The sequence below is a fragment of the Ixodes scapularis genome, unplaced genomic scaffold (assembly GCF_016920785.2).
Source record: "Ixodes scapularis isolate PalLabHiFi unplaced genomic scaffold, ASM1692078v2 PGA_scaffold13__105_contigs__length_92229423, whole genome shotgun sequence".
Taxonomy (NCBI): Eukaryota; Metazoa; Arthropoda; class Arachnida; order Ixodida; family Ixodidae; genus Ixodes; species Ixodes scapularis.
In genome coordinates, this window is record NW_024609839.1 from 55,804,793 (window position 1) to 55,948,971 (window position 144,179).

General features: G+C 45.4%; 1 protein-coding gene across 1 annotated transcript; it reads right to left on the reverse strand.

Annotated features, from left to right (window-relative positions):
* Window positions 1–19,058: 19,058 nt before the first annotated feature.
* LOC8043126 (peptidase M20 domain-containing protein 2) lies at window positions 19,059–65,042 on the reverse strand. Its single transcript, XM_029966557.4, has 7 exons — window positions 64,939–65,042; window positions 48,777–48,981; window positions 42,731–42,882; window positions 39,029–39,178; window positions 32,497–32,638; window positions 28,431–28,676; window positions 19,059–19,422 (listed from the first exon to the last, which is right to left on the reverse strand). The coding sequence occupies exons 2-7, from the start codon at window positions 48,979–48,981 to the stop codon at window positions 19,115–19,117; spliced, it is 1,203 nt and encodes a 400-aa protein (XP_029822417.3). The 5' UTR covers window positions 64,939–65,042; the 3' UTR covers window positions 19,059–19,114.
* Between the last annotated feature and the right edge of the window lie 79,137 nt (window positions 65,043–144,179).

A 144,179-nucleotide genomic window follows, 5' to 3' on the forward strand; every position in this document is an offset into this window, starting at 1 on the left:
AAGAGAACGCCGATTTGCTCCTACAGATACATGCTAAAGTTGATAATCTGTTAACCTTGAAAACGACGTTTCAGGAGCTTAAAATTTTGTTATTGGGTTGAAATAATTCGTTGAATTTAACTCAGCACAGTATGACGAAATATTGACTGATTCCATAACATGTAAAAATGAAACCAAGCAACTGAATACGGAAGTGATCCAACTTAGAAACACATTATCTGAGGATACTGCTCGCATTACCCAGATGCAGGTTGCCTTAAATGAGGCTGCGCAACATAACCGTTTATATATTTATTTATTTTACCCTCAGGGCAAAAGGCGTTACAGAGGGGAGTGGGTTTAAACAAACAAATAGAAAAAATACACAACAGCAAAACGGCAGAAGGACCATAGTTCTGTGAAACAATACATGTTAGTTAAAGGGGCCCTCCGGAGCTTTCTGCGATCGTCTGTTTATGTTTTTATATTGCGTAGTAGGTGCAAGTTAACATGTATAAAAAGTTTTAGATTACAAAACCGTTTATTAAGCAGATGGCAGTAGAAATATATCGGGGCTATTTTTTCTTGGAAGACAATCCCCCATTCCCTGCCCATCGCTAAAACTTGACCAATGGAAATGCTGCATCTCGCGGTGAATCCGAACGTTATTATTGCAACACTTTTTAAGCTTGTTGTAATTGGAGTTTGAGAAAAACGTAAACTGATTGTGGTGCGGGAAACAGTCCGCAATTATCGCTCCAATACCAGAGAACCATGTTTTCTCCCCGCAAGCTTGTTGCTAGGGGGTCATGCGTCGGCGCGCCGGCTCGTCTGCTTCCCGGGGCGTGTGCAGGCGTGCGTTTGCGGGACACGTGTTCCTTCTTCACGTGGATCCCGGCACCGAAGCCAGCTTTGCGATCCTTCCACGTCAACGAGGCAAACTTTTCCTTGTCATCTGTGGAATGCGACTGCGTATTGCAGTAGCAGCGCGACGGTGCGGTCACTGCGCTGCGACGAACGACGACTGCCGAGTACAAAGTCCGGGCCCCTCGACGAAGGTCCGCACGTGTTCGAGAGATTCCCCCGCGGGTCGGCGGTCGGCCGCGTTGGTGACGCGCAGTGACGCCGGAATCCTTCGCTTGCTATTGGCTGACGCGTAAAGAGATGCCCCTCCCGTTTTCCGGGGTCATCTCAGAAAGGGGGGCGTGCCGGGGACTTTGATTGCAATTTTAATAGGGAAATCCGCCGCGCATGACCGTAATTTTATGATTTTTAGGATCCTTAGGGCCTGTAGATTGAGTTACCGCTATAAATAGACCATTGCAGAACGCTCCGGAGTTCACCTTTAAGGCATTTCTAAAACTCTTACTGTCCACGATTTCGGCAACATTCATGGGAAGGTGATTCCAATACAAGGAGGTGTTGGGAATAAAGGAATGATGATATGCGTTAGTCCTGTAGGATGGAATGCCAACTTTGAATCTATGATCGTTCCGTGCTGAAAGATAATGGGGATGTGTTAGAAGCCTTTGCTTGAGAGATGAATTATGACGATATATTTTGTGGAACAAACACAAGCGAGACACTTTTCTGCGGATAGGAAGATTAGGCAAGGATAAGCTGGTTTTCATTACGGTTACGCTGGCCGTACGATCCATGGTAATTAGAAAGAATAAAGCGGGAAGCACGATTTTGGACGGATTCTAATTCAGAAATGAGCGATTCAAGACCGGGGTCCAAAATAGACGCAGCATATTCCAGCTTACTTCGAACAAGGGTTTTGTAAAGAATAAATTTCAATGACATAGGCGCGAGAAAAAAGTTTCTTTTAAGGTATCCAAGCATGCGGTTAGCATTGTTACTCTTGCCAGTTGTCACGAATGACAAATGATGAGGCAAAGAATAACTAAAGAAACTAAACGTTTAATGAGACGAACTTGTGCCCAAATAACAGAACAGAAAAAAAATAGCGTCGCAGGCGTCAATGGCGGCGAAACAGCAGGATCGAACGCTAAGGCGAGATTGACACCGGCTTGGCAAGCAGAGCAGGTTTTGTACACGCGTGGTCTTCTGGAGCATTCGGCGTAGAAGGTTCGGCAAGTAGAACATTCTAACCTCGAATCAACGAAGACGGTTCTCGAATTTACCAGAACATCACATTCTAGTGTCAACAAAAATGTGTAGCCGCGGCCAGGAATCGAACCCTGGCCTTCTGCGTGACAGGCAAGCGCGATAACCGTTAGGCCACGGGCGCGCTGTCTTTTCGGTCAGCCGCGCTCGCAACATTATCCCCCCCCCCCCCCCCCCCCCGCCCCCTTAAAAAAAAAAAGAAAGTGCATCGTCCCGATGCAGCACAAAACAATATTAACAACAAAAGAAATCCACAACAAAAGGACAGCAGCATCGCGAGCCACAGTCCACAGTTCACTCGTCGACGAGAGTGGAAAGTTCTATCGTTCGTAATACGGCTTCAGCCGGACGTCGTGCACCAGCTCGGGTCGCGGCTGACGTCTTGCAGATGGACGCGTTCCGTCGGGAAGGACTTCGTAGTTCAGATCGCCGAGGCGTCGGATGATCTTATAGGGTCCGAAATAGCGTTTCAGAAGCTTCTCGCTGAGACCGCGGCGCCGTATTGGTGTCCAAACCCATACCCGGTCTCCGGGTTGAAAGTGGACGTCCCGGCGACGAAGGTTATACCGGCGTGCGTCGACTCGATGTTGGCCTTGAATCTTGACTCTTGCCAGTTGACGAGCTTCCTCCGCACGCTGGGAGATCAGTTGAGCGTCGTCGTTGCCATCACCGGTTGGCACGTGAGGCAGCATGACGTCGAGCATCGTGGTAACCGTGTACCAGTTGGAACGGTGTCATTCCCGTGGTTTCTTGAACCGCTTTGTTGAACGCAAACGTGACGTACGGCAACACCTGAATCCAAACGTTCACCAACTCGCCCAACAACGAGCTTATTATAGCGCAATTTAAATGTACCGTTGTGCGATTTGCCAAATTCCACAAGCTTCTTCCTAGCATGTCTCGTAGCGGGTGAAAAATCTTCGCTGACAGTTATGCCGCTAGGCTTCAGTTTAACCTTGTAAGCCCTAACCTTGAAATTCACCGGTTGGCGACGACACCAAACGAAGATCTGAATGGAATCGTAGAAGATCTTGCTGATAAGCTTGCTATTGGCCCTCTTCAACTTTCTGACATCCTTTCCGTTCACAGCCCAGACGGCAAGCCGGACAAAGTTCCACCTCGCTTAATTAGGTTTATATCCGCATCAGGGGCCCTAATCTGGACACTTGGCGAGAAACTTGGCGAGAAATCTGGCGGGCGTGATTGGCCAACACCGCACTTGACCTTACCGCCGGCCAATCAGAGCCGCGAGATTTCTCGCCGACCTTTTCGCCAAGTGTCCAGATTAGGGCCCCAGTACGTGAAAGATGGATGAGCACCCTTGGCAGGCTTCGCGCAATCGCAGAAAGAAACGTACTGTCTAAGCTGTACTTCAACGACAAACTAACGCAACACAACCGTAATCTCTTTTGGTAAGCTCGATTTCTCGGAAGAGACAAAAATTTCAAATTTGTTTGGGTAAGAAACGGAAAGATCTTCGTTAAGCGGCCAGAAGAGGCGACCCCCCTTAATATAAATTGTGAATCTGACCTTCAAAAGATGAGTTAACTGGGATGGCTCTACAGTTTATCGAGAGTCCCGACTTTGGTTTCCTCAAACCTGAGTTATATTTAACCCCGGGTAGTGTCTTCACAGCTGTTCATGTAAACAAAAGAAGACTCGGGAAATACTCGGAACAATCTTTGATTACTCGTGAAGATCTAGGCCAGAGGTGCGCAACATATGGCCCGCTGGCCGCATGCGGCTCGCGCGCGCTTTTCTTGCGGCCCGCGGCCTGGCTCAGCACAGAGAGTTGCTTACTGTGCCGTTCAATGCACCAAACGCCCGGTCTGCTTGGCAACCAGCAGTGAAACCCCCTGACCTACTTTTCTCAGTCTTCGGCGAAAGAACTATGATTTCTCAGTTCAAATTTTCCTCTCCAATAATCCCGCTGACAACAATAAACCAGTGTGTGCAGGTTTATTGTTGTCGAGACTGAACCACATCATTCCATGATGTGGTTCAGTCTCGAAAACTTCTTGCTCTCTCTCACCAGACCCCCTTCTCCCTTTAACCACGGACGCTATTCACCCTCTCCCTTCGTGTTTGGATAGTTAGGGGTTGCATCGTCGCATCGGAGGACTTCCATGGAGACTGGAGCTCATCGACCTCCACTCTCCACCAACGCTGAAGTCTATGCTTCTGAACTGAGCGCCTAAAAAACAAGGACGAAAGGAAGAAGAGACAACACGTTGGCGTTGTCTCTTACGCCAACATTTTGTCTCTTCCTCCCTCTTGTCCTTGTTTCTTAGAGCGGAGCTCTTAGGCGCCCGTTTCCGGCTTGAGCGGCGTCGGCGTTGCCGTCGTCGTCGGCGTAACTGCGCGGTGCATTACGGGAAATATCCCATAATGCAACACGCTGGACTCGTGGCGTCACGAGTGACGTCATGAGGGTCACGTGACTTCCCTAGTTTCACGTGACCTACGTCACTACGGTCACGTGACCTCACGCCACGCGTTGCATTATGGGAAATGTCTCATGATGCAACGCGCGAGGAGGAGGAGGAGGGGGAGAGGAAAGGAGGGGAAAGGGAGGAGGAGGAAGGAGGAGGGGGATAGAGTTTGAGGAGAATGAGGAGGGAGGAGGAGGAGGGAAGGAGGGGAAGCAGGAGGGAGGAGGGGGAGGAGGAGAAGGGAAGAGGGTAGGAGAAGGGACGAGGAGGAGAGGAGGGAGGAGGAGGAGAGGGTACGGATGAGGAGGAGTGGCAAACCCTCCCCTCAATACCCTCCCCTCTTCCTCCTCCTCCTCAAGTGCTGCGCTCTAATTCGGCATTGCAGGAAGTTGTAAACCTCTTTCATTTTTTAGGCATTCAGTTCAGATGGAAAACCAACTAGCCCAACTTATTATTTTGAGGAAGACTATGCATCGCGAATCTCAGCTGCATGAATTCTACAAAAATCTGGACAAGAACAAGTACCAAAACCTGGTGGACCACGCCTTGGAACTGTCTTCACTTTTTGGGAGCACGTATGCTTGTGAGCAGGCCTTCTCACAGATGACTCTAAGCAAGAGCCGCCTTCCATCTGCCATGACGGACATGACACTGCGAGATGTGCTAAAGACGGCAACGAGTGCGATGACACTTTATATCGGAAGCCTGATTAAAGTCAAAATATGCGACACGTCGCACTAAGTGCGGCCCGCACAGCTTTTTAAGAAACGTTATTTTGACCCGCGTAGTTTTTTAGTTGTGCAACCCTGATCTAGGCGACCGTGTGGATGCCTTTGTTTTAACAGAAGCGAATATACCTGAGGTAGCTTTGGGTCCTTATAAAATCAGTGGTTACAGTTAGTTTTTTTTTTTCACTCGCCCTTCGGGCAATGGAGGTGGAATTGGGATTTTTATAAGGGAGAATTAGATGATCACAGAGGTACTGATTTCCTTCAGTCATGCTGAGCTTTGGCTTTTGAGCTTGGCAGGGCTTTGTTTGTGGCATCCTTGCTGGCAATATATATGCCGCCCTCCAAAAATGTACTGCATTTTGGGGTGAATTAAGAAATAACTTTAGCTCAACATTTTTTGTAAAAAAGTGTATGTATGATCGGTGATATTATTATTGACACCCTAAACAACTCTTTCCCTTTGGTATGCGACTATTTGAATCTACTCGCAGACTCTGGAATCGACAACACAATACTTGCTCCCACAAGAGTAGAATTTCTTATGGATAAATTAGTCACGACGTGCATTAACCATATTAACGTGAGAGTCCTTGATACTTTATCGGTTAAGTTTTTGTAATCTCGCGGGAGTTAGCTGACCATTACTTTATTTGCACTCCGTTCTCTTCACTTACGCAAGGGCCAATGATTCAGCCAGAGTCTAGAAGCATTGATAATATGAATCGTACCACTTTCAAGAACCTGGTTTCGTTTTACGATTGGGCATCTTTTTTGCGGGAGGTTAAACCATCCGCGGTATATACGAAACTTGTATCGATTATACAATCTTTTAAGAAAAATAGCACTGTAACTGTTAAGGTTGAAAAGCGAATATCGGAACTAGTGTGGCTAAATGATGACATACTTGGCGCTATCAAAACTAAAAAGCTTCTGTGGGAGCGTTGTCAACGCTCGCCTAGCAACGAATGGTTGAGAGTGGAATTCAAGGTCTCGCGTAACAGGGTAAACGCTCTCATAAGATTTGCGAAACGAAACTAGTTCTCAGAGAAAATATTCAATGCTCGTTTCAGTTGAAATAAAACTTGGTCTATAATTTACGAGCTGCGTGGTAGCTCACGAAAGAGCGTTTTGGAATTGGTAGAAAATAGTTTCGGTCCTAACCTCACTACAACAGTGGACTCATTTAATAAATATATTGCCACTCCCATCTATGATATCAACCGTGGTAGTGCAATGTACGTAAACAAAGGGGATGTAACTGCGACTTCAGCATTTCTTCCCAGGTTATCACAGACCGACCTACGATCAATTTTATCTGACCTATAACAAAATATGTCTGCAGGGCTTGACGGCATATCTGTGAGCGATCTCTGTAATAATTTCGAGTCGCTCGAACACATGCTTTTATCTCTTATAAACAAAACCATATTATCGGGTTTGATGCCAGATGATCTTAAAACTGCAATCGTAGTACCAATCTATAAAGGTGGCCCGCGTGATCAGTTTTTCTTGTATATCGGCTCATTTAGATTCTACCGTGTATTTCTAAAATACTCAAAAAACATAGTATGTTTTGTACAACTAGTTTTCTAGATAAGAACATTATCATGGCGCTTCCACAGTACGGTTGGTTTCTAATCGAGGCACGTCCTCTCTGCTGGATGTGTTTTCAGATTCTTTGCATTCGTCGTTTGACAACCACTCCTGTGTCTCTAGCACTTTTTCTTGATATTCCAAAACCATTTGATTCAGTGAACCATGACATTTTATTAGATAAACTGTTTCACCTTGGCCTCAGGGATCCTTTTGCTCGTTTACATAGGAATGCTTTTGTGCGCTCGTTTTCTACTAGTGTTTGTTGGAGAAGCTCATAGTACAAAGGCCACATTTAGCTCTGTTGTTCCACAAGGTTCCTGTTATTCCTTCTTTTATTTAATATATATGTTAACGACCTTCCTCAAGTGATCACGTGTAAGGTATTGCAATATGCAGATGACACTTTGCTTTTTTTCTTGTCATGCTGATATTGGACATGCCGCCCTGGACGTGCAGAAAAATGCCATTGGTGTCATGAATTGGTCTAGAATTAACTGATTAAGTGTAAACGCCTCTAAAACAAAGCTGGTATGTTTCCGCAGACCGAGGAACAAAATGATAGTTTCCACTTTTACTTTTCACAGCTCCAATTGTGTATCATGCTGTTGGAACGCTGTCCAATATGTCTCTCTTGTCAAGTATCTAGGAATATACTTTGATTCTGATCTGTCTTGGACTACGCACCTCTTTTTGGTGTCGACACGTCTAGGAAGTGTATCTTGTCAGCTCTATAGCCTAAAAGTGTTCCTTTCATTTGCAAGTAGAAAAATGTTCATGCACTATTTGGAGTACAGTATCCTTATATTGTGTCACACTTTTTTTTTTTAACTGCCGTCGACAATGGCACGCCAGAATTGATAGCATTCTGAGGGGGATTTTAAAGAGTGTTACCTACGGTTCTACACCTTCCTCAAGTGATAACTTATATAGTTTACTCAAATTGTCTTGTTTCTATTCGTTATTTATTGAGACGATTGTTCTTCACCACTTTTGGTGCGGTGATTTGAAAACTGAGAGGGTAGCCCCACGTACATTTAGGAACACTACTCGCTATGAAATTTCTCTGATCTATACACATTATTGGGAAAGCCCCCATTAGGCGATTTTACGTTCCGAAAATGTTTCATGAACTATCAAATAATTATTTTCAACTAATTCTAACCATGGGATTAAAAAGAGTCTGAAAAAGTTATTTTATGATACCGCCAAGTGATTGATCTACAGTTGAAATTTAGTGAGTTATGTCGTGACCTGCTCTTTCTGCAAGGAATGTGCTGCACTGCCAGGTCATGCCACACAAGTTTCTCTTGGCTTAGGCAGACCTGTATCTGTATCAGTTTATTCCTATCAATAAATTTTATTACTATTATTAATAAACTAAACACCCCTGTGACGTAAATGAGACACATTACCAAAATAATTTTTTTTGTTTGAATTCTTGAGGTATTCCATTCCCTAAGCTAGAATTTTTTAGAACCACATTTATCACGTCATCACGATTTTCTGAAAATCTATAATTAGCCAAACACACGCTCGACAAAACGACCGGCCCGGCCTGTCATAGAAACCTGACCACATTGAACTATTCGGAATGAGCTTCCGAAATTCACAAGCTGCAAGTTGCAAACCGGTGGTCGCATAATTTTTGACGCGTCGGTTGTTCTTTTTTTTTCGAGATTGTAAACTCGCCATTAGCTCAAGAAGATTTGCGCGTTTTGTTTCGACCACATTTGCTGGAGACGTGAGCTCACACCGTAGGCAACTGCTCCCTTTGCACGGGAACTAGTGCAGCCTATGCCACTAGATGAGCTACGCTGAGAGTATCGGCATTCTGTTCCCCCGATCTGCTAGTGGGCGCCGCCATTTTGGTGCTTAGTGCAAATGAGACGCGATTGTCGATTATCACAATTCCAAAATGCGACTTCCTTATCTTTAGATGTGGTGTCAAAAAACTGAAGTGATCTTTTTTTTTTTTTTTTGTCGCGAATTGTTTTAACGTTTTGGGGGGACGGAAAAGCGTTTCCTGCGATTTCAAATTAAGCTTCAGATAAATGGCAACCATGATCTTAAGCAGCAAACGGGCTGAAGCGTCATTACTCTGAAGCCTAGCTTATTTAGTGGGTGTATCGCAGGCCAGGCGCGTTCAACAGAAAGTCTACCGCAGAGAGAAACCCATAAAGAGACCGGGGACCTCAATTTCTGGAAATAGAAAAAAAAAACAAAAAAAAAAACAGACTAGATAGAAGTGCCAACACGCGTGATTAATTGCGCGGGTGTATTGACCTTTCCAGCGGCAGTCTCGAACGAAGCGATTTATAGGCGCGCGTCCCTTTTTTTAAGAGGGTACGTCGGTGGTGCCCGATTGCGCTGGGCTGTGGGTTTTCTAGTCAATGGGCTGCGGCAGCCTGCGTAGGCGCACTTCCGGACGCTGGTGGAGGCTAAATTGCCGCGTTGTATTCTTTATTTTGTGTTCTATGGCTTACAGAATTTCTCGTGGTTTTTAAGAATGCATTGTACAATTCTCGGGAACAAAAACAAGGGAATGAAAGTTGTCTTGGTGAGTCCGCGCGCGACAGAACAAATGCAACTGGAATGTTTGTTTCATTTTATGTTGATATTTTTACGGCACCATACACTCAGCTGTGTCAATCTACAAAGGTCTTAACCGTCAAAAATATTTGACCGCACAAGATATTCGAACTGCATAGTTGTTCCCCGTCCACAGTATGATATTTAACGTGTCTCATCAATCGGACAACATATATTGTACGTACTCCACGGTGTCGCGTTATCCGAACGGGATTTGAAAAAGGTTTCAAATAACACAGCATATCCAATATACAGTGTCGACGATAGTCACTTCACGACGATCGGACGGAATACGGCGTGTTTTGGGGCACATGTAAAAAAAAGCTGCTTTTTTTTTTTTTTTGCACAGCTTCAAAGTAAATGAACGAACGTGTCTATTTCGTCCGCACACCCCGGACCCGACCTTATCAGCTATTTTTCCCGAAGACCCGGAGCATAGTCAGGAAGGTTTTTTGGAGATTATCCTCAACGGAAATAATCCACCAAAAACGTCGAACTGCCCGCGTCGCGGGCTGCTTGACGTTCGCTCTCTTCGTTTGTTTGATGCGAAGGCCGAGCAGGTCACGAGACCTGGTATTTCCTTTTTCTCACAGTGGAAGATAACACACAAAGGGTAAGCATCTTAAACAGGCAAATAAAGTAAAAACTTCCATGAGAAGCCGGCGAACTTCACATTCACAATGCAGGTGGGGAGTCACGCTGACCGGGTTTCCACAGCTCAGGCGGCTAACAGACATTTCTGGCAGATAGGGGTCGCTCGAGTCGTAAAATGGCGGCGGCCAGAGAGCTCGTACCTTTTCATTTTAGTAGTTGCGTCACCGGCGGATAGAGGGCGCTGATGCACTCGGCGCCATTAGGTTGCTTCAATTTGGTTGGTTTCGGTTTCAACGTGAACGCGGCTATGTTGCTGTTTTACATTCTTTTTGCGTAATTTTGTGATACGATTATTTTCCTTGTAGCACACAACCAATGAAACAGTGGTATTGAGCCACTTTGAAGACTGCGAGGTGTATTTGAGCCTAAATTGCGGGCTCTTTTATACCAACTATTTTGATGTATCTGAATATGGTCGGTTGCGAAACTCCTGACTGATGTACTGGGAAGATTACCACCGTCTACAGCCGTGCCCGATGACTACCAGTTTCCAGAAAAACAAGCTAATGAAGAGACTAACACGTGAATATAAAGAAGCATATCGACAGCTTGATTAGCAATCTGCTGAATCAGCCAGAAAAGATTAACTCGCGAGTTTACTGCTCACTGTTTGGTTTTTGTGGGCACCCAACCTTTAGTGAACTTTGCAAACTGAAAACGTATCGTGTGATGACGCAGATAATTGATATAAACAAATAATATCGTCTCGGTCTCTTTTTTTTTAAATTCAGTACTTGAGCATGTTTTGACAGGCCGAGTAGAAATTTCTTATATTATCAACCCTGCTAAAGTACTGATAAGCAGCATTTCGCGATATTGATCCTTGGAAATAAATTATTTTTGTATGAACATTCGCTTACTCAAGACATTATATAAGTGACAGGCGCGTCAAATTAAATCTGAAATTTTTCTTCCGTAAAATTGGCCAAATAAAATTAAAAACTGAAGGAGGAGAAATACATCGGAAAGTTTGGCTGAATTCTAGCGCTAGGCAACACTTCAAAGACCTGCGTGAACAAATATTTCTCTGTTTGAGCAGATTCGCGTTGTAAATTTCGGCGTCGCCAGCCGCCAAAAGTAAAGCTCTATTCGCCATCGACAATTCTGGACTCAAGTAATTATGCAAACGGCTTCTTTTTTTTTTCTTTGCGTTAAATATTGCGGACTTTAGATACTAGCAAAAATTAAAACAGCGTACGCAAAAAAAAAAAAGCGTCGTCATTATTGCGCATATCCCGATCCCAAACTCCTTTTTGGATTAGCAAATAGAAACGACGTTATTTCTTTGTGCACGCTATTCCAAAACTCGCCACTGTTGTCATGGCAGTTTCTTACGCGGGAAGTCCCAACTGGTTATCTAAATGTAATCAATCAATCACTTAAATGACTGTCGAAATGGGAGCGAGCACGGTATACATTTTTTTTTTTAACTTCATAAGTAAACCGACCAACCAAACAACTACGTCGCAAAAGGAAAAAAAAAAATTGAGAACTTCATACATATATGTAGGTGTGCTATTATGAACAAACAAATCGCCTGATGTTGACGTAGCAGTACTTCTAGCCTCAGATAAAATACAAGTTAAACGTTCGTTGTCTATCTCCTCCGCGAGTTTCCTCACATAATCAAAAGAAACAAATTTCGATATATTATATATACAAAGAACGATACTTTCAGGAAATACAAATAGTCTCCTTGCGCTGACTATTCTTGACGCCTACCTTCCGATCCTGAATACAATATACGCGCTTCTTAGTGAGAATGTTCCACTACTATTAGTAAACAAACCTCAGTTGTCATGAGGACCTTTGAACCCTCGTGATGTCTGAGTCGTCGAGTTGACGTATCGGGCTAGAGTTTCGAAGTAAGGCAAGAAAGCGCGGCGAAACGCGACGAAAAACACGATCCGCCAAGGCGCGGAGGGGAGAGCGCAGCAGCAACTTGAAGCAACCTCATGGCTGCCGCGTCACGTGATTCCAAGATGGCAGCGCCCATGCGGAGGAGGATGAAAAGGTCTATACAGGCCTGGAAGGCGACCCCATCGCCATCTGTCGGTTAAGAATCACACTAACCAAAGATGGGGTTGAACTTGTCACAATGATCGTACATATCATGCAAATGAAAGGGTGTTTCTCTACAGATGGCGTATGCGGACGTGTCTCGTGCGTGTCTCTGAAACATGTTTGCTTCGCGCATAGATGCGCTTCGAACATGCCAAAAGGAAATGCTTGTACGATAAATGTGACGTGTAGGGAAGAAACATGCCACGGACGGGTGTCTACCGACTGTCTGTCGTTTAGTGTATTAGCAGCGGAACTATGGCCTAAGGGCATCGTCACTTTATTCATTGCGCCAATTCCCTTTCCGGAGCCGTCGTTTCGCCACCTAGTGCAGAGCGAGCACAATAAGCGATGGTCGCTATTTGAAAGGAACGCCCAAGCGATGTCGTTCTTCTCTGTCGCAAACGCTTTTCGGACTTTTTTTCTTTTTTTTTTAGGACGGAAAAATAGTAGTTTAGCTTCAGATAACTGGCAACTGCGATTTTAGATCACAAGATGGTTGGAGTGTAGCCCCTTTAAGGGGCAGCTTTTTTCAGTTGAACCCGCGGCAAGATTGGAACAGGCCTTGTGAAGAACGCTCAAATGGAAAGCTGAGGACACTTTTTTTATTAATGCGAAAGCATTAACTGTCTCATGGAGCGAGCCGACGTCATCAAGCATTGAAACCGGGCCAAACGGCTCTTAAATACTTCTTGCCAGCTCCCAGCTATGAAACCACGCGCAAAGCTAACCATCGGCACCTTTTACCCTTCGGTCCCATTGGCAGGCGCACGTCGACGAGGCTCCCAATGGCCGGACACGCAGTGCCATGGGGTGGCGGGTCGTGGAAACTGACGTTGCACATGCAGTTTCACCGACCGCCGCAACGTTGGCGCGCGCTCGGCGGCTTCTGCTCGTCTCGTCGCCGACGAACATGCCGCCGCCTCTAGCATCCACGTCGCCGGCGGTGCTTCTGCTCGTCTGGACACCGACGAAGTGGCGCCGCCTCAGGCATCCACACGAAAAAGGGAGCGGACGAGCGGCGTGCGTGCTTTCGCATTCACAACTCATAAGAAGTGCTGAGGTGTACCTCGAGCTTTTCTTATTTATTTAGTTTGTAACACTGTCGAGCCTGATTAGGGTCATTACAAGAGATAGTTCTTCCCCGTTTGATCTTCTGAATCAAAGATAAAATAGTAGCCTTACAACGGAAAGACTCACATTGTGAAATATAGCATTCATTATTTTACAATAACACTAACAACCGCTTGTTAAAAATGCCTAGAAAAGCGTACAAAGATACACATCAATGTTTCATTAAAACAATTTCTAACGTATTTCGCATAATACTACCAAAAAGCGCTCCAAAATATAAATGAATGTTGCGGGGAAAATCGAAATACCAATGTTTGAATGCACCCCTAGCAGATTCATCTACGGCCACTACCCGTCTACCCAGTAATCATTCCAACCAAACCTGAGTGCCTGACGCCCCCTCAGCCCTCATCTCCTCCTCAGCCTCACTTTCTCTCCGCATAGACTTGTGTACTTTGCGTCCACATTTATGTCCCTACGTTGTTTTTTTTTCTTCATTTTCCGATGAGTTGTTAAACGCTGCACTCTGCTTGTCAGGAACGTTTTACATAAAATAATTGCGTATGTCAGTTGAGGTATATATATAAACAGTTTGGGTGATAGGTTGTTTGTTCCAATGATATCAACATCTGCAGCTCTCGGCGTTAGCTCGAAGTACACTGCCTACTTCAAGCACAGTTTTTCTTCTTGGATTCACCACTTGTGAACACCACCGATACTGCGATAAAGGGACACTGACGCGAAATTTGGAGCTCGCAAAACAAGGCTGGAACGATAGGCGAGACGCTGCAAAACCCGAAAGCATCACTCATACAGCGATATCTCTAACGAATGGCCGTATTTCGGGGGAAAAAAAGTGCGCGATCGAACACGGTCGACAAGGCCGACGAGACATGTGACGCCACGATTCTCGTTCTCTCTCCTCTTTTCTTCGTCCGCTCGAGCTGGTGAAACGAAGTGAGGAGGCGAGAAGCGAGACCGATTCCCCTCATTCTCATCCGTTCCAGGAGGATAGTGACGTCATAGTCGTCGCTTGATCGCGCCCTTCTTTCCCGAACATACGGCCATCCGTTCGATATATCGATGTATGTGTTATGTTTAGGATTTTGTCGCGTCCCGTCCCGTTCAACACTTCTCCGTCCTTTTTTTTTTCTTTTTTTGCGGAATTCAAATTTCCGTTCAGGCATCCTTTTGAGCCTTTAACATGATGGAGTTAGTGCTGATGTGCTCTCGTCGCTGACTCCTTCTGGTGATTCCACTCCCGATGGTTTTTGTCCACCAAGACTATATACAATGCATGGAATGCATCTTTGTCTGTTATGTTTAGCGTTCTATCCCAGGCATACACCAAAAAAGCGGTCCCAAAATGGTAACAAATGACGTCACACAGGCGGGCGTATAATGTTGTTAGATACCGCGATCCTGGCGACCTTTGCTAGGAGTCCTAGCAAAAAGTACGAGCGAATGCGAGGGTCGCTGCCGTCGCGGAGTTCCAACTCCTGGCTTCTGAAGCTTCCGTGAACTGTTAGGTGGGACAGCGACCTTCCAGGAGAGCAGGCAATCCTGTTCTACTGAGGGGTGGAACACTGGAGGTGTCACACCGCTGCTGTGACACCTCCAGGACCGCGGCCAGCGAAAACATGAAACTTTATGACGTAAAAGGCGGAAATGGAGGACCCACTTTTTAGGACTTGTAAACACACCAGTCGTAATTCGTGATCCAGAGACCGTAACCAAGGTTTGCTCAAAGTACAGAACAGAAAGCAGACAAGACAAAAATGTATGTTCCAGGAGGAAGAACTACTAACCGTCAAAACCAAACTACTCGCGTTCCATCTAATTTTACTGACGGTTTCATGTAATGATTCAAATAATCTACACCTATTGGGTTGTTCAGAGGGGGGCAATCGTAGGTGTGTCATGTTTCTTTTTCTTGTTTTTAAATTAATATTTTGTACGTGGCAAAAACAAGACGACATAAATGCGACATTTTTAGTTGAGCGCCATCTGTATACGAATCTGTCAATGCGCGATTAGCTTGATCCTTTACGGACATGTGCTAGCACTTGCTCGTTTTACTTCATAGGAAATCTGCTACGATTATGGGGAATACATACTGGCGAAAACAAAAGTGCAGTTGTTTTTTACGGCTCGACGAGCCGCCAAAATGCGGTAAAATTCTGCACTTGCGTTTGTCTGGGTGCGTACAGCTGAGTTTGGGGAAGCTACTGGACCAAGATAAGCCCTATTTTATTTGTCGGCTTTCTTAGCTAGCTGTGGAAAAACTTTTATCGCTCCAGTTTTTGATGGTTACAGCAGTGAAGTTGTTTAGACGAGAGTATACATACATGGGTCAAAACGCGACAACACTATCAACGGGCTTAAATTGATTTCGGCGGGTGCAGTGTTTGCTCTCGTGGTATATTTTTTAGTTTATTGACTGGTATCATCCGGTTATACAAACAAAAATGTCAGGGCTTCATGGTGTTAAAATAACACTATAAAAAGTCTTGAAATTCTACACCTTCGTCGTCAGTCTAACCACGCTGCAGCATCTTTCAGGGTATGCGGTGCATACTTATAAGTGTGCACCGCAAAGGCGTTCAAGAAATATCAACGAATGAGAAGAGCAAGTTCTTTATAAAAGTCAGGGCATGTACTCAGAAAATTCATTTTTTACCACCCGCCCCCTTCAAGAAGAAAAGAAAAAGTTCGTCGAGGATATTGTGCATATACAGAAGTTTCCTTCTTTTTTTCAAGTACATGAATGTGAAAAGCGTATCTACTGCTCGGTTAATCGCCTGCAAACTCTTCGTTCACAGAATAAGCCGGTAAAACGGAAGTGTTCTGCAAACTGCGTGACGAGCGCCAAATGTGAATGGCAGTGCCTGGTGTGCAAAAAAAACTGAGGCTAAACAGCGCCTCGTTGTGTGGATCCAATACATGGCGTCCAAATAGTGGGCTCACAAGGATGGCGTAGGGAACCACGGAGTATACTTCAAATGTTCCGCATGCAAAAACTGAGCTGTCTTTTTTTTTTTTTTTATAGAGTTATGGGTTAGTGGGTAGACCTGAAGATCACTACCCTATTTTTTTTTAGATGTTTTGCCCTATTAGGGTCTCTTTTTGCCCCGGGGGTTGTGGCAAGATGAGACATTTGTGACTTTCTAATCAATTAATATTTTGTAGTTCTACTAAGAATCAAGTCACCTTTGCTGATCGCAGTGCCAAGACGCGAAAAAAGACTTGCATAATTTTTTCCTTGACTCACAATAAAAGCAGCAACAGCATCGATTTGCAAACTTTTATTGCATTTTGTCCCGCCTTACTAATTCCTTGTTTTGGTGTGTAAAAATCAAATCTGAGAGGAGATGGAAGCAACAACATTCCCAACTGGATGTTGACGCAACTTTGAGGGTTGTATAAATAAAGAATGCAACTTTCTACATCCTACATTATTATATGTATCACTCACGAAATCTGGTCGACTAAAATCGCACTTTACCTTATTTTAGTTATTTAACAAATAAACTAGGTAATAAACTTGGCTCCTTAGCAAGTCTTTCATGTCGAGGACTTTTTCGGGTATTTGCTTAGGTGTCTTGGAATGCGGTTTTTGAGTTGTAACTGATTTTATCGAGTATGTCATGGTTTGTGAGATTTTATCAAAAGACTTTAGCACTCAACTATTCTAACGGTAATTTTAATTGCGCCCATATAAGAAAACTGTATAAAAGTCAAAGTTATGCAACTTTTAGGCTGCATTTAAAGAACAGTTATAATCGACTTTTTCCAAATTTCACTCAATGAAATCTAATGTACTCAAAGTCTCTTTAACGTTCAGTGATTTTGGGGTTTTCAATGTCACTCAATAAGTTCGTAAATAAAACCATGTTTGTCTAAAGAAAAAATATTAAATGTTAATCAACCAGTTTTAGTTAGTTATCCATCCTTTCAATCCATAACTTCGAGGCCAAAGCTCAGGAAGGCGTTACGGAATTTAGAGCTGTGAGGTTAAGCTTTGTTGTTGTTGTTGTTTTTCCTTTATTTTATGGTTATCAAAGTTTTTTTCTTTCTTTTCTAGCCCTAAAAGTGTACCTTGTGATTCCGAGAACGTGTAAATTTTGAGAGTCTGTTAACTTTTTCCACTTCTTTTAGAACGTACCTTACTACAATGTGTCTTTCTTTTGTATCGCCACCTGCCGAGCCAGGTCCACAAGCCCTTGAGGCTTTCAGCGGCTCGCTATTGTACTTTCAAAAATGTATTTTCTTCAAATAAAACTATGTTCTATGTTTTATCTGACTCCGCGTTTCGAGTAGCCCCCTCAAACATTGTTTTCTCAGACGTTTAATTCGCCTGCATATACCGCATGACCACCGAAGCTGTACTATGGTGGGAAGGAAGTCATGCCGGCCGCAAGTCGGCAGGCCAGAGTGGAAAGGCTCGAAAGGTTGCCGCCATCTATGAGCAACGGTGGCAACCAGACATCCACGGAAAGCCGGTTGTCTGGTTGTCGCCGTCGCTTATAGTTGGCGGTAGCTGTCCAGAGTTCTTTGTCATCAGGTCGTTTGAGGACGGACACGATCCTGGGAAATCTAGCCCTTAACAGCTCCGCTGTAAAAGTCCGAGAACACTTAAGCACTTCTTATGAGTTGTAAATGCGAAAGTATGATTTCGTTCTTCCGTTCCCTTAGTTCGTCTGCGGCCTAGTGGCGTGGACGCCCACGTGCAGCCGGCGGACGGCCGAGCGCGTGCTTTCGTGAAGTGGCCGCGCCGCGCTGAGCTCGGCCGTGCAGCCTCTCTGGAGTCTGCCCAGACGGGTTCTGCTGGCTCTGCCGCCACCGCTCTCTCTTACCTGCGGCCTCGCAGCTGCGTGCGCTACGCCACAACAGAGAGGAGGAGAGAAAGAGAAGACTTGCGAAAGAGGAAATACTAACGTGGCAGTTGCAGCCACGGGCTGAACGGTCACCGTGCCACAAAAAAAAAAACATGTTTGGAGGTTGTTTTTTTTTTTTTTTTTTTTTTTGCAACTACGCCGGCATGAGTGCCAATGGGAGCCTCGCTAATTGTTAACGCGCGCCAGCCAATGGGAGCATAATCCATCAGAAATTAGCTTCACTTGGGAAAGGGGATTTTATGTGCCGTTTGGCCAACGTTTGGCGTGGTTACAAAGCTGATGATGTCGGTTCGCTCCAGGGGACGGTCAATGCTTTCGCATTAAGAAACCGCATTTCTCGAATGTTGGAAAGTTATAGACGCTGGGAAGTATAATCCCACGGCGCCGCCGTCTTTCTACTTGTGAGTGCGGATCGTCTGACAAGCAAGCCTTGGTAACGCGTGCCCATGGTTGCCAAAATGGTACCTCAACAAGGTATGGGCTACCCACGGAGGAAACACTAGCTCTGATAGCATGGCTCCTTACAAACCTGTATAGTTTAGAAACATCCAAGAAAATAACACTAAAAACAGTTTTTTTTTCCGTGACGCAAATCGACGACGCAGCGACTCTTTTGAGTCGAAGCAAAGAATTGTAAGCACAAAATGTTAGAAGTAGTTGCGTGTGTATTAACACTGGAGGGAGTTAGTGTGCCCTAGTGGGTGTCTGGATGATACATTTAGCTGGTGCCGCTCCACTGCTAGCTTTTTAACGTGACCGCACGCCGGTACGAATCTCCTCCAGACCGAAACGGGCAGGGTGTAAACTCCCGATGATCTCTGGGTTCTGCAGCAGGGCGAGCTTTCACTGCATGTGCGTCGAGCTGCTGTGCGCAAACACACTCGGCACCGATACCTTCAAGAAAAATAAGCAGGGAAGTAATATATCTATTTTAATTTTAGCGAAAGTATTTTTACGTAAATTCCTAGGGCTAGACGGCGCCATTCTGCAGAGGCTTGCTGACTGTCGCTCGAAAATCAGCTCTGATGGCGTCCAGCACGGCGGTGTCACGCAGGACATCGAGAACCGTGAGGGCGAGCACTCTGGCAATGGTAAGCGCCTTCTCGCGCGACTGAAGGGTTCCAGTGGCCTCGTTGAACTCCGACGAGTGGTTCTTGCCCGCGGTGACAATGCCGAAGACGGGGTGGACGCACGGGAGCAGGTGGGAGACGTTCCCGATGTCGGATGTCACTCCCGTCTCGACGAACTGTCCCGGCTCCGAGTCTTCGAAAGTTATCCCTGGGCAGCAGAAATGCATCCTTCGATCACTGCGAGGCACGGCTACAGTGGCTATATATATACGCCGATAAACAAAAGGAGAAGGGGAAAGGAGAACGGGGGGGGGGGGGGGGACGTCAGAACGCCGAGCTCTGGTTGGAATGATTAGTGGTTAGACCTGTGGCTGAAGCTAGATGCCTTTGCCACCACCGCACTCGTCGAACCCGCTCGAATGCGAAAGCCATACCCGGGACGCCGGCGTCGCGCGTTCTAACGCACTCGACCAGTACGCTGGTGACAAAGGCATCTAGTTTCAGGTCTACCCACTAACCGTTTTAACCAGAGCTCGGCGTTCCGACGTCCCCGCACGCTCTCGTCTCCTCCGCCTCTCCTTCAGATTCTTGGCACATAACACAGCCTCGTATATACTGACAAAGCCTGGCAGATCGCCGCGAAAAGCGGCCGCCGAAATGGAAAAGGTGGAGCGGCAGACAATGAATGAGAGGAGAGCCACGTGACTGGCGCCCCGCTGCGGCGGGACGCCGAAACACACTTGTCCCGTGCGAACAATTGTGGTTCGGTTCCTCGCCGCTGCAAAAGCTGTGCGCTGACGTCCAGGTTCCCCGAGAAATGGCTCTTTGATACCCCGTGCTACCAGATCCTCGCGCTCCAAATTTGCGACCCGGTACTCTATGCCTCCATCGTCGAACTGCCGGGCTTTGTGAGTATAGAGGAGGCTATGGATCTACCCACTAATCATTGCAACCAGAGCTTGGTGTTCCAAAATCCCCGTGCGCTCTTGGTTTCTCCTCATTTTTTTTTTTTTTTCGAAAAGTATGTAGCGAGCTCGCTTGCGGCCATTGATGCGTGCGCGACTGCTGAGCGCGATCTGACGGCGAGATTCCACATGTCCTTCTGCAACGTGCCTCTCGCACTATCAAGATTTCCACGGTCTTAACAGCCTTAATGTGAGCTCGTTCTGAACATGCTCTCTAAATATGGCTCTTAAATATGGCGTCCCCTATAATCAGGCTACACAGTGCATCAGATTGTCGGCGGCGACGGCCTTTAGCTTAGGTGACGTGCAAGCAAAAAAGAGCGCCCCTTCGCGTTTTTCCTCCTGGGTCTGTTTGCTGGAGCCGCAGTACCTAGGAGAGGGATTTGGAAATCACATGACTGGCTCGGTAGGGATGCGGGGAAACATGGGCGGTGCCCCTATGAGTGAGCGTCGCTCGCTTTGGAGCTAATATGGCGTTGTAGCTGCAATGTCGGGCGCGTTGGTCAGCAACGAATGGTGCAGGAGGCTTTTGATTTGACTTACCTCACTTACCGCTCATTCACATTGGAAGCGGATTCGCGTTCGCAAGCGGTTGCGAACGCGGTTGTATACAGATCCAGTACAATTGCACGCGCACGTGATGTCATCGAGTGCGCGTGCAATTGTACTGAATCTTTATAGAACCGCGTTCGCAACCGCTTTGCGAACGCAGATTCGCTTCCAGTGTGAATGAGCGGTTAAATCGCAAAGCATGAGCAATGACCTCGCCGAATTTTTTAGATAGTCTTTTGATTCTGGCCATTCCTAAGCCTAAATGAAAGCGATAATGGACCTTTTCCGAGAAGCGTTCTGCACACGCGTGAGCGTCCGATGCCAAGCGGCGGAAGTAGGAACGAAAAATCGAGGAAATTCGGAAGGAGGCAGAGGATAAGCGAGTCGAACACGTGATTGCAGCATGTATATAATTGTGTTACACAAAAAAAGGAAGTGTACGGAAAGATAAACACAACGTTTGAGTGGACGCCACGGATGCCCCTTCTTTAAAGTCGCGTTGGGCACGCGCCGCTGCTCAGAGAGCGAAGAAACTGGTAGCGTAGCTCCCAGTATCGATTGGTAGCGCAGGTAGGCCACTTCCTTGATTTTTAGTTCGTGCAGCCACCGCCTGGTGCCGTCGGTAGGTGGAAAAGGTCCATTGTCGGCATGGCAACGTCTTTGGAAAGCGGATGGCCTTGACTCAGTCGGCCGGGTATTGATAGCACACAAAAGCAGACAGCGTCCCATAGACCTTTGTCTAAATTACCCAAGCATCGAGGAGAACGCTGGAAGTGTAATTCTACGGTCCGCGCGCACTGGCCTTCGTCTTATAAAAGATTCGAAGTAAATAATCATAATAAGGCTTTGACGAACGCCCGTTCAAGGCAAAATTAGTTTTAGGCTTTTTGCTTTAGAACAATTACTACTGCAGGTGCCAGCACGTGCAACGTGTGTAACTACGCTCATAGCATGAACCTCGGTACCCAAGCATTAAGGAGAATGCAGGGATTGATGTTCCACGCGCCACACGCACACGCCTTCCCTGTATAAAAGATTCGAAGCAAATAACCAAAATAAACCGTTGACGAACGCGCGTACAAAATGCCATTTGTTTTAGGTATTTGCTTTAGAAAAGTTCCTACTGCTGACGCCGGCACGTGCGGCGCATGGAACACCAATCCCTGCATTCTCCTTGATGCTCGGGTAATACTGCAATAGGTCAATACCATAGAGTTATTACAGTAAACGCTAGAGGCTCAGCTGGCGCTAGTTTCTATGGGACTTCCGGTTGCAAATTGAAGCGGACAGCATGCAGTCTACATTTCCAGCCTCCCTGTGTATTCCTATGGGAAAACGCGCGTGAATTATGTCTCTTCGCCGGAAAATAACATGAATAACTTTTGTCATTTCGGTTGTACCGGATAGTATGCATCTTTAATGGTACTGTGAAAGTGTAATTGCTTTAGTTACAGCATTTTTCTCTACCACTGAACGATGTTAAACTTCGCTCTATTTCTGGTCCAAACCAGATCTGTTTCAAGGAAGGTATGTGAAAACGAGCGACGATTCTAAGCAAACTAACGATCGAAAGGAATGTAGAGTGTGTTCAAGGTTTGCTAGCATTTCGGTGGTGCTTATATATTGCTAATATGCCCGTCCTCTCATTGGATGAAAATAACTCCGTCGTGCACCTTTACGATCGGTTAAAGAAACATTCGAACGCAAAAAATAAAGCACGTGAGCGACGAAAGGTGGGTTTTCTTATTATTTTCTATGTCGGGCAGTTTTTATCGGGAACTTGCTCTCTGGCTCACCCTATTTGCAAGGATTTGGAGCGTGCGGGTGATGATTTGAACCCAGAACAAGCATCTTCGCACATATTCATGAGCAGAAAGAATAAAGTAGTACTTATTTATTGCGAATCTGACTATATTACGTAGCTTTCAATTTATTTTGATCGTCTTCGTGCACAAGGAGTTACTTATCCAGTGTTACAGCGTAGTTCTTGTCGTCTGTCTTGGTTTTCCAGATGTCCTTCGATCGTTTGGCACGTGTATCCCCCATGCTGGAAAGCGTCGACGCCGTGTTCGCGCTAACAGTGTCCGACAGTGCACATAAACATACGTACGAAGCGGTTTTAACACCGTTTTTCAAACCACGAATTTCAAATAAAAATACTGTAACTGACCATTTATTTCGTCTGCGTGACTAAGAAATGTTACAATGTGTTTAGTACGTACAAATTATTAGTGATATTTGCTCTTATATTCGAGCGCAGAGAGAAAATGCACTCGCTTTTTCCTATAGAAATGCATTACCGGAAGTCAATTTCTGACTGTTTGCTGTCTGCTTCAAAATGCAACACCACACTAACGCCAGCTGAGCCTCTAGCGTTTATTGTAATAACTCTATGGTCTATACCCGGCCGATTGCCAAGGAACTCTATAGGTGTCACAAATGAAAATTTACACAGTCTTCTTTACCGCAAAAATAAACTAGGCATCGCCGAACGCTCATTCTCCGCTCAAAGGTAGAGCTAGAGGTTAAAAGCAGATGCCAAAGTTTCTGCCCGATCCGATAAGTTAATCAAAAGTTATAAGTGATTTTCTGAAAATTTCAATGGGAAAATGGAGCCCATTTTTGTCTGTTTTCGGTTTCTGGTGCCATAGAGCCCCATGTGTTTGAAAACTCCGTCGGCCGCCATTTTCCCATTGAAATTTTCAGAAAATCACTTATAACTTTTGATGAAGTTATCGCATAGGGCTGAAACTTTGGCATCTGGTTGTGACCCCTAGCTCTACCTTTGGGCGGAGAATGAGCGTTCGGCGATGCCCAGTTTATTTTTGCGGGAAAAAATACCGTTTAAATTTTCTTTTGTGACGCCCAGTACTTTCCAAAGACGTTGGCATGCTGACAATTATCGCGTTCATTTAGGCTTAGGAATGGCCAGAATCGAAAGACTATCTAAAAAAGCCGGCGAGGTCATTGCTCATGCTTTGCAATTTAGGTGAAGTAAGGCAAAGCGAAAGCCTCCTGCACCATTCGTTGCTGACTAACGCGCCCGATATTGCAGCTACAACGACATATTAGTTTTGAAGCGACCGGCGCTCACTCACCTGGGCGCCGCCATGTTTCCCCGCATCCCTACCGAGCCAGTCACGTGATTTCAAAATCCCTATTCTACGTACTCCGGCTAACTTTAGCCGCGGTTAGCGCTTCGAGCAAACGGGCCCTGGTGGCTTCAGTGCCTCGCATAGGAGGTGCATGGCGGTCGTCGCGCTTAATTCTTTCAATCATTGCAGCACGACATTTTTTTTTTGAAGAAGAAGAAGAAGCGGCTCAATATTGTTCTGTATGAGCGAGTATACTTTTTCGGAAATTCAGTGGAATCTAGAGGCTCCAGTACGTCTTTTGTCATGTTCATATTTTCTAGTATTCGGCCCATGGACGACATGCCAGCGTGCGGAAAACTCGGGATTAAATCCTTTCCGAAGTTCACCGCTATCTAGCCGCTTAAATATGAATTTAACTGTTTTCATGCAAATGCCCGTAAAATGTAGTTTTGGGCCCGACACGCCAGCGTGCAAGACCTCCGAAATTGAATATTTTCTAGAATTCAGCGCCTCGTATACTCGTATTCACCTCAAGGAACCAAGTAAAGAAAACCCGGCTCATCGCAGACCGTTTCTAATTTTCCCCTTATCCGTTGCATTAAAATCTACGTAGGTGTACCTTGAATTAGATTTATGTTATTTTGTCTGGATGTATACACGTTCCAAACACCATAAGCATCGTTTCTTCTTTCGACAACCAAATCTTATTAAAACTATAGTACCACTAAATATGCTGCTTCAGAGTAACGACACTTGGACACTCGGAAGCTTCATTTCAAATCACATCAAACGCTTTTCCGTCCTCCACAAATGTTTAAATAGTTTTCGACAAAGCAAAGCAATATTACATGAGCTTCCTAACACTAAATCTAAAGGTGAGGAAGTCGTACTTTTGAATCGTGACGATCGGCAGTTGCGTCGGCTCGGCAGAAGCACCAAAATGACAGCGCCCACAACAATATCGGGGAGCGGAGTGCCGATACTCTAAGCGCAGCTCATTTAGTGTCTCTAGTAATAACTACTTCGCGCAACGCATGAATGATACGCAATACTTCCTTTTTACTTGATATGAAAATGAGTATTTCGGATAAATATGTCTAATATTTCTGCCTTACGGTAATACTTAATTTCAATTTCATTGAATTACATTATCTGATCGGCCAATCACACGTCAATGGCAGTGAGTGTACTCATCGTCGTACAGCTCTTTATCGATTAGTTTCAGTTTCGATGCTGGCACAAAGAAGAAATAAACTACCGGTTTGTAACGCTCTCACGCCATTTTCGTCCCTAGTCTAAACAAAGTTAGTACCGACTGCGCCCCCGATCGTACAGTGTGACGCGATGCTCAAGAGAGGTGTGACACTGGTTAAAGATTACAATCGCCACAATGCTCGCTGTCCGTCGGCTGCCACACAGAAGTCAACGCGTGGCCTCCAGGATTTTTCGCGCGCTGGCAGCGCTCTTCAGGCCACTGCATTCGCCCGGTAGAGGCTGTTACTGCGGGGCGCTTGGTAGCCCTCAGATCCAAACCAAACAACACGAAGAAATAGCAGCGTATTTCATCATCACCCTGATCGTTCGTCTTCAGGAGCAGCGCGAAATCTGCTCCCCGCCTCTCGCCGCAACACGCAGACCCTTGTCAAGGAAGAAGTTGATCGATATTTGAAGGTTCATCTTTTCAAAGAGCGAACGGTGTAGAACGAACGCCCACGATGTTGTTTTCAAACAAGCTGCGTTTCTAATTATTTCAGTAAAAAAAAACAGGAAGTTGAGATATCAAAATCAGGAAGGCGAGTCAAAATATAAATTCTCACTGAATAGTGAAAGTGATAGTGATTTATTTCGGCTCAAGAGAGCCGCGGCGCCGCAGAAATGCAAGTCGCCCATACCGTGAAGGCCCACGGCAGGGCGTCCAACGAGAATGAGATGTTATTGGACGGATGACTTTTGAAAAAAAATGGTGATGATGGTTGAAAAGGAGCTTGTGGACGAGGGTTAGGAATTGATGTTGCGATTGAAGAGGATGAAGAGCGTTAGAGCCGGTTCAGACACTTGCGTTTGAGTGCGTTTGACTGCGTTGCGTCGAGAACCGAAAGCGAGTCACCGGCACATCTGTGCTTTGTATGAAGCGTGGAATCCAATTCATGGAATCATCTTGGTACGCGATATAAGCAGCAGAAATGTCCTGGTTTCTCGCTGCCGCAACGCAGTCAAACGCAACTGTCTGAGGCAGGTGTTAGGCTTGCAGCGCTCTTCGCGACGGTGGTCTTCATGGGGCTGCAATGGGCTGCTGACTTCTAGCAGGCCGGTCTCGAGAACCTGGCGATGGCTCCCTGTGTGTACGGCCCGTTTGCTTTCTAAAGACGTTGCCATGCCGACAATTATCGCGTTCATTTAGGCTTAGGAATGGCCAGAATCGAAAGACTATTTGAAAAATGCGGCGACGTCATTGCTCATGCTTTAGGATTTAAGTGAGGTAAAGCGAAAGCCTCCAGCACCATTCGTTGCTGACTAACGCGCCCGATATTGCAGCTACAACTACATCTTAGTTTCGAAGCGAGCGGCGCTCACTCACCGGGGCATCGCCATGTTTCCCCGCATCCCTATACACGTTTGCAAGTCCGGCTTCAGGGCGCTGCCATCTTGCCTGTCTGGGGTGCGCTTGGACCAGTCATAATCCGATTACGAAGCCTTGCTAAGGCGTCGTAATCGGATTATGGCCGCTCCCGAGAGCGCACCCCACTGAGGAAGATGGCGGCGCCCTGAGACCGGACTTGCAAACGTGTATACCGAGCCAGTCGCGTGATTTCAAAATCCCTCTCCTAAGTACTGCGGCTAACATAAGCCGCGGTTAGCGCTTCGAGCAAACGGGCTTAGGGGTTGGGGCAGGTGCTGGCCTGGCGGCGGTCTTCGCGAAAGTGGGCTCTGAATTCTCCCAGTTTGCGGTCGAGCCCGTAACCAAGCAGTGTGATTAGCTGGCTTTATGACGAGGGGGAGAACACGTCTTACGCCCAGCTGGCTTTCTCTTCTTTCGATCTTGGATTCTGGAATATCATCCCGAAACAGCGTGAAGGTCGGTGCAGCAAATAAAAATTTTCGAATCAACAAAGGTCGACTTATATTTCTCTATTCTGATGATGAGAAGAATGAAGATGCAAGTTTCATGTCGCGAGCTCACACTTGCCAGCGTGATTTGAGGCCATTTTGTTTCCATTTCTGGTTTTTTTCTAAGTAAAGCGCCGCATGCGGAGATTTAACGAATTGACTCGGCTCGCTTTTTTCTGCGGGCAGCCGAGCGTTTGTAAAGGCCGGAGCAGAGCGCGGGAAAAATCTCAGAGGCCATGATCTGCGTAAAATAGTTCTGCTGGGAACACCACTGTCCTGTTGGACGCTTCACATACCACCGAGAAAACAATGTCTAGGATTGCTGCAATGAGAGTCAATGCGCACATGAGCTAGTGAAAAAAAGAAAAAAAAATACAGGAAGATCCATAGGTTAGTTCTTAGTGAATGCGTAGCATGGTCCTTGGGAAACGCCACACACTTCCTCCTTTGGGAATCGCTAAGGCTGACCTTTTCACGTCTCTGTTTTGGCTTTCTCTTTTGCTTCCTCTATTTTCTGCTGCCTCTTATTGGCCTCCTCGCGAGGTCAGTGTTAGCGATTCCCAAGGGGAGACATGTGTGGCGTTTCCCAGGGTCATGCTAGCGCATTCCCTAAAAATCGATCAATGGATCTTCCGGCAATTTCTTTCTATAACCCCTTTCGCGTACTCTGCCTGTCAGAGTACGTCGGCGCCATTAGATATGGTCGTCCATATCACTCGTGGAAAGAGCCACATTCATACCACTTCTGGAGGGAACCGCATCCATATCACTCGTGGAGGGACCCGCATCCATCGTTTTAACTACAAACACACATCATAGCTAACGCACCGCTATTATGGAAGCCCAAAGCGAAGAACATCCGGTGACGGCAGAGCGGCAAATGAGTACACTCGCATTCCACCGCGCCGCGCTGCAACACCTATTATATAACAAAGCCGCACAGGCGCAGTAGTCGTCTCCCATCAATGTCTAGCGTTGGCCTCCTCTGATGACGCCACAACATTCTGCACTACGACTTTGTTATCTAGGATGTGTTGCGCGGCGCCTCCTCCTCTCTGGCTCCACGCCAGCTGTGTGCAGAACTTTGACGAAAACGTAAGGGCTCGTTTTGACGAAAACGAGGCGGTGTCTGTCAGTTTGTCAGAGCCGGGGAGAGTTGGAGACGTTGACACGTGCTGACGTCAGCGCTTCGGACCAATGGGAGCGTCCCTCGCGTCAACCTCTCCGCCTCCTGCTCCCTCTCTGCCCGGTACTGACAAACGAAACATATACCGCCGGGTTTTAGTCAAAATAAGCGTTTTAATGCTAACAAATTAAAAAAAAAAAAAACTATGAAATGTTTTTTTTTTCTTGTTGAACTTTTCCAGCTTCTGGTAGGTTTCTTTTTAGACTGACCAAACTAATCAATCTAAAAGGCAAAAAAATACAGTAATGTTTACAGGGCGATGCAGGTACTTTGTAATTAAATCCATTGTAAATAATAATTGGGAACTTACCAAGTCGTTCCGCGTGTTTCTGGTAGAGCCGTATGAGTACCTCGTTCTGTATCATATGCTTGGCGGTCGGCGACTTCTCCGATATGGTGGCTGTGCAGCCGGCCGCCAAGGCAGCGGCACGGAAGCAGGCCTCCACCTGCTCCTTGATCATGAGCATTTCCGTTGTCGTGGGTGCCCGGACGCTGTAGCACAGCTCACTCTCATCGGGAATGATGTTACTCTTCGTCCCGGCATTAAGCATCACCCCTGGAATAAACAAACGTTTTAAGGAAATAATTTTACGAAATACATTACTTGCACTGATGTCACTTCAGGGGCCATTCTGTTGGCTAGAACCCGTAGACAAGGTCCGCTAAGAGTATAGGCACCTCATTTCCAGATCATCTTATGGGCGCCTGCTTATTGTTGCTAATTGCAGAACGAGCGACGTAATTACCATTAGAAAATGTGATAACCTGAGCTTTTACTATGGTATCAGGAAGCTCAGGCTATCCGGAGAGAAAGTTCGTCTGCTTCTGGCGCAGGGGTTGCGGTGACGTCAGAACACCGAGCTCTGATTAGCTCAATTGTAATGACAGTTGGTAGACCTCAAGGCAGCTAGCAGTAAGGTCTACCCACTATCCTTCAAATCAGAGCCAATCAGGTCTCGGCGTTCTGACGTCACCGCAACCCCTGCGCCAGAAGCAGACGAACTTTCTCTCCGCAAATCGGTGTTCTCTCTCGCGGTCTTTTTTAACGTTTCTGGAAAGCGGGAATGGCTGAGTTGTCGTTGCTACGTACTTAAAATGTGCCATGAAATTATTTTTCAACTCATTTCTCCTTAGCTTTCCTCCACAACTCAAAAGCGAAATGAGAAATCACGCGGTTTTGATATGCTTGCGCACCAGTGCGATGACCCCAGGTTTCTACCGTCCTTTCTAAGCGCACCGTGAAACTTGCCATTGGCAAGCGATGATAAGTGCAGTCACGGCACTCATTGCTCACGAACGAGAATCAAAATATTCGTCGACGGATTGAATGTTGACGAGCGCACACTTCCGAGTGACACGGTGCTCGTATCCAATGCGGGAGCTGGAGTAAGCTGACGTGTTGGGGGTCCTTGCAGTAGCAGCATGTCGGTGGTTCGCGCGCCTTTTTCCATGCTGCTCTTCTGTTCGGCGTGCAGGCGGTATTGGTTCTAATGCGCCTTAAGAGCACCTTCGTTCTCCGCCCAAAGCCTCGCGGCAGTGGGTCGGAGATAGGTGAAAGGTGTTCCTTCAGCGCAGTACGGGACGAAAGTTTCATCTGCTGTTTAGCTTCGTCGGGGTCATAGTCGTCTTCGTCTTCGTCATCTTCGGGTGAGGAAGATGCGTAGCCGTGATCATGGAGGTGGCAGGGCGGCTTGTGCGTCTCGCGGAGTGTAGCTATTATCGCGCGAGCTGCAGAGTGGGCCTGCTCATTGCCAGCTATGCCTGCGTGGGCGGGCGCCCAGGATAGCTGGACTTTTGTACCTTGCAGAGGAAGTTGGAGGGCCATCTTTTTTATGGATTTTGCTCTCTTGCAGGGGCTCTTCCTATTTCGGCACTCGGTGAGCGAGGCTACCGAGTCCGTAAAAACGTGGAGCTCTTTTGGTCTAATGGTTGTGTCGTTGAGGACTGTTTCAATCGCATATTGAATCGCTCCGAGTTCGACACCCTTGACGGAGGTGCTGTTTGGTAATTGTTTGGAAGATATAGTTCCTTTTCCTGGTATTGCCACTGCGACCGTAGAAGTTGGTCTGGGAGTGTCGCGAAAGCCGCGTCTGTGTAGACGGCTAGCTTCTCCGCCGAGCTTTCCCAGGTCTGTATTCCTTTGTTGTGTCTACTGGCTTGCGATTTCTGACGATCTGGATGTCTGAAGCTCGCGCTCTTCGGGATGGGCTTGCCTTCTACGAGGTCGATGTATTCTAACCAAGGAAAGTTGTTCTCTGGGAAGTCGGGAAGCGGGAGTTTAAGCGCTTGAATCAGACTGAGAATGGTTCTGCCGGATCGTAAGTGTTGCAGTCGTTCACGGTGGGCGGCAGATCGTACCATTACAGTTTCTTGTAAGGTGTTGAGCTGGGCATGTTCCATGAGTGTCCCTATTGGTGTGAATCGGGGTAGGCCAGTAATAACCCGTGCGGCTTGTCTGTTGATGGTTTCCAGTTTTTTCCACTGGCTTTTTGAGATGTTGTAATACAAAGCGCAGTAGCAGACTTTTGATACGATGAGTGCCTTCACCATCTCACGTGCAATTCCTTCGTTCGCTCCGCCTCTGGAGCTGCATATCCTTCTGATGACATGGATGATTGCCTTGCATTGCTGGCTGACCTTGGTCATCCAAGTTCTGCATGAGCCGTCTTCATCGATGTACATTCCGAGTATTCTGATCGAGGTAGAGGGTTGGATTCTGTTGCCTGCTAGCGTTAAGTACATCTGACTGGCGATGCGAGATTTTCTTTGTTTACGGGATGCGACGACCACATAGGTCGTTTTTCTCCGGGGATGCGGTGAGGCCGACCCCATTCAGATGGGGTTGCACTTCGTCCAATCCGGCTTGAAGAGTCTGTTGTTGGGTTCGGGTGTCGCCTGTCACTGTCCATAGGGAGATATCGTCCGCATATATGGTGAACTTGAGGCTTGGGATCCTCGATAGGCGGTGTGGGAGATCGGCCATTGCCATGTTAAACAGCAAAGGAGAGATCCTATTGTTCGAAGAACAGTGACTTCGCTGCGTTTTCCTAGAGGTCAAGCTTTTTTCTTTTTTTACTGTTTCCTCGGGTAAGTTCGCTTTTTGCACATTTTATAGAAAAAATGCACCACCTTTGGGCAACTTTGCAGAAAATCGTAGCGCGATCGGTTAAGAAACCGAAATTTGCAGTCGATTTAAAGAGCTCGGCCTCCACTTGAAACACCCGGTAATTCGGTTGATTTAATCCCTTAAGGAACAGTACGAAAGCTCCGTTTTCAAACCGGCATAAAAATCTTTTGTTTCAAAAATCTAAAGTAATCGGAAACGAAACGGTTACTTTTTCAGGCAACGGCCAGTTACTTTTCTTCTCAAATAACAAAATAATCTAATTCGATATGTTTAGCTTTGGTGCCTGGAACATGTCTTCGACTGGTGTGTCATAGCCTCCTCTATACGGAGAAAGCCTGGCGCGTCGCGTGAAAAGACGGCCGCCGTAAATGGGAAAGGAGGGGCGGAGAAACGGGAGCGGAGAGAACCTTGTCCGCTAGCGCCACAAAAGAGCAAGCGGCCAAACGCAGAAACAATCTTTTTTTTTTTCTCTCTCTCTCTTTTCTTGTCGCTATCGTGGAGAGGAGAAACTCAACGTCCCCCCTTTCCCGTTTCTCCCTGCGCCCTTTCGAATCGCCGCGCCCGTTTCTCCCGGAGTACAAAAACGACGGTGGCGAAAACACAAAAACAAGCGTGGTTCGGGGAGTGGCCGCTCACGACCCAAGCGCTCGCTGTCTAGGCCTGCCCTTTCTGCTCTGCGCTACCATATTGGTCACCGTTCGGCGCGCTCCTCCTCTCCTTTTTCCTGCGGCCGCGCGCTCTATGGCTCCGTCGTCGTTGTGCCAGGCTTTCTCCGTATAGAGGAGGCTATGGGTGTGTTTACCGCGGCCAAAAAAGTGGTCCCTCGATTTCCGCCTGATGACGTCATACAAGTGTCATGCTATCGCTGGTCGTGACCCTGGCGGCGTCCCAACAGTTGTGGTATATATAGCAGACGCCTGTTCTGCTGCAGGTCGCTCTCCACTGTGACAGTTCACGGAAGCTGGAGCAGCCGGAAGTTGGGACGCCTGGGACGCCGTGACGACAGCGACACTCGCGTTCGCTCGTGCTTTTCGCCAGCATTTCTACGGCCAACCGCCAGGATCGCGACATGCAACAGTATGACACTCCGGCTTCTGTGACGTCATTGGTTGTCACTTGGGGTCCACTTTTGATGTATGGGCGGGATAGGACGCTAAACACACCAGTCGAAGACGCGATCCAGGCACCATAGTTTTAACCAAGAGTACGTGTGATTGTAAATCGATGCCCCTTTTGGAGTAAGGTGTACCGTGAACTCTCCAGGATGGTTTCATGCGCTGTCGGAGCATGGAGATGTTGACGTACGCTCCGACTGCTGCGTCCAGGGCGCTCAGGCCTTCCCAAGGGGCCAGCGAGGCGTGCGCCGATTTTCCGTGGAACACGGCCTTGATCTGCGAATCGGGAATAAAATAGAAGCTGCATGTTTGTAGGGAATGTACAACGTGCGGTCCTATAAAGTTTGGCGCATTTCGGCATACCTCGCAAATTTCGAATTCGAAACGTGCCCTTCGCGACACTCTCAGCGCGAACGAGCTGTCGCTGGTTTTGTGTTTTTCTCTTGGTATTGAAGGACTGCCATCAAAGCTACTATAGTTGTAGATAGGGTCTCCCTAGGCTACTAGACTAAATGGCATATTTTGATGCCCCCAGTACCCTTTAAAGAAAAAAAAAAAAGCGAGGCTAGCCGAAGTTGTGTTCGCGCTAAAAGTGTCGCCAAGTGTACAGGCCTGAAATGGGGTAAGGGAACGTCGTTTCGCAAAACGTTTTATGTCTGTTTCAGAGCTCAACTCGGAGGTGGTAAACTTTAAAAGAAATTGAGCAAGAACCGGGGGCCGTGCATAAACTTTTCACCGTGCTAGTTACCTGACTGGCGGATAGAGGGTGTTGCCGCACTCATCGGCATTGAGGTTGCCCGAAAGAAAGAACGACCCTTGATGCGCTGTCTTTTTTGGAAATCGCCAAGGCGCACGATAGTGTACTACACGCACTACTAACGCAGTGCTTAGAGCAGTAGGAGTTGCAGAAGCGGTGTGTCACCCTTGTGCGTTGCCTGACTTGCCTCTACACGGGAAATGCGGTACGAGCAAAACTGGGAGGGGCAGAGTCAGATGAAGCGCGCCGTGAAACTCTGCGTGAATGAAGCTGCTGAACCAAAGTTTCTAAGACGAACGTCAGTTCCATACGCCCTCCGACAAAAGATCGAAGAGGAGCTGGATCGTCTTTAGAAAGAGAACATAATCACTCCTATGATGAACAGTAAGTGGGCGACTCCAATCGTCCCAGTGATGAAGGGAAATGGGCAAGTGCTCACATGCGGGGATTGCAAGGCTGAGTTAAGCCTCAAAGCCTATCTGGCTTCAAGGCTTAACTTAGCCTTAAGGCCAGATAGGTACCCATTACCGAAGTCTGAAGATCTCATTGTGAAAATTGCCCATGGGGAGAGGTTCACCACGCTGGATTGCAAACAAGCCTACTTCCAGATCCCCTTAGCGGAAGAATCAAGAAATTTTACTGTGATCCAAAAACGCACAAGTGTGAACAGCGTGCCATTTAGAATGGCCCCCAATATCGGCTATCTTCCAATGGCTATCGATGAACTCGTTTCGAACTTGCCGTGCACAGGTGCCTTTCAGGATGACATCGTGGTAACTAGGGATGCCGCGAACCACCCGAGGTTCGATTTTGAAAGGTTTCGATATTTTCGAACCGAACTGATATTCGATTTCGAAAGGTTTCGATATTTTCGACCGTACAGAGATTCTAATTAAAAAAATTCGCAACTTCCAAAAATCGTGGAGTTTCGAATTCGAAAAGTTCGAAGCTTTCACGGTTTCTAAAAGTTCGGGTTTGATTATTTCGAATATTGTTTTACTTGAGGTTCAAGAAATTCGAAGATTTCGAACTTTCCTAACTTGAAAATCGAGAGATTCGACTGCTTCGAATTTTTTTGGATCTGAAATTCGAAAAATTCGATCGTTTCGATTCTTATAGACATAAAGGTCGATAAATTCGAAGATTTCGAAGGTTTCGATTCGCTTTCAGCGCCAAATTAAAAAAAAAAAAAGCTTAGGTTTTGAATTTTTTTTAAAGTCACTCTTGCGACCCAGTAAGACCGAGAGAGACCAGACCGCTTTTTAAGCTTCTTGCGAACTCTTAGGACTAGCTCCGCGCTGCAGCGCATCAGCTCCTAAGAAGTCGCCAAAGGCTTAAAAACCGGTCTGGTCTCTCTCGGTCTTGCTCGGTCCCAAGAGTGTGAACGGCGCTTAACATTTTCACGCCTCACTGGTTTTTACGAAATCAGGTTTAGAAATGTTCGGGTGTGATATTTAGACTGCGCGAACTTGGTCAGGTAATTAAATGGGACGACGAGTGTCCCGGATGTGCTGGATTATTTGCCAGTGCAGAGTGACGTGTGCAGATCAGTAATTAATTGTGACCGCCAGCCCGGGGAGGAGGGGGTGCCCCGGCGCTCACTCACCGGGGCACCGCCATGTTTCCCCGCCGTCCTTACTATGCCGGTCACGTGACCTAAAATTCTCCCTCGTAGGGAAATGCGGTTAACTTCTAACCGCGGTTAAAGTTAACCAGCTTCGAGCAGACGGGCGCTGGAGTTCAAGCAGACGCCAACAACGGATGCACGAGACAACAAATCGCGCATGCAGTGTGGGAAAACAACAAAGGCCCGACTGGAGCTCTGGTTGCGCGTTATTCAGGAGGGGGGATCGGTGGCCGAGTGGTCTAGCGCACACCAGCTCGGAGCACGTGGAGCGAAAGCTCGCGCTGCAGAACCCAGGGATCCTGGGTTCAATCCCCACCCCTGCCCGTGTTTCGATCTGGATGAGCATCGTACCGGCGTGCGGTCGTGTATCACTACTGCGTGGTGCACGTTTAAGACCCCAGGCTAGCGGTTGTACTGCACTGGCTAAATTGCTCATCTACAGCTGGGAGACTCGTCGCCCGTTGAGGCAGACCAAGTTATAGGCTGTATAAACATACACACAACCCAATTATTATTATTCAGGACAAATATATCCCTGTTACACGGGCACACTTAACCGCGGTTAACTCAGCTTTAACTGCGGTTACGTGGCAGCACAGATGCGGCACTGTGCCTCGGACGGCTAGTTCAAAAGAAGTGAAGAAAGCGCGTGCACTGCTTTGATGGGTACTTAAGATGCTCAAGCGCACGTTCGCCCATAGCTCTGACCGCATCGCCGCAGAATGTTGTTGGCAAGTATTGTGCGCAAATTGTGGTTTAGCGTAACTGCAGTTAAGTGTGCCCGTGTAACAAGGGTATTATTGATCTTCCTCATTATTCTTTTTTAGAGCGCAGCTCTTAGGCGCCCGTTTCCGGCTTGAGCGGCGTCGCCGTCGCCGTCGGCGTAACCGCGCGGTGCATTATGGGTAAATTTCCCCGCTAAATTTAGCAGGAAAATTTCCCCGTTAAATTTAGCGAAAAATTTCCCCCGTTAAATTTAGCGAAAAAAATTCCCCGCTAAATTTAGTGGGAAATTTTCTCCACTAAATTTGGAGGAAAAATTTCCCCCCTAAAATTAGCGAAAAACTTTTCCGCTAAAATTAGCGGAAATAATTCCCCACTAAATTTAGCAGGAGCATTTCCCCACTAAATTTAGCTGAATTTTTTTTCCTAAATGGGAGGCGAGCAGGAGAGAAGGATGGGCACAGCCCCCTCTCCGTACCTTCCCCTCCTCCTTCTCAAGAGCTGCGCTCTAATTCGACGTTACAGGGGATTATACGTCTTTCTTTTTTTTTTTTCTTATTCTTGGCTAGGTGCCTAAGGTTTTTCGAGCTTGCCCGTTTCTAGGGGAAAACCCGCAAATCATCATCATCACGACACGGTTGCTTTAATTGTTGGTTTTTGTTTCAACGTGCCCGCGGCTGTGTTCATGTACTGCGCCGTTTTCGCTTACTCCTGTGATAAAAATGCGCCTCTTAGCACAAAACCCATCAGACACTGGTATCGAGCCCCGTTGAGAACTACTCGGTGGTCTCGAACCCGAATTGCGGACTTAATCCGGTCATGTTGTTTGTTTATTTTGACCATGTTTGGCGGCGAAACGACTCAACTAATGCAGAAGGAGAATTAATATTGTTTCCAGCCGTTGCCGCTGTAATTCCTGCATGTGTACCTTAGGAAAAAAAAAAAAAAAAACACTGTGAACTTTATAAAAATGTGCTCAATTGCAAAGATCAGATGACCTCACAAGTTTACTGGTTCACTGTTTCATTTTTTTTTTTTGCGGAGGCCATGTTCCTGCGAACTATGGAGACAGGTAAAGTCTGTATAATGACGCAGATAATATTTAAAGCATGGAGTGATAAATTGTAAGTATCTGTTTCTCTTTAAATATTTTAATTGTCATAACATATTTTAATAGGCCAACGTAGGTCGAGTTGTAAACTTTTTAATTGCCGGCCATGCTGAAGTACTCATTACGTACTCAAAATGTTGGTCTTGGGAAATAACCTATTTATTACTCGTACACTTGCTTACGACGTACTCAGGAGAGGAAATATTTTACACGCCCATCATGTGATGTCTGAAGTCTGTCTTCCATTTCCTAAATGATATTAAGAGGTGCCAATAGAAATGACATCCGGCAGGTCTGGCCGAATTCCGGTCATCGACCCGTTGAGACATATCTTTATTCGTTTGAAAGGATACACTTGGTAAATGTCACCCGCCGCTTAAAATAAATCTCGGCATCGACTAAGTTTCACTCGTCTATTTCCCATGCAGGCGTCTTTTCGGCATAGCGTACTGCTGGTTCCAAACACTCTTAAGCTGTCTGCGACAGCTATTACGCCTGAGGAGCCTCAACCATTATGTCGAAATTAACTAACCGAATTGAATTGCTTAAGGAATTCGTTAACTAGAGCGACTGAAAGCATGTAGCAGATGCAGTTCGTTTAAACTATAAATAAACCGAAAAAGTATTAGGATACCGAATGCGCGATCATAAATCGTATCACAAAAACGATTAAGTATGTCTAATATATTTAAGTGTAATACGACTCATATCACACTTGAATGCATTAGACATACTTAACCGTTTTTGCCATACGATTTGTGATAGAGCATTTGGTATCCTAAATACTTGGAAGGTTTATTTATAAATTGAAGAAGCTGTATTTGCTATAGAAACTATATTTTTTTTCTCATATTATATGAGGAAAAAATATTCCCTGATGTTGATGTTACTATTACTCATAATCATCAAAAGTAACGCAAGTTCGTTACCTATCTTCACGAGTTTCCCAGCATATTCAGAAGAACTGAGTCGTTTCATTTCTTTTGAAGGCAATGCGCGATGTTTTTAAAGGAACAGACGGGGCGGTGCCTTAAGCTGAACAATTCTGTCAACTTTGTTTTGTATGTGCAGTATATAGGATACTGTATGCGCGATCATTAACGGCTATCAAGCCCCTCGTGCAAATGAGTACCGTCAGATCGATGTCAGTGCGCTTAACGTCGAACTGAAGTTTTGGGGTGTCTTATATGGGAGAAAGGGTGTAAGAATACACCACTTTTTTTAGAGTGTATTCTATGGGCCAGTACGTACTGTGCTTGTGAATGACGTACCAAAATCGTTGAACAAGCATGCGTTGCCGTAAGTAATTGGACCCTAGATGTTTGTGGTGTGTTAGAGTCATCTAAATAATGACCACAGCGGTTCTTACGCTGTAAAACGAGCCGCACAAATCGACGCCATCTCATAGAAGGCTAAACTCTCACCGAATGTGCACTGAGGTGTTGGACGTTACCTCGTGAAACTTCTTGGGTTAGGAATTCACTTCCGGTATAACGCGAGGCCAACCCACTTGCTAAAGTCATCGGTGGACGTGTTAATTCTCACAGACGGCCGAGTTAGCAATGACTACTTAGTGGCGCCATATGTCCCGATAGGCGCAGGTAGCAGACGACGCACTCTCTCGTCTGCCAGCTGGCTCGCATCTAGCATATTGACTTAAACAGCGCTAATTTGGCAAGGAAGGAAGAGACAGCAGGAAGGAAAAAATAGCAGACCCTAGACAAGCCGCCGACGGGTCGTCTTCTCGATCGCCGCCTCGTCTTAAATTCAGATAAAGACTGCTGAAAAAAAATGAGTGTATGATGATGCCCGTTTGTATTGCCAACTACTCCGCCAAACGCAGTCGATCAAGGTGAAAAAAAAAAGGAACTCGACTGAGCCTAAAATAATTTCCCTCGTGCATAGAAAGATACACAGCGAAAATTCGTCAACATGGTGTCCGACGAGATTTGGAAACTCAAGTACATCACGTGAAATAGCCCTAATTCAAACGGGGGATAGGGGCACCAAAATCAAAAGGAGGGGGACGAGGGGAGATAACTACTTATTAATTTTTCAGAGATCCCTATGACAGCTTTCACAGCACCAAAGAATACGTTATACTAAAAAAATTTAAACAAGGACGAAGAGGCAACAATGAAGACGAAGAAGCAACTACACAAAGAACAGAACCTAACAACCACAAGTTAACTTAAACAACAACTGCCGATTTGCGGGCGCACTCTCTTGGCTAAGTTCTACTGGGATTTTCTTCATTTTTTCTCTTTACAACTTAACTATTCTAAGCAGTTTATTTGTAGTTTATATTTTCGACTGTACTAAGTCTGCAGTGCCAACGCGAGTGCAGACCGGAGCACTTTATTTTCCATTCCTTTACTCGCTTCACCTAAATTCTATATTCGGCGATTCAAAGCAGAAATACATTGGTGAGTGCGTGTTCACACTCACCAGACTCCGTGCGGTCATCATGAGGCGGAGGGCGTCCCTGTGCTCGGGGTGGGACATGAGCGCCACATCGACGTCGTCGAAGGCGCCCTTCTGCAACATCAGCTCTTTGCCCATGCCGCCTTCTTCAGCGGGTGTGCCCATGATCACGACCTGCAACCGTCGAGAACACGACTCCGTCAACCCCCATCATCCGCATGAATGCTGTGTCAAGAAAATGTGCAAGGGGAGAGGCGACCTCGTCAGACTTTGGTGTCCTTTCTGTCTCTGACCCCCAGTCAAATAATAAACACACACACGCACACACACACACACACACACACACACACATATATATATATATATACATATATATATATATATATGTGAGACAAAAATGCAGCGGAGGATGCCGAAAAGAATAAACGGCAGAAAAATGTACTCTAGACGGTTGTTTGCAGTTTCATAACATATTATTCAGTGGGAGTTTCGGCCTGAGACAGACCTTTTTCAAGGCTGGTTACATGACATGAAAAATCGACACACCTCGGCTACATCACGTGGCCCATGACGTCAAGGGGTAAAACTAATTCAAAACACCTGGGAAGAAGCACACAAAACACCTTCAAGAGCTCACGATACACCGTCGAAGGATGAGATCCCAGCGTAAACATGGCCGGGGAGAGAGAGAAACAACACGTGCAACACCGAAAAATCTAACTGTTAGATTTTCCGGTGTTGCACGTGTTGTTTCCGCACGTCGCTATTCTTTCTCTACAAGATTAGAGAAAATTAATACGTCACTCAAAATTCACACAAAAGCAGCTTTGCCGTTAGTTGCGGTGGCCCGATCTTTGGCATGCTTTGACCATTTCAGTGGCTGAAACGACTAGGGCATCCTGACCACGTCAAGATGCCCTAGCCGTTCTCGGCGACAGATGGCTCGGGCGAATGACATTTGACAGTAGTGTCGATAGTCTTACGATAGTTGACTATCGATTGCACTATCGATAGTCTTTTTACTATTTATAGCTATATTTTGCTCCCGCTATCGATAATATCGATAGCTTTGCATGACTACATGTTAGTCATCGTCATTTGTTGGTGACATACCTGCGCTGTTAAACATACACCGGGACGGCAAACTTTAGATTGGTGCATAACGAAACACACACACACACACACACCTAGCAGCTCAATGCCGCAGGCCCTATAAAAAATTAAAAATTAGCTCCGTTGACCTTGAGCTGACAGTGCTGTGGGAGTTATGCACTCGCCGGACCAATCAACCGCCTCCCTTGCACCACCTAACACCGCTCCCTGAGCACTTGTGTACCGACGGAAGCGTAATCACGTGGCTAAAGGTAGACAGGACTGGTCCTACCAGCACGTAGCTTCCACCGTACTGTCAGCTAATGAATGAATGGAGTAGGGTCCTTCCCGGGGGAAAAAGACTCGTGAGCCCGTCACAAAATAGCCCGAAGAGCGATCCACGAATCCCAGTGAAAGCATAGCAACAGCCCCTTCGGTGTTCCTTTCTTGCCGGTGCAACTAATCCTTGTTGCTCAGATTTGGGGATTATAAGCCGCTTAGACGCTTAGCATGCGAGAAGAAAATTGGAGGGGCCCTAACAATAGAAGGAAATCTGTCAGAAAGAATCTTTTTGCGCAAGGGCTTTAAAGGCCGACGACAATTACGCGCTTTCCACTTTTCCCTCGCTTCTTCCTCACCCTCATTCTACCCTTTCCATTGTTCCCCGTTTTCTCCTCTCCCCTCCCCCTTCCCTCGTGCCCTACGCCTGCTCCGCTAAGCCCACGGCGGCGAAGCCATAGACTTCAACAAAAAGAAAAGGATTACGTTACAAAAGAGCAACCCTAACATGACTGACAGGCGGCCTTGAGTTTGTGAGTTACAATGCCGTTGGCGTCAGTGCAGGTTTCTAGTCAGCGTGCCGTGCACGGGTACTTCTTTACAAGTTCTCCTTTGAGTTTTCCTATTTTTTTATTTTTTTTTTTGGGGGGGGGGGGGGGGGGGGAGAAGGGAAGAGGGGGCGGGGGGGGAGGGGGGGCGACGTTTCTAGATACAGTTGAAAGCCGTTCTTTGTTTTTAGTGCTTCCTTTCGTTATATCGAGGCGATACCCACGATTTTGAAAAATATCGTCCTACCATGCGCAGCCCCCACGCAGGTGCTGGTTCGAAAGTTGTGGCTATGAAAACATGTGATTACGTGTCTCAGGATGCACTAAACTCTAAACCCCAATACAGAAAAAAAAAAGAAAAAAAATATATATAACGGACAACAGTAGCACGACTTTGGGTCTTATTGTTCATTATTTTAATTTTCCTTGTCTGGGGGTTTAGATTTTGATGTTTCATAAGCAGGCCGCCTGTGCACTTAATCCTATCGAGATACGTTATGAGTAAGCTGTACATTTTTCCGTGTTCATTTATCAAAAACAAAAACAAAGAATCGGCGGATGTTTTTTTTTTTGTTTATTTTTTTTTTGTGTGTATTCATTTTATAAACAAGACATATCTTGGAGATATGTCTCGTACGGAAAGTAAGAACGGTTATTACCGGTAAAATAACCTAATGGAAATATTAAGGGTTTATGTCTAAGCGCACAGGGTCTCCAAAAAAAAAATCATAGGTAGAGCAAGAATTCTTAGAAATTGGTATTATGGTTTTCGTCGAATTCGTAGTGTTGGCATCAACCATTGCCTCTTGGGGTTTTTCGGTTTAACCGAATTTGTGTTTATGGCGCTGAAGGACATTTAACGGTGTTCCTCGGTTAACACCGGAAAATAGGCAATAGGAAATGGCGGATATGAATGGAATGTTTGACAACAGTGGGTTTATCTGCCCTTAAATCATTCTATCGATCCAACAGGAGGCCTTTCTTTCTCTCCCACTCTGGGAAGGCACAATCCACACGTGTCGGCTCGGCCAATTTCTGCGGCGGCCGTCTCCTGCGAGTGTCAAGATGGTGCAGCACAAAGCGGATAATAAAATTAGAGGAAGATCCATTGGTGCATCCTTAGCGAATGCGTCAGCATGACTCTTGGGAGGCGCTACACACGTGCCCATTTGGGAAACGCTAAGGCTTACGGCTTCGCTTTTTTTGTTTTGGCTTTCTCTTTAGGCTTCCTCATTTGGTTCCTCGATTTTTTTGCTTGTTTTTGTTTGCTTCGTAATGGGGTCAGAGTTAGCGTTTTGGAAAAGGGGACGTGTGTGGCGTTTCCCAAGGGTCACGCCAACGCCTTCCCGAAGGATCCTCCGATGGATCTTCCTTTATATGTTTCCGGCCTTGGAGGCTCTCTTTTGCCCGCCTTGCACGCTTTTCAGCGGCGTCCGCCGACTGACGCTGCTTTCGCTGTTCACCAGTTTCGGCAGCCCATCTCCTTCGTTCACAATCCGTCCTCTTTTGCCGCCTTCTTGAACCACCGCTGGTACTTGGTTCACACTCACTTTCGTGGTACAAACCAAGGCATACGCGCTCCGCACGCCTGCAAGTTCAGTCTCAGCCCCGCATTCGCGCGCACATTGGCTTCCGCTATATAACGTCGCCTCCCTCCAGCCCTTGTCCTTCACTACTTTCCTCCATCTACGCAGCCCGCTTACCTTTCCACTGTTTTGTTACAGTAGCTTAATAGGTGTGTTCAGAGACGGACGCCATCAAATGTTCCTGTCATTGGTACTAATGCTAACGCATTGATAGGCGCTACCTTTCCTCGAAGCGAGGCATCCGCGTCCAGTGCCGCTTTGACGGCGATGCCGGCGCCGACCGAGCTCATGGCGATCAGGTTGTGGCCGCAGGCGTGGCCCAGGCCGGGCAGGGCGTCGTACTCGCACAGCAAGGCCACCACGGGACGGCCGTCTGGACGAGGAAAGACACGCTCGAGCAGACGGCCAGGGCCAAGGGCCATCCGATCCAAACCACAAAACGGCGCGTGAAAAGGTTCGGAAAGCGGAGTCTATTTTTTATATATGCATAACTTACAAAGCCTGCTGCGGCTCAAAAGTGTGCGGTAGCGTTTGGATGACCCAGCTAGCTCACCGGCGACTGGCGGAGGGGGAGGGGGGGGGGGGGGGGGGGGGGGGTTGTTTTTTCTGCTGGCCGCAGCGGGCAGTAGTCGCTCCGGGCGGGAGAGGGAGAAAAAGCCCGTCTTGTGGTACATGATGGGGATGACGAAGCCCCTTTTGTGGAATTTTCAGTGACTTTGAAGTGGAGAATGAAACAAAAGCGACTGCTACTTAAGACTCTTTTTGTCCTTTTGTTGGATTCCCCAAAAGCAAAGACCGCCCTGCACCCCCCCCCCCCCTCCATTGACTATCTTTTAGAGTCATTTTTGAAATCATTTCCTTACGTCTATTAAGTAGTATCGCAAAAGTAATTTGGTCGTTTTGGAAGTGCTGAAATACCTTGTACCATTTTCTATGTTATTTTATTTCCATTTCCCGTTGGCACCCTTTGTTACTGCAATTTTCCTACCAAGGGATCTGTGAAATAAGTCTCCCTCATGAGGACGGTACAAAAAGCCCGTCTTCAAAAATGGCGCGAAATTCGTCGACTTGAAAATTCCAAGGAATCGGAAAGTAACGGTTATTTTTTCGAGTAAAGGTCACTTACTTTTTCTGTCAAGGAATCAAGGAATCTAATTGAATATTTTTTTATCTAGTGTAGATTTCATGTCACATCCGTCAAGATGGACTCGGGGTATCCCGAACTTTGCAGTCGCTGGATTTGGTTGGTGAAGCTCTCTCCGGCTGAATGGTGACACGACTTGTTTAACGCCGCTCTTAAGCAATTGGTCACGATTCCTCTTTTGGTGAGTTTGGAATGAGCTGAGTCGAATCGGAGTAGCTTTTTCTTTGATCTTGGTAAATACATCCAGCACAAATGGTTGTCCTGGAAGGTCATTTGCAAGTCTAAAAATTGAAGGACGCTGTTTGTGGGAAGTTCATGTGTAAATTTGAGTCCTTGAGAATGCTTCACAAAGGTGGCGTGAAGGTCGTGAACTGCTTTGGTGTTGCTGTTTTCCAAACGATTACAGAGAAGTACGAGGTAGTCGTCGACGTATCTAAAAATACGCGTGACTTGGCCGCTTGGAAGATTGTCGGCAATAAGCCGGTCGCACTTGGACAGGAAAATATCACATAACACAGGGGCAACGCATGACCCTATGCATATTCCCTTTCTTTGAACGTAGTTCTTGCCATTAAACGTGACTACAGTGGATGAAAAGTAGAACCTTAAGAGCTCTAGAAATGATCCTACCGGTAGGCCACAATTATTTTGAAAGGCTATTGCTCCATTTGCTTCAATAGATTCATTTACTGCTTCAAAGAGTTCAGCATGTGGGATGGAATAGAATAAATCTTCAACGTCGAGAGAGAGCCCATAACGTACTGTTGAAGCATTGGTTTTTAGATATTGAATTAAGGCATCAGAATTGGGTACCAGGAACGGATCATCAAGTTGGAGAGTGGAGAGTTGACGGAGAAGGAAACGTGAAACCGCTCCCTGCCAAGAACCTCTTTCCGTGACGATTGCGCGAAAAGGACACTCTTTCTTGTGCGTTTTGGCAGTAAAGAATATATCTAGCAGGTCTTCTTTTGCAGACGTGATCTTTTTCATTAGTTGTGTCAATTCAAGTTTGTGACACAATTGAAGCGCCTTGGCCTTCATTGGCTTAGCTTTGAACCCTGATAACTCTTTGAAGTTTTTTGAAATGGCTATCCCAGCTTTCTCTAGATAGGTCGTTCTAGGAGCTACAACAAACCCACTTTCTTTATCAGATACCAGTACAGTCAGATCGTTAGTTTTGAAATGGTTGGTTATATAAGCCGATTTTGTCTTGATCTTGTTGTGAGGATTTACTTTCAGCAACACACCAACACAGTCGTCAATGCAGCGGACTCTATCGGTTTCCCGGGCTTTCGCTGCGATGTTATGAACGGTTGATAGCATATTTACTCCTTTTCTGTGAGGCGGAGTACAAAATTTGGGACCTTTCTCGAGCTCCTTCGCAATGTTTACAGGAAGTATGGCACCTCCCAACAATGTGACACACTCGCCTTGCTGTTGTTTCCTGCTGTTGCGGTGAGTTTTTAGTTGAGGAACGTAGGACCACCAGATGAATTCAGTCATCTTGCTAGCTGTGAGCAGATAAGACTGGAATCTTGCGTCGTGACCGCCACTGGGACTCCCAAACCCAGCAAGAACCTTAAGGCACAGACGAAAAAACCGGACTTGTTGAAGATTTATTCTATTCCATCCCACATGCTGAACTCTTTGAAGCAGTAAATGAATCTATTGAAGCAAATGGAGCAATAGCCTTTCAAAATAATTGTGGCCTACCGGTAGGATCATTTCTAGAGCTCTTAAGGTTCTACTTGTCATCCACTGTAGTCACGTTTAATGGCAAGAACTACGTTCAAAGAAAGGGAATATGCATAGGGTCATGCGTTGCCCCTGTGTTATGTGATATTTTGCTGTCCAAGTGCGACCGGCTTATTGCCGACAATCTTCCAAGCGGCCAAGTCACGCGTATTTTTAGATACGTCGACGACTACCTCGTACTTCTCTGTAATCGTTTGGAAAACAGCAACACCAAAGCAGTTCACACGCCACCTTTGTGAAGCATTCTCAAGGACTCAAATTTACACATGAACTTCCCACAAACAGCGTCCTTCAATTTTTAGACTTGCAAATGACCTTCCAGGACAACCATTTGTGCTGGATGTATTTACCAAGATCAAAGAAAAAGCTACTCCGATTCGACTCAGCTCATTCCAAACTCACCAAAAGAGGAATCGTGACCAATTGCTTAAGAGCGGCGTTAAACAAGTCGTGTCACCATTCAGCCGGAGAGAGCTTCACCAACCAAATCCAGCGACTGCAAAGTTCGGGATACCCCGAGTCCATCTTGACGGATGTGGCAGAAAATATATTAATGCAAGAAAAAATACAAGACCGAAGCAAAGAGAAGAGGAGCCGACCAGCCATAGTGACGTACATCCATTCCATATCACAACTTGAAAAAGGTAGCCAACAGGTTTGATGTCAGGGTGGTGCTTTCTGCACCTGACAAGTTGAAAAGGCTGTGCCCGAAAATCAATTCCCAACACGACAAACAGGACAAATGCGATGTCAAGCATGTTAATAAGTTTGTGAACTGCCTTAGAGGCGTAGTATACGAGATTTTATTCTCGTGTGGGAAGGTGTACGTGGGTCAAACTGGCCGGTGTGTGAACATGAGATTGCGAGAGCATGCACTGTCTCTTAAGTCTTCACCGGCGGGACATCTTGCTACGAGATTGCAAGTGTACTCCTCTATTCCATCGAACAAAAATTCTAAAAAAGTTCAGTGATCAACGAACAAGAGAAATTTATGAGGCGCAAGTCATAGCAGCTAAAGGGGATACATGCATCAGTGCACCGTCGGTAGCCTTATCGGCGAAGGAATTGCACTACTTACAACGTTTTGTGCGAGAACTTCGTTTAACTAGATTAATTTTCAGAGTCCTCTTCTTCCTCTTTCTTTTTCTTTCTTTCATTTAATTAGAGTAGGTTTTCATTTGAATGTTTTGTGTAAAAAATTTTTTAATTTTTTAAATTTTTTTATTTTTACCGTTTTTTTTTCTTACTTCTTAATTTTGAAGTCAAAAATAATTGTTGCTTTCTTTCGTTTTCGTTAGTCTTCTTTTTCATTTCGTATATGTCCTTGCACTTCTGCTTTATCTTCCTTTTATTCTTTACTAAATATCAGTTGCGAGTCAGCGCCTGTCCGTGTCTGTGTCTTCTACTTGTCCTCGTCTTTAGCGCTACTTTTAAATTCGTAATGTATAACCAACTAGCCCGTCACATGATCCTTGTACACCATCGAATATGCCGGCGTCCCGAAAGAAATCGAGAACTTGAAGCTGTCTTCCAGCTCAGGGGATGACCAAATAAATTCTAAGGTTCTAATGAACACAAAACACACATCCGCAGCTTTTCCTTCCTGGCATATTTTCCACTCACTTAGTCTTTCTGAAATTCCGCGGGATTGGAAAACTGGCAACGCAACCCCTGTTTTCAAATTTGGTGACGGCCACCTAACAAAAACTATTGTCTCATCTCCGTGACTAGCGTATTGTCTAAGCTCATGAAATGCGTACTTTACTCCAGTATAGTCAATTATGTAGAAGATAACAACCTCCTGATATATCATCTACATGAATTCCGTAAAGCATAATCTTCTGACACCCAACTAAAGGAATTTCTTCATGACATTCAAGCAGGCTTTGATACAGACTGACGCCATTTTTCTTTACATTTTCCAAAGCAACTGTTAGAGTGCCTCATTAACGTTTTACATTAAAACTTGACGAATTTAAAATCGAGCCCGCTATTGTAAAGTGTACATCCAAATTTTTGACTAACCGCACTCAGTACGCCACCGTTAATTGTTCTAAATCCCCCTCGTGCGCGGTAACCTCAGGTGTCCCTCGGGGCAGTGTACTCAAGCCCTTACTCTTTTTATTCTACATTAATGACATTCATAAGAACACCTCGTCATAGTTCGTTTGTTCGTAGATGACTGCGTAATTTACAGGCCCATTCTCTCGCCCGACGATCATCAAACCTTAGAAACAGATATTACACAAATTATTCAATTGTGCACAAAATGTCAGATGAACCTAAATTTCTATAAATGCAAATTCCATTCGTTTTCTCATTGTGTTTCTTCTTCGACCCTTTTCTTACCATATTGATGCCTTCCATATCACCGTTTGCGGTTCATATAAATATTTCGGTATTCATTTAACATCCGACTTTTCATGGACGTCTCACATCAATAATACAGAAGCTAACGCAGGCCGTTCCCTCAACTTTTTGCGCCGTAACCTGAAACCCGCAACACCAGAGATAAAACAACTAGCATACTTAAACTTAGTTCGGTCTAAGCTTGAGTTCGTTTCTCCTCTATCGCGCCCTTGGTAATCTTATTTAGGTATAAAACTTGAATCCATCCAAAAACAGAGCTTAGCGCTTTATTTTTTCTGATTACTCAACCTCCTCAAGCATATCTGGATTTCGCGAAACTGTTAACGTTCACACACTTTCATTAAAACGCCGAGTGTTCCGTCTTTCTCTCCTTCACCGTATCTTTCACCAAAACATGTCTCTTCGTGAATCGCTGCTTTAACCCCCGTTGCAGACGTTTCCCCGCTTTGATCACTCCTGTAAGTTGCGGACTATGTTTTCGTCAACTATTTCATACAGTAATTTAACTTTACCCTTGGGCTTCAAATATTGGAGCATTCTACCAAACGACATTGTTACTGTAACTGACACACATACATTTCATTTTTGCTTTATCCGACTAATTTCTTCTACTATGTTAAGATTGCGTGCAAAATTGTTTGGTTGAAAAAATAAATAAATATGCGCCGTTCTTTTGTGTAATGCCATTAAAGGCCTTCAAGGATAATAAATGATGATGATGACGATGAGATGATGATGATGATAATGAGTGCAGCCAAGCGCGCACTGTTATTGGTTGAGATCGCGGAGAAAGAAAGGCACGGAGGAGCAGGGTCAACAAACGCACGAGGTGAGCAAGGCGCAGACGAACTTGCGCGCCGTAAAGTTGGTTGCAGCATTCGAGGGTTTTGACCTCACTAAATAAGCTGCGGGTAACCACGAGCAAGTTGTACGTGCTTGCAAGCACGGCGCACCAGCCGGGAGCTCATATAAGGCGTGAATGCCTGAACCCGCCTCACCTCCGTACTCGGCTCGGAACGCTGTCGGCAGGCAGTAGTTCCGCTGAACCCGAAATCCCTGCTTCTCCAAGAGGTCGGTGAGGTACTCGTGCGCCTTTTCCTCCTTGAACGCGGTCTCCGGGTTGTCCCAGAGGAACTGACCGAGCTCGTGTAATTCATCGGCCCGGCTGGCGACGGCTTCCATCACAAGTTGGTTGTCCCGCATCTGAAATGAAGGGAGCTGCTTGTACACCCCGTTCTCCTTCAAGGTGCTTGAGATAGCAGCGAAAGCTACACGCGCGAGCTTTTTTGTTGCCTCAAGACGTACTTTCCCATGCTCTGTTTACATTTAAGCTAAGGCTGCAGCCAAAGGCACAAGCGCTTGTCTTTTCCATACTTCGTTCACCCTTAAGGCATTTGCTGCGGTTGCGTTCTCATGCAACCGAAACGACCGCAACAACCGTGACTCATAAATTGATTCACGAAGTTACCTCTTGCATCGGTGGATGCTGTGTACGGCGGATACTAGTCCCAGTGACTTTGTCGTTATAGTCGTTTCGGTTGCATGCGAACCGAACCAACGCAGATGAGTGAACCAGCCTTGAAACTGAGACTGCAGACAATGCCACAAGCCCGAGAGTTCGAAGTCGCTGCATTGAAGCGTTCTTCCACAGAACGAGCACTCGTGCTAGAAATGCACGTCTTAAAGCAAGGAGTGCATGCTAGTTCGCGCTTGTAGGTTTGGCTAAAGGCTGAGCTTAAGGGTAAACAGAGTATATATTCTGTTCACCTTTAAGCTGGGGCAGTAGCCAGAGCAACGAGCGAGGGCTAGCTTGCGCTTGTTGCTTGGAAACGTGCTCTTCTATAAACAATTCCAATATTTACAAGTCCTCAACCCAGCGTGCAATCTTCTTAGCCCAGCACGGGCATGTTTGTCGCTTCTCAAAGCGAGCTAAACCACGCGTCATACGCACAAACACTAAATACCGAACCGTCAGGAGCCCTTTTCGTAAAGGTTTAGAACCACTAAATGAGCTACGCTTCAGAGTACCGACAATTACCCATCCAGCAGCTAAAACCAGACTTGTACGTAACGCGCCACAAGCAATGGATTACTTGTATTCGATTACATTTTACTGTAATTTTGTAACACTTCAATTACTTCCTTTAAAGAGTAACGATCCTTGTAATCGACTTACTTTTTGGTTTTAATATATTAAAAAATCACTCATTACAATTCTCTCAATTATTTTTTTGTTTTATTAGGGAAAAGGGGGGGGGGGGGGGGGGGAGTGGTTAGATGCGCTGGAAATACTCAGCCCTGGGCAACGGTAAACATTTTTTTCTCGAAACCACTAAGCACGCGACCTCGCTGGTTAGTAGGCCATTTCACTTTGCTTCGTTTCCTGGGTACAGTTTTTCTTTTGTACAGTGGAGACTACGTTTGGGTGTGTAAAATGACCTTGTCCAGCCTCTTGTGAGTAATGTATTTAAACAGCGCTGTTTATATCTATTTATTTTTTCACGAGAGGGATTGGGTCAGATTGGTGTCACTCACTCAGCTCTAAGCAAAAACGGTCGAGGCTTTTTTTGCTTTTCTTTTGTCCAAACAACTGAGCGTAATCCTTGGGGTCTCCCCGACGATTACGCTACCGTAATAAGAAAAAAGTGAATGAAAAGTAACGAGGAAAGTAATCGATTACTTTAGAGTAATTTTTGATTACTTTTTAGAGGTTGTAATTGAAATTGTAATCGGTTATTTTTTACAGTGAAGTAATTGTAATTTTAATCGGTTACTTTTTTCAGTAACGTGTACAAGTCTGGCTTATACTCATGGTTGCCAGTTACCTCAAGCTTTATCTGAAATCACAGAAAACGAATTTTCGCCCTCCACACATGTTTAAACAGTTCGCGACAGAGCAAAGCAATATTACATGAGCTTTCTAAGTTTCTAACAACGAATCTAATGCTGAGGAAGTCGCACTTTTGAATTATGACAATCGGCAGTTGCGTCTGCTCTGCGCTAAGCACAAAGATGACGGCGCCCACAATAATATCGAGGAACAGAGTGCCGATACTCTAAGCGCGGCTCACTTAGTTGCTTTTAAAATCTACACTATGTTCACCTTTAGAGGGGTCATTAAACAATGTCGGGCTGCAATGTTCATGACATTGCAGAGGCGTACTGGTTCTAGTGCGGCACAAGTATGCTGGCACAGACAGCCATTGATTCAGAGGCGCTTTTTTTAGCGCGGTAAAATTGCGAGGACAAAAGGGGACTATTTTTTTCAGTTTTGCCTTCGCAAAGCTTAATGACGTAATTGTAGGATCGAAGCGACCCGCCTGACGACAGTCGAGCGCGACTCACGGATTGGGAGCAAGAACTGTGTGAGCTAGCACTCGACTTCGGCTCGTAACAGTCAGTGCCTCGGCGGAGACTCGGGTAGTGGTTTGTGTCCAACCACCGCTGTGAGGAGAAAATACGAACGCTAACAATGCCTAGAGCTCAGCACGCCTTTTCTACTTCGGCACCCTTGGCGCGTGTCTACGATTAACGTTGGTGGCACATCTTCTAATTTTAGTACGCCCTAACACGATTGCAAGTGCGGCAACTGTCCGCCACCATGTCTCTGCTCAGGAGAGCAAGCCTGTGCAATAGAGCTTGCTCATAATCGTGGAGCCATGTATCGGAGATGTCGGAATCATGATTCAAACTGCCTCAGAGAAGGCGGCGTGTCATCTTTGTTTTGGGAATGTGATGCATCTTGATCGAAGTAAGGCATCCATTTACTCAAAGCGCTCCTCGTCAATCTGACCGCTTCTGATGCAGCACTCGCATTCGGAGTCTCAAATTCGCTGATCTGTACAAATCGCTAAAAAATAATTCCTTCACCTGGCCTTTGTCTTATATACGAAATGTGTTCCGATGTCGCTAGGCTTATGTCAGTTCTGACCCCGCACCCCTGCCGAACACTAACGGCTTGTACGGTGAAATCGAGAGGCTGCGCGTTTCGATAATTAACTCCGAAATTCGCGGAACGCGTCCTTTTAGCTAATTTTTTGTTTAAAAATACTTTTTTGCTAATTTGAAAGTAAATATTCAACGAACGCTTATATAGTATATATGAGTGTGATTGATGACAGACCTCGAAAGGTATAAACTTGCGAGAATAGTTTTTTTTTTTTCTTTTAAACCAACGGTCACCGCTATTTTGAAACTCCTCCTCCAGAATTGGGTCGAAACTCGTGCGAAGAAGCCGTCAACCTTGAGGCTTGCAGCCCGGCATTATCGACAACGTGCGAATAGGCGACGCCAAAATGCATAAGGATCTATTGCAAGCTTGCAAAAGCTACGTCCACGTGCCCACTACACGTACTGACACGTATGAGGAACCAGCCGAGTCGCCATTCTTGCAATTGTTTAGAGACACTGACAGGATGAAAGCGGCAGAGAGAAGAGTTTCAGCTGTCCCGCCGTGCACACTCGTGCACGCGCGTGCACGGGTGTGCACTCTCGGCCAAAGGCCGCGTGCTCAAAAGTGGAATGTCCTGCCGCTCTTACCTTGTAAGTTAGAATGCAGTGACTCAGTCTCTTTCTGGTTACGGTGATGCTGGTGAGATCACTCTTTCTAGTACCCGATGTTGACTGCACGCGTTCACGATGACAGTGCAAGGAAATAGTCGGAAGCAAAATGCCGCCGAAACGACACAGTCAATGCCATCAGGTCGTGACGAGAGAAGCTCTTTTTCGCGCTCCTGAGCGAAAGAGGAAACAAACACGATGCGAGAAAAACTGTCTGATATCACGGCCCATAGCAAAGCGGGTTTGAAGGTGAGCTACCTTCTACACGTACCAGGAAAACGAGTATCGAAGCGGAATAAACCCCTTGGAAAAATGTGCACGCGCCAATTAGTGGCAATCCCAGAAGCTGCGATGTTACCACCCAAGGTCGCTGGCCTTCCGAAGCGTAGTAAGTATCCTTGCTTGAGAAGGATGTTGGCGAAGAGCAGGTGTGCAGGGAACCGGTCAAGAAGGCGGTGGATGTAATTACTTTAACAATCACCTTGTCCGCAAAAAAAAAAAAAAAATAATAATAGCTCAAAAAAAAAAAAAAACGTAAGATTTTTACGTTGCCTGTTTTTGACAGAATGCTTTATTCTGCTCAGTTTCAACGTGATCATCTCGCGAGACCGGACTACGTGCAGGCGGTTGCTCCTAGCTGGCTGTGTCACGCTAATGAATTATGCGGCGTAAAGTCGGTCTTCCTTTCAGCTATTGCGAAATTGGTTTACGCTGTCGAGGAGAACTTTATCTACTGCAGTACCGCTGCAAGCCTGGGGTCTTTGAGTTGCTCAACAAACCGTTTCAGCGGTATTTCTAGCTACAAAAACTACACGCATTCTCAGAGTGCCCAGGCCTTACTCTTCCCGGCATGTTCTTTACCATCTTTATATTCCAAGTAGCGATTAAGAAAACGACAAAAATGAAGGTTATGCCAAAACCAACGTTCAAACTTTTCCGGAATCTTCAGTGGGGTGAAGTCCTATACTCTGTACCTTGCAAGCCAAGCAGGCGGTCTAAAAATCACAATATTTTTAAGCATTCTTGTTTGGCGCTTTGGCTGGCATAACTGTAACAAGTACTCAATTGGCACCTTCAAACTTCTTGCAACCTGCGGGAAACTAATCTATACTATGATCCCTAGAAAGACTGTCTAGTCTCCCTTCGACCGCCTCTTACCACGCGGCGAGATGGCAGCGCCGTGAATGAAATTGCAGGGGGCGCTGCACGGCAATCGACGTGTTGCTGTAGCTGCCACCTTCCTCCCTCACTACCTTCTTCACTCTCAACAAGCTTAATGAGGTAAGCATTGCTGACTACTCTGCCTTCTTAGTAAGGACATATTTACCTTTGTTAAGCTGGGAGGTGCATGCAGTAGCGATAACAACAAGCATCCTCAAGTTCTTCATCCTCCTTGTTTTCCGTCTTTACGCCAAAGTTACGAACAACGAGAGGGCAACCGGGCGAGAGCGCTAAGGCTTCTGAAGGCCAGGAGGTGTAAATAATTCACCTCCAACGCGCTCATTTGCTTGTGTCGGTCGTGTTTTCTTCATATTTCTTTTGTGGCTTGGTAACTGCCAACTTTTAGCACGCCGATTGATCGCAGCGCCGCCACGCGCTTTTATTCCAGAGTAGTCTCGGTGGGGTGCAGTAGACGGAAGACTAACCAGTCTCTCTCGGCTTCCTAGGAGAGCCTCTCGGTCTCTGGGACAAACACGGGATATGTAAAGCTTCGAACGACTCGCGGAAAAATTAATTATTAAAATTTGTAATTTGATTTACTTGATCGGATGTGTGTAGTGAACTGTCTAACCGATTTTGAGCCTAGTCTATGACTACCCGTATCTCGCCGGAGGCTCATTCTGATTCCCTTTTGACTAGGTTGAACGGGCTTTGGTCTAGATGCGACTGTAGATTACCGGGGCAGTAATTCGGCGTAGGTCAACGCCTCGGTGTGAATGAACCCTTATCTGAAATGGCGTCGAGTGATTCGCTAACGTATAGTGAGGCGACGATCATTCTTAGATAACGGGAATAGCCTTATAAATGCGCGCGCACACACACACGCACAAAATAAGCCTTCAACGCAAGACGTAGCGGAATTCCACGGGCCGGGGGGGGGGGGGGGGGGGGGGGGGGGGCAATAAAACGGAGGACTTGACCCGAAACACGAGACTCGGCGTTATCGCATGGCGGTGACTCCGACCAGCGTTGCGTGAGGAGCAAGTGGCCATCGCATCTTGCTGCTACTTTAATTACAGCCTAAAAGGACTGTAATGAAATCCCATAAATCATTTTAGGTAATCGCGTAACACACGTACCCAACAATAAAAAATGATTCACGCAAAAAAAAATGTATAGACTTTCGCAAAAATCGTTTTCTGCGCACTGCTATCTTTGTCTGCTGGGCTGTGGACCGCCTTCCGACCATGCGCTGTTGTTCTGCTGCGGTGCATAACAGACGCTGCGCATCTGTCCATAGGTGAGTGACTCTGCATTTTTCGCCCGAGTAGGGAATGCAACGAGTTTTTTTTTATTTAGCGCTTTTTTATATATATTTGATATATACCAGAGGTGGCCAAACCGCGGCTCGCGAGCCGCATGCGGCTCTTTGGTGGTCCAAGTGCGGCTCGCGGGTCCCTCGTAAGGGGACAACCCCCCCCCCCCCCCCTTTCGCCCCTTTCCCCGTTTCCCCAGGAAAAAAAAAAGAAAGGATTTCAGAATAAAGCACACTGCAGCTTGCACTTTGGCAGCCTTGTACTCCCATACGTGCAGTCGTACAGTCTTGTGCCCCCATACGTACAGTCAGACTCTGAACAAAAGTTACGTTTCCCCCCTCCCCCTCCCCCCCCCCCCCCCCCCCCCCGCGGCTCTTAGAAGTTCCGTGGTTTTGTGTGCGGCTCTTAGGCCAGGCCAGCCTGGCCACCCCTGATATATACTCTAGTACTCTTTTGTTGTACTCGTTCTCACTACACGCTATTTCATAATGTATACAGATATCCCTTGTTCGTACATTGCTTTAGTACCTCATCTATTACTGCCTTAAATGCCTACGAATGGTGTTCAATGCTACAAACTGTACGGCACAGTCTATACCAGAGAGCCTAGATTTAACCGTTGAAACCTAATTACATTTCTACCGGTAAAGTTTTATTGAGACTTTGTAAAAATTTTGTTTCTTGCTATATAATCTAAATTAAAAAAAAAAAAAAAAAAAAAAAAAAAAAAAAACGTTTGAAGATTGAATGTCTGATGCCAAGAACACAAGAGTCGGAATATTCTTTCGGGGCCATTGGTCAGCTCCTACTTGCAATGTAACTCTTCAAAACAGAGCACTATACAAACATGGTGCATTTATCTAGAGTGCGCGATCTTTACCCTTGGAATATTTTTCGCTGTACAACAGCACCTCACCCTTTGCAGATTTTTCAAGCTCGGAGAAATGTTTCCCGACTGAAAAGCGCACACCGTCTGGTACCTGGTGCCTTCCCAGCCCTTGATTTATTTTGCATATAGGATGATTCGCTTCAACAAAAAAGTCTAAAATGTGTGGCTAATTTTTATTGCCCCTCGGTAATTTCGAATGTGTCTTTGGTAAATACCAAGATATATGTTTAAGCCACTCAATAGACATGGCTGGCGCGCGACCTGATCGCCCCGTGCTGGTAGTTAATTCTGCTTGTTCTTGAGGAGAAAAAAATATTTGATGGTGCGGAGTGTATGCTGTAGAAGAAACACGCTCGAACGCAAAACCACCACAATGGCCGCTGCTGTGACGTCAGTGTAAGCCATGTGTAGACGTTTTTTTGTTTCCTCTCGTTCTCTGTCACGTGGGTTTCATATCTGGTATGCGGGACGAAAAAATAATAAAACGTTTCAACCTGGAGGATGCCAGAAAAGATAGGTGAGGCACAACAATAGTGTCTGACAATCACGCACTTTTTGCAAGTACCTTCCTGCGGCGTCGAGATATCAAAAGGCTGTTTTACCGAATACCGGGAGTGACGGCATTCAAGATGGCTGCGCCCTTGTGGAAAAGGTGTATAACGACCTCATTAAGCGTTCCGCGTTGTTCGGTGTTGTTTTTGGAGCTTCGTTACTGTGTATTCCTGACATTCTTGCACTACGATATGTCCGAAGGTTTTGAGAAAAAACGGAGTAGTGCAAAAAGCGTACCCTTCTACTGTATCATAGCGTGAACATAAACAAATATGTCGGCGCCCGTGGAACAAAGCAGCCACTGGTCTACACACCAGTGTTCGAAATCCAATCTCCCAGCGATAAAGAAAGGAAATATCTCAAACGCACTCTATTGTGAACAGAGGGGCTCCGCATAAAACAAGGTTTTTGCTTTTTACAGCACTCGGCATCGGTGTTCTTCTTGGAGCTTCGTGGCTCTGCTTTTCTTACGTTCTTGTACTACGATATGTGCGGTTTCTAAAACAACGGAGTCTTGAGAAAAGCGGAGCCCCCCTACTATGTCATGGCGTCAGCATAGACAAACATGGCGGCGCCCATGAAACAGCAGATACTGGTCTACACAATTCGATGGTCGAAGTGTGCAAAAATATTGAAATGTGTTTCGCTCTAAGTGAATGAACTGATGAAAGTGTATGTACCCGTCAAGCGCCTATTCCAGGGGTGGCCAGGCTGACCCGGCCTGGCCACCCCTGGAATAGCCACAAACGTAACCACAAAACCTCTAAGAGCCGCCGAAAAGGGGGGGGGGGGGGGGGGCGAAACAAACAGCGCTGCCCGGTTGGCCGCCCCCCCCCCCCCCCCCCCCCCCTTTCCCGAAAGCATAAAAAAGCAGCTTGCGGGTCACAACTGAAAGCCGGTAAAAATAACAATGAGAATGTTCCTGGTCCTTTGTGAACTTGGATATAACGTTTGTGACTAGTGGAAGCTATGAATGAGGTCAACCCGGGCTTCCGCGACCTTCAGCAATAAACGCTATGGAGGGAACATCCGTTACCTAAAGGGGACAAGTGTCACCGGCGAGTGACAAAGGCCGCCAGACAGAACATTTCCTCGACCCCAAGCTAAAGTGGACGCATTTTTTGACAGTCGCCGTCCTTGATGCCTTTCCCCCTAAAGTTCGGCACACTCCCTCGAACAATGAAAGAAACCGTATCTGTGGAAACATACGAGTGTAAAGCGGTTCGACTGTAGGTATGGGGGCACAAGGCTGCCAAACCGCAAGCTCTTCTTTATTCTGAAATCATTTCCATTTTCCTGGGGAAACGCGGAAAGGGACGGGGGGGGGGGGGGGGGGGGGGGGTAGTCCTTTTACGAGGGATCCGCGAGCCGCACCGTGGCCAGCAAAGAGCCGCGGTTTGGCCACCCCTGAACTATTCAATGTAATGTTGACGCGCCTCTGTATAACAATACCCCAAAGCGCCCCCCAAAATGAAAAAAAAAAAATGTATGATTTTTTTGTTCAACCAAGTTTTGCAGGAGGAGTGATCGCTGTAAAACGTAGTTTATGGCCGAGACAATTTATACCAAATGGTTGTTGATGTCAAAGGAAATGTTTAGCAACCCTTTACCGAGTTTATTGTCGATTAAATAACCCCAAGAAGTTTTGTTACAGTTTTAACAAGCATGGAAACTGTTTGATTGCTCTCAGTAATGATTCCGGTGAGTATATGACGCCTCCATAATATGCGTCAGTGTCGCATAATGGTTTTTCCAGCAATCTTTGTTTTGTAGGCGATGATAATGTATTTTGGGTGTTTCACGCAGTGATTGTTTTGATGTCTGTCATTGTTTTTTAGCCTGCAGGAATTGTGAAGTTCATTGATTCAATTAAGATATTATCGTCACGTGGTAGTGATAACCTTAAAGGGATACTAAACCGAATTTTTGATTTCGCAAAGTAAGGCTGCAGAAGTAATGAACGGGACGCTACGAACTCCAAAACGTCAATCGTACATCGATATCTCAAACGCATGGTCGTACTTTTTGAAAAGAAGGGCGCGATCAAGCGAGTTCTTTGACGTAACTGTCCTCCGGGAGAATTTGAGAATGAGGAGAAGCGGCCTCGCTTCTCTCCTCCTCGCTTCGGTCCACCAGCTTGACGGGACGTAGCGAGGAGGAGAGAGAATGGGAATCGCGACATGCTTTGTATCGTCGAATCCCGGACAAAAGCTCACCGGACAAAAGCTCACCGGACAGAAGCTCACCGGACAAAAGCTCACCCATTTTTTCACAGACCCGGACAAAAGCTCACCCATATTTTCACAGACCCGGACAAAAGCTCACCACGAGAAAATTTCATGTTGGTCTTAACACGAGTGCGGACAACTTAGGTGCATGCGTGCGACACAAAAAGGCAACGAAAAATTAAATCTGACAGGCGCATGGTTTGTTGATTTTAGTAGAAACAAGTTTATTTATCGATTGGTTAGAAGCGAATGCAGTGCCCCACTAGCTCCAGCAGTCTTGGTAGATCTCGATGTACATTCAAGCCCTCGCAAATATTTCTAAGATGATTCTGCAGGTGCAGAGTAATTTTTCGCACCCGCTTTACGGTGGGCTCACCTCTCCGGGCTTTTGTCAATGCCGTGGCAACGAGCGCCTGATTTTGCTGTAGGCATTCAATCAGCCTCAAGACGCTTGGATGGGCGTGGCCGACGGGCTTCTGGAACCCGGTACTTTATCTTTCGCAGGTGTTGCTCATCCGGTCTTTATCTTGAAGAGTGGTGTCGTACATATTCCTCCGTACCGGGGGAAACTCCGGTCGCCGTCGGCGCAGAGTCAGGCGAAAGGAAGAATTCGCTCTGGGTGCCGCCGCAGATGGAACAGAAGCATAACGGAAGCGGCCGTTGAAATACGTGCAATCAAAATAGTCCAGTAGGTAGCGATGTCACCGGTAGACTTTTCCCTGGTGGTCAGTTCTTGTGGAACAAGCTGTGGTGGAAGGAACCCGAGCCTATCTAAAATCCCGCACAATTTTTTTAAATTGGTCATCTGTCTTGTACTTTTCCAAAAGGCCGAACTCCCGTTGTTTCAAAGTATTTTTAAAAAATTCGCAACTCAATGGTGGATGAGGTACAAGTTCTCCTAAAAATGGTCCAATGTCCATTGCGTCCGCACTTTATTTCAGCCCGTGTTTCGCCCGGATAGTAAAAAAAAAGAAATCGAGGTGAGCTTTTGTCCGGATCTGTCAAAAAACGGGTGAGCTTTTGTCCGGGTCTGTCAAGAAACGGGTGAGCTTTTGTCCGGTGAGCTTTTGTCCGGTGAGCTTCTGTCCGGTGAGCTTTTGTCCGGTGAGCTTTTGTCCGGTTACCTGTATCGTCGGCCTCGTCGGCCGGGTTCAATCGCGCACTTCTTTTCCAAAAAAATACGGCGATCCGTTAGATATATCGCCGTATAAGTGATATTTTTTGGTTTTGCAGCTTCCCGCCTATCCGCCCGGCCTTGTTTAGTGAACTCGAAATTTCGGTTCAGTATCCCTTTAAATCAAAAATTTTAAAACGCTCTAAAATGCATTTATTTTTTTTTCTTTTGCCAAACTTTTCCAGCATCTCTGTAGTTCGGCACTTTATCTGCAGAATGAAAAATTGCACACAACTGGCAGCAAGTACACTCCTTCAAATTAACAAACCATTTTCCTAAAAGCCATTCTCTGCAAAATCATGGAACACATATTGTGCTCTCAATTTTTTTTAAATTCTAGATTCCGATTCCTTTTTTGACCCTACCTAACATGGTTTCCGTCATTCATGTTCAAGGGAGAAACAACTGCTTCTCGTCACCCATTATTTGCATACTATACGTTATAAAATGATCATGCTGACTTGCTTTTTTCTTGATTTCCTAAGGGTTTTGACTAAGTTAACCATATAATAATAATGCCTAAACTTGCTGTACTAACCCAATGTCCGAAATTCTTTACCTTGCTTGAATGTTTCCTAAAAGTCGCTCTCAGTGTGTCAATATTATTGGCATTGATTCTCCACTAACTGATCTGGCATCGGGTGTACCGCAGGGGTCAGTTTTAGAGCCTTTTTTTTTTCTAATGTGCAATAGTTATTTACCAGTTGTGTTCCGTCATCTATGTATTTATACGCGGATGTGTTCTTTCTTTACTGTTTGTTATACTGTTTATAATGACGACAAGAGGTGCATTCTGCAATCATAGTTGAATAAGATTACTCTATGGTGCACATATCGGTTTATGGAACTAAACCCTAACAAATGCAAATTCATGTGGATTCCCCAAGAAGGCGCGTGCCCTTCTGCATATAAGCTAACCGAGATTCAGCTTTCATCTGTGGAATCGTGTTGATATCTAGATGTAATATTATATTAAACAATTACTTGGAAATTTTATATTGATGCCATAATCAGCCGCGCTAACCGTATGCTGGGATACCTGCGACGTAACTTCAAAGAGGCCTTGGTTAAACTAAACTTGTTTGTTTATAACACCCTCGTAAATTCAAAATCAGAACATGTAGCCCCAATATGGGGCACTAACCTCGTCATTCTGCAGGATTCTCAACTCGTTTAAATTATTTTCGTTTGGTTTTTTCTAAGTATAAACGAACAGCCAGCATGAGAGCGATGAAATCTAGTTTATCCTTACCCTGTTTTTTAATACGTGGAAAGTTTGTTTTTTCGCTTTTGTCTGTTTTCTTAATCTTACCACAATCAATCATTACCATACCATTCTATTATCATTCCCAATTATTACTCTTTTCGTGTCGATCAGCAGCATATATTTGAACTATAAATCGTTGTCAAACGAGCTCGTTATCTATTTATGCATCCCGCATGCGTCAAACGAATGGAACCGCATTTCCGCAAATATCTCATTTATAACTGATTATACGCTATTCGGCACTCTTTCTTCAGGCTTTTTTTTTTTTCTGGGATGCTTCTGATTGACTTTCTTACTTTATTTTACCTTGTTCCTGGAAGGCGTCATATTTCTTTCAAATTATTGCGCGTAATCAGTGTTCAAAAAGACGTCTTTAAACAGCCGTGCATGGACGACACCATAACCGACCTTCAGTTTTCGTTTCCGTTCATTTCGTTTACTTTACTTCATCATTGCCATAGCTGGCCAGGTTTTTGTCCTATTAAATTCTACTGTGACCTTCTTTCCAGCATTGGGCTGTGTGAAAACTCGTTAACGCCTTTTTTTTGGCACGGTTTCTTGGTAATTCAAGAGAAGGCCAGCAACGGCGGCTGGAATCTGGCACGTGTGTAAAGCGTCTATACTTCCACGCATGTATCGGTTTCTTTTTTGTCTTTTGTTGTTTTTATGCTTTCTGTTCCACTCTAATCTACAATACTTCAGCGTTTAAAGGGGCACTGACAACCCAAAGGTTGTTCTTTTTCTTTTTTTTTTTCTTTTTTTTTTGTCTAAAACGGTGCAAATAGTCATAGACACGCAAAAAAATGCCACAACGCGAATAAAAATATTTTCGACGCCCGAGAGCGCCTTTTTATTTTCGGCGCCCTTCTCTCTGGTTCCTCACCTCCTCTCTTCTTTTGATTTGTGATGTCAAATATTATGAAATTTAGAAGCTTTGTAAGCAGCATTTTTAAAACATTTAGTACGGCGTTCGTAAAACATGTTTTTCTAACTCATTTGCGAACGCACTACGGCGCTTCTTTTTGAAATACCGAAAACCGACGTCCCGTGTGATGTCGCCTCATGTTTTTTTTATCCTCCCTCGGAAAACATAGCGACGCTCGACGCATGTAGCACTGAGGATGATCGGTGAGTCGGGGAATCGTACGAAGTCGTCTTTTATGGGTGCCCGACGACCTCTCAGACTTCGAAACGGAAATCGTCAAACGATCGAAACGTCTGAGTTTGGCGTTTGTGTAACGTAGTTTCGGTTGTGATTTCACCGGGGCCGCCTTTCACGCAGAACCGGCGCAATGTGGGCCCTCATGTCGGTCACAAAAGTCCGCTGCGTGTTCTCTGCGACCTCACACCGTTTCAGAGAATTTGAGACCGCTGAAAAGGCCCTAATAGAACTTCAAACTCGAAAGTCAAGTGTCGTCTGCTCGCAGCGATAGGCTGCACGGCAAACACGGAGGAAACCGGTTGTTCGCGGGATGCCGGCGAACACGACACCAACGACAATTCCTGTGGCTGCGGTTCAGAGGATCGGGGGGACTTATAGGAGAAACACGACTCGCACGACGGCTCAGTATTTGACGTCACTGTACAGGCGAGAATCGCGCGGGAGCTTTGAATTCGGCATTGGGAAATCGTTTATTTTACTTTACAAATACTGAATTCACAAGTTTCGAATTTTTAGGGTAATGTCCAGGCATCGTTTTCAATCGTTTCGGATAATAAAAAAATGATTTTGACGTGTACGTGCCTCTTTTAAAAGTATGTACAGGATTCCCCCCCCAAAAATGTGCAGGTTTTCTTTTTTCTTTTCTACCACAACAGTAAACTGCATCGCCGAACGTTCATTATCTGCCCAAAGGTAGCGCTAGAGGTTCGAACCACCTGCCAAAGTTTAAACCTGAACCAATATCTTATTCAAAAGTTGTAAGTGATTTTCTGAAAACTTTAGTGAGAAATTGGGCTCATTTTTTAGCGTTTTCGGTTTCCCTCATTATAGAGCTCTGTGGATCCGAGAGCTCAGTTGGCCACCATTTCTCCAATAAAATTTTTGAGAAAATCACAATTTTTTTCAATAAGACATGGGCTTATGGTGAATCTTTGGCATCTGGTTCTAGAGCCGCATATAGAGCCTGCATGGTCAATGCGAGAAGCCGGCAAGAGCCGGGGTGAACCAGCGAAAGCGGCGGTACCGATAGCGCCGTATATTCACCCCCGCGATGAAATTACGAAATAAGAATGTGCTAGGATGACCTTCAAGGATTCGAGTAGCACGGTGCAGGTATTTTTGTTTTGTTGCTGGATGAGGCTCAAAGTACATGAAGGTATAATTATAAATGATTGGAGGCAATGGTGAGTTTCTAGGTGATGGTGCTTTTACTGAGCCAGGAATGTTGACATTAATTAGAAAACTTTCCTGATGTAAGACGCGAAACTGTGAATGTGGGTTGCGCGTGCCGGGTTTGGGTCAAAACAGTTATTATCTTACGCTCTGTCTCGGCCGCGGCAGCGGCAGTGGCCGCGGGTGCAATCAAAAGAATGTGTGAGTTTTGAATGTCGCCTTGGGACGACAACGTCACGTGCGTTGCCCTTTCAGCTCTAACTACTCGCAAATTTAAAGTCTAACGTGCCGAATTTAATTGCTTGACTGCAGCCTTAACCAGAATATGGGATTGGAGGGTATTTGTTAAACTCATATTAACTCAAGTATTTGTGGCTAGTGGTTGGTCACAATAGCTGTCAACCATCGCGCCCAAGGTCATTGGAACAATTTCGGCCAACGACGTGTGCTTACTTTGCCCTATTTTGACCAATTATTGACCAAACTCTCTACATAAACGGCTCTGTTGGGTTCGAACCTCTAGCGCTACCTTTGAGCGAGAATGAGCGTTCAGCATTGAGTAGCGCGGTTAAAAACGAAAAAAAGTGTACATCTTTGTATCTTAAATAAATAAACAAATAAATAAATATTGGTACATTACCACATACGCTAGCGAACAGACCGGTTTGCACAGCTCGAATTCTAGATAACTGTAGAGATGTATGCTCCGTTTCACTTTGAGTCTAACCACAGCCGACTCTACGAACCTGTATAGAGCCGAAGTAACGGCGGTCTATAGACACGTTCGCTGTTTTCAAACATGAAAAGCCGCTTACGTCCCAAGCGACATCCGATCGCCCTGTCTTTGCACGCCTCTCGAGACTGCTTATGTGAGTATTGCTAGAAAGAATAAATGCTACACGGACAGCAAAGTTGGATATTTTAACGAAGGCCTTCGGCTATACAATTTAATGTCTCGGAGGAGGCAAGTTGGTTTACGAAAATTTTCGAAAGATTTTACCAGATCTCGCGCTTCTTCTTTCTTTTGGCGTTCACCTGGAGAATTTATTCTTAAACGTTTCATCAACAATTCAAGCAGCGGTGTTAGGGTGAAATTTTCTTATTCTTTTTCTAAACCGGAAGTTCTCTGGGACGTCAAAACTGGAGCACTGCCTGGTGGCGTTTGTCATCAAGAGGATCTATAGAGTTACTCGGTTGTAGAGGGACCATATGGCTGCGTCTTTCCATTTCTTCAGGCATCGCTAGAGTAACTTCATATGCCCGCGCTCGGCTGGTCCGTTTTGTTTCGTTCGGCACTGTACTTTTGGCGCATCTTGGTCGGCTCCGTCAAATCTATAGGTTCGGTTCATAACTATACTTCGTTTCAGCTTCGGTCCAGACGCAGCCAAAGCTACAAGCGCGAGCTCCGGGCTTTCAGCATCCCTGCCAAGCACGCGCGCTCGTGCAGTGCAAGCACTGTTCTGGGCCACATGCTCGCGCTTGTAGCATCGGCTGCGTCTGGACCGAAGCTGAAACGAAGTATATAATCCTGTGCCGTCCGGTCGTCAAGATGTAAACGTCCATCATTCTTTTCCCTTGGTCAATGTTTCCTTACAACCCCGTCTAAGAATGTAAATTCTACCGTTGGGAATCCCAAAGCGGCCAATGTAGGAAACGAAAAAAAAGTTGAATCGCTTACCTTTTAAGGTTGCTGAGGTTCGTTATTTACTCCAACGTGAGCGTGTCTTTAACCAGCCGATATTCACCGACCTTCTGGACAGTCTCGTAAGCGAGATTCTGAAAGTGAGGGAAACGTCGGGGACTCTATTTTATCTCCAAACCACTTAGTATGCTCGTGATAACGCCGCCGGGAAGACGGCAATAGAAGCGAAAACAACAAAGATACGAATGGGTCTCTTTCACTCAGCATCTCACTTGGAGGTCGTACATGGCCTCGATTTGAGAGAGAGTTCATCTCAGACCATGGCGAGCGTTTGCAATTCGAGGGCGGATGCCTCCTGGGCTGATTGGTCGCGAGGGCGCTTGCGTCGCGTGGTCGCCAGGCGAGGAGGAAAACAGGTGGAGAGGTGGAGTCGCTCGCACACGACAGACAGCTGCTGTTGCGAACGCGGTCCGTAAACCGCGTATCTCCGCTTCAGGGGTCAGAAACACTCCGGAATCTAGGCACACCAGGACGTCATTCCGCAGCCTGTCAAGTCGATAAATAGTCCGTGCTCTGATTTCCCGACAGAAAATAACGCGCATAAGTATGTTGCGTGGAATTTATTTACGCGTAGCATTTATAGGGTCTGCTCTTTGGATCTTTGTGTCCGCGGATGCAGCCTCGATGTCGCGACAGTGTCACGTAGCCGTGGGATGGGAGGTGACTCCGTGACGTCATGTGACCCCGTCGAGTCACGTGGTGATGTCACGTGAGGTTGGAAGACAGCATGCCGCGACATTGCCACATTGCGATACCTCAGAACGTCACGTGACTTCCATCTGACCCTGGCTTCCTTATACGTATATTCACGAAACCCTCGAAACATGCACTTCAGGCGCCTCTTTACTGTGTCTAAAAAAGGAGGAGCAGGAATCGGCCTTAGAAAAGCTAGGCATTTTGAACGCCATTAAGGTATGGCAAAAAGAGATACATTTCTTCTTTGTTGATTCACCGTCTTATTTATTTATTTATGTATTTCGAATTACCCCGCAGAACTAGCAGTATTAATAAATTGGGGGGGGGGGGGGGTGGTTGCGCGACAGAATAATTAACTTAATACTCAATTCAATGTTTATTGGATGGCACGAAGAATTTGTTCCTATATTCTGGGAACGGCTACTTCAAACCCAATGAATTAACAGGATGGATGATGTATAAACAAAAACAACATATCCGCTAATTCAACGGGCTCGCTTCCCGCTAGATTCAACAGGATTTGGCAAACATCCGACGCAGGTCACAACACCGATGCACATTTTGAATATCCCGACTCTATCCGTAGGGTAGATCCTCTTCGATACTTCGCACCAACGCCTGTCCGCCATTGATTGCTCACATACTCTCATACACACATACTCTAACATAAGCAATCGCGATCGCTAATATTGCTTGATGGGCATTTGAAAAGCGTCTATGCAAGGGGCGATGCGGAAATTTGTGTACTTTCAGTAAATACCACTAACAATTATTTCTTGACATTCATAACCTTGTTCCCTTCTTCATTGAAACTATTAGCCCAGAAGCGCCGATACAGGGTGGATTTTTGGCACTCAGTACGATAGAGAGCAAAATGTACATCTTGGGCCAATGTGTTGGTCACTAGCACGAGAGTTTACAAAACAGTTTCACCGCTCACAATCCACGATCATGCTTTTTTTTTTCTTTAACGCCCACGATCCAGCAAGCCCAGCCATACTGCTTACAACTCACAGTAGCTCACAAAATGTTCGATACGCTCAGTCAAACATGTATACAAGTAAAACTAAATACCTTATAATGTCTAGCCTGCACTATCATCACGCTGTGCAAGCTCTTTTTTTTTTTAAATTGGCCATAGTGAGTCCATTTTCACTATATCACAGGGAAGTGTGTTCCAATCCTATATGCGGCGTGGAAAAAGGAATATTTAAATGTTTCTACGCGCGTCATTAAAGAGGTGACTTGATCGGGATGGGCTGTTCCTCACTTGAAGAGATGTGCGTTTCTTTACGTAAAAGCGTAAAGCGGAAAAGTTGAAAACATTTCGATGAATTGAAACGACCTATGAAACACATGCTAATGTTTTTCTCCTTGCCATGGCAGTCGCAGCAAAAAAAAAATATTCTAGAAAAATGGGCAGTGTTTTTCTAAACTCGCCACCAAAACAAGCAATCGCGCAATCTCAAGCCGATTCCATGCTGTCAAGGCTTATGGTAGAAACGCCCTGGGTTTGCCAAAGCACAGGGCACGTGCCGAGTCCCCCCTATTGCTCAGGTTTGACTATTCTCGCGTCTTCGCGGCGATCGGGCACGAGCCACTCCCCAAACGCCCGTCGACCCGTTGCTTGTCACGCACGAAACCAAATAAAATGATCGATTCTCACGCAGTCATTGCGTCCACTGTATGAGCCTCGTTTATATCTATCCTCACCGCGGGTATCTCAAAGCTTGATGACGAAATCATTGGGATCGCTTTGCTAACAAAACGTAAGCTTTTATTCTCGAAATTACGCGGCGACAAAGGAGCTCATGGGTCAGGGGCGTTGCGCGCGACCATACTTCGGTCCTGCTGGTGCCACAGCTTGAATAATGTGAGAAACATGAATCCCGGACAAAAGCTCACCGGACAGAAGCTCACCGGACAAAAGCTTACCCATTCTTTCACAGACCCGGACAAAAGCTCACCCATATTTTCACAGACCGGACAAAAGCTCACCACGAGAAAATTTCATGTTGTTTTTAACAGGAGTGCGGACAACTTAGGTGCATGCGCGCGACACAAAAAGGCAACAATAAATTAAATCTGACAGGCACATGGTTTGTTGATTTTAATAGAAACAAGTTTATTTATCGATAGGTTAGAAGCGAATGCAGTCCCCCACTAGCTCCAGCAGTCTTGGTAGATCTCGATGTACATGCAAGCCCTCGCAAATATTTCTAAGACGATTCTGCAGGTGAAGAGTAATTTTTCGCACCCGCTTTACTGTAGGCTCACCTCTCCGGGCTTTTGTCAATGCCGTGGCAACGAGCGCCTGATTTTGCTGTAGGTATTCAATCAGCCTCCAGACGCTTGGATGGGCGTGGCCGACGAGGTTCTGGAACCTGGTACTCTATCTTTCGCAGGTGTTCATCCGGTCTTTATCTTGAAGAGTGGTGTCGTACATATTCCGCCGTATCGGGGGAAACGCCGGTCGCCGTCGGCGCAGAGTCAGGCGAAGGGACGAATTCGCTCTGGGTGCCGCCGCAGATGGAACAGAAGCCTAAAGAAAGCGGCCGTTGAAATACGTGCAATCAAAGTAGTCCAGCAGGTAGCCGATGTCACCGGTAGACTTTTCTCTGGTGGTTAGTTCTTGTGGAATAAGCTGTAATGGAAGGAACCCAAGCCTACCTAAAATCCCGCACAATTTTCTAAATTGGTCATCTGTCTTGTACTTTTCCAAAAGGCCGAAATCCCGTTCTTTCAAAGTATTTTCACAAAAAATTCGTAACTCAATGGTGGATGAGGTACAAGTTCTCCTAAAAATGGTCCCATGTCCATTGCGTCCGCCCTTTATTTCAGCCCGTGTTTCGACCGGGTATGAAAAAAAAAAAAAAAAAAAAAATCGAGGTGAGCTTTTGCCCGGGTCTGTCAAAAAACGGGTGAGCTTTTGTCCGGGTCTGTCAAAAAACGGGTGAGCTTTTGTCCGGTGAGCTTTTGTCCGGTTACCGAGAAACATTTCTACCCAATATTGTTGCGTGGCGCCTGTAAGGCCGACCCACGTAGGACTCAACGTGTTTACGCGCTTTCCAGGGGGCGCAACCTAGTGTTGGCGGTAATAAGTTACAAGTAGTTTTTTTTTTAAGCATAGTAACGCATTTGTTACGTATTCAAAACAGTAACGGGTAACGGACTTGAGTTACTTGTTTGAAGTAAAGGGAAACGTAACTGTGTTGCTCGTTACATCTCTTACCCAAGACCTCAAGAAAAGCACGCTTACATTATTTCGTCTTTCTATACTTCGTTTTACCTCCCGTCCTCACGCAGCCGACGCTACGACCTAAGGGGACCAATCAGACAGCGTCAAAAGGGCACCACCTTGGTGCGCCTCCTGTTCCTGTACGTGCTCTCTCATCGCCGAACCAATCATAACTGGAGCCCCGTGTTTTCGGAGCTTATTTTTCGTCCGATTCGGAGGGCGTTTTGCGGATTTTATTTTCTGCCGAAGATTCGGAGTTTATCGGAGTTTATATTTGTTTGATTCCCGATTCTCCAAAATTCGGAGTTTAATTTCGGTGTGTTTCCTACTGAAAATAAATATGTAAATAATAATTGGATGTAAACGTATGCCAGACAAAAAATAAAACGCGCTTGTACCGATTAAAATTTCTTCAGTTGAATTTGACGTTCGTGCCATTGGCAATATTAATTTGTCCCATGACAAACGTCGCACACAAGTGTTGCCTCGATAAACGTCGATACCTTAAAATCAATAAACTCCCGGGGGCAGTCGCTACGAAGCTCGTAGTCACCCCATCCTTTTCCATCAATCTAGCCCGTGGCCGCGCGAGGTGGAGTGATTAAGGATGTAATAGAGAGTTTCAACTGTCCCTTTTCTCTATTCAGTACAATCTCTATAGTCCATAGCTTTCACTGTTACAAAAACACACCTTCTCCTTTCTTCAAATCACAAATCGCACGGCTCAAACTGGAAACCGGAAGAGTGGATTTTGTCGTGACCCGAATATGAAATGACCTGTTGCCCTGGATCAACCTCGACGAGACAAGCGGCAAGGCCCCCGTTTGACAACGGTCTGAGATTTGAATGATCATTATGGTGCCATTTTCCCAAAACCATTGACTCCGTGTAAAAGAAGAAAAAGAAAAATGTATTTTACTTTTCTTTTTTTTTTTTTATTTTGGGGCAACGTAGGTTGGTAACGCGTTCCTTTCTTTTGCAAGTTACAAGTATAACAAATGTTTTTCCTTTTTTTGGTAATGCCTACAACACTGGCGTATAGTCAAAACGCTTGGCGGCCGCATTTTTTTTTCTTTTTTTTTTTTTTTTTGCAGGGGAGAAGGGAAGGTCGCCAGACCACACACGGCGCTTTTTGTCGGCGTCTCCTTGGCCTTCGCGGCTGTGTAGTCCGATTGGCGCTTATCGTAAAATCAGACAAAATTTAGATCGGCCGCCGCATTACCGCGTTCCTCCAGGCGAAAAACAAAAACGCTGAATGTTAATCAGCAACGAAGACCTAATTTCCTCGCGCCTATCTCAAAGACACACCTAGCAATCGCCGAGTTGCCAACTGTTCCCGACAGGAGAACGGCCGGGATCTTTGGTCAAAACACTTCATTTCATAATATATATATATATATATATATATATCGCCCGCTACATGGGTTGCTATTTCCTCTGTATCAGTCATTACATCGGTCGTTCGAAAGAAATAGAGCGATTTCGTGCAGTCCGCCCATGTACCGTCAATCGGTACACGGGAACGACTCTGTTCGGCAGCCGAGTCAAACGGGCCGCAAAGCTGGGCAAGATAACCTTCGAGCAAGTTCTGGCTGTCAACTCGCGATTTGGTTTTGCGGCATCGCGCCGTACGCTTCCGGACGCGCCGCGCCAAGATACGCTGAAGCGCCGAGACCGGTCTCGGTCGGACCGCGGAAGAAGCGAGTGTTTACACCGACCTTGAAACGTCGAGAAGGTGCGTTTGCCAGCTGACAGGCCCGCTGAATACGTCGAAGGTCCGAGTAGAACACGTTGATGTCTACTTTTAAAACGTGTACGTTTTTGTAGTTGATTTTTTTAAAAATAAAATTGCATTTAACGGATTTAGATGAACCTACAAAAATCTTTATTCGCCACGCAACAAGGACGAAGTAGCGAGCCGCCGTTAAGAGCAGAGCCCTTTTAACTGCACTGATAAGGTAAAATTAAGTAAATTTTGTTTAGATTCCGTAGGCATGTTAGACAGAACGTATTTGAGGATGGTGTTTAATCGAACGAAATATTCACTCCACCGCCTTCTTCTTCCACACACACACGAAAAAGAAATAATAAAGCAACTGTAAATTAATTTTCCCTGAAAATTAAGCGTTAGAAACTAAATTGGCGCATAGTTGCGCGGCAAATTGTTTTCCAGGTAAATTTATCCGGGAAACACTAGGCGCTAAAGTTTGGGCATGTACATAACACAACAAAAGGGTGTTGGCTGCAGGCATGGTGACATAATTATCTGCGGATCGCGACTCAGGCAGTTTCCAAGTATAAGTTCGCTTCACGCAGAAGTAGGAAAATCCGTGCATACAGTTTTCGTAACACCAATATGACCGTCGTCCAAGGAACCAACACGCCCAGGACGGTAGGGAGTTGTGGGCAACCGTTTTTGCCCGCCCGATACGGTACGACGGGGAAAAACAATTCCCTAAGACTCCCTAGCGTCCGCAGATGTCTTAGCAGTGGGACCGCGGCTCAAAGCACACTCGTAATTCTGCGTATTCCGGTCTTTATCTATTACAGGACACTTATTATATTTTTTGAGTGGTTGGCAGAAATTATTTTGTTAGAGGCTGAAGACGCTTTCGGGCGGCTTTTACTGCCAGAGTGTGTGCACACGTACACAGTTCCGGCATGATGGCTCGTTGGTCGAGTCACTACCCGGTATTTTGAGCATGCAGATCACGAACCGCTAGAAAACAAAATGTCGTCCGCCTTCGCATCGCCGGTGGAAGTGCGGAGAGTTTTACGGAGAAACCCGAAGAAGTTTTCGCTCGAACATTTGCCGGCCGGACAACCCCGGAGAGGTTTTGGGATTTCCTTTGCTGCAACCCGTCTCGGAGGACGACTCGGTGCACTGGTTCAACGACGCGTAGCCCTTTATTGACTCTTATAGCCACGCGCCACGAGCCCAAAAAGCCCCCGATGCGACGGCGTTTTCTGTCAGCGGCGGAGCGCCGCTCGCGTGGCCAATGAATTGCGCTTGGCCCCCTCGCGGTAAACGTTACCACGGATGATTTAGCGTGCGTGCAAACTGGCCGTACACATTGAATCCCCAGTTTGCCGAAAAAGTATTGGCCTCAAGGTCAAACAGTATCGCCATTGTGCGGCCGAAATTCGAGACATGAGAAAGCGGGGATCCTTGAGTCGTCTGCTACGGGTGCACATTTAGGAGCGTGAATCTCTACGACGCAAGCCTGTTTCCGGCTGAGCTGAGCCGTCCTCACTAAACGTTTGTTGTTCTTGTTGTCGTTTCTTCCTACTAAAGGTTGTGGTTCGTTGTTTCACATGCGTGAAATTTCAACAAAGCAAGTATTATTAGGTCGGATGGTTCCATGTTCTTAGTGTTGTGGTTTGTATGCAACCGCTGGTCTCACATATTTTTATCTCGCACAAAGCATAGCTTTCATAGCTTTTTGGAGCTGTAGATTGATAAAAAAATTAATCCGACTGATCGATACCCTTTAATAGACAAATCAATCGATAAATCCGTTAGTTTATTTTAACCGTTCATATTGCATCGAAGACGTTAAAACCACTAATTTTTTACAGTGTCATGAATTGCATATTGCATTCTTATTTTAAACTTCACGATGTGACGCCTCCTGAAATATGAATACAGGAAGCCTTTCAAAGTGAAGCAATTTTTAAGTTATTATTTATACAGTATAATCGCACTCGACGACTTGCAATCACAAGCATGTTGAAGTGGTTTACCGTGCAAGTGTGTCCTAAAAGAAATAAATATTCAAGAAATTAAAACAAGCATTTTTCTCTTTTTTCTGATTTGCTCTAGCACAAGATTCTGAATAAACGGCAAAAGAAATACCGCGATTAAAGCATTATTCGAATGGTCTGAAGGTTAATCGATGAACTGCCCAGTCCCGATATGCCTTAGGTGAGGGCGGAAGGTGATTGAAAAGTCTCGTGAGAGTCGCTAGCCCTCATCAGTAAAATAATGCTGCTGCGGTCGAGGCTGTCTGTATCGTGGTGCGCGTCGTTTGTTGGAGTTGCAGAGTCTACCACGTTTGACTAAAATATTATTTAGCCAGAAATTTATAATATCTGCCTTTTGACATCCGCGGCCCTCACCGAGAAAAGTGAAGAGGGTGAACCCACGCTTCCGAGAAAGGTATCTAATAACACACACGCTGCGGTGCTCAGTTACACCCGTTTGTTCCACTCGTGGTAGACATATTAGAATAGTTTGTTTCACTTGTTTCAGTTGTCCTGCCAATGAACAGTTTCCGGGTCGTAACTATAAAAAGACGTTCTCTCCTCTTCGAAACGTGTAGAATTGTTTCGACTCCGTAAAACTTACCCATGTCATGGCACAGTAAAGGGAAAGATTGGCTGCAGCAGAACACAATAGCATGGTAATTTCCGATACAGCACTAACCTCTCTTCATGCTAAATATTACCGCAAAAGCTAAAATTTGCAAGAAAAACCACAATGCATGGAACCGACGATTTCACAGCCCACAGTACCCGTATTATGTTATCCGGGTTTGAATTCATTGTTTTGTTTAATTCACACGCTGGTAAATCGATACATCAATTTAAAAGAAACAAATGTTTAACATAAATAGTGCTGTTCACCCGGAGGCCGGCATCCGTCGTGGTGGTTCATGATTCCCAACGTCTGCCTATAGAGCAGACGACGTATCCACACGAGTGATTATTTAAGTTTAAGCCGTAGGCTCGTATCACGATTCGATCTTCACTGAAGCACCGAACGGTACCGCACCATTTTTCGCTAAAATTGTATTCCCATCAATGGTGTGCTACAATATAAACGCAATAATCTACACCATCTCGGGCACGAACATGGAGAACCTATATGGGCGGCCATGCTTCCATCCCCGCTTTGATGATGATGATAGCGTGACCGTAGAGCCACCTCTAGGTCAATCTTGAGGCCAATAGAGGTCAAGAAACACAATATAAGGTAAATAAATAGCGCCACTCGCTTAGGCTTGAGGCGACAGAAAGAAGAACACAAGGCAAAAGGACGACGGACACTTCTTTCAACTCGCAACAACACAGAGACAGCGAATCTCCTAGCGGAGTATATGTAAACCCACCCAATGCAAAGAAGGAAGATCTGTCGTCTTTGTCCACAAACCAATACGCTCCCAAGTTTATATGCTTAGGCCTCCTGAGTCACGGACTTCAGAGTGGTGCTCATTGCTTCGGGTCCGCGATGCTAAAGTGCCGGTAGACTCCGTCGAGAGCGTCCTCTGCGTCAGAGTTTCGAGCCTGTGGCTGTAAAGCGTTTCTTTCTAAGTACAAACGCAATCGACACTACGTTTCGATTGCGGGAATCAAGCAGTGCTAAAAGAGTGTCGGCGCTCGTCGGCATCGTGCAGTCGCTATTCTCGGCGACACCAATCGCGCACGGTGAATGCCCCCTGATCCTGCCCTTATTATTTTACTGCATGACTGGTTTAGCCGGGGATGGCAAATGCGTAAGGACGCTAGGGCAGCGTGACAATGGACTTTCATAGCTACCTAATTATTTGACTCCGCCGGACTGTAGCATCGGTTGCGTTTGGGGGAAAAGTGTTGTCGGACTTTGAGAGGGAGACACTGGGACTGTGCAAAAACTAAATAGTTGTTACATAGTTTTAATTTATTTATTTATTTATTTCAATCACCTAAGGGCACATAGGGCCTTAAACAGAGGAAAAGGGCGTGCAAATCCACGCTGAAACAAAACTGACGCTTTAAGAATACAAACAAAGCAAGAAATTTTGTTGAAAAAGTAATCAGTACGGCGTGTTAGCAAACGTCGTTAGTTAACGTCCATTTTAATATTTCAATTGATGGTTTGTTTAGCGGAGGTGCGTTTTTGGTACGAAGGATCGGGTCCATGTATGATGACGTTTGACAATGAGGTATGCCGACTTTGAAACTCGTGCGGGGGTTAAGATATCATGTACGTTTTAGTGAAGCGATAGAACTGTCAATTAGAAAAGGCATAAACGTATTTTACGCCGTTAGGAAATGAGAGGAGGGGATTAAGAGCTTTTCATGGACAAGACGTATAGTGGTGCGATTACAGTGACAGCAGATAAAACGTGCGCCGCGACTTTGCAAAGCTTTGAGGTTAGTTGTTCTTTGTTAATTAATTATCCGATGAATTTGTTCGATTCGGAACATTTGACGATTTTTCAACGATTTTTCAAAGAGCCGGTTCCTCGGGCACGGACTCGTCTGAAGTCCTTATGAAGACCCGTATGCAAGAAAGTCGTGTACCAGCAAATGCTTTTTTCATTCTCCCGGCTGCTCCGGTTTGAGTAGTTGATCACAATGCGAAGGAGCTCGACCGATCTAGGAAAATACAATTTCAGCTTGTAAAAAAAAAAAAAAAGAAAAAAAAACCACTTAGGAGGAAAGCATACGAAAGTCACCGACAAGGATTCCGGTGGAGATTTCGAGCTGGAAGGAAGTGTTAAACCAAGGTCTCCTGAAGGAGCCTGTAGACTAACGCACGGTACTGACACCCCGTGGTGGCGCTGCTATCGGCACGCGCATGCACAGACGGTTCTTTTCGCGCGGAAGTTTCACCTCATACGACTTTGTTTTTCATCGGACGCGCAGTGTTCACAAGCAACGTGGGCAAACGCCAGCATTTTTGTAAGCGGCGTATTGGAAAATAGATTTTAAGGGGCGGCGTAGAGGAGCTCACGTACCAGAGAAAGTCCCATCGCAAAAAAAAACCGTCGGATGCGACAAAAAGATCACCGGCCTCTTTGACGGATGCGGAGAAAATCTCACCTATGGATCCAAGAATCCAGTGTTCACTGGAGTGAAACAGGTTCACTACACTGAAATATGCTGGCACGCCTTATGAGCACGCGGTCATTCTCCACTTGACTGGAAGAAATAAATTTATAAATATAAAAACGCATCGCAACGTGCCGTTCATAACACGATGAACATAAAATAAATATTTTAAATGGGATGCTAATTATAGGATAACCGGTGGAAATATGACCAGCATAGAGGGCTGAAGCTTGTGTAGTTTCAGGATACTCGTATATTGAATGACTTTCATGTAGTGTGTACTGACACTACATTGCCAAATCTTCACATTTCATCATTTATTTAAAAGAACAGGGTGTTCAATTGATACGTCCTCCGATCAGAGTATATGAAATGTCCTATTTCCTTCATCGCGACTAAGCCAGATTTTAAGTGTGGTAACAACCAAGCTAAAAGATCGACATGAAAGCGGAACGAGGGCTTCGGTAGAGTGCCCGCCTTTAAACCTGTACGCTGCGTGACCTTGTCAACGTAAGCAAGCGATTGGCTTTTTCGTCGTTCTTAAAATTGAAAGGCTGCCATTGAAAGTACTAGTGCGGTGGAAAGTGCTAATTTGGGGCACCAGCTTGTGCGATAAGAGTTTAATGCTGGCCAACACCTTGTTTAAGTAAAATGCAAAAAAGCCGAACTCTTGTTCGCGCCAACTGTGTAGCAAGGTGTATATTGTTTGCGTGAGAAGCGCCTATACGCTGGTTGCACTACTGCTATAAAAGGCTATGGATCACATCACATTAAAAACTAAATTGGGGTAAGCTTTTCTCTGGGTCCGTCGAAGAAACTGGCGAGCTTTTTTCCGGAGCGGCACAAAAGTGGATGAGCTTTTCTCCGTTGAGCTTATCACCGGTGACCTTTTTTTCCGGAGTGCTTTTCTCCGGGATCCGATTTTTGTATGAAGCTCTCGATGCCGCGGGCGTAGAAAGAACATGGCGTCGCTGTCGCTGACAATATTGCCAATTTAGCGGCTCTCCAGCACTATTTAGCTCCTTTTTTTTTTTTTGTCGAGCGTGATGAACGGTTGTTTTGCGGTTGGGGGTATTGTCGGCAGTTTTGAAGTCGTGTTAGCGCGTTTTCTGGCTGTCTGAGATGTTCTCCAGTTTAAACTTATCAATCGTAAATAGCTTAATTTCTGCGGTAAAGTCGGGTCATGGGGTTTTTATTTTTGCTTACTCTCAACAAAATTGTAGTCAGTGAGACTAACATTTGCGGCGCCATTGAGGTATTATTGGAACAACAAGCAACCAAGCTCGTAAGGGCAAACAAACGACACATACTATTAGAACTGTCATTCTTGACCTGCGACTTATATTTACCGTCCTTTTGGAATTCTTTTAGCGTTTTTTTTTTTTTCTTGATCTGGCACAACTTTTTGGCAATTTTCGCTAGGGCAGTTTTTTTTTTTTTTAACACAGATAAATTGAGTAAAAGAACAAGACCGATAAAATACGTTTTATATGCACATCCATTAGCTACAAAGTGTGGCTACTTCCTCACAATCACAGCACAGATTTAGGATATTATCAAGACGTAGCACAATCTTTTGAATTCCCTACTCAAATAAGGTTACTGTCTGAGTCCCCAGTAATTATATTGCGCTTTCAACTAACAAAACTTCAGTCGCAACAGACGTGCTTTCCTGATCCCCATCATCGTCCTCTCCAAAACTTCGTGGTTTTCTCCATACACATGACATATCTGCTGCGACTGACGGCCTCATTGACGCGTGATGGACTCTCTGAGAACATAAGCGGCAACCTGCTTTGGAGGAGGCATCTCATAGTTTGTTCTATTTTACGGTAGTTGCTTACATCTGCGAATTACATGAAGGATTGTGTGTAGTATGTGTCTAAAGTGTGTTTATATTAAAATACTTTTTTTTTGCTTCAATCCTGCTTTATTTATTCAGTTCATCGGAGGTCAAAGGAATAGCCCTCGTATGTAGGCTCACTCTTTCCCTCATGTGAAGCACAGTCCCTTGATGTTTTTTTTTTTTCTTTTTATTACAAGTAACGACAACTAAACGAATGACGAAAGACATTCCGTATGTAGCAAAATGACGTCATTCTGTTCACTCTTCTGTTGTCCGCCGCGATACACTTCCAAAAATCTGCACCGTCACGCAGCCGGCGCTTCAAAGAATGTCGCTACTTGTAGGAAGCTCTTATCTTAGACAAGATGTTTCTACGAGTGAAGCAGAGTTTGCAAGTGACAAGCATCCCGAGAAGCAAATATCAAGGCGTGTCCTCTAACAAAAATGGTCTGACGGATCCTCCGTTTATCGTAAAAAGTGCTAAACAACGCCCTTAGAGACAAGGACCGTTCTGATATCGCGTATGCTACAAGGCACTGCAAACATCAGATTTTGATCTATTCTCTTTATCTCTGCATCTCTCATCATCGCCCTCCGCTTGACGCAGTCTTTGTTATCATCATTTTTGCTCTTTCGTTTTCATGCGCTACTTTGATTGTCCTAAGATACCAGGCGATATTTCAATGTTCAGTTTGTCCTCGAAGCAGAGTGCAGTCAGCGGCTAAACGAAACGAATCAAGACGCGCTTTGTCACGACGTACTAACTGGTTGTGACTACGAAGGACACATCCAAAGTCTGGTCTTGAATGATGGCAAGCGGCATGCTTGAAACCGAAAGTTTCTAGATAAGAGTTTCCTACAAGTAGCGACATTCTTTGAAGAGCCGACTGCGTGCCAGTGCATGTTTTAGGGAGCGAATGGCGGCGTACATCAGAACACTGAATTGAATCACGCCATTTTGTTCGAGCGGAATGTGCTTTGTAATTTGTAGTGGTTGTCGTTACTTGTAAAAAGAAGTATTAAGGTACTTCACGGAAACCAGGTCTTGGGAGCTTCTCCCAAGCCCCGTCGTCACATTCCAACTGGTCATAGGTGAACTTGTCCGATTGGCCAACTCGTCACAGGACATCCCGTACGAGGAATCCTCGTCATGCCGGAACAGTCGTCTTACGACTTGGATCTTTTGTGTGATACAAGCAAATTTCGCGCAAAAAGGAAAAAAAAAAAGAAAAATGAATTTATTTGGGTTTTGTAATAAAACTAGTCAATATTTGAAACAGTGAGTTACCATTTACGATTTCAGTTGCAAGCGGTACAATCATGACGTACATTCCCGGAAATATTACATCAACTTGAACTAAAGCAGATAATAAATGCATGTACTCGTGATCACAGATTAAGTTATATTGCCGCGTGCGAAAGAGCTCAGTCAGCAGCCCCGACTCCCACTCCGGTGGTTGGGGTTTAATCCCCGCCAGCGCTTGTTATTTTTGTCTCTCTTTTCTTTGCATGACTGGAATGATTCAGATGATTTGATAATCTTCGTGTTTGTTCGAGCTCGGAAACTTCTAGATGCCCACGCGCTTACAAAAGGAGCTTCAATCGGCTGCTTGAGGCAGTCGTCCTTCCGCCGCCATTAAAGTATGTACGTCCTTTTTACTTTATTTTTCACGGCACAAGCTCGCCGCATTAAACGTCCATTTCATCATACACAAGATGCAAAACAGCGTGTGTGTGTGTTTAATAATAAATACTTATTATATTAGCAGTCTTCAGAACTGGAATGCCAAATCCTGAGGATGTTATGTATGACATGTTCAAATACTAGTAAGTTACGAAACAAAATCTGTCTTTCTTAAACTTATGCAAAAAAATGCAGATATCTCAGATAGATAACTGAACATTTCTTTAAATATTCCGAAGTGGTGATTGCGCAAACGATTTTGAACACCAAGAAGTATCCTGCATAAAATAGAATTCGGTGCGGAAGACCAGTTTCTCCTTCTCCGTTGAGAAAATACAAGACAAGAAATGGCCGAAAAAACAAGTGGAGAAACGATAAGTGAACTACGAGCGCGATTTCACTTTCTAGCCTAAAAACATATCTCACTCTTTTTTTAATACTCTGGCGTAGATCAGTAGAGTGGTCTGTTTGACCCCAAGGTAACTATGGATGGGGGCCGAATCATCACGAAGGTGGCACAGAAAAAGCCGGAAGGCAATTCGTAAAAAAAAGGGGGGGGGGGGGGGCGAAGAAAGAGCAAAAAGGAAGTGACGACGTTCTCTAACCAAGTATAGGGATGCCGGACAATGCCCATAAATTTGATCAGTCACAGATTTGCCTGAAAATTGGTTGAGCACATTAGTAGACCCTACTGCACAAGCAGCACAAATTACTAGTCGTAGTAGTGTTATTGTTGTTTGAAGTTAATGAAGTTTCAAATTTGATCTGACAGGCTGAGTGGCTCACCTGGCACACTAAAAATGTCACGTCAGACGTAGTATGGGACGATTGGCGGCGTGCGCGAACTAGAGGGGGCACTTCTCTAGCTATCAACATCGTCGTTTGTGACATCACAGGTAGGGCAGACCTTGGATCCTTCGGCTCGTCAGCTCGCTTCATGTGCTGTTTGAGTAACTTGGGGTAAAGGCTGTTTCACGCGTTGTTTATTGGGTGAAGTAATATTTGTAATAGGACATTTTCCCAAAGCTTGAAAACGTGGCACTCATAGTCGTGCTAACGAACAACTTTGGCGCTGAGGTGTCGAAGCATGTGGAGGTGGAGGTGTCGATGGTGGCGTACAAAAAGCTGGGTAACAAAAATTGAATATCCAGTGCTTTGCCCCACTACAACATCTACCACGGCGAATAGAGTGTGTTTAGAATTATGAATCGGACAAAATAAGAGTGAAAAAAGAATGTCTTATAAAATTGAAAATAGGAAAGCGAAGTTCGAGAACCTCTAGTGTGTGTAGTAGACGCTTCAGTGAAAGCGACTCCGTGTATCCTGTTGGATTCCACGAGTTCTGTGAGTGCTTGTCTTTTATTAGTTCCAAGTGGATTCCCTTTTGAATATTATAAATCAGTAAACGAAGATTTTTTTAAAAAATAACTGGCAGAAAGATGCGGTGGCTAAATCTCTGCTTATTCTCCCAGCGAAACGTGCGAGGCCCCATCGCGATCAAAATCTGTTAAAATCTAGTAAGCCGGTGACACTTCAGCGTCCCAAAAAAATGAGGTATAAATGTGCTGCGAATTACTACTGTTCGTACGTTTAAATTTGCGGACCTAGGTGTTAAGAATAATGCGTGATGAGCCTCTCAGCGAGCGAAATTAAATTTGTAAATTATTTTTAGTAAAACTTGAATACACCAAAAATATTCCAACTTTCCGGTCATGACACTATTAAAAATAATTTAATAATTATAATAAAAACGACGCTGAAAGTGTCTGTCATTTATAATACGTATCATTCTTTTTTACACCGATTCAATGCTTAGAGACTGTACGTGTTAAATAATTCCAAACCACTGAGGCGCATTGAGGCCATGAACAAACTATGGCACAAAATAAACGAATTATGCAAGCAAGGTGTCTGAACTTTCGAGTTATGCCAGATATGATGCCGAGAGTTTTCATTGCACGGCCTGCAATAAACGACACGTGAGCATCGAATGACAAGGTGCCATCGAGGAACACGTCGAAACCTTTCACTACAGTCCCGCGTACGATTGGAGTTCCTCTCTACAAGAGTAAGTGAAATGCGTAACAGCATGTCGTGCGCTCAAAGAGAGATCCCAAATTATGGTAGGATTTAGGAGCAAACAATTCTCCAAAGACTATTGCAGTATGGTATAGACGTCGCGTTGCACCGCATCGCAACCAAGGGGACTATCGACGCGCATAAGAATTTCACGAACATCCGCAAACTGTATAAAATGGGATATTTCTTTATTTTCTGTACGTTCGTGACACTAAGGAGGTTTAGGGAACCGTTTTTCCCCATCCGACACGGTACAATGGGCCATCCGGTAGGAACTGGGCATATGCGAGTCTTCTGTGTTAGCGCATGCGCAGTTCGTACGGGAGGGCCCATCGTACCATATCAGATGCGCAAAAACGGTTCCCTAAAACTCCCTATTAGGGAGTTTTAGCGAGTCGTTTTTCAAGCGAACGGTTCCGAAATCATGAACGGTACAGCTGGTCCGTTCCGTGAAACCGTACGCCAAATTTGACATACTTTAGCGAATCGTGAAAGTGGCGCGACCGTGTAAACGGTGATGATGATAGGGCTTAACGGTGGCGCCATCTTCTAGTAAGCATGTGAAACATTCTGCAACGTGTAAATCCGTGGCGACGGTGGCGGACTCCGTGGTGGCAGCTCGTCTTTCCGGCGTACGACTGATGTAAACAAGACGGCCGATGTAACATTTGCCGGTCGGAATTTCAAGAACTACGAAGCTAGATAGAGTAAAAAGTGTCTGAACGACCGTAAAGGTATGTGGTGTGTCTCTGTCATCTTGAAGTTGAACGATCGTTCACGTTGTGTGCCGTCCAACCAAATCATTTCGTCTGCTCGCGGTCGCCACGGCAACTAGTATGCCCGCAGATCGCAAAAATTTACTAGCATGCGCAGTTTACAGCATTCACGATCCCTTACCATGGTGAGCAGTCCTCGAAATGATTTGGTCTAACCTCTCAGATGAAGCAGACTAACAGAACGGCAAATCGCCTCCCGCTATCCTAAGCCTAACGTTCGGCTGGGTCGGCGAAGGCGGTCGCCAAACCCACCGCCATCTTTTTTTACCCGAGTCGTGAACGGTGCTGGCTGCATTGCGGTGACGACTCCAGCGGCCGGAATGGGAGAAACGAACGAGAAGAGCCTCCCGACTCCCCCGAACGACTCGCGCGCGCATGCGCAGTGGCGTCGCGGATGCGTTCGAGGGCGAATTGTTCGAGTGGAAACGACCTGCTAAAACTCCCTATTGACTTGGCATGGCGATAACGGTAACGGTAAGCTAAACTGGAAATATAGAAAGCGCAGTCCTCTTTGAATCCTCAGTAAGGTCGGAGCGATAGCGGCGACACCTTTTCGGACCTTTACGCCGCGGTCACACCGCTCATACATCGTACACAATACAGTGTGCAAACACTAGGGAGTTTTAGGGAACGGTTTCTGCACATCCGATACGGGACGATGGGCCCTCCGGTAGGAACTAGGCATGTGCGAGTCTTCTGTGTTAGCGCATGCGCAGTTCGTAAGGGAGGGCCCATCGTACCATATCGGATGCGCAAAAACGGTTCCCTAAAACTCCCTATTTTGTGCAGAGATGTTCCAGGCATTCATGTTTGTATCGGGCAAACATGCTTTGAACATGTTTGGTGCGTGTCCCCAGATAATTCTGTCCTCATGTCTGGAGCAAACACTGCCAGGACCTTTGTGTAATGCATGAGCAGCTTGACTGCTGCCTAATGAATTACTGTGTATCTTGCACACGCATGCCTTTCACCTTATACGGGCAGGAATCGTCGCCAATCAGTCTGCTCGGAGAGTGACACACCCGTAACAATACAACCATCTAAAGAGGCAATGTCACGTAGCGTAGTCACGTGTCATCACGTGACATTGCGACGTCGTGTGACACCGTTATGTCATGTGACAGCGTGACATCGCATGACGTCTGACGTCAAAGCTACACCGTGACCAACGTTACTAGATTAGCTCAGTTGTGGAAATCCCGCGGAGGGCGGTACCCCCTTCTGTTCACTTCGGTTCGCCTGCCATTGTTCGAAGCGCCCTCTAGGTGTCGAAAGACGGCAGTTCGTGGGGGGCAGAACGGGGGTGCTGGTCGTGCAAGCACCGTCTATGAGGAGTTCCCTAACGGAGCTAATCTAATAACGTCGAACGCGACGTCTATTGGGATCTTGGCGTCAAGTGACATCATAACGTCACGTGACATCGTGACGTCACATGACATCGCGACGTTACGTACGTGACCTTGTCACCTCATAATTCCACGTGACGCCACATCATGATGTCACGATTTCAGCTGATGGTATCAATGTGGGCGTCCTACGCTCCTCGCCATTTCGAGTCGGTGGGTTTAAAAACCCACAGCAGCTATCGCTGCAAAACAAGTACGCTCCATGCTGTTCCAGCTGGAAACACCTGCGGTGAACGTCTGTTCCGGAGATTTTTATCCGTGTTCCGCCTACACACGCATATTACCGGCTGCGTTGTGACAGTGCTCCATCGGTGTCGTTGACCCGTGTTGAAACAGTGATCCGGTGAAGCGGGGCGCTGATACGTCGTTAGGTCCGATCTCGGCACCCAAAAGCTCCAACAACTCGAAAAATTTGTAAAAGACGTTATTTCCGCTCTCGGTTGGCGTGGTGTCATGACACAGCTCGCTAAGGCCATGTTTCGTCTGATTCTTGGTCTAGTGGTCGTTGAAGGATTTCGGCACAAGTATGGCGATTTCCGGAGGTGAGTAGACTTCTCATGGCCTAGTTGGATTCTAGAGATCGAGCCTTCTGACTTCAGATCGGACAGCACATTGGAGTGTATAACGGCTCAGCAGAGTTGGCACAACCGAGAGTTACCTGTAATTTCATATTGTAGAGCTGGCATGCTTTGACCAATGTTAACTGTAGTAGCTGACGGGAGGAGAATGACAGGGTGGTTTTTTCACTTGTCCCGCCTGCAGCGCCAGTTTCCTCTACGATGACACTTTAGCGTGTTGTGAGATTTGAGCGTGCACAAGCACCCAATGCACGGCCATAGCCTCCTCTACACTCACAGAGCGTAGAGTTCGAAGACGGAGCCATAGAATGCACGGTCACAGATTTAGACCGCGAGGATCTGGTAACACAGAGCATCAAAGAGCCATTTATCGGGAAACCTGGACGTCGATGCACATCTTTTGCAGCGGCGAGTACCCAAAACACACTTGTTCGCTCAGGAAAAGTGTGTGTCGGCGTCTCGCCGGAGCGGGGCGCCAGTCACGTGGCTGGTCTTTCATCCGTTGTCTGCCGCTCTACCTTTTCCATTTCAGCGGCAGCTTCTCGTGGCGATCTGCCAGGCTTCGTCAGTATATAGGAGGCTATGCCACGGCAGAAGGCACCGAGCACGTATACTGGTATAACTGGGCATCCGACAGAGACGCCCTCCCGTTCTCATCCGGTCCATGGCTTAGTGTATGAAATTTGCTTACCTGGGCAACCACGGAAGTTAAGCTTGGCGTGAATGCTAGCTAAGTTTGTGCCAGGAGCTCGCACATGTAGCCGGAAAGTCTTCAAGCTAGCAAGGTGCTCGAGCTCATAGTCTTTTCCGTGTAAATGTGAGGCAAAGTATACGAGAGAATCGCGGAGTTGTAGGAAGTAAGTAGTTGAGCTTCGCACACAAATGATTAATAAAATCCGTGTTACGCGGGTGAAAGAAAAAAATTGATTTCAGAAAAATCTTTACGAGGTATGAATATATCGTGTGTTCTCGAATTTTTTATACAATAGTGGCTAGCGATATAAGTCGGCAATTGAGAGGACAATGTTGATCGCGAGCTTCGTGTATCGGAACCAATTTTCGCACCTTCCTTTCGTCGGTAAATATCCAAGGTTAAGAAATTGTCGGAATATTTTAGCGAGGAATATGGAGGAACAATCTGGAGTATTTCTTAAGAGCTTGGAATTAATATTGGTGACTCCTGCTTAACAAGTTCATTTTAAATTAATAGACACCCTAACAAATTCAGAAACATCAATTACAAGAGGGTGCTTGGGTGTGAATTCACTGTAAAGGTGGTAAAGGAAAGAAACCAAAGGTCCGAAAATCAGTCGAAAATTTCGAGATTCAAAGCCGATGTGCAAACAATAAAGGCAAAAGGTCTTTCAAACGTGTAAACAAAGGTAGTATGGCTTCTAATTGCAAGTGACAACATTCCATAACTATTTTGGATTATTTGCTAAGGTGGGTGATAAGGTGCTAGAAAAATAGGCAGTCTTCGCTTCTTCTAATAGCAGTTGTTAAAGTATCAACGGCATCAGATTTCAAATTGGAATATTCGTTTTTTTATTTTTATTTTTTTTCTGTTAAGAAATATTTTATTACTTTAGTAAAACACTGTAGTTTTTTTTACTAAAGTAACAAAAAAAACACGATATACTTTGTTAGTAGATGTAGGTATTTGTGATATGTTCAATCTCAATTGTTTTTTATTTCTAATTTTTGTCAATAGAAGGTTCGGAATAGCTAGGTCAGTAGTCATCGGCGTCATTGTGTTAGACCATAATGACGAGCGCGTACAACCCCGGACGATGTGAGCTGGAACGCTCGATCTGCAATCTTGTTACGCGTACAGTTTCCACAAGCTCTGTTACCTCTCATATTAAAGGATTTCAAGGTCGAGACAGAAGCTTCGCGTTCCAATTTATGTTCGGATCACAGCTACGTTAGAAGCTGATAGGTAAGCCAACGAAGCTTGGAGGTATCATAATCTGAACCGCGAGAAAAAAAGTAACCAAATAACGAACGAGGCAATACGAAATTTCAAACGCAACTGAATTTATTCGCAAGGGAGCAGCAATTTATAGCCGTTGACAAAGACAGAATCTTGTTTGTTATTTTATTTCTCCTTGTCTTCGGGTTTAGATTATGATATTTCCTATTTAGCTCGCCTGCACACTTTCGCTCGTTGAAAAGAACAAAGGGCTGTTTCAGCTCATAGTGCCCACGGTAAAATTCATTCTTCGACATGCATTTCGCGCCACTGTCTATTTTTTATTTCGGCGTGAACGAGCATGAATGATCACCAGCATGGTGTAATAACATCACGTGCGTGCAAACCAGATATCTAGACGTTGTGAAACTGCGCTGTGCTTTGATTTCATGTACATCACCGAGGGAATGCGTAGACTCGCTAACGGGCTAAATATTTCTCATTGGTCGATACCACCCGAGCTGAAGAATGCTGCAACGTCACGGCCAATGAGCGGCCGAGAAATGCCTCTCGCCGTCTCCAAGGGCTGAAAATCGGACACCGGCAGGCACTGCAAGCACCACTCCAGTTTCCAGACTTCCTTCTAATCAGCCATTTTGCTCACCACATCTTTTTTTTTTTATAGAACACGATAAGGCAGCTAACCTGCTTTCTTTACCGCTTATCTAATAACGACGTCGCGGTTAGTTCGTAAATAAGACTTTTGGACGAGCTTGCATAATAAAGAAGCCTAGGTAAAAGCGGACCTGAGTCTGCGATTGGCACCGTGCCGACAGTTAAGATAGGAATCTAGGCTGGTTCAGGCATTTGGGTTGACCGCATTCCCTTTCATTGCTTTCTACGACGCGTTGCGTGGCCATCGTTTGCCATGGCAACCCGTAGCAGCATCTCCAAGATATATGTATATACGTAAGAGCGAAACTTCCATAGAAGACCTTATATAAAAAAAATGGTGGCTCATGTGGCTTAGCGCTATTCATATGTCGTGAGGACAGTTCCAGCAAAACACAAAATGGAACAAAAAAAAAATAGCGTCACTTTAAAAAAATTAAAAACACGATGGAAGTTTTCGGATGTTGTTTGGCGCAAATTTATTTTCTCAGTCGTTTTTGTTTTAAGTTGACTAGCGACTCGCTACGAAAAGCGTTTCCTTTCGTCTTATGACAGTGTAATCACGCGACGGTTAAACGCGAGCCGCCGTTTTCGGGTCTTTGTTCTTTCAGCTTCCTTCGAAAATATAAAGGACTTGTAGGTGAATGACGTAACCTCCAAAAAAAAAAAAGTCCATCCCACTTCCCAATTATTGGTGCTTTAAAAACCAAACAATTACTATAACGCAAGTAAAAAAAAAAAATTTAACAGTCGCGTTTTATTTGCTCACAACCAAACAATCAATCTATTAGTCAGAACCAAAGAATACGTGTCAAGTGTTAATGTAGGAGCAGATGGTATACCTAAGGCACATATCATAACATCATAACAGAATGCAGAGTCTGCTGCCTGTTGTGGTAAGTTACATGACCCTCAATAGCATGAAATTTCGCCGCCTCTGAAAGACATCTGTGTTTCAACACGTTCAAGATGAAAAAAAGAAAACATTGCACAAGTGTTTGCGGTTTTTCACTTAAAGGGAAGATGGGGCACTTCTACATTTGAGAAAAAACGCTTGAATTGCGTTCATTTGGCCTTTAGAATAAGAGATATCAAAATTATATTTCAATGCGACGCGCCGGAGAGCCACAAGAGCAATTTCAAAATAGGGCTGAAGCCCCGCCCCCCTAGCCTTGGGCAGCCAAAAGAGCCGTCGATGACGTCACGGACAGCGACTGTCTTTCGCGTTTTTCTCGCGTTTAACAATACTTACGCAGCAAATGGTTTGGGTATTCGGGTTCACGGGGTAAAAATACACTAGAATTCACTTCTAACTCATTTTTTCCAAGAAGCTCCGTAGCTTCCCTTTAAACACAAAGGTGCTTATTTTGTAATTATAGCGCACAAGATTACCAAATACATTGTTTGACATTTGTATAAAGTACAAAACACATAGGCATATTTACAATCATTCAGATGCTCCACGGCGCAACACAAGCCGATACAATCTGAACCACTATGCAACCTTCTAAGTAAAAGATGTCCTATCATGGCCTTTGTGTTATCCAGCACTACTTCACAATATCACATATGGGCATACCAACATCAAGATAACCAAGCATAGCTCACTACAAAAAGCACTTCGCACCGCTCGACCAAGGAAATAATATGATAAACTTGCAGGTCAAACTTTTATCTCACGTATGTCCTGCTGCGCAGCAGAGAAGCCGGTCGTAGGCCCTCACAAGAGGCTATGAAACCGGCTTTGTCTCGATGGATGGTAGCCCAACGCAAGTGCGTACCCAACGCAAATGTGTGAACGGGCCTTTAAAGTCCCGTTCACACATTTGCGTGTTCCTAGGACCTTGAGCCTCAAATCCTCTTAAAATCTCTAGTGAACGCACGCTGGTGCCATCTATGAGGTGACCCTAGAACTTCATTTGACTAGTAGGAAGGTTTTACGGTTGTTGAGAGGTCATGTAGGCACTATCTACGAAAGATGTTCCTTTATAACATTGTCGAAAGTTTTTCAAACTTTTGACAAAATGTCAAAACGAAAAAAAAGGATGCGCGAGAAAAAAGGAAGTATGAAAACACTAAAAAAAGTCCTCGCCCTTAACTATTTACTAGTAACGCGTTACCGGTTACTAATTACTTTTTCAGTAACTTGTAACAGTAACTCGTTACTGCTTCGTGAAAATAACTTGTAACTTTAACAGGGTTACTATTTTTCGAAAGTAACTGTAAAGAGTAACGTCGTTACAGTTACTTCTCAGATTGATGTGTAAAAATGTTGCAAACAAGACCACCAAATCGTCTCACAGCTCGCGAGAGAGTCCCAAGCCCTGATACGGGAAGGGCATAACAAAAACTGCTGCAGAAACCGTCTAGAGCACGAAGAAAAAAAAAACTGAAGAAAAGTTAAATTTTGGGTGAACCTGCTTGGCCAAGCTGGTCCCCCCAACTGGAAGGATAAAGACGTTGCTGTCTGTACCTGTATGGTACCTCGCCCACAGCGCACGCAGATGTAACAAAGCGCGGCATCTCTAAGCGTTTGTCTTTTCTTCGCCCGGCGGAGGGAGCAAATTTTTTGCGCGGAGGACAGTTTTTGGTGCTTGTCACCCCAAACGCCCGCAGGCTTACGGCCACACCCGATTTTCCGAACCTCGTCTTTTTGCCGCCAAGCATACGTTTCCTTCCACTCTAATTGGAATCCTCTTACTCCCAAATACACTCGTGCGGGGTCTCGACTTCAAACCCATTTGCTCTCCTTTCCTTTTTTTTTTTTTTCTTTTTTTTGCAGCCCAATTACCGGCTTTGCCTCCCGACACCCACTTGTTGTCCCCCATTGCTCGCTCGTTCTGCTTTGTACGTTTTCTTGAAATATGAAAGGCAGCCCTTAGCCGGGAACAGGGGCACTTGGCATGAGTTGATTTACAGATATTCACGTCGACGGCTTTTCGGGTGGCCTCTTCTAGTTAGGATGGTGAGATGGAGGAGCGTAATCGTGTCCGACCTGGTTAGGAATTGGCGGAGAAAAGATCGCAACAGTCGTTTGGAATTCTACACGCAGTGGTCGTTTTTACCTCGATCAGTGCTTTTCCTTTGCACCGCTGCCGTGTTCAGTGGGTTTGACGGAAAAATGTTACCACAACATTGCTCGCCGAGTTTTCAAGAGAAGCTTCTTGTTTCATAAAAGCTTGGGCGAACGCAAAAGAAAACGATTGAAATGACGACTGGGCTGGAGGTGCATAAAAAAACATATAGAAAGCTGATTGCAAAGTACGACTTAAATTAATATTGACTTCACATTCGCACGATTTTTACTGCTTCCGTTCCATTTGGCCTCACAAAAAAAAAAAAAAAAAATCGAAATAGGAATTGACCGATTGTAAACTCTCCACCATGTTTAAATATACCCGAGATCTATAGGCTGACATGTAGTAGGCAGATAATTAAAAAAAGGCAAACGAACACAAGGACAAGTAGAAGAAGGGACACAGACACAGCGCCGACTCACGAATTACTGTCTTTTTCGTCTTCTCAACTAAAAACATCAACATAAGAGACAAAAAAATAAAAGAAGAATCTCACATGTACAACTTTTTCACTGTCATGTGCGATGAGAATTTTTTTTTAACAGAAAGTACCATTACAAAATAAAAAATAAAATAAAAATAAATAGTAGAGAAATATATAACTTTATACAGTTCCACATCAGGTCTGAGCGAAGCCAAACCTACGGCGCTCAGGCTTGAGGTGGAACGATGTATAGTTATATATTTCTCTACTATTTACTTGTATTTCTTATTTGTATTTTTTTTTAAATTCTGTTAAAAATTTTTCGGATGGCACATGACAGTGAAGATGTCCTACATGTGGGATTCTTTTTTTTTTTTAGAGCGCAGCTCTTAGGCGCCCGTCTCCGGCTTAAGCGGCGTCGCCGTCGGCGTAACCGCGCGGTGCATTATGGGAAATGTTCCATAATGCACCGCGCGGAACCCTCGTGACGTCACGTGTGACGTCACGAGGGTCCGGCGCGGTGCATTATAGAACAATTCCTATGATGCAACGCGCGGGCAGAAGGAGGGGAGGAGCAGGAGGGGGAAGAAAGGAGCAGCCTGAGGGATGAGGGGAGGGGGAGGAGGAAGCAAAGGAGGGGGGAGGATGACGACGAGAAGGAGGAAGAGGAGAGAAGAGGGGAGGAGGAGGATCAGGGAGGATGAGAAGGTGAGGAGGAGGGAGGAGGGGTATACCCTTCCCTTCTCCTCCTCAAGAGCTGCGCTCTAATTCGGCTTTACAGGGAGTTGCAAACGTATTTCATTTTTCCCCCTTTCTTTCTCTTCTTATGTTGATGTGTTTAGGCAGACGAAAAAGAGAGTAAGTCGTGAGGCAGCGCTCTGTCTGTGCCCCTTCTTCTACATGCCCTTGTGTTCATTTTTCATTCATTAATTTAATTCATCTTTATTGACTCCAGTTTGGAGAAGGAGACAGGGGAAAAAGCCACATTGCGTAGCTTGACAGGTCCCTGCCTCCAATACAGACTTGGGCAGATTAGTCGACACTTGCAAAAAACAAGAAAAAAACATACGAAAATGATACAGTTTTTATTATCATGAACAGTACAGAACTTTTAAAATATTATTTGTTGTTAAAATACAATTGTCTAATTAGGTTATTTGACATCTTTTTTATGTGAATATTATTTTTCATAGTTCATTAATGGTAGATGGTACAGTATAGTGGCGCATTTGAAATCCGTAATTGGTTCTGAAATGCGGCACTTTCCAGTGCTCTGGACTACCCGTATGATAAAACGAAGAGTTCTTATCCAGCGAAGCTAAGTGAAGGAATGATTTGTTATTATATTAAATACTATATTTATATTTGCATATAAGTCTAAAAACACGTGTTACCTTAAATTTTGAGAATAAAATATCGGCATGACCATTTTATGGTACATTGGCTACTAAACAACATCTTTTATTTTATGCGGTGTATAATCGGTATAGGTTTAATTTTGTCGTACTGCCTCATTCATACTTTGCACTGTTTTAAAAATATGTTTAGTATGCACCACCACCTAGCCCACCTCCAATCATTACTGCAGATCTATAGATACGTGCTGCTGTATTCGGGCATGCGTTATGGTGGTCGGGCTTTTTTAAAGTTATTCATACATCATCAGCGGGTATCTGCTAGCTTAAAATTTGGAAAAAATTGTTTCCTGTAATATTGCCATAAAAAAACTATAAATGCTTTATTATATAATGCATTCACCCCAATACTGTCTTAAATTATGACTTTGCTCAGGAGCTATTCACGATAAAAAATGAAGTAGGAAGAATCGTACATTTTAATATTCATTATTGGGAAAATCTTAGTTTCTCAAAAAATTAGATTTACTACCGCGAACAACACAATGTTTTCTGAATAGTATATGCCAATTTAAAGGCATATTAAAGAAGGTTCTTTTTGAGTGTTTTATCATATTTTTTTATAAAGTAACAACAAAGTGACGGCGTTACTTTAGCAAAGTAACTGTAACATGTTACTCTTTCAATTTTGTAACTGTAACTATAACACTGTTACATTTTAACAGGGACGTGCCCATGGCTGGTTGTATCTTGTTAGGAAGTGGCGGATAAAAAATGGCAACAGCCATTTGGAATTTTACACGCAGGGGTCGTTTCTACCTCGATCAAGGCTTCGTTTGCACCACTGCCGTGTTCAGCGGGTTTGACGGAGGAATGTTGCCGCAACATTGCTCTCGAAGTTTTTAAGAGAAGCTTCCGGTTTCATGAAAGGTTGTGGGCACGCAGTAGAAAACGATTCGACCGACGAGTGGATTGGAGTGGCATAGGGAAACATCTACAAGGCTGATTGCAAGATATTACTTACCTTATATTATTATTGACTTCTCATTTGCACGATTCTCTTTGCTTACGTCACATTTCGCCTCACTAAAGAAAGAGGGAATTAGAATTTACCGATTGTAAACTCGCATCATGAATGAATGTACTCGAGATCTAGACGCGTGCTGTTGTATTCGCGTTTACTTTTGCAAGAAGCCGCCGTGGTTCCACTATCAACGCCGAGAGTATGACGTCACCAGTGGGCTACAAAAGGGCCACACCGAAATGCGCGACACCAGAGAACATCCTGGATGCCGCTAATAAAACAGTTCGCAGCATTCTACCGCTTCATGCGAGTATGTGCCCGCGAACATCACAACTGGCGACGAGAATGACGAAGCGGGCTCAAGACGCGGAAAAGAAGCCATGAAGCTGCGACAAAAAATCCAGCGTAGCAGCGCCAGCCAGAACTCGGTTGGATACCCAGCACAGGAGGCACACTTCTCACGATGTCAGTTTCCAGTCATATGATATAGGACAAGTAGAAGCCTTGGAGGAATCTATGAGTGACTGGCCCTCATGTGAAGAGAGGTTGACTCTTTTCTTTTCTTTTTGTACAAACTCAAGGACGATCTCAAGATGCATGGGTTTCTAAGCGTAATTGGGCTATTATAGAGGACAATAGCGCAAAGGACACGAACAACTAGAAGAAGAGGACACGTTAGGACCAAGCGCTACTATCAACTGGCGTATTTTAATGTGAAAGAAAGAAAAAAAAACTGGAGATTTTTTAGTGATAGAAAAGAAATAGGGCGATTGTTGTCACAGTAAAGACTCTAAAGAAAGGAAGCAAAGAAACTAAAGGAAGGAAAGTTTTTTTGCTTTGACATCAAACTTCTTCTTCCTTTTCTATCACTAAAAAAATATTCAGGTTCGTTTTCATCATTCACATTAAAAAAAAAAAAAAATTCAGGCTTTCCAATCATGTGAAGAGGGAAGACCAGCGGAGCTGTACTATGGTGGGAATGAAGTAATGGCCGGCCGCAAGTCGGCAAGCTAGAGTGGAAAGGCTGCCAAGACTGCCGCCATCTATGAGCGACGACGGCAACCAGACAACCGGCACGCCGGTTGTCTGGTTGCTCATTGCTCATAGATGGCGGTAGCTGTCCAGAGTTTTGTGTCATCATTTGTTTGCTGGCAGACACGATCCTGGGGAAAGTTGCTCTTAACAGCTCCGCGGTAAAAACAGCAATTGATAGTAGCGCTTTGTCCTGTCCCGTCCTGTTCTTGTACTTTTCCATGTCGTTTGCGCTCGTGTCCTCTATATTGCCTTACCAACTAGCCCAGCAGGTAATTTTGATACGTGATTGGGTACTGGACATACAGTTTGTTGAACACTTTAACGGCGCCAACCACACCGTAGTAACTGTCACTCGAGCAACTCATGGAATTGCTGCGTAATCATCTACCGCCAAAAGTTTGTGGTCGGAGAGCGAGCAATATTTCACAGACGGAATCAGCAGGAACATAACAGCCTCGCACAGCACGTAGCAGACCTCCGGAAACTCGCAATAACCTGTGAATTCGGTACTTGTTTGGACGAATCATTTAAAAACAGGTTTGTCTGTGATTTATTGCGTAGTGAGATACAACGGTACCTGTTTGCCTAGAACAAGACGCTGACTTTTCAAAAAGCCGTTAAGCGCGCACTGTCTTTGGAAGAAGCCGAAGCCAAGAAGAACGTTCAGGAAGCGCATGCGAAATAAGCAAGCAATGACTTGCACAAGATAAGCGCGGAAGAGTCGGCGAAAAGGAAGCAGTCGTTCGAGTGTTATCGGTGCAGCTCCGATAAGAATTTTGCCTGGTCGTGTCTGCATATCGCGGAAGCACAAATTGCGACACAAAGGGCCACGTTCAGCGTGCATGCCGTAGCAGCGAAAAGGAACCAGTCGGCGGAAAGCGGGGGATCCGGACGCTTCAAACCGACGGCACGGGCAACGTAAAGTCTCCGACATCTTAACTTTATGGCGGTCGCGCTTATTTTAAAGTTCTTCATGAATCATCAGCAGGTGTCTGCTAGCGGAACATCTTGAAAAACTAAAGTCGCCTGTTATTTTTGTCCAATAAGAAACTATAAATGCTTTATCATAATCCCCTCATGTGATATTTGGATTCTACTTGTTCCCATCGGTTCATACCATTCTGCTGGTCTAATGTTGTTTTGCGTTTGTGTATTACATTGAATTAGGATCTTCCTGGCGACTCCACTGAGTAGCCCCATCCTCCTCACTGACTTTTTTCAACCAGGAACTACAAACTATGTAACTTGTATTTTACCTTGTAACCACCATATTAAAGCTTCCAATGAAAACTGGTAGTATTTCTAAATAAATAAACAAATAAGTAGTGTATTTACCCCAATACTGTCTTAAAATATGATCTTGTGCAGGGAGCTGTTCACCTTAAAATTTTAAATAGAACCTAACTTGTTAATATTTATCATTGGGGAAATTTTAGCTTCTCAAAAAATCATATTTACTACTGTGAAAAACAAGATGTCTTATGAAACTTCTATGCTAATTTAAATCCATATTAAGAAAAATTCCTTTAAATGTTTTTCTTACATTTATTGTAAAGTAGCGACGAGGTAGTATTTAGCGAAGTAACTTTAAATGTAAGAACTTACTCTTTCAATTTTGTAACTGTAACAGGGTTACTTTTTTGCCTGAGTAACTGTAACTGTACAACCCGTACATTTTAGCAGTAACATGCCCAAGACTAACTGAAAGTGTTCCATTGCTACCTCATTGATGGCACCAGTGTGTTCTCTCGTCGTAAGATGTTTTAAAAGGTTTTAAAACAAGAGGTCCTAAGAAAATGCATCTGTGGAAACGGGCTTTAAGTCTCACTGGTATAAAATTTGCAGGGCATATTTGTAACTTTGAAAGAGGATGCCGTGCAAAGTTTCAAGTTTATAAATTAATTGTTGGAACAGTTGCATAAAAGTATATCGAAAGAATGCTGCACCCACCGAGAAAAAACTATAGTTTAGAGACGTTAGTGATAACTGCAACTATCACTGAACCGTATAGTACAACACGTGTATCACGCGACTATGGAATCAAATGACGCAATTTTAAGAAATTTTTAAATATGCAAACATTTTGAAGAGGAAGCATTTTTTATAAGAAACGAGTATAAAAACGCAGAAGCTAAATTCACAGCCGCGTTCTTTAAAAAAAAATCAGTAAAGAGCAGGAAGAACTGACTCCACACAGCATTTTATCACGAAATGGTAGTTTTTCATGAGCCAAAGTATAATGCCAAAAAATGAAGCTGAGGTGAATGCGATTTAAAATTCAAAGGGTTCCACTTGATACAGTGCCGACATGTATAGAGAACTCATAACGGAAAAGAATACTTCAGTTGCAGGAATGGAAATTCCTTGAGGCTTTCGTTAGGAGGCTCCGCGAGCTAAAAAAACAAAACGACTGAAAAATATCACTTCGAAAAATAAAATTCAGTTTTGAGGCTGTCCCCCTTTAATAATGCATTCGAGCTTATGTCGTGTCAGATTATGTAGGCAAAAATAGATTTCTAAACAGAAAAAAACAATAGAACTAACATCAATTTGCTTATTTTTTGTTCTTTCTTGGGAAGCACGACCTACTCCACTCCTGACCCGTCCACTGACAACCTCCTATTCGCGACTCCAGCGAACTACAGGGGGTGCGCTGGTCAGGCAGAACGGCGGACAAAAGGAAGTCATTTTCGTCATTCAGCACGTGGATCACCAAACATTTCCTGCACTGCAGAGTAAAATCGGTGTTTTAAATGAAAGCAAAGCGATTTTTTGACAGTGAGAACCTTCTTCTAGTCAGTGCGTAGGAATAAGACGGTGGAAGCATAAAAATGATTACTGGAAATGATGTTTGTTTCTATGCTGCCTACGAGAACCAAGCGGCGATAGCAGACGACAGAGTCGAAACGAACTCCCTTCTTGAGCTTCTCGGCGTTGCCGCTACGGATTACGCTGGAGTCACCGATAGTCGCTGTCACATTAAGGGGAAAAAAAGGAAGTTTTGAACAACATGCGTGCGCTACGCGAAGTAGTTCTTAGAAGATTTGGTTGTGAAAAGAAGAAGCGATGCTTTTGGTGTTTGCAATGGGCAGTACGGCCTCCAGATTTTTTTAAACAATATCACGCGAACGCGGACCGGCTGGTGAATCAGCACCTTATAGCGGGTTGAGAGCAGGACAGTGAGACTATCCACGCATGTGGCAGAAGGCACATGCAGCCTCGCTGACTTGCTTTTTCACGCCGCGATAAAGCGCTGGTCTATCCGTCTGTCGGCGTCCGCGCGATATCGTTAAAAAAATCTGGAGACTCTACGTCTTTACACAATATCGTAAAGCTAATTTAGGATGCAGCTACATATACCTAAATTGAACTCGCGAAGGGATAATTAGTAACGCGCCGCGAAAATCCGGACTTTTACAGTGAAGCTGTTTATGGCTAGGGTTCCGTGGATTTTTCGTGTGCGTCAGCAAAAGCTCAGACAGGGCTCCCACCGCCCTCTCTTTTTCGTGGTTCCAAGCGCTTGCGTGCCTAGTTTCCTTTCCTTCCGCCGGGTGGCGGTCCCGTCGCGCGTTTCTAGTTTCCTTCAGCTCTTCGGGGCGGCGATAGTCCTTGACATGTGTGTGCGTCCCGTTCGTCATGACGACCACCGATCAAGAAAATAAACGTGTTCGTACCTTTGTTCAAAATTCTGTATCACATAAGTGTTATGTGCTAAACAGCTTCGCTGATCATCCACCTGCACAGAATGGAATGGCTCATGATTTTTTACAACGGTTTTTGAGGCAAATACGAGCATAGATAACAAGGTCAGGGTGCTGGGATGGTGACGTCACCCACTAATGGCCGGAGCGGGACAGAGATGGGGCAGGTGTACTGCGCCACGCTTTCGGCTGCGGCTCGTGTCCAATCATCGAGGGCTCACGAGCTGCGGACGAACGCTTAGAGCGCAGTCACTCTGCTCGTGCATCGGAGAAAAAAAACTCGGTGGTCGTTGCGGACGTGATGACCGGATTATCTGCGAAGACGCCTATTACACGTTCGAAGCCCGTTAGCTTCGTGCGCGCCTGCCCGGCTTTGCGGGGGGGGGGGGGGGGGAGGGGGCCGGGTTTGGGCACGCGCCATTATTCTGCGTTTTGTGAACCTTCGCGATACGCAAGCTCGCAAAAGGGCTGACCCCTCAGCCGGGGTAACACTGCCTATGCCCGAGTCCCACTAGAACGACAAACAGAAACAAACGACAGCGACAAGCCTCGAACCAGAGTCTTGCGATTTAGCAGTCTTTGTAGAATAGAGGAGGCTATGATCAAACACGAGCTTCATGCACGCGAGGGTATTTTTGGGAGGCTTGCAATTAATCGTGCTTTCTTCACGAGCACCGAACGACTAAACGCCTGCCGAGACTACCATCGCGAGCATGCTGCATGTGTGTGAGGCTTATCGCTGTCATTTCTTTCTGTTCGTCGCTCTAGTGGGACTCGGGCATTCTACAGCACACAAAAGAAACTCTTCAAACATCAGTCACCGCGATAACCGTGGTTCGAATGCCGCGTGCGAAGGTTCTTTATTCTTTATTCAATGATTACCCCGCAGTGCCCGAGGGCGTTACAGCAGGGGGGGTTACAAGGATGAAAAGAACACGTCTTCATTGAAACAGCACACTTGCTCTTCAGACAGCCGATTCCACTGTGCAATTGTTCGTACAAAAAAGGAGTTTGCAAACATGCATGTCCTAGCGCGGTACTCTCTAATTTTAAGACTATGATCATTACGACTAGAAACATAATAGGGTTCTTTTAAGTAAGTTTCGCTATTTATTCCCGTTTTATTTTTAACTATTGAGTATAAAAATTTTAGTCGCAGTTTTTCCCGACGTACGGAAAGTGGTTCCCAGTTTAACATTTTTTTCATTTCTGTACAGCTTTCTTTCCTCCCGTATCGTCCAAGAACAAACCTAGCCGCCCTGTTTTGTATTTTCTCCAGCTTATCTATCAACGTTTTTTGGGCTGGATCCCAGACAGCACATGCATACTCTAAAATGGGTCTAACACATGTTAAATAAGCAGTTGTCTTTAAGTTAGGTTGTGAGCATTTTAAGTTACGTTGGATAAAATTCATTGCCCTGCCAGCTTTTAAGACTACTTCCTCTATGTGGGCATTCCATGAACAGTCAGATGACAATATGACACCCAAGTATTTGTAAGTAAGTTCCTTGGTTATAGGGTTATTATTTATAAAATACTGAGATTCAATTTGTTTCCTTTTCTTTGTAAAACAAAGGTTAACACACTTTTTGTGATTTAAATTCATTTTCCACGTAGAGCACCAACTTTGAATACGATCAAGGTCTGCTTGCAACTGGGCGACATCATCTGAACTCTTAATCTTTCTATACACTACACAATCATCAGCAAAAAGTCGAATACAAGAGGAAATTCCAACAGAAATATCATTAATATAAATTAAAAACAAAAGTGGACCCAGGACAGAGCCCTGTGGAACTCCTGATGTTACATCAACGTAATCAGATTTCTTGCCATTCAGTACTACACATTGACGACGCTGGAACAAGTAATTTTCTATCCATCTAAGCACAGCCGAGTCTAGATTTAACATTCTTAGTTTGTTGAGAAGAAGTGAGTGTGAGACCGTGTCAAACGCTTTTCTAAAATCCAAAAATATACAATCTATTTGCCCTCCCTCATCGACATCAGATGCAAGGTCATGATAAAATTCAACAAGTTGCGTAGTACATGAAAACCCCTTACGAAAACCATGTTGTTCATTAATCAGCAAGTTGTTTCTTATCATATGACCGATTACCTCTGAATATAAAATATGTTCGATGGCTTTGCATGAGACGGAAGTTAATGAAATGGGCCTATAATTTACGACGTCTTTTTTTGGCCCCCCCTTATGGATAGGGACGACATGAGCTACCTTCCAGTCATCTGGCAAAAGTCCTGTGTCCAGTGACTTGGAAAAAATTAAATAAAGGTAAACCGAAATTGGGTAAGCACATCGCTTTAGTACACGCGGAGAAATGCCATCCGGTCCAGTTGCTTTTGTTTCATCTATGTTCTTTAACGCCTTCTCAATACCACTAATGCCAAGCTCAACTGGCTGCATTAATTCCACCGTACTAACAGTGGATGGATTAACATAGTTGTGTTTGGGCAAAAAGACAGACCGAAAGTAATTATTGAAGCACGTTGCTTTTTCTGTATCATCCGAAACTGTCTGTTGATTATATGTAATTTCACTTATTCCTACTGCATCCGATCCACATCCCTTTAAATACTTCCAGAAAAGCTTGGGGTTGGTTTTTAATCTGTCATTGAGTGTATTAAGATATTGTTCCTTAGCACCCTTTATGCTCCTTTTATATTCACGCGTAAGCTCAGCCAGTTTTTCAAGGTGATTACTACTTTTGGTCATCTTATATCTATCAAATGCTCTCCTTCGCTTTTTAATTATCCTAAGAGTACTTGAAGTTACCCATGGTTTTCTATGCAGGGAACATATTTATCCGTTAATTGAAGCAACATTTTCTTGAAAACATCCCATAAATTATGGACATCATATTCCTCAGAAAGACACTCAAATACGGGAAGGCGGTCAAGAAGCTCTTCAGAAAACCCAGAGTAATTGCCCTTCTCAAAGAAAAAGACTTTCCTCGATTCGCATGAATTTACTCGTTTGATTTCAGTTTGGATATTTGCCACAACAGCGTGATGGTCACTGATACCAGGGATAATATTAACGGTGTTAATAAGATAGGGAGAGCTACAAAACAAGAGGTCTACAATGTGATTATTCCTTGTTGGTTCACTCACATACTGCTGAAGCCCAAACGTATCCACAATGTTTTTCATTTCAAGATTATTTCGGCTACCAATCGTGCATACACAAGTGCCATCCCTCCACTCTAAGTCAGGCAAATTAAAGTCTCCCGCAAGGAGAATAATTTGGTTTGAGGCCTCAGAAAGAATGTCGTATAGCGATCGGATTATACTAAGATCCGAATTCGGTGGTCGGTAATACGATCCAAGAACATAGGAAGAGCTACCAGGTAACGTGACTGTACACCAGATTGATTCAATAGCGTCATGACCAAGTTCGAGTGGGGATTATCTCAGCGATGAACGAACCAACAAGAAAACGCCCCCGCCGAGGCGTGACCTATCTTTTCGATAAGAAACAAACCCTTTCGGAAAGACTTCGCTATCACTTATGGAAGCGTCTAGCCATGATTCGGTTCCGAACACGATATCAGCCTTTACTGAGTCGATTAAGCCTGCCAATTCGTCAACTTTATTTACGATGCTTCTACAGTTTATTACAACAGCAACTAGGTCACGATGAACGCGCTTTTCTTTTTTTCCTTTTTTCGTGGGGCGTCAGTCTTTTTTGACAGGAACAACTTGTTCTATTTCCGTATCCCATGTAAACACTTTATCATTTACGATGAGCTTATCAAAGTTTAGCTTTACACGGTTGCCACTATCCGCTTTTTTTGTTTTAGCATATTCCCAAAGTTTCTTTCGGACGTAAGAACCTGCGTGAACAGCAGTAGTGTTAGCTGCATGTCGCCAAGCGTGCCGGCTCCAAATCTGTGAACTTGTTACCGTGCGCAATTGAAAGCACGGATCTCGTGGTGACTCGCTTTTCAATTTGTTTGCAGAATGTCTTTTGTGTGAGGGGGTAAGCAGAGTGATACCGGCTTTAAAGAATCGGGAGACGTATACATCCGCGAGAATATGACCCAGCTTTCTCGCACCCTGTTAGGGACGACTACGCCCATGTGTTACAATTGACAATGGGAGAGTGTTGAATAGAAAACAATGGCGAGCGGCGTCGAAATATGAAAATTGGTTCTCCATATTTCTTCTGAATACAAGAAGTATTAAAATAAAGCTGGTTAGATCGAATTGTTTTTGACTTAAATCATCATTTTTATGTACACTGTAGTAGCAAAACCTGTGGTTTATAAGTTTATGATGATGGTTGCGTTCCACTTTCAGCTTATAAATGCATATCTGCATGTCGCTAAAAAAAGAAGAAAACGTGGCAGAGGTGTTGCTCTGTTTGTGCGGTAAGATCTACCCTATCGATTAACAGACAGCTATAAAATTATAAATGATGGTTTTGAGAGCATAGCTATACAGTCAAGGTATGTTGATCACCGTCGTATATTGTTCCCCCCCCCCCCCCCCCCCTGTCAAAATCAGTCAGCTATTTTCTATGGTATGTCGAAAAACTATGTGATACCATTATTGCATGAAAACTTCAAACGTTTTTGTTTGCCAATATAATATAAATGTAACCCCCATAACCCAATCTATTTGCAGTTAGAGGAGCTGTTATGAAATTACGAAAATTAAAATTGAACGCACTAATTGAGCACGAAGTGAGCGCAGTGCCGCGCAGTGAACATCAAAATGTCTCGTCACCTTGCACGAACCGCAGGCTGGTTGTGACGTTCGTAGTCAGGTATACAAAGATTCGTTGGAGCTCGTCGTTGCACGGGCTGCTATACTGTTTCTATGGCTCGATCCCGACAGTCCATGGCGTGCGCGTCTAACTCCCGAAGCCGGCCTAACGTGCCGTACAACTCTCGCATGATAGTCGGTCGCGGATAACACAGCTGTGGACCCAGCAGCCCCTGTACCATATGTCATATTTGCGCGTCGCAGTGTGCGCAGTGTGTTTCCGAAAGCCTAGATTGTAGAGAACGACCAATTCAAACAATGGAGACCGTTTCGATATTTAATGGTGGACACTGCGTAGATTGGTCGCTCTTGCACATGCGTTCAATGCCGCGTTACAAAGAGCGGTCGTAGAGGGTGGGCAAAGGTCAGAAACACTGGCGGACGGTCGGCGCTCTCATCAATCTCGCAGCTTGCGTTGCAAGCCCGGTCCATCAACCACGTTACCTCTATCTATCAGTTGGAAATACTCTCAAACGTAAGCACAGTCTTTTCTTTAGCCACTAATTATAACGACGTAGCGTAGAATCTGCGAGAATCGTTCTACTAAAATATAAGCGTTATGTCCGGACACTTTTGCAACAAAAGTAAGTGAATTAAGAGTACATAAATATTCGGCCAAGTCTTATCTACTCTAATAAATAAATCTGACATTATCTCTAATGCAGAATGTCGGAATGTGTTAGGAAACTAGTAATTGAGTCGGGACTTTCCACAACACAACGAAAAAAAAAAGACATGGATTGGATTTTGGTTTGTTGACAGAAACAAATCTAACTTTATTATAGAGCCATAGGCAGATCAAGTAACCCACGGCGTGACTGAATTGGCGCACGCCTCTTGCCTCGTAATTTACTCTCCGGTGAGTTATTGGCTAATATACAGTGATATTAGCCAATACTGACGAGTGATAATTAAGGTGCTCGACGTTCAGATTTTTCTTAGGCTGCCGGAGACTGCAGATGTAAATAATCCACATGGTACAGTCCTGGCTTTTTGAGCCTGAATGGTTCTGTGTTGCCCACCAAAGACCTTTCAAATGGAAAATTGAGCAGTCCACGTCGCGGGAAAAGACTATCACCCGCAACAAACCGGAGTTAGCCAGATGACGTTTGTATCGTACCCAAATAACGTTGGTATATGACTGTTTCACGATACTATTTTCTTTTTACTTCCAGTAAGTCGCGTTGCAACATGTTGTTATTAAAGAACATCTGCCGCTTCCTGTGGGGAAAGCGTGCAATCCAATGGACGTATTGGCTCGCATACATGGCGATTAGCAATTGACGTCGTTTCTTAGTGTTTTGGTGAAACGTAAAAGCATAGCGAGTGGCTCCGTTAATGACAGCATTCAATAGGTTCCACCAAGAACGTATTTGGGGTGCATATACCAGTGCCTACTTTGTGTATTTCTTCCTTTTATTTTTTTCTTGCGTCGCTTCCGGCGGCATTTACTCTGGCCATTTTGACCTCCGACGAGTCGACTCCTCGAGCTCCTGCTCCACGACGTAAAAGAACTCGAGCGAGCAGGAAAACACCGCCTCCGTGCACAAAAAGATATAGGCCAGAGTTCATCAACATGGCGTCGTCCGGTGATACATCGGCCCGGAAGTACGTCGCGTGACACCGTTCTATATATAGTTCTTGACAGCTAAGAAAAGGAGGACTTGGTTTATTATGTCCGTGCGTCTTGCTTCACGATTCCTTGTTGGTGTCTGCGATGTAGTCGAGAGAGGGAAAAATAGAGGCCATCGCGGGTGTAGGCTCATAGGCCCGTGTGTCACTGCCTCGTTCTTGATTCGCTCTTCGAGGCTCTCGTTGACGGGTGCCGCGATCTGATTGGCTGGAAAACAATAATAAGCTGCTCAGGACTGTTGAGTCAAAGCCTCCTCTATGCGGAGAAAGCCTGGCGCGTCGCGAGAAAAGACGGCCGCCGTAAATGGGAAAGGAGGAGCGGAGAAACGGGAGCGGAGAGAACCTTGCCTGCTAGCGCCACAAAAGAGCGAGCGGCCAAACGGAGAAGCAATTTTTTTTTCTTTCTCTTTTCTTGTCGCTATCGTGGAGAGGAGAAACTCAACGTCCACCCTTTCCCGTTTCTCCCTGCGCCCTTTTGAATCGCCGCGCCCGTTTCTCCCGGAGTACGAAAACGACGGTGACGAAAACACAAAAACAAGCGTGGTTCGGGGAGCGGCCGCTCATGACCCAAGCGCTCGCTGTCTAGGTCTGCCCTTTCTGCTCTGCGCTGCCATATTGGTCACCGTTCGGCGCGCTCCTCCTCTCCTTTTTCCTGCGGCCGCGCGCCCTATGGCTCCGTCGTCGATGTGCCAGGCTTTCTCCGTATAGAGGAGGCTATGGTTGAGTCCCCACGTTTCTTAGAATGTCATTGACTAAAGTTAATTTTCCGGAAGACTCGGAAAAGAAACATATCACCCCATATAAATCCTCGATTACTCTTACGTCTAAAAAGCAGAGGTGTACGCATACAGGTTCGTATACTTCATTCATTTCTAGCTTTAACACTGTTAAGGAAACCAATTGTCGTGGCTTTCGCTTTTACTCCGAAGGTCATGAATGACGCAGTTCTATTCAGTTTAGAGCAAAAAGCAACGAAAGTGTTCAAAATTATTTTGTCTTCGCTTTGTGCCTAAAGACGGACGAATGTACGAAGCGCGATACAGCTAAGATGTACAGTCGGGAGCAAAAGTTTGCGGGGCGCGGGAGCGCGTGCCGAAATGCATCGCCGCGCCGTGCAACGGCGCGCCACCGCATTAAAAAGTAGCGCTTTGCGCATGCGCGCCCTTCGTGTTGGCAGTCATGTCTCTTTCGCTCGTTTCTGCCCGACTCACTCCTGATAACCGGAGTCGGCGCCAGGGGCGCAAGTTGCCGTTTCGCTGGCTGTCATGCCCCGCGTTGTCTTCAGCTGACTCAGCAGCCGCGCTGGGTAGCAAGGTGCCTGGCTAACCCCCCCCCCCCCCCTCCTTTCCATACACACACACGCGAGCTCCGTGACAAAGCGCGGTGGCTGAGACGGCTGAACCAGACGCGCAGCAGACAGCCAGCAAAGCGATAACTTTGCTGGCCGACTCCTGCTATCAGGGGCGCGTCGAAAAGAGACGAGCGAAAGAAACATGATTGCATGCACGAAAGGTGCGCATGCCCAAACCGTGTCGCCTTAATGCGGCGGCGCGCCGTCGGACGGCGCGGCGATGCATTTCGGCACGCGCTCCCTTGCCCCGCAAACTTTTGCTCCCGACTGTACAGTCGCCGGCCATATGAGCTCCCCCGGCCGAACGCCGACCGGATCAGCGAAAATCCCGCACGCGGCGCGTCGAGCGTTGCCGCGTTTTGGGATCCGTTATCAAAGGGCATAGCTTTTATCGAGATTTCAGCCCTTAAAAGTGTGAATCACGAAAACATGGCCGATTAGAATTGCCGTCTTCGGGTGTTGGCCCCAAGTGTTCGGAGATGATCTTGTAACTGCTGATAAACTGGAGGTTGCTTTAGGCGTAGATAAAGCAGCAGTGTTCGATCGATGCTTACAAATGTAAAGACCCTATATTTGATATGATATTGGGCATGACAACAATCATCCCTCGGCAAGCGAGAAGTGGCCGACCAGGAAGCCATCTGCAAAGTGATCGTGTAGATAATTGCCCTTGGCGAAGCAACAGGCTACTGAGCGCAGAACAATAGGGTCTCTTCGATAAAATGCGTTCATGAAAAGTGCCTGAATCTTTCTTCTGCTTCGACACAAATCTTTTTCTTTTTGTTATCTATATACTATTCTATAGCATATCCCAGTAGATTAAATAAATTATTTTAAAATTGCTTGTCATTGTCTAGTCTAGGTTTAAGAAAGATTGTAAGAAAGCTTGTACGTAGGATTACTTTTCGGGTAGGAAATATTTAAAAACCTAAACCGGTTTTGCAAATAAAAAAAGTAGCATATAACACGTCAGAGATATTATACAGCGAAGAATTTCGAGAAGCTGTCTGCGATTACCTACAACCGGAAGCGGGATTGTAACCGGCCGTGCTGCAGATTCACGTTCCAAAACGACGAATGCTATTAAACTTCCTGTGTCCACCCCTTTGATAACAAATTGGTTTGGTCCCGATTGGGGAGGAGATCGAACAGTCACGCCTCTAGCGGCACGCTTCAGCTGTGGGGGCAACAAACCGAATTTTCTTGTTTGTTTTTGATCAGCGATATCGAAGATGACGATTCGAAGGCCAGCATTGGTCAGAGCGAAGCGCTCGTGTCCAGGCCGTGCATGACGAGGTTCAATTTCTTTGTTATGCTGTGTTAGTAAACACCGGGCTGTGGGGACAACAACCTCGATAAAGCGCCCCCTGTAGTTCGATCTCCTGCCCAATAGCCCGGCTTCCAGAACGCGGCAACGCTCGACACGCCGCATCCCGGACTTTCGTTGCTCCGGTCGGCGTTCGGCCGGGCGAGCTCATATGGCCGGCGACTGTACTGGGTGTTGCTAAGCAAATTCACAGAATGTTTTTTTTTTCTTTTTACCGCAAATTAAGTTACGCTCCGCCGAACGTTACTCTACGCCAAAATCAAGAGCTTGCGGTCTAAACCCGATGCCAAAATTTAGAACTAGCCGTTATCTCTTACAGAAAGTAATATAACTTTCAAAAGATTAAAAATAACAACAAAAAAAAAAACTGGCGCATTTTTAATTTTATGAATTTGAGAGGCTGTGTCGGCCGCCAATTTTTTATTTAAAATTAAAAAAAAAATCACTTTCGAATAAATAGACGTTATTTCTGAAACCTTGGCACTTGGTTCGGATCAGTATAGCGCTACATTTTGGGCACAAAATGATCGTTCGACGATGCGTAGACTATTTTGTGCGGTAAATAAAACCCCGTACATTTTGGGGGGTACGCCCTGTAAACTCATTAGCAATATGAAAGGCTCATTCGACGAAGCATTTTCAGGCGGCGGGGCTGGATTCGCCTTGACCAGGCCCAGATTGCTTGGAATGAGGTAATACATGGAACGTTCTTTCCTTCCAACCTAAGGCGTCTCTCGTCAAAAAGGCGCTTCGCGCCGGAGCATAAACTACCTCAGCCAATGGGTATTTCACATTGATGGAGACTGTACATATTCCTCGGCGTGAAAATGGAGACGCCAAGGTGCTTCCGCCTCTCCTCACATCCCGCTGATGCCTTTCTTTTGCTTTCTGCTACGATTTATTCTGCTACAATTTATTTTTCTTTTTTTAATCTTCGATAAATAGAAAAAGAAGAGCGATAAGGATCTTTCAGCCTTTCCACTCTACTGAAGAAGGAAGGCCAGCGAAGCTGTATTATTATGGCATTGAGGTAATGGCCGGCCGCAATTCGGCAAGCCAGAGTGGAAAGGCTGGAAAGGTTGAAGCCATCTATGAGTGCGGCGGCAACCAGACAACCGGCAAGCATGTTGTCAGGTTGTCGCCGTCGCTGATAGATGGCGGCAACCTTTCCAGAGTTTTGTATCGAGATGTGTTTGCCCACGGGGGCGATACTGGGCTAACTATACCCTTAACAGCTCCGCTGTAAAAATTGTATAATACATGACCTAATATACACCTTTCCAAGAAACACTCGACCCCAGGGCCAGCAAACCGTTTTCGAACCCATTCACTGGGTTTGAGGCTAGACTGTCACCGGCGTCCCTGCTAACCCTAACCGAGTGGACTGTGATTTCGATAGGCGCAGCCTGAGTAGGATCAGTTTCAAACGCTGCTGGCGGCTAAATTCTCGTTTTTTCCAGCTGTATTTTGTGTTTAATGGTGCATGCATTTTCCCGAGGTCATTGACAAAGCATGATACCACATTTGAAAAAAAAAAGCAATAAAAAACCTATAAACTATTTTTGTTGGGTACGCGCGCGACAGAACGAATGCGACTGGAATGTATAGTTCTAGTTTATTTTATGTTTTCTTTACGATAAGTTTTGACGGCGCCGCGCGATTCACCGCATGTCAAACGACAAAGCGTTTAGCTGTCAAAAATAATTTTTTTCACGCTCACAAATAACGTGTTTACCGATGGACAGAACATGGACATGTTATTTAGCTAGTGTTAATATTCGAACAATATATTGTACGTACCACACGATGCAGCGTTATCCAAAAATAATTTATTTGAGAAAGATATCAAACGACACAGTCACAGTTGACGACAGTCACATCTTGACGATCGGACGGAATCCAAGATGACTTCGTTTTGGGGCACGTTTTGGGAAGAGCTTCCTTTTTTCACAACAACACCAAGGCAAAGGAACGAACGCGACTGACCTGTTCCCCACCCTAACCCGGGCAACTATTTTTGGAGATGACTGAGGATTCTACGCGGATTATCTCTGGAAGGGGGGCGAACGATGTTCGCCAAATCGTGTCGAGGGCCGATCGGCGTCCTTCACCTCCTTCGTTTCCCGTGAAAGCTTGAATGGCAGACACTTACTAGCCTTATTTCTCGCAATGGAAGATAACACAGAAAGGGTACGCAGCACGCATAAAAATATTAAGTGGAAACTTTCAAGAGGGGATAGAAAACGTCGATTGCAAAACCGGAAAAGCGTAGGTAGAGAACCACGCTGAGCGGGTCTTCACAGTCCAAGAGAGTGGCAGAAAATTTCGAGCTGATAGAGGGCGCGAGAGTCGCACCAGCCGCTTCAGCATCAGCAACATAACGGCGGCCTAGAAGCGTTTATTTATTTATTTTATTTTTTTTAAGATTTTCAGATTTGTTAAAAAAAAGCCTTGAAAGTTACACTTATGCGGTTCGTGCAGATAAATTATACGGCCAGGGGTACATAGTAGAGAGGGTTAATCGTAACAATTAGTGGGCTAATTAATTAAATTTCGCTAATTAACTTTCAAATTAGTGAAAAAAGACATTGGTTCTTATTATAACCTTAGGAAGCGTCATCGAAAACCACTAAATCAATTTTTTTAGAACGACTTGAAGCTCGTGGGAAATTTGGGCGCACCAAAGTTACCACACGTGCAGCAGGCGCAAAGCTAGCAGTGGCGGAACACGGGTGATTAGATTATCATCGCGTTCCGTGTCCTCGATGACGGGGGTTCCCCCCGTCATTGAGGACGCCGCCCGTTCGTCCTTCCCCCAAAGCGCAGTTTCCTCTGTACAGATAGATGACACGTTTTTATTTATTTATTTCAAAATACTATCAGTCTCTATTGAGACTATGATGGGGTGGGTATACAAGTGTAAAAGGAAACAACAATGACAACAGCAGCACACACTTGAAAAGGTACTATAAAAAATATCACCAAATAATCACAAAAAATGCTTTGACATTGAAAGATAAAAATTAGATCCGTCATGGGCTATAATGCGTTGGCGGAAAGCAATACAGAAAACTGCATTGAGTGACGGTCTTTGCCGACGAATAGTGGAACAACTGAGAACCGCCGCGCCAACCTTCTCCGGGAACGGACGACCGAAGGGTTAGGCCACGTCACAATGGCCGCTTTATTCTGGTGCTGAAATGACGTCCAAATGTTCTCTGTTTTCCACGAAGAGAGAGAGAATAAACATCTTCATTATGAGAGAACGATGCGGAGGAGTCCTTTGTCCAAGACGCCTCGAGCTTTCCCAGCTTCCATGGCCCTTGACACGCGCATGAGATGGTCATCGAGGTTCGTCCGATGGTACAATCCGATGGGTTCGATCAAGCAGTGCCAAAAAATTATCATCATCATCATCATCGTTATCTCCGTGGGCTTTCTACCAACGGTTCCATAAAGTACGCGCGGTGCACGCCCCGCGTTCCTGTATTTTTTTTTTCTTTCTTGCGCACGATCGGTTTCGTTGATGATAGCAAACGCGCAAAAACGACGAGCCCCACAACGACGCACATTTAGTGTTGATGTCACGTGACGTCCATTTTCCCGCTAAATTTAGCGGGGAATTGAATTGCTGAGGAGGTCACGTGACGTCAATTTTTCCGCTAAATTTAGCGGGGGATTGGATTCGTGTTGAGGTCAAGTAACGTAAACTTTCCCGCTAAATTTAGCGGCGTTCCACCAACGCAGACGGCGACGTCGACTCCGCGAAACCCAGAAACGGGCGCCTAAGAGCTGCACTCTAAAAATACTGCCCTAGTACATGAAACTTAGTTTGTAAATCTGCCGAAGAACTGAAAACGCGTTGATATAAAGGAAGTTTGAACGCACGATATAGTCGAGGCGTGTACCATCGATGCTTCTTGTAGGCACTTCGACCTAAAAAAGCATGAAGCGCTATCGTGGGCATTGGGCAGGCTTTTGTTACGAAGAGCCCTATCTTATGTAGGCAAAGATATTATGATATCTAACAAGCGTTCACTATGGATGAACGCGCCGCGTACAAACGCGCTCGCGTTTTGCCACAGAGGGCATTTTCCCGATAAAAACTTCCAAAACTTCGTTATCTTTTGAAAAAGATGACGGTCAGTTTCGAAACTTTGGCGCCTGGTCCGCACCGATAGCGCTACGGAAGAGACTGAGAGTGAGACTACGCGTAGTTAATGGTTGAGGTGATAAAAATTAAAAAAAAAATAATAAACACGCACTCACACACACACTAACTATAAACGTTTTTGGGGAACACGCCCTTTTGTATGAAGGGAGGATGCTGAATGAACCAGTCAGCTGAGCTTGAGACGTTGACTTTTGTCGTTTATTACTTGCAGTGTAGGCGGAAACGCGTTACAAGTAACGGCGTTACCGGGAACACGTCACGTTTTTCTATAACATAGCAACGTACTCGTTACGTTTTCGAAACAGTAAGGGGTGACGCACTTACATTACTTAGTTCAAGTAACGGGTAATGTAGCTACGTCACTCGTTTTTACCCAAGACCTGAAGAAAAGAACACCTACATTATTTTCTGTTTCTATACTTCGTTTTACCTTACGTCCCCAAGCAGACAACGACGAAGGGCACCACCTTGGTGCTCCTCCTGTTTCTGTACGTGTTCTATCGTCGCTGAACCAATCAGAAACAAAAAAGGACCCAGTGACTTGCGCTTTTGAAGCTGCATGCTTGATGGTACCATTAGCTCGTAGCGTCCGCTGCGTCTGGACTTAAAGGGGTCATGAAACGCTTTTCCAACTTTTTCCTGTTTAGCTTTCCTCCTCAACTCATAAATTGCGCATTCCACCTAAAGAGTTAAACAAGACGAAAAAGGGGAGACCCCTCTTTTTCGAACTGTCGTTTGTGTAATCCGGACACATCCATTCTCCCCCTAGAAGATTAGCCCGTCGCTCAAAATTCAGACAAAAGTTGCTTTCCCCACCCCGTTCATTCCGAAGCTGACAGTGCTGTTGTAGCTACGTGATCGTTGGGCCAGCCACACTTGCCACGTGAGCGTGGCAAATGTTGCTGCAGAGAATGAAGTCAGGTGATGAAAGGGAGGCGGCTGATTGGTCCGGCAAGCGCGTAGCTTCCACCACAATGTCAGCTTAGGGGTGAAGGGAATAAGTGAGGTCCGGTTGCGTGTGACGTCAGTTTGGACCCGATGACGCGCTTTTGGGACCGCGGATGTATCACAGTGAAAAGGCAGAGAGGTCGCGAAGGGGAGGAGGTACGAAATAGTCCGCTCTGTTTTCAAATTTTCGCACTGAAAGTCGGGCTTTTGACTTTCTACCTTTTTTCTTTTGGTCCACTGAACAATGTGCTATTAGTAAAATCCCAATCTAAACTGATCTATCCCAACCCAAAAATCGTTTCATGGGCCCTTTAAGCAGAAACGAAGTATAAATGCCAAGTCATTAACGTTTGCACTCCTTCCACATACCTTCAAAATTTTGCCTGTGTTCTCCTTGGGCAAAGGGTCCTGCTATAGAAAGACTTCAATACCCACGTCCTTTGTCCCAGTGTCGAAAAGCACTGTCGCAAAAAACAACACCGTTATTGTCAATTCATGAAAAAACTATAACGCAAAAGTCACGTGCGTGTCTTTTTATCGATAATGGTAACGCATTTTTTTATGTAACGTAAGCCAGTAACGTATTCCTTTATTTTTCAAGTGACCAGTAGCGTATGTTGTGACTTTTTTTTTTCGGTAACGCATGCAACACCGATTCCTTCCGTCTATTCCTTCAAGTTTCGCAATCCGGTTCCATCTCCGCAGCGCCATCATCGTATTAAAGTTGTTATTGTAGCCTCCCCCTACTGAAAACAATTATATTAATTTATTTCTGATATGTTTAACAAACACATTTTTTAAATCAGAACTTATTGGGAATTTCATATCACTTTCATATGTCGCATATAAGTTTCAGCTAGGATAGGGGGCGCTAGGTACCACCCCATTGATACGCTGCAAAAATATATTTTTTTTTGCTCACGCCCCCATTGCACTTCGCGCTCTTCAGGCACCAAATACACACATGTAGATACATTAGGCATACCGCTAGCATCAGCCGAACGTATACATTGAGCGCATATGCATACATGGCACAACAAACATGAATACAACAGCACACCCGATAACTACTTCTCAGCTTTGCGTTTCCGCACTTTATACAGGTCGTTTTGAAGTTACGGATTTTCTCGGTGACTAACTAAGCAATAAATAATATTCCCAGCATGTTGATTTGTTTTCAGTAATGTCATAGCTCTGAGAGTATTTTGAACGGCTCATGGGACGAATCTTGTAGTAAAAATTAAACGCTGATGCCGTAATTATTTGAAAACCAATAAAACAAGCCGCTCCACTGCGGTTCCAAGTCACGTGTTTCCTTCCCCGCACGGCACGTCGTATACTGAAAAAAAAAGTATATGAATTTAGTTCTGATATGTTCATTGGACACATTTTTATATCATAACTTATAAGCATATCAGTTCTTATATGCCGTATATCAGTTTTTTGTTATTTCATGTGAGTTTCATATGTCGCATATCAGTTTTTGGATATTACATATCAGTTTTTGGATCTTTCATGTCAGTTCTTATATAGATTCATATGATCTTTTTTTCAGTAGGGCCTGATTAAAATATATATATATATATAGTTAGTTCAGGTACTTAAAGGCCGCCGTACAGTTCGCGCTTTCCACTTTTTCTGCGTTTCCTCCTCTCCTGCCCTCCTTTCCCTCCTTCACCCCCCCCCCCCCCCCCTGTTTACCGCCCTCCCCCCCGGGGGGACAACACGGAGAATGGATTAGGAGACGCCTCCGTTAATCCGGCCTAACCCGCCGAAGAGGGGGCCTGCTGCTTGACCAAAAATTATTTCGCTGCCCGGAAAAAAAAAAAAAAAAAACGCCGCAGGCAGCGACCGATTGCGCTAAGCTGGTATGCATTGGACTAACATTTTTCGAAGCGCGGCAGGCTTTGTGTAGGTCCTATCATATGGTCCTGCAAGACTTCCCTGTCCGCCACAAGCTAGCCAATAATTCAAGAACATAACGACGGCAGCGTATTCAAACAGTGTAAAATAAAATGTATATAATATTTATAAGAACACCGTTGTCTTCACTGCTTGGCTTTCAAATTTTTAGCGTTGCCAATAATCGTAATCAAACTATTTTTATGAAGACCCCTCGTCGTGCATCGACCCCAAGATTACGCTTACGTGAAACATGATGCGGCGTGGGAGCAACTCGAGTCACCGTAAACTTTTTTTTTTTCAACGTGGATTTTGCTTTTTAGTTTAGCTGAGCTACCACTGGCAGAACACGAATCGCATACTTGGAACGTATATACCGTCTGAAAACTCATATAGCTGGTTGAGTGAATGCAATACTATCGCATTCGATGAAGCTTGATTTGTTGATTCGAACTTCAACAAATCACACGCACCCATTCTCCCTATTCCTGTTTACCCAGTCATAGTCGTTCCCTCACGATGCAATACGAGTACAAGTAAATGCAGTTTATGCATTGTTGACGTTGCACAGCCGTGATCGCACGGTTTTTAGAAGCGCTATAGAACGAGCACAAGCGTCGAATTCCGGTACACTGATTCATTTCTGTCTCACCGCCGTGACGCCACACGAGAAAAGCGATTTCGTTCTGTCTGTGAAATTAGGAACACAGAAATCAAGCTATAATCCCGGTAATAAAACAAAGCGAAATGGTTCTCTGCAGCCAATACCCAACCGTTTGCGAGCTGACTAGGCGAAAGCATATATTACCTCCGTGCCTTTACCCTCTGCACACCGCCAGAGAGAGTCATACAAACTCCTTAGAGCTATTGTCAACACGATTGCGTTTGCAAGCCGGTGGTTTGACTCGGCTGGGATTCGTCCCTTTCATAGCTCTCTATGAAACCAGAAAGGTAGATACTTTTCTACATTGGGTGGGTTTGCCCGGGGCCTCCAGTTATTTACGGCCAAAATCACACTGGAGGCGCTTCAGCAACGTTCACTCTGGTCGACACACGTGCACTCTAAAAATGCCAGTCGTCTGCCTTCCCAAAAGATACTTGAAGAGCCAATCATAGAAACCGACGAATAACGAGGCCGAAATTATGCTTGTGCCTCAAAACAATTATAACACAAATTTGGCCTCGTCATTCCCAAACTGGTTGCCGGACGAAATTCTCTATGCGTATTGCAAGCCAGGATTGGTAATAGTAACATATGATACGTACGGCAGAATTCCTTGCCATAAATAAAATTATTTGGCTGACGCCAAAGTAACGCGAAATAGGTGCAAAGAGTTTTGCAAAAGAGAGCGTAAACCGAAAAAAGGAAAAAGGAAAAAAAAAAAGAAAACAGAAGAAAAGGAGAAATAAGAAAAAAAAAATCTCTGGTGACGTGGCCAAAAAAAATTCTGTTCATGTGCCTTTTATTGTCACGTGACCGAACAAAAAAAATAAACGAAATAAAAAAAGAACACTAGAAAAAAACCATCCCCTGCCCGGTTTCGAAGCTAGGCCCTCTTGATCGTGAAACTAGCGCGCTATTCGTTGCGCCTAGTTGCGCCAACATAACTTTTTTTTTCTTTCTTTCTTGCAAGTTGCGCCAACATAACTCTGCCCGTAATGCTCGCCCATTTTCACATCATAGGAGAAAGCTTAGGTGCCTTCGTAGTTTTTCATGTATGTGTTATTTTTATTTGTGGCAAGAGTTCACGTTCCAGAATGCTTTTAGAGTTTTGGAGCAAAACGAGTTTTCTTCATCCGAGTCACCTTCTAGAGCCAGTAGACCGCACTGGGTCCTCCAGCTAATCAAGCAGCTATTTTCAAATTCTCTGACGTGCCCGCCCTCGCAACCGAGGTCGCCGTTTGGCAAGCTCATCTTCCACCTGGTAGCCGGAACCCCCAGCAAAGCGGACATGAAGGCTCCCTACCCACGGCAGCTTTGTTCCGTCCCCACTCCCTCTCGAGAGGATGGTCTCGCCCCGAGGCTAATCCCATTCTCTAGACGCCCTTTCCACCCAACGCTGGCCCTTTCCCTCCCCGTCCCCCAGCTTCGGGAGAGAAGGTTCTTCCCTGCAGAACGTCCCGTTTGTACAGCGGCCTTTAAAGGGAAACTGAAGCGGTTCTCTATTTGAGAAAAAACATTTCAATGGCCTTCATTCTACCTCCAGGATCAGGAATATCAAGATTATTTTTTAATTTGGTGCACGGAGGCTTCAGAAATTAATTTTTAAAGTACCGCCGAAGCCCCTCCTTCCCGGGGCGTGACGTCACACTAGGAGCTTTCGGAATCTCTGCTCTCGCGCATCTTCAGCGCCTGTCAAAGCTATGCACGCGCACTCTTGCTATTTTCAGAAAGGTCAGAAAGAGACGTCACGACTGGTGTCAGTACGGGGAAATATACCTGGCAAGCTTGCCGTTCCACGCGCTGTCCACACGAGCGACACGCGCTTGGCGGCCCGAAAATCCTAGTATGACGTCACGACTGGTCGAATGTTTTTTCGCTTTTTCTCGCTTTTAGTTGCATCTTCAGGGAAAACAAAAGTGATATTCAGATTCACGGGATAAAAATACGCCAGAATTCACCTCTAACTCGTTTTTTTCAAGAAGTGTTTCAGCTTCCCTTTAAAGGGATGCTGAACCGAAAATCGAATTTTAGGAAACAACGCAGAATCGATAGGCGGGAAGCTACAAATCTTAAAACGTCACTCATAAAGCGGTATCTCCAACGGATCGTCGTATTTTTGTAATAGAAGAGCGCGCTCGCACAAGGCCGAAAAGACGCGTGACCTCGCGATTTCCAATTCCTCCTCTTTTCGCTTTGACTTCCGCGAGGGCGCGGAGAGGAAAGGGAGAGAGGCCCTCTCTCCTCCTCCTCAACTCTTCTGCGATAGATGGCGTCAACATTCTCCCTCATTCGCTCCTTTATTTTTCAGAAATATGGCCATCCGCGGTGATGTTTCGTGGTCTATGGCGCCCTGTTGAGCACTTCTGAAAGCTTATTTTGTGAAATCCGAATTTCGGTTCAGCATACCTTTAATATATTTTTGGAATAACCCAAGCTTTACTATTCTCAGCGTGTTATTTATTACCTATAAATTGAAAATAGCCATTAACGAAGCGTCTAATAAAGGTCATGCAGAAACCATCATTTAAATGTTCCCTTGCTCTCCTGTGGAGTGACGTCACCTGATGTGTAACTTCCAAGTCGAGTAGACAGTCTAAAGAAATAAAATATTTTGAGCGGATTTTTTATCCCTTCGGTGGAGCGAGCTATTAAAGCATTTATTTCACTCTATCAAACTTCTTGTATATTTTCGGACACAAGTTGTGCTGCTACTCTATTTCAACATTTGGTGTCGCGCTTTCAGCGTCGCCTCGCAGCTTCTCGGATCAAACTTAAAAACGAAATAACTTCGCAAGCAATAAAACTTGTGACTTATAATCTCGGTTACTAATTCATGTGTGCCTATTGATATGTTGAACTAATTTTGAAGCAAATAGGCGACAATCAAATTTTGCCTTAGCTACCCCAAAACGAAGCACTGGTGTAGCTTAGATTGTCCGCGATAGTATTCGCAACTGCAGCGCGCCGCTCGCCCTCTCGCGGACGAACGAACAACCAGAGGAACGGGGACGGCGGCGGAAGCGGTGGCAGGGACTGTCGGCCTTGGCGCTGCTGTTACCGCATGGTTTTGGTCCGCATGTTCGTGCATCATCCAGTTTTAACATGAAAAAACAGCAATGGCGTTAAAATAGAAATCCTTGTTTTCCGCTTCGCAACCTTCAAAAAATGAACATGTACACTTTCTTATCGTATGTCAACATCTTCTCCTGAACGCCTAGAATTTCTAGTAAAAAAAAAAAAAACTAGCGCGCCGACCAGCGTAAGCGACCAAGTGCACGGGAAATCTTGGGGAATGTATCCCCGTCTCTTTCGCTATCTTAGAGACTACCGCCTCGCCATCTATAGGGCGAGGCGGTAGTCTCTAAGCAGACCACGCTGCGTGACAACAACAATATGAGCGCCCTGAAACGGATGTACGAACGCGGAAGGCGAGCTTTCCGCCACATCAACCTGGAAACCCGGTCGAATCGAATAAATGGACGCTCTAGAAACTTCCCTGCCTGCCTAGTGCTCGTTGTGCATGCGTCTCCCTTATGCGTATGCAACATAGTTTCATACGCGGCTGCCTTCGTTGCCGTTTTCGTTCTCCGATGCGGCTGTGCGCTGGTGGCCGATACCTCGACCTCATAGGGTCGTGAGGCTGTTGGTGCTTCTGGTTTCTCTTGAACTGCTGGAATGTCATGGCCCAGTCCGTCCACGTGGAATTTGTGCTGTGCGCCTTGTTTGTCGTCGACGTTGGAGGCATTGGGAACGAACCGGAGTAAGTGAGGTTCCTTCTGCTTGAAATATTAATGATTATGGCGGCTTCGGGTAAAGAAGAGGTGACATCTTTTTTTTTAAATTGAAGTAAACAACATTTTTTGTTGTTGTTCTGGATAATTTTAGGATTTTTATAAGACATCGAAAATTGTTTCAAAGTTATGAGAATAAATGAAACTGAAATACTCCCGATAAATGTAGCAGCCGTGTTTTGCGGATTTACTCAACGCGTTTCCACTTAATCTTTCGGCAAACTTCACACTCGTAATGTGCTCCTGAAAGAAACGTGTAAAGAGTGAAGAAGTAACTGTCAGACATCGCAGGACTAATATACAAGGGTAGTTCAAATGTAATCTGTACTCCGGTTACCTTAACATTTCTGTTGGCCGCACACTCTTATCAGTGCTTTTTGTACGGGGTTGATATCTCTTTGGTCACTACTGGGCATGTTTGAACGTAATAATTTCAATTCATCTTCCGACTTAGGAACGAGAAGAAATGGCTGTCCTTCGTGCGATTTGCACAAGTGAAGGAGCCATTGTCTTATGGCCTAAGCGTGTGTCTGTTCCCAATATGTATCGAAGACTTCGTGCACAGTGTGAGGAAGGTGTTTTGTCCAAAAAAAGTGTGTTTGAATTGATACAGAAGTTCAAGGAAGGACACACAAGTGTGAGTCATAAAAAAAAGAGCCGGACGTCCGTCCTCATCCTCGACTAACGGCGACATTGAGGAGACACGGGAACCGATTCTGTCGGATAAACTAGTGACAGTGAATGACGTGACAAATCATTTGCAAATCAACCAGGGCTTTGCTTATACAATACTTCATGGCAGGCTTGAATTTCATACGGTTTTAACTTTAATGAATGTCTACACCAGAGTACGGATATTTTCTAATCATCCTCTTACTATAGAGGGGTTTTAAGGCTTATCATTATCGTTTTCACACCACCGGTTTTGCGCCTGTAGCACAACTTTGGTGCAACACCGCACTTTCCTGTGATCGATCTTTTTTTTTTAAATTTCATTTAGTTTTTTTCTTTGTTTTTATGACGCTCAGCAAGTTAATTGAAAGCAAATAATCTATTTTCACTAATAAAAACAAGAACACCTTTTAGTTTATTAGCGGATACGGAGTGAAAATTAGCCCTTTCTTTTATGTCTCCCTGACACGCTTCTCTAATCAAAACCGTAACGCCCCCCCCCCCCCCCCAAAAAAAAAAAAGAAGAAAAAAATTGTTTGTACAGATGTTTAGTACTTAGAATGAGCCACATATCCGAAGATAAAGGTAGGCTGCGTTTTTGATGTGGCACGACTGTTCAAAGCTGGTCAATCATTCCCGTCTAGATGCAGACGGTGCAAAAGATTTATGAACACTCCATCAATCATTTTTCCGCAATTCAGTTTTAAGTGCATTATTTTTGCGCAAAATACGTGTGGTAGTTATAAATCTAGTTCTTATTTTTTGTGCGCGCGCACTGTTGCAGAGCATTAAGCAATTGACAATTGCAGAAGAACATTGCGGATAGAATTTAGGAAGGTCATTAGTGTAACAAGAGAGAGCGACATATAAAGAACAACGATGTTTTTTGTTTTGGAAGGTGAAGTAGTCGAAGTAGAAATAGTTCGTTTCGTTTTGCGACTTCATGAACTTCGATTTTAAGGTGCGTTCAGATAAAAAGAGTCAAAGGGGTGCGCCATGCTTTTTTTTTTTTTCATTTACATTTTTATATGAGGTAGCAAAACATGTCCGTACAACAAAACAAACCTTACTTCTGCAAACATTTTTTTTTTTTTTTTGCAACGAAAAAAAAAAGATATCTAAAGGAAGGTGGAACAGCCATTTTCCTAATAGCGCGTGAACGCAACTTTGAGGACCTCCGGAATGAAGAAGGCAACTTCCTATAACATAAATATTGTCATAAACAAAAACATAAACTTGATTAATAAACCTTGAAAAGAACGTTTAATACGCGAACTTGTGACGAGAAACAAAGCGACAGAGACTCCGACGGCGACGGAAGGACGACTGCCCCAAGCAGGCCATGCGAAGTTCGTCTTGTAAGCGCGTGGGTATCTAGAAGTTTCTGAGCTCAAACAGACGACAAGAATCTCGAGTCATCTGGAACATTCCAGTCATGCAGACAAAAGAGAAATAAAAAGGACAAGCGCTGGCGGGGATCAAACCCCAGTCAGCAGCGTGGGGGTCGAGCACGCTTATGACTCGGCGATTTACACGCGGCCTTACTCCCGTCTTGAAAAAACGCATCGTCCCGATGCAACCCAAAATGAAATTGAAAACTCAAAAAAAGAGAAGGGCAAACTACCGAGTCACCTAAAACACAAATTTTCACAGTCCTATCAATTAATAGTTCAGTTCGGACGACGTGAATCACCTTCCGGTCGCAGAGAACGGCGTGAGAGTGTTCATCTTCCGTCGGGCAACGGCTTGTAGTTGAGGTCCCTCAGGTAGCGAATAACCTAGAGGCCGAAGCATCACGTCAACTGTTCCTCACCGCGACTTCGAATTGGTGTTCAGATCCACACTTGGTAGCTTGGCTGGAACGGGATGTCGTGGCGACAAAGATTGTACAGGCCGTCGTCAGCAAGTTGTGCGGCTTGAATTGAAATGAGGCCGAGCTGGCGGGCTTCCTCCACTCGTCGAGTGACGAACCGAGCGTCGTCGTCCTGTTCGTCTTCGTGGTCGACATCACACTCGTCGTTGGTATCGTCATCGGGTTTGTCATCGGGTTTGTCATCGGGTCGGTCCTCAAGGTCATTCTCGAGGTCGTTCTCGAGGTCGTTCTCGAGGTCGTTCTCGAGGTCGTTCTCGAGGTCGTTCTCGAGGTCGTCCTCAAAGTTGTCCTCAAGGTTGTAGTGGGGGTTGTCGATGAAGTCACCGCCCTGATCGTCCTTGGGTCGACGTCGAAATCTCGAAATCGTCGTCAGGGTTGCCGTTGAAGTGTATTCGAGATAGTCGCCGATGTCGTCGTTCGAGTCGTCGCCTGTGTCATTGTCAGTACCATCGTCAGTCTTGCCGTCAAGGTCGAAGACACTGTTTGTCGTCGAGGCAGTAGTCGGGTTGGTTGTTGACGTCGTAGCTGGACTCATCCTGGGATGTTTTCGGGGACATAGCCTTCACGGTCGTCGTCTTCGGAGTTATCGTGTTCACAGGCAGTACGCCTCGTGCATAGTTGCGTTACCCCGCACCTCCACCAGAATGTCACGAGTGAAAACAAACTAGATTAATAAAACTTAAAATGATCGTTTAATACCGCGAACTTGTGACGAGAAACATGAAGTAACAAAGATATACTTCGACGGCGACGGAAGGACGACTGCCTCAAGCAGTCATGCGAGGCTCCTTTTAAAACGTATCTCTATACTTAGTTTCAGGTTCGGTCCGAGCGCGGCCGATATTATGAGCTGAAGGGCCAATCAAACATCGCAAAAAGCGCAGCGTCATGGCGTGCTCTCAGCGCTTGATAAGACTAGCCGGCGGAGGAGCACGCACAGAGAGACGGCGAATACCGGCTGGTCCTATCGACTGCAGAGAGCACTGCATGACGTTGCGCCTCTTTCGCTGTTTGATTGACCCTTCGGCTCATAACATCGGCCGCGCTCGGACCGAAGCTGAGACGAAGTATAGAGGTTTCCGGGCTCGAACAAACAACAAGATCATATGGAACATTCCAGTCATGCAAAGAAAAGAGATAAATAGGAAAATCGCTGTCGGGGGATGAAACCCCAACCAGCGACGTGGGAATCGAGCACGCTGCTGAATCAGGTATTCGCACGGGGCAATATTTTTGTGTAGAAAGCAGGCCAGATTTCTTTCAAGAAAAGATTTCTTCTGGCAACAACAACAACAAAAAAAAAAAAAGACGCTTGGCAGCTGTGAAACGAGCGATTCGGTTGTAATATACTTGACGAAAATATAGTGAAAGAATTTTTAGTGGCGAGTTTTTGTGAGTCATTTTGAATGATTTGAGTTATTTATCGGCGCACTAAACTGTATGATCGGATGTGTATCCTGTGCGTGAACGCCATGCGAGTCGCCAAACTTCGGGTGACAAATTTTCAGACAGCGGAATATCAGTACATTAAATTATATTTATATCACTCCTTTAGGGAAGCATCATGACTAGTGCAATACAGCTGTTCACCTCGTATCTTTGAAGTGCGTTACACGAATTCGTCCCACGGCGACACCTATCGACACAAATACAAGAGGAATCGGCTCTGTACCTCTGCATTTCAACCTTTCACTGCAGGAGCCACGGCGCTTCAACGTGCTCGGTCATCCAATCTGTTTGTTTCCCGACGGACCAAAATGTTAATTTTATAGTTTTCAAAGCACCATTTAACTGAAGTTTCTTGCTTATGACGTGTTTAAGATCCTACACAAGATTCGTATAAAGCAAACTAGGGCACACGGAGCAGATAATGTTTATTTATACGTTCATATATGCCTTAGATGTTCTGTTAAATGATATTTCCATGTGTGTAGCAAAAGGTGACGACGCAAGCGGCTATATACCACGCGGAGGAACGAGGTTTGAACCCCGCTTGGTGCAGTCCTTTCTTCTTAAGGGGGATTCAACCGCTATTTGTTTGTACCCTTTTCTTCATAGATGGTGCAGAATTTTTCCGGAACAAACGAGTTGCATGCTCGCAGCTGCGCATGCAACTGTTTGAAGCCTGGATGACGTCGTCATTGAGTATTTATCGTTCCTCCTCCTGGACCTTTCCTCTTTAGTATTAAGAAAACCCGGTAAGGCCCAAAGGGGGTGCGCGGCATCGTCAGTGATAATCCCGTGTCCGGCGAACCCCGCATGACGCGGCGATATTTCAATTTCAATTTATCTTATTTTCTAGAAAGTGGAGGGGCTTTCAGACAAAAAGCTGCTCAGCTTGACGGGGTCTGAGATAGAGGCAACAGCGTCGATATGTCTGTTTACATTTCATACGAAATACAATAAAGAAGTAAGCAACGTAGGAATAGCTACCTTAAGACATACGAGAAAAAAAAAAAGATACAGCAAAGCTCGGTTTGATATTGATTGAAGCATAGAAGTCTCCCTTGTTCTTGTACTCGGCTCCTTGTTATATATAATTGCCTGTTTCTTTTCTCCCCTGTCGCCAACAGTGCACATCTGGTACTTCAGATTGTTCACGGGGGAAGCTCTTCCATAGCTTGACGTAAAGTTTCTAGAGCGGAGACATTACTTTATGGACCGTACTCCCCACATTCTAGAGACGTGCCTAGAATCCCGCCAAACTCCTATGAAGCCAGTGCATCTTCACGGCTCTCACGGTGTTCCGTGACACCGTGAATTTCCATCATGGCGTCGTGCCATTTTACCCGGTAAACATCACCCAAAAATTTAGCGGGAAAAAAATGCCCTCTCTGTTCATGACGTGTTACTTGTGCGTGACGTCACATCTTTTCGTGACGTCATAGGCTGTTCGTAACATACAATTGGTCCGTGATGTCATATTTGTCTGTCGCGTTACGTCTCCCTGTAGCGTTGCATGCCTTTTGTGACGCTTTATCACTTTACAGAGTCAATGCCGGATCCAAGATCACATCCTACGTTTAGTAACCCCCTTCTTTCAAAGTAGTAATTTTAAAAAAATGTGTCTGTTTTTTCCCCTTTGCATACATAAATTAGGGGTCGCCGAAGGCTCATTTTCCGTCCAAATTTTGTGCAATCGGTCCGATTCAAATGCCAAGGTTCCAGAACTAACCGTTATCTTATTAAAAAGAGATAAGTGGTTTTATCAACTTTTCAACGTGAAATTCCGGCCGACAAAACCTTTGAATGCATGAACCTGAATGGAACCAGTTACCAAAAACGGACCTCATTTTCGGTTTGAAATTATTAAAAAAAGAATCACTTATCACTTGCGAATAAGACAACGATAAGTTCTGAAACTTTGGTTTTCGGTTCGGCTCGCTAGTGCTACATTTTGGCGGAGAATAAGCGTTAGGCTATGCATACTTTATTTTTCGATTAAAAAATACAAAACAAGCCTCTAATTTTTTTTTTTTTGGGGGGGGGGGGGGGGGGCGGAGGGGGGGGGGGGGGGTACGTATTTTTCGCGGAGCACTCGGAGGGATTTCAGCTTCTTCTGAAGTTAGTACTCGCTGAATGACGAAGCCAGGAAAAAGTTGTAATCAAAGAACGAAACTACAGTTTGCCTCATGACACAATTGCCCGACTTTACTGCAAAACTTTTTTTTTTATTGTATTATAACGAGCTTTTTTCGTAGGGACTACTACAAATAATTGAGCTGCCAACGGGGAAGCAAACTCACCGATGAATATTTTCTTTTAGATTGCAGGCCCCAGCTTTTAATTTCCTCTATTCCAAAGGCAAGGGCCCGAAGACGTTGGGGACTTTGGTCCGAGAGTGGGCCAGTGGCTTGCACTCATACTAAGTGGTGAAAATTGGGGTGCTAATGGTGGTTCTTTCAGAAGGTACAAAGGGGTGGGGGTGTCCGTTGGTTGCCATTTGGCGACGACCGTCGGACTATATGCTGCCTTGAACGCGTCTCCGATTGCTGGTGTGTTTACCTAAAACCTTCTATTGGGGAGGAGATCGAACAGTCACGCCTTAGTGGCACGCTTCAACTGCGAGGACAAAAAAAAAACTAATTTTTTTGTTTGTTTTTAATCAGCGACATCGAAGATAACGATTCGAAGGCCACTTCTTTTGCGACCAAAGCGCCGGTAAAAGTGAAGCGGTCGTGCCGAGACCGTCCATGACGAGGCTCAATTTCTTTGTTATGCTGTGTGAGCAAACACCGGGCTGTGGGGGCAACAATCTCGATAAAGCGCCCCCTATAGTTCGATCTCCTGCCAAATACTCTGTTCACCCTTAAGCTGAGACTAGATGCTCCGCCTTCAGCGCGAGCTTTCTACCCTTGTTAACGCAAGTGTGAACGCCCGGGCACGCGCGAACCAAGGCAGTGCGGAAGCCATGGGAACGCGCTGAAGGCGGAGCTTCTAGTTTCAGCTTAAAGGTGTACTCCGCCGATTTCTTCATGGTCCCCGATTTGCTTTAAATTTTGCTAAACTCGCCAAACAACATCGCCAAAATAGTATCCCAAATATTAGGTCAAAATAATTTTTTTTCACGAAGTTATTGAATTTACAATTTTGGTCCTCACCGTGTTTTTCAAACTGAAAGTCTCTACTGGCAACAGTGAAAAAGTGACGTCATTGGAAGTGCAGGGGTTCACTCTTTGGACTGTAGAATTTGTTCCCAACTGATTTGAAGCAGTTTCATGGTGTCAAATGAATGCCTTGCAAGCTCGCTCCAGTCCCCGCGCTCCAGCACGGAACAAATAATTGGCATATTCTATTTTTTAGACTACTCGCCCGACTGGCAAGCTGAACTTCCACTGACGTCACGGCCCTGAAAAGGGCGGGTATATTTGAATGTCTGTTTTTGCATCATTTTCATTTGCCGATTTCGCAATAACTATTATGAATTTCACGATATTAAATAGCATTCCAGAAAGGGTAAAGGCCTGGGAGTCAGAAAATATAGTTAGTTGAGGTAGCTCAAAAATCGGCGGAGTACACCTTTAAGGGGGAACGGAGTATAGATAAGAAAGCCTAAGTGCCGAATTTTTCCCGCGTCACTAACGAAGATCACCGTAGTCCAGAGGTTGGACACGACAACGGCATCAGCGTCCGCTGGTAGGAGTCGTGTTCTTACTGGCTGGGCACGAGTTCGAGCTGTGGCCTACGGGGGCCTTGGTTAATGACGCAGCACTTGGGCTTTCTTATCCAGGAGGTGTTGGTTATTACGTCCTCAAAAGGTGGTCTCTCGATTTCCGCCCGACGACGTCATAGGAGTGCCATGTTGTCGCCGTCGCTCTCCCGGCCGTGTCACACCAGCAGAGGTGCACGTGGCAGGCGCCTGTTCTGCTGTTCTGTTGCAGGCCGCCCTACAGCTTGAAACTCCATGGAAGCATCAGCAGTCACTAGTTGGAACGTCACCACGATAGCGACGCTCGAGGTCGCTCGTACTTTTTATGCGAAAGCATTAACTGTCCCAAGGAGCGAACCGGCGTTTTGAGTTTTTGAAGCCACAGAAAACGGCACCTAAATGCCCCTATCACCGCTATCCCATAGAGCAAAGGCTGTCTGTAGCAGCCACCCCATTGGCCAGCGCGTGGCGTAGTTTCTAGGAACGCCACCCTACAAAGAAGCCCTCTCCATGGCGGCGCAGCGGCCCGGCCGCCAGTAAGAGGGAGCGGCCGGCCGCAGAGCCAGCAGACACAGCCCGCCCGGCCAGACTCCGGAGAGGCTGCACGGCTGAGCTCAGCGCGGAGCGCAGCTTGTAGAAGTACGCTACGTATACGAATGCTTTCGCATTCCCACAAGTTAGCAGTCTTAAGTGTCGTTGTAGTTTTTTTGCCGGGACTCTTAGCCGCAGTCGCAAGGGTCGCGACATACGACAACGTGACACTCCGCGTCTTCTGTGACGTCATTTTCTGCCACCTCGGTACCACTTTTGGCCTACGGGTGAGGTATGGGACGATAAGCACACCGGCCGAAGGCGCGTTTCAAGCACCGTAGTCGAACCGTACCAACACTGCCTGGAATAATCAAGGCCTGCGAACATCGTCCCCTCCCTCCACGGAACATCACCACAGTCGGGTGGCGGCAACTCGGCAATTGAACCAGAGCCTGATGGCGAGCGTCTCTTCACGCGCCGTTTGAACACGTGGTACAGTCAAACACCGACGGAACACTCGTCTCCATTCTGTGTTCTCGCTCAATCAAACTGTGATTACGTCAACTTGACTATATATATTTTTTTAATTATTGTTCTATGTCGTGTTGACAGGAAATGACAGCGAATATCTTGCGCCTGACTTCCGCGCAGCTTGTACTACCAGCTGTTCAAGACGTGTAACGGCTCGGAGATAGAGTCCCCGGGTCCCCGGTACAAGTTCAACATCAACTTCGCCGAGGACGGCGAAATTCCCGTCGAGCTCCGGGCACCTTTCTACGACGACGCCTGTCTGCCTCCCGGCATTCCTGGTGCCGGCGCGCTCGGCGTGGCGCAATACGAAGGTATATTACACCAAATTTCAAAGTGGAACTTCCAACTGTAAGAACGTTTTAAAAATTAAGACGTTTACAAATCTCTGTAATGCGAAATTAGAGCGCAGCTCTTGAGGAGGAGGGGAGTGTACGGAGTGCAGGCTACGCCCCTCCTCCTTTTCTGCCCTACTCCTCTTTTCTCTACCCTCCCCTCCTGAAGCGAAGAAATTGAATTGGCGTTAAGGTCATGTGACGGTCAGTTTGACCGCTAAATTTAGCGGGGAAAGTGAATGCGCAGTGTTGTGTTATGGGACGTCACAGACCTACGAACGGACTCAGTTTCTTCGCTGAATTAAGCGGGGAATTGAATTGGTGTATAGGCCTGTGACATTCCACAGTGCAACGCGCGCAGATACGCCGACGGCGACAGCGACGTCGCCATACACGGCCGGAAACAAGCGCCTATGAGCAGCGCTCTAAAAAAAAACTCGGGAGGTGCCGAGTACCAAGCTTTATTGCTTGGCAACGAATCAGGTTGCGTCATTTGTCGATAAGAATGCTGAAGGATGAATAACGAAGACAGGACCGTGAACATAATGAGCCAAGACCCTCGTTTCTTAAGCTGCCAACGACTGTGAGGAGAGAAAGTTCGTCTGTTTTAATTGCAAAGGTTGTTCTGACGTCAGAATGCCGAAGTCTGATTGGTTCCGATTACAAAAATAATTAGTAAACCTCAGTGCTAGCTGCCTTGAGGTCTACCTACTATATCCTTCGATCAGAGCCAACTAGAGCTCGGCATTCTGACGTCACAAGAACCCCCGCAAAAGAAGCATACGAACGTCCGCTCCGCATTGTATCTATGGCCGCTTTACACACGCGCCAGATTGCAGTCGCCATTGCTGACCTTCTCTTGACTGACCAAGATGCCGAACCGATAACGCGAGCGTTGACGGGCTTCTAGAAACGCCTGCGCTGGGGAGAAGGACACGGAAGAATTTAAACTGGCAATTAATTGTCCAGCTATGGTAATAATAAAGCGAAGTAAGCGGAATGAGAGAAAAAAAAAACTGAATGTCGGTTATGGCGGCGCCCGTGCTGAGCTACTGCAAAGCGTTTATACTCAGGTGACTTTCTTTCATCGTAATATGGCAAAGAGGGAACGCTACGACCTCCTGGAGCCAATCAGAACGAAGGAGCGAAGTACGTGACACATCTCCGCAGAAGGAATGCGCCCCAATGATGCACTATCATGTGCCATTCTTTGACTAGTTGATTGGCTCACTGGAGCTGAAGCCTTCACCGCTCGTAATGTTAAGCTAAAATGAAAGATATCATGTGAGGGGATACATCCAAAGAATACGGTATACGCAGGGTGGGTCCACGAAGCTTGATATTTTTTCATAGCACTCCAGCTCTAAAGTTTCAGCAACAGCCGTACATCGTAGATAGAGTACGGACCATTCATTGACATTCCCGGCGCGCGATTGTGTGAATGCCTTTCGCTTAACACAGGTGAGGCGTGTTCACACGCATATCTTTTGACCAATCCCAAACCTCGAATATGGTAGCAAGCAAAACGTAGGAATCGATCGGTTATTCGGTATTAGAGAGTTTTAGGGAACCGTTCTTGCACATCCGATACGGTACGATGGGCCCTCCGGTACGAACTGCGCATGCGCCTGTCTTCTGCGATCTTACCGTAATGCGCTGTTGGAACCGTAAGGCACGACCGGCACGACCAATGGCCGACATGGACAGTCTCGCTTCGCTAGCAAAACGGCTATTTCGCTGGCGGAGAGAGCGTGCCGTGGCTCCAAACATGAATAAAATAACTCGTGGCAGTGCCTGGCAGGAGCGCCATGTGTGACAGCAAGTCCATAAAGTTTGAGTCAGCAAAAAAGAAGAAGAATAAAGACCAAAACGCAGTTCGACTTCTTTAATTGAAATAAATTGGTGTTTAGTGTAGCCGAAAATCGTCTGCTCGGTAGCTCAGTGGATTGGATCGCCGATATGTTGAACTCGTAGTGGAGCGACAGTGGAGAGTTCGAATCCCGCTGGCCCAAGCATCTTTTTTTTTTTTTTTAACATTTTATAAGATTTTTTTTTTTTTTTTACAAACATTGGATGTGCATTTCGAGCACTTATCACCCGTTTTTTACAGCTGCTATTATGACAGGATTATCTGTAGTGGCAACAGAGTGTGCAACAGCCTTCTGCATCATGGCTCTGGATACCTTTTAGTTTAAAAGTGCTGCATGAATTAAAAATTTCTGTACAAATGCTAATCACATATATCCTATAAAACGAGCCCTTTGGATATTGGGTGATAGTTTTAATAGGTGCACAGCAGTAAAGTTACAGGTTTTCCTTTATATTTTCTTCGTGGTCGTACCGTACAAGGCGCAACGATCGGTACGCGGGCGTACGACCGTGATCGTCAGCTATCTGTACCGTAAGAGAGCAACATGAGCGCCGCATCTAGCTCCGTCCCTCCGCCTCCTCCTCGCAAGCGGTTTACAGCAGTAGACAACATCTTTCTACTTCGGGAGGTGCTAGGCGCTACTCCTTTTTCACTCCAGCCCTTTGGAATGACGCAGGGTTGAAAAAGAACTTCTCGTTGCGAGGAGCGAAGGAACGGATTGACCTCCTCGGAAATAAAAATAGAGATTTGAGACGTACTGTAAGATACGTCATTCCAAAAATATACACACTGTATGGAAAGAAAAACAGAAATCATCACATTCCTTCCTTATTTAACGAACTCCCAGAGTCCCTTATGAATATAGAATCCACTAGGGTACTAAAAAGGAAACTAAGGAATTGGTGCCAAGCATCTGAGCTGTAGATATCGTAGCCTAACCGTTGGAGATATTTCGTACTTTTATTTCATGGTTGCGTGAGTAGACTTGGCTATAAACACCTATATTTCATGCTCTATAGTGTTCCTTTTTGTATTTATTTCCGCTGCTAAATTTGTGTTCCTTTCATTTTTTTTTTTTTTTTGTGCTGCGGAGTGTTTTTTTTTTTTTTGTAACAACATGTATTGTAGTTGGTCGCCTGGCCCCACATACAAGCAGAATGCTGCTTTTATGGGCCAGCTCTTTATTTTGTATGACTTGATCTTAAAATAAAAATTGAATTAAATTGAAAATTGATTTGAAAATTGAATTGAATTAGCTTTGTACAAGAAAAATGACCGCATCAACTTGAGAATGAGTATATTTTGGTTATTTTTGTATTTTTTTCGAGATTTAATATTTCTAGTTTTATTTGTCCATAGCTTTCTTAATACTCGATCCTGCATTGGGCCTCGAGGGAAAGAGACAGGATCGCTAGCAGACGACGTCGAATGTTGATGATAAGCGCGCGCGAGCGTGTTCTTGTGCCAAATCGAGTTTGCTTTCGGCACCGTTTCAGCATATCAGGACGTGGTTGGTATAAACATCATATTTGGTTGATGTAAAACACCAAAGCTTGCCCGCTGAGAACGCGTGATTTATTTGAAAACAAGTTATCATGTATGGTCGACGCATTATTTTATTCCCCAAGTATATAAATATGGTAAACTGAAAGAAAAAAACCCAAAATACGCTGGCACATCATTCGTGGTATCTGCACATCATTCTGGTATCACAACTTTTTTGTTTACTCAAAAGCTACGCCAAGTTGAACGTCCTATGCCTTGCCGCCAACAAGCGCCTTCTTTTAGTGTATCGGTGCTCGGTGGCACCGAAAGAAATGCGACTGACTCCGTGTCACGGCAAACCAAAAAGAATGTTTATTCCCTCGTGCCCCTGCACAAGTCACGGGCCCCACGGCACGCGCGTGCGTGCCTCGCTTATAGAAAGCGGGAAGTTCAAAAGAGACTCACGCCACACTTAGTGCGCAGACAGTCGTACAAAATCACTTTTTCTAAATTGCTTTCGCTGTATAGAGCCAACTCCAAATCATGGCCAAAAAGATCGAGCGCCATTGTTGTTGGAAAGCTCGTCTGCTTATATTGTTGAATTAACAGCGCAAATACGACAGGAAGGAGAGATAAGGGAGACAGGATAGAGCGCTGAACTAACAACTGACGTTTAATAAAAAGAGAAAGAGGAAGAAGAACCGAAGAATGCTTTTAAAACATGCATAATGAAGACCCGCAAAAACATATGCTATAGCTTGAGTTGCCTGAAAATGAATTGCTAAGAATACCAAGCCTTATCTCTCCTTCCTGTCGTATTTGCGCTGTTAATTCAACAATATGATCAACCAACTAGCCCACCAGATGATCGTGATGCTCGTCTGCTTCTTTAGCAGACGAACATTTTAGAACTTCGCTGTGCTAGGGGCGACACGCCGTGGTGCGCCAGGTTTTGTATTACGGAAGCGCATTCATTCCAGTAAAAAAAACGAGACGAACTATAAGTAGGTATACAATATTTTAGGTTCTCTATATATTTAGGGTGCGATCTTTATTTACTTGAGTTTCTGCGATTTGTACAAACACGCGCAAATTTGTCTTTTCTCGATGAGGCCGATGCAGGTTTCCGTTGCCAGAGGGCGCGACCTGTACCGATCGTCTGCTATCGTCTGCAAGTACGGTTCCCCCAAAGCCGTTTCAGGGCACACGATCGGTTCACACGCCCGATCCAAGGTATCGATCGTTTTTGTTTATCGATCGTATTTTGTTCCGGTTCCCTAAAACTCTCTATTAACGTAACCGGGGTCGAAGTCTATAACGCTCGGTAATTGTACTAACTGCACACTCGGTATCGCGAATAACGACGAAGTCTTTGATCGAATAAACAAATTTAGCATAATATTGCGTGCCTGCTCACTACTCAGCTTAGTGCTTTGGAACTTCGGACCAATGATCCTGTCTCACGAGCAGTTCAAAAGCTGAGAGAAGGCTTAGGCATTCAGTGAATTGGGGAATCCTGTAGCGGTCTCGTCTCTATGCGTTCCCATCGAAACGCTCTGATTCGCCCATTCTATAAAACATTCAGTCCTAAAGGCCGTAAAAATTTGGAAAAGCCAATAAAACTCGGGCATAAAAGTTTCTAGTTTATACAATGTTAATGGTTACTCAACCGGTCATTGATGCGATGCTTTCTCTGACCATAGCCCCCTCTATACTCACAAAGCCTGACAGTTTGATGACGGAGCCATAGAGTGCCCGGTCGCAGATCTAGAGCACGAGGACTTCGTAGCTCAAAGCATCAAAGAACCATATCTCGGGGAACCTGGACGTCAGCACACAGCTTTTGCAGCGGCCAGGACCCGGGACACACTTGTTCGCTCGGGAAAAGAGTGTTTCGACGTCTCGCTGCAGCGGGGCGCCAGTCGCGTGGCTCTCCTCCCATCCGTTGTCTGCCGCTCCACCTTTTCCATTTCGGCGGCCGCTTTTCGTGGCGATCAGCCAGGCTTTGTCAGTATATAGGAGGCGTGGTCTGACCAATGTAGCATAAAGAGGTATGCTTTTGAGACATCAAGATGTCTGTATTGTCCTCTTTAGTCACTGTGGATGCGAGAAAGGCAGGAAGGAGCTTCGATGTCCCGCCGCCAGAGCGAAGTTCCTACCTTCGACAACGAAGGTATGAACTTCGCGGGTGTCGGATTCGGTATCCTACACGAATCCGACACCCACAAAGCGTTTTGCAAACCGGTAACCACCGTTAGTAATTGCTTAATGAAGAAGGGGAAAATCTGACGTTCCTGACATACGCGCTTGGAAACAACGAAATGTTTGGGGAGCTCGTGAGATACAAACGGGATTTCGGAGCACAACGCTGATGGAATGAACTCGGTTGTGGTCTCAGTCATTAACCTCCTAACATAACAAGGGATAAGTCACCTAAACGTTCATGTCGCGAATGTCGCGTGCCAGGCCATCTTTGTGAACTGGTAGGTAGCCACACTTATTATAAAGCCTAGATTTCCCAGTGTCTTATACGTAAGCTGTTCGAACCTAACGTAACCTAAGAAAACGGGGCTGTGTTAATCAACCTGAAGAGCTTACACGCCGAGCGGAAAGCTCGTGACCCAGGGTGCCATAGCAACGGGACACTTCTTTTTTGTCAAATGAATATGTCAAATGCTAGTGTCTTTACGTTTATGTTTGTTCTTCCCTGGGCTGCTATGGGGGGCAGAGGCTAGTCAAGCAGCGTGTCAGTTGCTTTTTTCTCTGCCTCCTTTCTCTGTTTCAGGGATCAATAAAGAATTTGAATTTGAATTTGTCAGTTGCGCCGTCAGGACCGGAGGCGCTGTCGGCATAGGCTACTCGGGCGCGAATAAAACTATATCTGGGTGATCGAGTCGCAGCGTTTTGTCACGCTCATCACGCAACCTGCGAAAACTCCAACCAGTACACACACAAATGCAGTCTTGTAAGTCGCGGCGCTTTCATAACAAAGCCACCAGGGCAGGGTTCCTGTTGAATTTCTTTATGTCTCGAGGCGGTTAAAATAGCCACGAGTGAGATCTAGAGGTCCCGACACCCGCTTTGTGAGGAAATGAAGCTAAAGGTACCTAGCGTTCCAGTCAAATGACTGCCGTAAATCTGTTTTCGTTTTGATTATTCGAGTCCGCTTTTGCGCCCAAAAAGAGAATGAGCAGATTTGAAATGTTAGTGAAATGAATCGCATCCGTGTACTTTAAAGGCGGCATGCCTTATTGTTAATCTTGTTCTGGGAAGCTTATGTTAAGCGAGAAATAAAGCAAACAACAGTAAAGGCTAACGTCTTCTGAGCGAAATTGACTCTTTCTGCAGAGAGGCGTCACGTATTTCGCTCCTTCGCTCTCATTGGCTCGAGCAGGCCGTAGCGTTTCCTCTTTGCCAAGTTATGGAGAAACAAAGCCATCAAAGTGTAGATGCCTTTTTGCAGCAGCTCTGCGCATGGGCGTGGCCATAACCGAACCTAAATCTTACCACGAAGCCGGTCACGTGACCTCGACCTACCTCTTGCGGGTGTTTGAGCCACCGGGAGAGATACCCGCATTCACCAGCAAACCGGCCCGGCTAGGAGTGTGGAATGAAACAATCCGGAGCGCAAGTTCGTCTGCTTCTTTTGCAGGGGTTGCGGTGACGTCATAACGCCGAGACCTGATTGCCTCTGATTGGAGGACAGTGGGCGAACCTCAGAGCAAGCTGCCCTGAGGTATATACCCGCTATCCTTCAATCACAGCCTATCAGAGCTCGGCGTACGGACGTTACCGCAAACACCGCAAAAGAAGCAGACGAACTTGCGCTCCACATAACACCTCGGAGACAAGGCGCGTGCGTCGCCTATCTTGCGTCAGCGTCGGCGCCAACGCAACTCGCTGCGTCTCACTACGAGCGGCGACGCCATAGAACGCGGTGACGCCAAGCGTGACACGCGTCAGCCGCATTTCGGCGACTCTCGCGGAGCTTCGGCGTGTTTGCCACTTGGGGCGGGTCGGAGATCCACAAAGGGTGACGTCATGCTTAGGCCTCGTATTCTGGGTGGTGTCGAATGAACTCGCGTTGTCCGAACACGCCGCTCGCGATGTTTGGATCACACGCAACAACATTTGATTCTATTGGATGTGTAATTTTATGTTGTTGGTTTTTTCAGCCTTCCAGATTTACTTCCTCGGATCTGAAGGGTACTATCTGCGCATCGACATCGGGCCGTGAGTAGCATATTTTTGTTATCGCGATTCTCCCTGAGAGGTCTCGCGAGGTGCGGGCCCATAATGTAAACTGATTCAGCAACTCATTTGCCCATTCTACTTTCAGCTTGATTTTTTTTTATTATTATGTTTGTAGTAGTTAGTACTATTTTCGTCGAGTCATTAAGCCCCCGCGGTCAGTGGAAGCGCTATAGCAACGTATTTATCGGATGATTCGAGCTGACGTGTCCATCATTCGTGCTACTCTGCAGTTTCCATCGAACTCTACTGCGCTTCACTACAAGTCCAACCCCAGCCGACGCTACTATCTGATGGACCCAATCACGCGATGCCGAAAGTGTTCGTTCTCTTCGTCGGTTTGCCACCTTCGTTTAGTCCAATCAGGCACAGAAGAGAGCGCAGGATCTCGACCCATTCCCTGTCCATGATTGGTCTAGCCGGTGATAAAAATGAAAGGCGTTTACAATTCCCAGTAACGCCGAATTAGAGCGCAGCTCTTGAAAAGGAGGAGCCAAGGTCACGTGACCCCCTGAGGTCACGTGACCTTGGTGGGGACTCGTGACCCCTTCCCCAAAATCACGTGGGCCGTCACGTGACCTGAGGGGTGTCACGTGACCTGGGGGGTGTCACGTGACCTGGGAGTGTCACGTGATCTCGGGGGTCATGTGACCCCCCAGAGAAATTTTTCCGCCAGATTTAGTGGGGAAAATTTTCCACTAGATTTAGCGGGGAAATTATTCCGCTAAATTTAGCGGAAAAATTTTTCCGCCAGATTTAGCGGGGAAATTTTTCCGCTAGATTTAGCGGAGGAAATTTTTCCGCTAGATTTAGCGGGGAAATGTTTCCGCTAGATTTAGCGGGAAATTTTTCCGCTAAATTTAGCGGGGAAGTTTTTTCGCTAGATTTAGCGGGAAAATTTTGCCGCTAGATTTAGCGGGGAAATTTACCCATAATGCACCGCGCGGTTACGCCGACAGCGACGGCAACGGCGACGGCGACATCGACGCTGCTCAAGCCGGAAACGGGCGCCTAAGAGCTGCGCTCTAAAAACTCACAAAGGGTGCCGTGACGAAGCACGTTTCTGGTCCTCCCTGATTGGCTGTATCAAATCGAAGCGCTGGCTGCGGTCGCACTTAAGGAAAAACGGAGGCATATCAACAGAGCTTTTGAAACAGCAGGGAATTAAATTGGTGCTGAGGTCACGAACGTCAATATTCATGCTAAATCTAGTGGATGAACTGAATTTCTTCACAGGTCACGTAACACCAAGTCATGTGGCGTCATTTTCCCCGCTAAATCTAGCAGGGAAACTGAACTCGAGAAGGAGGGGAGAGGAGGGGATGGAGGAGACGAGAACGGAAGTAGGAAAGGGTACGGTGGAGGAAGAGGAGCATACCCTACCCTCGTCCTCCTCAAGAGCTGAGTTCTAATTTCGCTTTACAGAGTTGTAAACGTCTTTCATTTTAGAGCGCAGCTTTTAGGCGCCCGTTTCCGGCTTGAGCGGTGTCGCCGTCGGCGTCGGCGTAACCGTGAGGTCACGTGACCTCCCTGAGGTCAGTTTACCCCTTCTGAGGCCACGTGACCCCCCTTGAGGTCACATGACCCCCTAAGGTTACGTGACCCCCCTGAGGTCACTGACTCCCCCTGAGATCAGGTGACCCTTAAGGTCACGTGACCGCCCCCTTCCCGAGATCACGTGACCTCAGTGACGTCATGGGGGTCACGTGACCTCACAGGTGCCACGTGGCTCCCGTGGCGGGGTAGCAGGCAGGAAAACAAGGTCAGGAGGAGGGGTATACCCTCCCCTCAGTACCCTTCCGTCCACCTCCTCAAGAGCTGCGCTCTACTTCGGCGTTACAAGGAGTTGTTAACGGCTTTCATTTTTTTTTTGTTTCACTATCACGTCTCCACACTTACGGAGTCAATGGTCGAATCGTCTGCGACAATTCACACGTGGTGACTGTTGGTCGGGACGCGGTCCCTCTATACTCCTGGCCTGGTATGCTGGTGAATGCGGCTATCTCTTCCGGCGGTTGAAATAGAGACAAGATAAATTTTAAAGGGGCGATGCAATGATTTTTGTATTTCGCGAAAATACCGCTTAGAACGGATCCCTGATGTTAATGACCTGTGAAATACCCGTTCGTTTTTCACCACACGCAATCGAAGTCGCAGAAAAAAATAAAGAAAAACGAGCAGAGTTCACCCCTCAACTTGCAGCCAGAACAAGCGGCCACGTGATCTGGAGCCGATTATATGCCGCCAATGTTTATCATAGCCATGCGCTTGGGTTGGCTAGGCACAGGACACGCGCTGAGTTCCAGACATTGTTATGGTTTGGCTGTTGTCGTCATTGCAGCGATTGGACACAGGAAACTACCCGAATGCTTCTCGAGCTATCGATTATCACGAGCCGAAATCGAGTGCCCACGCCGTGCTCGGGTCCAATCTATGAGCCGCATTCAAATATCGTCACTGGGCGGTACTGCTACCGCCCAGCTACGTCATCAGGTCAGACTTGTACACGTTACTGAAAAAAATGAAAGCCGCTTACAACTCCCTGTAACGCCGAATTAGAGCGCAGCTCTTGAGGAGGAGGAGGGAAGGGCACTGGGGGGGGGTTAAACTAACCAGGGGGGGTCACGTTACCTTGGGGGTCACGTGACCCCCAATGCCGATGATGTCATCACTGACGTCACTGATGACGTCATCAGTGACGATGACGATGCGGGTACCGATGACGTCATTAGTGACGTCACTGATGACTTCACCAGTGATGACGACGATGACGATGCGAATGTCGGTGACGTCATCAGTGACGTCGCTGATGACGTCATCAGTGATGATGACGATGACGATGCGGATGCCGGTGACGACATCAGTGACGTCACTGATGACGTCATCAGTGATGATGACGATGACAATGCGGATGTCGGTGACGTCATCAGTGATGATGACGATGACGATGTGGATGCCGGTGACATCATCAGTGATGATGACGATGACGATGTGGATGCCGGTGACGTCATCAGTGATGATGACGATGACGATGTGGATGCCGGTGACGTCATCAGTGATGATGACGATGACGATGCGGATGCCGGTGACGTCATCAGTGATGATGACGATGACGATGTGGATGCCGGTGACGTCATCAGTGATGATGACGATGTGGATGCCGGTGACGTCATCAGTGATGATGACGATGACGATGTGGATGCCGGTGACGTCATCAGTGACGATGACGTCATCGGGGGGTCACGCGACATCGGCGGGGGTCACGTGACCTCGAGGAGGGGGCCACGTGACCTCAGGGGAGTCACGTGACTTCGGGGGGTCACGTGACCCCCCACGAGGTCACGTGACCTTGGTGGGGGGCTCGCGCGGTGCATTATGGGACATTTCCCATGATGCACCGCGCGGTTACGCCGACGCCGACGGCGACGGCGACGCCGACGCCGACGGCGACGCCGCTCAAGCCGGAAACGGGCCCCTAAGAGCTGCGCTCTAAAATAGTAAGGAATTACATTTACAATTACTCAAGGCTAAATTGTAATTTTTTACAATTACAATTACCCCCTCATAAAAGTAAGTGACCGTTACCCCCAAAAGTAATCCGTTACTTTCGTGGCGTTACTTTCAACATTATTGTCCTTAATTAAGAAACAAAGGGAAGGGGGTTATTTAAGTTCTTATTGCTGCCACCTGCTCCATTTATTGACCTTGAGTATTTTGAGCAACAGCTGGCTCACGAAAGTCTCGTCAGACATTTTGCGTCATTTCTTACTGAAGATGTCGACTGCTACGCTGAACACCCTTTGAACTGAGGCACTGGATGGGAGTGCCATGTTGTCCCTCACGAATGTTTTATGCTCTGCATTGAGCTTTTTCAGCGAAGCAACGGAAGTACTATTTACCTTGAAGATAGAGCGAAGCTTCGTCCTTGCAGCCGTTGCCTGATATTCGAGAGTTTTGGTAGAGTTGGTAACAGTAAGGTGATAATTAAATAATAAATAAGGTTTGGCTCGATATTCTTCTTTCTTTGGTTATGAACAGGTCGAGCCTCGGTTGAGACGTTGGTGAATAAGAGTTCCCAATATATAAATATAAATAATCGAGAAAAAAAATCACCAGGACACTCATAACGACAATTAATTAGAACGTTTTTTTAACACAGAAATGTAAACGCACGATTGCTGTATGCACCATTCTTGGTGCCGTTCAAAAACGCACGGAGCTCGGGCCGACTGCAGTTTACTCCGGTGTTCTCCAGATAGACGTCCGCTGATGCTACGGGCAGTGAAAGGTAGACTACTAAGTGAGACACACTATGGCCCCACTCACGAGTTTCACTCGCTCCTCCAGCCCAGAATATCAAGTCTACGTCAGCCACCATTATGTTTTATTTGCAAAAATATCTGCTTGAGATAAGATGCGTCCTGCTGGGGTAAAAATAGGAAAAAGAAAAAAAGGAAGATTATTACCGTTTTCGGAGTGCTCGCGAAAAGTTGGCTCGCAAAAAGGGTGTCTGAGATGCAGATAACCTGGCTGGAGTTCACAAATAAAGTGGGCGAACCCTAGAAGTTGGACTACAAAAAAGTAATTAGCTTTTAAAACAGGGTCAAATAAGGTGAAAAGAGCAGAAAAAATACATCACGTTAAGAGAAGATGTGCAGCAACGAACGAGGATGGTTGTGGCAATAACACCTTCACGTACTATCACATCTCTTTAATGAATTTTAGGGTAGACGGAGCGTTGTCTCGTGTTGTGACATTATGAAAATGGTCGTAGTCACTATAATAGAGAAGGACATTAGGGAATTGTAGTAGATCGTTTTTCTCCTCTGCTACGGTATCCCCGAAGAAAACGCCGCAGCTGCGCATGCGCGCCGCCAGCCTTGTCTGCATAGTTCAAGGTGTGGTGGCGGATTACGGACCGCTATCCGGGTGCTTAGCGGGCTGCGGGAACGGCCTACTACAATTCGCTATTGTTACTTCTTGTCTGTGCACTTACCGCCTCAAGCCTCCCGAAAAGGCACACAATCACTAGCTGTCCTCCTCTCCCCATCTTCGATCGTAAACAAAAAAACAGAGACTAAAAAAAGCGGACATACCTTGCCACCCCCCCCCCCCCCCCCTTGCTTTCTTTTTTGTTTTAGAAATGTTTATTTGGATCTTTTGACAGTGCTGTTAGGGTGAAAACAAAATAGATTCAGGGGCTTGGTGTTGCAAAAAGAAAAAAAAAAAAAGACTTCGCGGAACTGGAGTGCCAAGCCTCCCTTTGCGCTGGTCAGTTCGCATGACACTGTCACTGCGCTCAAATTTACCAAAATAAAAACGATCTTTTCCTTAGAAAAGGGGGGGGGGGGGCTGGTTTGAAAAAAATGTAACGGATTACAAGGAATTCGTTACGTAAAAAATGTAAGGGAATTACTTTAAAATTACTCTTGAAAATATGTAACTATTCCGTTACTAAATTACCGATAAATGTAAGGGATTACAAGTAATTTCGTTACTTGTAACGGATTACGTACAAGTCTGCATCAGGTTTTGCGAAGGAGAGGTTGAATGAAAACACTCGGTTTTGTCCTCGAAATTACACCGCAACAAAAGAGTTTCTTGGCCAGTGGCGTTGCGTGAGAGTATCCTTGAGTCCCACTAGTGACAGTAAGCTCGTGTAAAGTGAAAAACATTCTAATTGAATATCGTTGCACCACCCCTTTAAGGTCGCGTAATAAACTCCGTGGAGACCAAAAAAAAAAACTAAAAGTACCTTGCGTTTTATGCAAACGCCTGCCATAAATCCGTCCTCGCTTCGACTATTCAAGTGCGGTTTTGCGCGTAAAAGAACGCTAAACAGGCTTGAAATGTGGTGAAATTAATTGAATTTGTGCACTTTAGAAACGGCATGAAAATATATTTCTGGGAAAGTTGTGTGAAGCGAGAATTGAAGAAAATGACAGGTGTGTCTCAAGTCTCTATGTATTCACCAGCAAACTAGAGTAGATAGACCGACTATGGGACAATTTTCTCTGTAGGGGATACCCGTTTTTTTTTGTGGGTTTTTTTGTCTTTGGGACTTGCAACGAGGTTCCCTTTTGATATTAAATGTTATCACATAACCAAGTTATCAGGCTTTCAGCAGAAAATAGGTGTTGATAAACTGGTTGTCTTCTCGTGTTTATTGTTTATTGTGCAACTTTTTACAGGTATGGACATTACGCTGTGTTCTTAGCTGATATCAAGGGGACAATTTACAAGGTGAGATCATTTAATGCGTCATCCCGAAATCCGGAAAAGGTAAATCAAAACGCATAAAATTCTTAACTCCGGTCATACAACAATAAAATTGATACAAGCTTGATGATACTGACCAGGACCCAAAAGCACATCATATATTAAGCGCAAATCAGAGATTCTGGGCATGGTTTGCGCCATACTTGGTTTCAGCTTAATTCCAGACGCAGGCGACGCTACGAGCTGATGGTACAAATAATAGAGCGTCAGAAGCGCACCGTTATGGTGTTCATGTTGCTGTACGTGCTCTATCATGGCTGAACCAATGAAAAGCAGAAAAGGCCCAGTGACTTGCATTTTTGACGTTGCTTGATTGCTTCCATTAGCTCGTGGCATCGGCTGTGTCTAGACCAGTGTTGGACAAAATACTCGACAGAAGTATTTAAGTTACGAAATACCTTTTTCATAAAATATTTAAAATGCTGCTCAAGTTAAAATACTACTCAGGTCCGCCGCAGGACGTAATGTCCTGCGGCGGACCTTAGGCGCATTGTTTGACTACAATCCATATTCGCTATTTGGGGAGTGCAAGATGCCTAAGGTCCGCCGCATGACGTGACGTTCTGCGGCGGACCTTAGGCGCATTGTTTAACTACAATCCATATTTGCTACATGGGGAGTTTATTATAAGCGAACTTAGGATACAGAAATGAGTGAATGAATAACAAAGAGAGCCCGCATAATAACCACGGAACTCGTCGCGCCTTCTTTTATTAGGTTGCGTTCAAACACGCACTCAAAGTTAGGAGACGCTTTGTTGGCATTTTGAGAGGTCATCCTACTCGTAGTTAGTTTCCTGTCCTGCTCTCTGCTTATCAATTTTCGCTTACAGACAGTGTTCGCGAGAGCAATAAGTGCCGGACTGACGACAAAAAGAAAAGAAACAAAAGAAACCTCGACGTTTTGCCGTAGTGAAATCAAATATACTAGCAAAAAAAAAAAAAAAAGCATCTTCTTTTTGTGTTTACTTCTCGTTTTCTTCTATTTGTTATTTTCTTTACACTGAAGTCTGGATTGTTGTCGTGGGTCGTTTCCCGTTCTGCGTTGCGCCTCAATGTAGGAATCTTTCCTTCCGTAAAACCACCCTTTTATTTGAAGATTTGTTTGGGGGAAACTCTAGGCAAAAAAAGGCGCCACTGAGAAGGCGGGGGGAAAACCTTCATTGTACGAGCTTTGGTGTGAAATATGAGCCAAAATCGGCACAAAAGCAAAGTTTCACAAGCTCAATGTAAGTCATCGTAGCTTATCGAAGCTAACGAGAGGATTGGTTGCTCGAAAGCATGTTCAAGTTTGCTCGTGCCACGCTCACGCCACTTCATACCAAAAAAACTGGTAAGATGGCGGAATGTCAAAAATGTATTTGAGATAATAAGTGCGAGATACTCAGAAGTGTGATTAAAATAGAGTATCAAATACTCTCGATCAAAAGTATTTGCCAGATCCCAAGATATTTCAAAAAGTGTTTGAAATACAGTATTAAAGTGTTTGAGATAGGCTCAAGTCTGGTCTGGACTTAAGCTGAAAAGAAGGATGCACCAGTCCCGCGTTAACGGAATAGACAATTGGGGTATACTTTGTTTCACCGCAAGTCCAGACTCAGCTGACGCAACAATCTGATGGGATATATCAGGCAGCTTCAAAAGCGCACCATCGTGGTGTTCGTCACGTTTCGATACGTATTTCATCATTGTTGAACCAATCATAAACAGAAAATGCCCAGTGACTTGTGCTTTTTGATGCTGCTGAACGGATTCCACTAGATCGTAGCGTCGGTTGCCTCTAGACTTAAGTTGAAACGAGTTATAGGTGGTGCATCTAAAGAGGAATAAGCGCCTACAAGACAGGAACAGAGAACAGGACGACAACCAAGCGCTACTTACAACTGCATCAATTATTGAAAAACACACATTATTTGTGCTCATCATCGGGCCCCCGACGCAGGAAGGTGAACTTCGTATCAGATAGGCGCAGTGACTGAGCACTTACTCAGTGAATCTTCCGCCTCGCATTTCTGTTATAGACCTTTCCAGCGCTTATCACCCAGGTGAAAAATGCTGAGTCACTTGGCTGTGGACGCATGCGCGGCGTCTCATATTTCGCGCAACAAGGCTACTGCGCTCGCTCGGAACGCCTTCAACAGCCCAGTAGACAAAGATGGCAGCGACCAGAAGGCGATTATTGGAAAGGATTACGCGGAGCGCAAGTTCGTCTGCTGCTTTTGCAGGGGTTGTGGTGACGTCAGATTGCCGAGCTCTGATTGGCTCTCATAGGACGGATAGTGGGTAGACCTCGATGCTAGCTGCCTTGAGGTCTTCATTTGTTAAGAGCGGTCGTCGTCGGAAGCAGCAGACGAACTTGCGGACCGCATGCGTTTCGAAAAGTTCCCTCTCAGTTCTATTCTTAGGCTTTTGCTTGTGTTTCTGTTTCTTGCGGATCGCGAGCACATTGGCTTCTATTATCGCGGTGTATGGCGAGATTGCCCGAGGGGGATCGTCCCTGATAGACAAGGCACGCTTGTCTACGAGGACGCGCGAGCTTGCCTTGGCTTGCCTCGGCTATCAGGAACTCACCCTCGGGCAACCTCGCCATACACCGCGACAGACGCCCATGTGCTCTTAATCTGCGAGAAACGAATATACCGGAAAAACTCAAGATAAAAACTGAGAGGGAAACTTTCGAAACGTATAACATAAGGCAGCTTTGTAGAGTTTTTTTTGTTTTTTTAACAGTAATAGATTTCATCTATTATTGCTCTTGGTTAAAAAATATAGAATGTATATTACCTGATCACTTGAGAAACAAAGCAATTGGTTGTTGCTTCAAAAAGTACGCGTTACTTTTCCGATCACTTAGGATTTTAAAAAATAAGACGATCTGAATACAGGCCTTTTGTACCATTATTATTAGATTAAAATTGGCGGATTATAAAATAAATATATAACCTTAATCCACCGATTTTTGAAAAACCATCCTCCTGTCTGAAATTTGGTTCGAGGACTCTTTGGGAGGAAACTTGTACGAATAGCCATTAGAAAGGGGAGGGGAAAGTAGTAATGGTTACAAGTTGTTTTAGTACCTCCAAAATAATCAAATTACCCTTGTGATTTCTTTTTAATAAATGTTTTCCAATGATTACAAAATTACTTCTTAAAGTAGATGATTACAAGTAATGTAATTACTTGTAGTGAGTACCCTCTCTAGTCTGCATGAAGGAACTGACTGCATGAGTGCACCTATCTGATGAGGAGTTGTCCTTCTTGTGCCCGGATCACGATGATGTAAACAGATAATGTGTGTTTTTTCTATTTCGAGTTGTGAGCAGCGTCCGGTGTCATGTTCTCTGTCCCC

Coding starts and splice junctions, on each gene's coding strand:
- LOC8043126 (XM_029966557.4), bottom strand. CDS start 48,981: ATGCGGGACAACCAACTTGTGATGGAAGCCGTCGCCAGCCGGGCCGAT. Junction 42,883..48,776: donor GTTCCGAGCCGAGTACGGAG/GTGAGGCGGGTT, acceptor TTCCTCGTCCAG/ACGGCCGTCCCGTGGTGGCC. Junction 39,179..42,730: donor ATGCCTCGCTTCGAGGAAAG/GTAGCGCCTATC, acceptor CGACGGTTGCAG/GTCGTGATCATGGGCACACC.